Source organism: Dendrobates tinctorius, unplaced genomic scaffold, assembly GCF_039654945.1.
Source record: "Dendrobates tinctorius isolate UK_male_01 unplaced genomic scaffold, ASM3965494v1 ptg000016l, whole genome shotgun sequence".
NCBI lineage: Eukaryota > Metazoa > Chordata > Amphibia > Anura > Dendrobatidae > Dendrobates > Dendrobates tinctorius.
Window position 1 is genome coordinate 92,296,765 of NW_027361684.1, and position 138,236 is coordinate 92,435,000.

The 138,236-nt window shown below is 42.8% G+C and overlaps 1 protein-coding gene across 1 annotated transcript; it reads left to right on the forward strand.

The window, feature by feature from the left end:
- Window positions 1-8,719: 8,719 nt before the first annotated feature.
- On the forward strand, window positions 8,720-121,644 carry KDM6A (lysine demethylase 6A). Its single transcript, XM_073566066.1, has 6 exons — window positions 8,720-9,382; window positions 9,485-9,548; window positions 84,519-84,627; window positions 91,740-91,789; window positions 112,252-112,310; window positions 113,638-121,644. Exons 1-6 carry the CDS (start codon window positions 9,219-9,221, stop codon window positions 113,795-113,797), a joined length of 606 nt encoding a protein of 201 aa, XP_073422167.1. The 5' UTR covers window positions 8,720-9,218; the 3' UTR covers window positions 113,798-121,644.
- The last annotated feature ends 16,592 nt before the right edge of the window (window positions 121,645-138,236 follow it).

A 138,236-nucleotide genomic window follows, 5' to 3' on the forward strand; every position in this document is an offset into this window, starting at 1 on the left:
GTCTCATCAGGGTCAGAATCTGGCTCTGTACACTGCGAGGACAATGTAGTGCTCTGAGTGAATGTACCAGCAGAATCATCCATCAGCGGCTGTGCATCAGTGCGCTCCATGTCAGATTCATCTTGGCCTGGGTAATTCACCATTTCACTTGATAATCCAGGCATGGTATGTGAAAACAGCTCCATGGAGTAATCAGTACTATGGCCTGCGTCATCCTTCAATCTTGGTTGGGGTGAAGGACACAAGGAAAGGTGTGGTTCATGAACATGAGCCTCCAATGACGACTCAGTGCTTTTACTTTTTACAACTGAAGAAGAGGAGGCGATAGAGCTGGAGGCTGAGTCAGCAATGTAAGACAAAACTTTTTCCTGATGCTCTGGCTTTAAAAGCGGTTTGCCAACTCCTAGAAAACTAAGCGTTCGAGGCCTTATGTAGCCAGACGATGACGCAGGCTCAACACCTCCTGCATTCGGTCCTATTTTGCTCTTGCCACTACCATCAGATCCACCACCAACACCATCATTACTAGCTGCCAACCCCCGCCCAATTCCACGGCCTCTTCTACCAGCCTTCCTCATTTTTGGTAGAAATGTAGACAAAATCCAACAAACTATATAGTAATGTAAAACAAGGTACAAGGTGTCTATAGGACAGGGGAGATTTTTAATTTCTGCACACACTTGTGGACACTGGACACTTTTGGATTGTGTGAGGCCCACTGATATCTGAGCGCTATGTGACAGGCTCGATGGCACAGCTGTGACCAAAGTGACTAGAGGATAAGGGAGATTTTGAATTTCTGCAGACACTTGTGGACACTGGACACTTTTGGATTGTGTGAGGCCCACTGATATCTGAGCGCTATGTGACAGGCTCGATGGCACAGCTGTGACCAAAGTGACGAGAGGATAAGGGAGATTTTGAATTTCTGCAGACACTTGTGGACACTGGACACTTTTGGATTGTGTGAGGCCCACTGATATCTGAGCGCTATGTGACAGGCTCGATGGCACAGCTGTGACCAAAGTGACTAGAGGATAAGGGAGATTTTGAATTTCTGCAGACACTTGTGGACACTGGACACTTTTGGATTGTGTGAGGCCCAATGAATATCTGAGCGCTATGTGACAGGCTCGATGGCACAGCTGTGACCAAAGTGACGAGAGGATAAGGGAGATTTTGAATTTCTGCAGACACTTGTGGACACTGGACACTTTTGGATTGTGTGAGGCCCAATGAATATCTGAGCGCTATGTGACAGGCTCGATGGCACAGCTGTGACCAAAGTGACTAGAGGATAAGGGAGATTTTGAATTTCTGCAGACACTTGTGGACACTGGACACTTTTGGATTGTGTGAGGCCCACTGATATCTGAGCGCTATGTGACAGGCTCGATGGCACAGCTGTGACCAAGGTGACTAGAGGATAAGGGAGATTTTGAATTTCTGCAGACACTTGTGGACACTGGACACTTTTGGATTGTGTGAGGCCCAATGATATCTGAGCGCTATGTCACAGGCTCGATGGCACAGCTGTGACAAAAGTGACTAGAGGATAAGGGAGATTGGATTGCTTTTAAAAAAGCAGTTTGCAGAGCAGTGGGTAAACAGCAATGCCAGCCTGTCAGGAAGCCTTAAAAGGCAGCCCAACAACCAACACCACTGATACACCACAATATAGCCTCCCCTTGCACTGCACAGTGACTGGTGTGTTGTGCAGGCCAAATCGCTAGCAGCAGAAGCAGTTTTTTTTTCTTCTCAGCAGGACAAAAAAAAAAATTGGGATTGCTTTTAAAAAAGCAGTTTGCGGAGCAGTGGGTAAACAGCAATGCAGGAATGTCAGGAAGCCTTAGAAGGCAGCCCAACAACCAACACCACTGATACACCACTATATAGCCTCCCCTTGCACTGCACAGTGACTGGTGTGTTGTACAGGCAAAATCGCTAGCAGCAGAAGCAGTTTTTGGTGTCTTCTTCCCTGCCTAACGCTCTCCCTACAAAATCAGCAGCAGCTCTCCCTATTCTGAGATCAGCATGAGTAACATGGCGGTCGGCGTGCACGCCCTTTTATACCCCCTGTGACGCCCCCCAAAGCAAGCCAATCACTTGCATGCCCTTCTGAAAGATGGTGGTGACCCGTGCCTATGTCATCACGTTGCCCACAGTGTCCGTGGATCCTGATTGGCTGAAAAAGAGCGCAAAACAAACTTTTGAAACGCGACTTTAGCGCGTAAGTCGCTGACCTCGTGGCCGACCTCATCCTAGGGTCGGGTTTCGTTTCATGAAACCCGACTTTGCCAAAAGTCGGCGACTTTTGAATTTTTTCGACCCGTTTCGCTCAACTCTACTCGTAATATCAGAGCGAGGGGAATCTTAATGAGTCATTTGCAAGTCCATGCATCCATCATCATTCACACAGGCAGCAACTCGAGCGGCCATGCGAACCTTTTATAGCCGGGACCTTCCGGAAGCTTCCAGATCCCTGAGATGGACCAATCAGATCTGGAGAAGGACCTATGCATGTGACTCCCGATCTCCAATGGGAGATCGTCTCGTGAGCATGCTCAGTGGAGCGACGGAAGGACTTAGCCACTGGAGTGGCTTGCTGCTGAGCAGCCTGCATTGCTATTACTGGCCCAGAGGTGGCAGCAACAGCCAGACCCACAGAGCTGGTCTGAGCAGAGCGTTGGGAACGACGGGACTGCTGAGCAGGCTCCTCTGCAGTCGATGGGGAATGATAGACCGCTGAATGCAAGGCTCTGGATTCCTGCTGTGCAGTTGCAGGAACCCGACGACTGACACTGCAGTATTTCACAGAACAATTAATTCCCAGACACACTGATTCTGCAGCTCCTGCATCTCCGAACTAAATCTTTCCCTATCACTTCCATCTATGCATTATTATTCACAGACTGAGAACACTACTCCCACTTTTTTATGTTGCTCACTCCTGTAGTTGTACAGTACACTCTGTTTTAGGCCTTTCTAAGCCTGTGCCTAATTATAAGCTATGCCTTCTCACTCCCTAGCTCTTAGCTGTAAAACCTTAAAATGGCAGCTGCTTTCCCTGCTTCATCTTTTATAATGGCTGTGATAGTCGCACCTGATTAGGTGCATAAGATAATGTGATGTAATAGTTGCAAAACATTGAGAGCGGGCTCAGGAGCTGAGCTTGCATCATACCTTGGAAATGCTGTCTGTGTTACACACCCAGCATCTTCCTGTGACTGCAGCGACCAGAGTTTGCTCCGATCACTGCTGTTTAACGATTTAAAACAATTCAATCCATGACAGTAGCATTGAATTAGCAAGATTTACATAAAAAAGATCTATACATGTTGGGTATCATCGTTAATGTAATGACTTGAGAAATAACTTTTACTGCACAATGGCCACTGTAGAAACAAAATCCCCCCAAAAAAACAATAGCAGAATAGCATTTATTATTTTCATTTCCCCATAGCTGGAATTTTTATCCTGTTTTCCAGCATCCTTTATGGTAAAAAGAATGATACCATTCAAAATTACAACGCTGAAAAAATTAAAAAGGTTATAACTTTTGGAAAAACGGGTAGAAAAAATTAAAGCGCTAATTGTCATACTGAGATTTAATTTTTTTTTAATTAAAATTAAAAATTTTATTTGAGTCTAAAAGTCTTGAGATATCCTAATTTAATTTGCTAATGAAAAGGGACCTGTCACCAAGTCAAAATTGTGAATTTTTTGCCCTTATTTTATACGTGTTGTTCCAATAATTTTCAATTTTTTTTATTATCAATTTTTAAATCTACCGTATGGTTCCAGTGGAATGCAACTTTCATTTTTTAGTGTGCCCAATGTACTAGTTTTCTATAAGACTGTCTTTAGGCTGCTCTGCATAATTATATTGTGAGCTTAGGCTGACCTCTGGAACCGGAGGCTTTCCAGCAATATTGGTGCCGGACTTCCCAGCATCCATGTACATTGTTATTGCTGTTGAAGAAATTGTAGAGGCTGCAGCTGTTCAGTGGCTGCTGATTGCTTGCTGGCATGACTGGAGTGGCGCCGGTGTGGGAGGCGAGTATACATTTTTCTTATTTTATTTGGAGGACTTGGAGATATAGGATGGGGTTGTCCATGTAGTGGTAACTACTTTGTCACCTTCTCGTTAGCTTCTTGGTAAACTGTAATTTTATTGCTTTACTCCTATTAAGAAAATGACAGCTTCATTCGGTTTAGCTCTATTTGCATTGGAAATCTCTTTCCAATGAACTTATAAATGAACGTTGGTTTAAAAAAATCATTCCTGATAATTCAATATTTCCATCCGAAAGATCCTTGTAATCCACATGCAGCAGTTTCTGTGTTGTAGCCACATATCATGCATCCTGTCTAGGCATTCTGTGCTATTGGTGCCCTCAAAAGTGATAGAACCTCAAAATCAATATGGCCTAATTATCAGGGAACAGCCATTTACTGGTATTGAAGGAAGGGTCAAATATCTGTTCTTTACATGCCTTTAAAGGGAAATTGTTAGCAGGATTTAACCCCATTTGTATGTAGCTATTCCAAGAATAAGTTCAGCAATACCTTTACATGGCCACCCCTTTCCTCCGTTACTGAGAATTCAACGTTTGAAGTGATATGCAAATGAGGCTGAAGATCTGACGCCTCTGTCACTCCAGCTCTTTTCCCCACCCAGAGCTGCCTCCTCCTACTGACAGCCTCTATTCTATGTGACTTTAGGCAAAGGAGCCATCAGTCAAGCAGGTGGAGGCGGCGCTGGGCTGGGAATAGAGCTGGAGTGACAGAGGCTTCAGATCTACAAGTAGCTCTTCATCCTCATTTGAATGAATTCAAACACTGATTTTTCATTAATGGAGGCGCGGACTGGCTACATAAAGATATCACTGGAGATGTCCTTCATAGAGCTACATGAACATATAAATAGCTTTGGCTTGACAGATTCCCTTTAAGTTTGCCAGCTGTAGATGCTTCGCTGAAGTTCACTGGGTAGTTTGAAAAAAAAACCCCCCAAAAAAACAAAATACAACTTGGTAGGTTGAAAATATCATAGAATTAAAGTTAGTAACAACTGCTGCACAAAGTCTCAAAAAAAATGTGAACTAAAATCTCTATAAAACTATTTGGAAAAAGCTTTGCATGTTTCAAATTGTTTCTTTTGCCTGCACGAAGGTCGGCTGTTGTTTTCCGCTATATTTATTGCTTGTTTCATTGAACTCTAGTACATCCACAGACTGCTGCTTTACTTTCCTGATTTACTTGCAGAAGTGACCTTGACAAATAAATACATGCTGGCGCACGCTCATTGTTCAGCGGAAAGATGATAGTGGATTGTTTTGCTTTGAATTCAATATGCTTTTCATATTTTATTTCAGTTTATGGTATTTTGTCATCCACATAAAATACCCTTGAATTCAGCATCTGCCTTTGGTTTCTTTTGCTATGAGTTTATCTGTTCTTTAGCCTGAACATTACAAAGACACTGCCAGAAGTATTTTTTTTTCCATCAACTGACTCTGGAAATTAAGTGGAGATAGTAAAATGTGAGAATAGCACGGAGGAGAAGGTATACACGGCACAGTAAAGAATGGAATGTATGTTAATATATCTTACACAATTATACGAATAGCATGTGGGATATATAACTGTACTACATACAGGATTGGATAGGCAGACAGACACACAAATTCAGAGAAGCTCTTTTTCGGCGATATGGGAGCATAAAATATTAAATGGAATCTGTCAGCAGGTTTTCGCTATGTAATCTGACAGCACCATGAGGTATGGACAGAGACCCTGATTCCAGCACTGTATCACTTAGTTTACTGGGTCCAACAGTTATAATAGAATCACCGTTAATTCACCTTCACATGTCAGTATTTCTGCATCAATGCTTGTATGCCACAGCCAGTAGTGGAACTTACGGAGAAAAACTCTAATAGAAAGATTTAGTTCTGTGTTTTGGAGACACTCCTGGTATTGGCATACAAATACTGATGTAAAAATACAGACGTGTGAATGATGCCTTATCTCTGTTGCAGATTTAGTAAAAGTGCAGTTTTTTTTCAAGTGTGGCTAAATGGGATTATAAAGTTATATGTAACGAAATATGGTGTCACTAGAAACGTAATTTTACCCTTACATGACTCTGTAGAAAAATAATAAAGATTTAGCCCTCGGAATATGGCGCTACAAAAGCAATTTTTTTTAATGTTCTTGTGGATAAGCAGCAAAATATAAAAGAAGAGCTACAGTCATTACTGAAAGTGTTGGCACCCTTGAAATTGTTCCAGAAAATGAAGTATTTCCTTTATGTGTTTTCTAACCACACGAAAAAAAAGGTAAATTGGATATACCGTAATTTCATACAAAACTCCAAAAATGGGCCAGACAAAATTGTTTGCACCCTTAACTTAATATTTTGTTGCACACCCTTTGGAATAAATAACTGCAATTAACCAATTTCTATAACCATCAGCAAGCTTCTTACATTTCTCAACTGGAATTTTTGACCACTCCTTTCTTGCAAACTGCTCCAGGTCTCTCATATTTGGAGGGTGCCTTCTCCCAACAGTAATTTTAAGATCTCTCCACAGGTGTTTAATGGAATTTATATACGGACTCATTGCTGGCCACTTCAGAACTCTAAAGCATTTTTTTCATCCTTTGTTAATCTTCAGATTTCATGATGACTTACACACAGTCAAGACACTCACTGCCAGAGTCAGGAAAACAACCCCAAAACATCTTTGAACCTCCACTATATTTGACTATATGTATTGTGTTCTTTTCTTTGTAGCCCTTGTTCCATTTTTGGTAAACAGTAAAATTATGTGCATTGCCAAACAGTTCTATCTTGGTATTATCTGTCCACAAGACAATTTCCCAGAAGGAGTTTGTCTTGCTCATGTATATTTTGGCAAATTGCAGTCTAGTTTTTTTCTGTCACTGAGTCAGCACTGGGGTCCTCCTGCCATAGCGTTTCATTTCATTAAAATGTCGACAGAGTACTGATGCACCCTGAGTCTGCAGGACAGCTTGAATTTCTTTGGAACTTGATTGGGGCTGCTTATCCACCATCCAGACTATCCAGCATTGCAACCTTTCAATTTTTCTCTACTGTCCACGTGAATGGAGTTTAATTACATAGGCATGGGTTGTTAACTTCTTGACTATGTTACGCACCGTGGACAAAGGGACATCAAGATCTCTGGAGATGGACTTGTAACCTTGAAAATTTTTATAGTCTGCAACAATTTTAGTTCTCGAGTCCTCAGATAGTTTTCTTCTCCTCTATCCATGCTTAGCGTGGCACACACAGGCACAAAAGGAAAAGGCTGAGTCATCGCCTCCCCTTTTTAAATGGTTTCAGGTGTGATTTTCATATTGCCCATACCTGCTACTTGCCAAAGATAAGTGTAAATGAGCAGCACGTGATTGAAACAAAGTTGTTTACCCACAATTTTGGAAAGGTGTCCACCTGTCTCCCCGCTACTCCCCAGCCTCCCCCCTATGCCAGGCCCTTCACTGGCTTCCTATTGCCCAGAGGCTCCAATTCAAAACCCTAACCATGACATACAAAGCCATCCACCACCTGTCTCCTCCATACATCTGTGACATGGTCTCTAGGTACCTACCCGCACACAACGTTCGATCATCTCAAGATCTCCTTCTCTTCTCCCCCCTTATCTCTTCTTCCCACAACCGCATACAAGACTTCTCCCGTGCTTCCCCCATACTCTGGAACTCTCTGCCGCAACACATCAGACTCTCACCATCAACGGAAACCTTCAAGCAGAACCTGAAGACCCACCTGTTCCGACAAGCCTACAGCCTGCAACGATCCATGGTCTACTGAACCACTGCATGACCTGCCCTAGCCTCTCCTACTGTATCCTCACCCATCCCTGTAGACTGTGAGCCCTCGCGGGCAGGGTCCCCTCTCCTTATGTGCTTGTGCGTCCCTTGTCTTACACGTTTATTATACTTGCCTATATTTTCCCTTTTCACATGTAAAGCACCATGGAATAAATGGCGCTATAGAAATGCACAATAATAGGTGCCAAAAATTTATTCCTGCTCATTTTTGGGGTTTTGTGTGAAATTATGTTCAATTTGCCTTTTTTCCTGTTTGTTTTGTGTTGTTCCAATCTATAACGCTTTTGTGCACTTTTAAAAAATACTGATGTAAAATACTGACCAAATACTGATAGTGTGAATGTGGTCTTAGTGTAAAAACGGATGTATAACACCAGGCAGAAGAGGTCATCTAGCCAAATTGCATCCCAATCGGAAGTGTGGCTGTTGCTTCCTCTCTGATCCTTTGTTCCCCCCCTTATGAATAATATGGAGCCTCTGCTAACTGCTTACACAGGGCAGCACCCTGGAGGTCAGGCCAGGAGCCATTTTAGGACCACAGGCAACTTCCTAGTCCTGCCCCCTGCCTCACTAGCGCGGCTTTGACGTGCCGCTTCTCCCTCACTTCAGTCCAGTCCTCTAGCCTATGAGTGGCGCAGCGTCCATTGACAGCACGGATACCCTCCCACATGCTGCACAAACTACAACCTAACCTGCTGCCTCCGGCAGCTTTTCATTGGAATTTGTAGTGATTGACAGCAGGTTAAGCCAATAGAAAAGAATGACGTCATGACCACGCCTCAAAGTAGAAAAAAAGCAGCAGGGTCCTAATGAGAGGGAAAAAAACGAAGAAGTTGCCTGAGTCCCGGGGACCTCAGCGGGAGGGAAGGAGGGGGAGATGACGTAAGTCAACAAAGGTCACGTGTCCCTAGCGCCGGCACACTAGTGGCTGCGTGAGGCGGGGCGAGGCGTGGCCTTTGGCAAGAGGAGAAAGTGGGCGGGGCGAGAGAAGAGCGGCGGTGGCGGCGGCGGGTAGCGAGTGTGCGTGCGCGCTGCTGAGCGAGAGAAGTGCGTGTGTGCTGCGGGCTGACACAAGTTTGTGCCATTAATTGCGGGGACTCCGCTCGTGTGCACGGCCAGTGTGGCCGGACGCACCATGTAAAACTACACAGAAAGCACAGTGTAAACAAGACATGACTGACGAGGTCTCTCCGGCATGAGGCGCCCCGCTAGCACTGGGGGATGTGGCGGTAGTCGGGGGGAGCGCGCCCCACAATAAGGCGGTGTGTTTACACACCCGCGGCAGTGACACGCACGGTGTGCGCTCTCCGTGGGACTGCCGGTGACGCTGCGTTTCCATGAAATCGTGCGGAGTGTCGCTCTCCGCCGCAGCTGTGCTCGCTGCTGCTGCCTCCCTAGGTGATGAGGAAAAGAAAATGGCGGCGGGAAAAGCGAGCGAGAGCGAGGAGGACTTCCCTAACCTGACAGCGGACGAGCGAGGAGCCCTGGCCGGACTCGACAGGTTGGCGGCCTTGTTGTGTACTTGTCCCCCGCTCCCCACACCCCGTGTGCCCCGCGCACAAGTTTCCTGGTGTTTATTGTGATTTCTCTTGTCCTCCCGCAGCCGACTCTATGGATTTCTCAGGCTTCATGAAGATGGCGCCAGAACGAAGGCCTTGCTGTCTAAGGTAAGATGACAGAGGGCGGGCGGGCGCTGCTCCCATGCCGGCCTTTGTCGCTCGGCAGCGCCAGACAATGTGTGTCCCCTACTGGGGGCCGCTTCTCTCCGGCGCTATTCGTATGATTGCACCCAAAGTTGTTTTCGGCTTTTCGCCCTGTTGTACATCCCCCACTCCCCTCTGTCATTTAGTTTTTAAGTAATGGCTGCTCCTCCCGGCCCAAGATGGCGGGACAGGGAAGAGAGAAGAGGGGAGGGAAGAGAAAGGAGTCACCAACAATCTAGTGACTGTACGATCGTGCCCAGCGCTGAGGCTGGAGAATGGGGGGCGACATCTGCCATCCTCTTCATCAACCTGTAGCTGCCTGGGGAACAAAGCCTGGGCTCCTGCTGGAAAGTCCTGGGCGAGTTTGACACATGTCTGCTGCACAGGGCAGATGTGAGGCCTTTCCTCCACCAGTGCAGCTGTCATGGCTGTCCCACTGGCCGCCCATGCCATGGAGCTACTACAGGGCAGTGCTAGGGGCCATATGCTCCCTGCCTTGATGAGCATCGCTTAGGGTATTAATGCTTTCTATAGGGACGTCTTTGAAATGTACATTAAGGGGGTTGAATCGTCCAGAGCACCAAGTGCCCACTGTATAGCTCAGAGATGTGTAGTTTAGGGCCGAAGAAAAGTACAGAAGATGTCACTCCAGGGGACACCTGTCAGGCAGCCGCTGTGCTATAGTCCGTGCTGCCGTGGGATCGTACTGTGGGTATAGTGTTTGATCCCAGTGGTCCTGGGAACTGTGACCGGACCCCTATATGATGTGTACTGGATAGATTTAATGCTGATCATACTCGTAGCTGTGGTCTCCTGATGACGCTGGGTCCCAACATTCTAGTTTACCACTGCATGACTACTTGGCTGTGTTCCCACGTTGCATATTTGGATTGCGGAATTACACTCTGATCTTCCAACGCATTGTAAATGTTACCAGCAAAGTGAGCCTTAATGAAACCCCATCCATGTTTTTTTTTTGTTTTTTTTTTTTTTTTGTGGAATCGATAGACATTGCCTTAAGTTTTTTTTTTTTTTTTCTTTAATTCACATTGTGTCCATTTCTGGAGTGGATCATTCGATAAAGACCCTAAAGTTACAGGTTAAATTGCCGTCTTGCAATTGGTGCTTTTTCGATACTTTTTGGCAACAAAAATGCATGAATAAATGTGGGAAATGTTCATGATTTGCATGGACTTCTTACAGTTGTCTTGTTTCCGGTTATCTTCATGCAACTGTGTTTTGGTCAGATAGTTTTTAGCAATCTGAGGTACGTTGGTTTTCCACCTAGAGCTAGTCTAGTATTGGACATGGGGAATTTGTCAGTTTCGGGTCAGGAGCCCTGTGGCCTGTCCATACATCATGGTATGAAATGGGATCATATTTCACGGACTTCTGAATAAAGCTTTACAATCTGATTCTTTGGCCTTCATATGAATACATGGTGCCTAATAATATACGCTGAGGGTGTGTGCACACGCTGCGGATTCTGCTGCGTTGTACAGTACCATTAAAATCAATGAAAAACAAAAAACGCTGTGCACATGCTGCGGATTTGTCCGCGCGAATTTGCTGTGTTTTCAAATCCGCAGCATGTCAATTTGTGCAGAATCTGCAGCGATTTTTACACCTGCTCCATTGTACAGGTGTCAAACCGCAGGCTTAATCCGTAGGTCTTTTGAACTGCGGATTTTGCCAAATCCGAGCTGAAAAATCCACAGCACAATCCGCAACGTGTGCACTTACCCTAAAAGTCTGACAATTTGTATAACTTTCACAACATTTATAAATCTCTCCCTTTCAAGAACTGTTTATTAATAAACCTACAGGGCCTGATTGGTTCTCTTTCCCTGAGTATATAAGCAGCCATAAATGACTTCTGTACTATGCTAGCAGATGTGGGAGTACAGTGTGAGTGGATTTTGCAGGACAATCTGATCGCTCTTGCATATAAGGTAATGGATTCTGTTCTGACATCCACTAGTATACAACGCTTCACCTAACACATCCCCCTCCGGCATTCCCAAATCCAGTGGGGTACGTGAAATGGTCTGCAGCTTGGATGTGCATTGGCATAGGTTTTTGCACAGAATTCCTATAAGATTGCAATTGTGATAAACTTTATCCACCATAGGAAAAAATGTTGCCGCCGTAAAGCCTAGCCTCACTCAGCTGTCGTATGTGCCATTCGTTGTGCCTTCACATTGCACTATAAGCCTTCATTACAATCTCCTTAAGTTTACATCTGTAAAGGCTGCAATCAAAAGTTTAAAATTGATAAGTTGTAACACCGTGGATTTTATACTAGGAAGAGGCACTATGGACAAAAGTATTAAAGCTAGAACGAAGGTTTGGAGCCAGGTGCTCTCATCCAACATGAATGGCTGGTCTCACAGATGCTCTTCTGGATGGACAAAAATTCCCACACACTCCAAAATCTTGTAGAAAGTCTTTTCAAGGATGGCAGCTGTTATAATAAATAAACTTTATTTTTATATAACGCTAACATATTCCGCAGCGCTTTACCGTTTGCACTGCACACATTATAATTACTGTCCCCGATGGGGCTCACAATCTAAATTCCCTAACTGTATGTCTTTTGGAATGTGGGAGGAAACCGGAGTACCCAGAGGAACCACGCAAACACGGGGAGAACATACAAACTCCATGCAGATGTTGTCATGGGTGGGTGTCACGGTGCTATCCACAGAGCCACCGTGGTGACCAGCTCCAAATTACCTATGAGTTTAGAATGGGAGGTCATAATGTAGGTGTAATGTGTGTCCCAATACTATCGCCCATATAGTCTATGTGGCTATTCCATAGTGTATAAATGGTACTAATAAATGGAAAGTTGCAGTGAATGTACAGCCACTTTTCTGCTATTGGGGTGCAAGACCTGAGACTGGTCCAAAAATATTTCTGAAATAAATACACTGGGGAACGCAATTTTTTGGGAGTTAGGTCAGACAACTGTTCTTAATTAATTTTTGGTTGCTGAATCCAGAAATGATCTCAGTTTTTCTCTATCACGTCAAGTTTTTGAACTATACGATTTTTGTCTTCTCAAAAATATGTAAACTACTGTACCTAAAAAGTTTTTTTTTTTTAAATAGTACAAATATGAACAAAAAATGAAATATATAAGAAATAGGCATGACAAATATGTTTTTTAACACTATCATGTTTTTTTACAAAGGATATATATATATATATATATGCAAGTATTTAAGGTAAAAATGTACATCTATAGCTTTTTCTGGAGTGTTTAACTTGATGACAATCACGTTTGATGCTCCAGCAATAGTCAGCCATCATATGTACATCCCATCTACCCTGGTAACTGTCTTCCATAACCTTCAAATCTTGGTGAAATCGTTCACCTTGCTCATCGCTAACAGCACCAAGATTTTCCGGAAAGTTGGCAAGATGGCAATGCAGAAAATGTAGTTTAATACTCATGTTGCAACCAAGCGCTTTGTAGCTCTCCAATAGTTTCTGAACAATTTCTTTGTAATTACTTGCACGTGTATTTCCAAGAAAGTTCTTGACGACGTCTTTGAATGATAACCAAGCATTCTTCTCAAGATCTGACATAGTCCCGGTGAAATGTTCATCTTTGATGAGCTGTCGAATTTGTGGACCATCAAACACACCAGCCTTGATTTTTTCAATGGACAGTCCAGGAAGTGCCAACATGATGTACTTAAAACAGTCGCCGTCAGTTGGCAATGCTTTTACAAATTGCTTCATGAGACCTAGTTTTATGTGCAGAGGTGGGAATAGTATATTCTTCCTGTCAACAAGTGGCTGATGTAGAATGTTAGGATCTCCAGGTTTAAGACCAGATCTTGGAGGCCAATTCGACTCAACCCAATGCTTTTCTCGAGCTCTGCTATCCCACATACAGAGAAAGCAGGGATACTTTGTGTACCCACGTTGCTGACCAAGAAGGAAGCAAACCATTTTAAGGTCAACACAGATGATCCAATTGTGTGTCATATTTCAATAACTCAATAACTCTCTTTACATCTCCATGTTCTTCACGAAGAGAGACAGAATGCCCAATAGGGACTGCACCAAATAAATTGCCATTGTGTAGAAGGACACACTTAAGACTCCACTTTGAGCTATCAATAAACAGTCGCCATTCATTTGGATTGTACATTGAAAGCCCTAATTCTTGTAGTAAACCAGGAATATTATGGCAAAACACAAAACCGCTGTAACACCGAAAGTACTGCAAAAATGTACTTTCTCTAGTACGAAAGTATGATACCTTCGCTCCTTGTTCAAGTAACTGTTTCTCATTCAGCCTTGATGCTAGTAATTCTGAAGCTTTTTTGATAAGCCCAATTCACGTGCTAAATCATTTAACTCGTGCTGATCAAATCCCTTACGAACTGAATCCTTGTGACTTTCAAATTCTGCATCATTGCTGTCACTCAGAACTTCAAGAGATGGTAGCTGTTCGAAAACTGGCACTGGGATTTCAGCTGAATGAGGCATTGGTCTGATAGCTGACGGTAGATTTGGATATTCTATTTTACTTTTATTTTTCCTGTTAAATCCTGATATTTTCACTAAACAGAGGTAACAGTCTGTGGAATGACTTTTTTGCTCTCTCCACACCATGGGGATACCAAATGCCAACTTTTCACGTGTTCCTTTGGTCACATCCGTAAACTCTCGACACACTGCTTGCACACTATGTGAGGGGCCCATGGCTTATCTTGATCACCGAGTTTTACTTTAAAATATGCAAAATATGCTTGTTTGACAAATGCACTGATGTTTGCCCTTTGAACTGGAATGGTGAAAACACCACAAATATAGCAGAAGGAGTCAGGGTTGTTTAGGCATTTACGACGAGAGGAAGAAGGAGCAGACATGATCTGAAACAAAGGAAATATGTACATAAGTAAATAAAACACTGAGATGGAAAGTTACAAGCTTTGAAAACTCACAAAGAAAAAAATCATAAAAGATACAGTGCCTACAAGTAGTATTCAACCCCCTGCAGATTTAGCAGGTTTACACATTCGGAATTAACTTGGCATTGTGACATTTGGACTGTAGATCAGCCTGGAAGTGTGAAATGCACTGCAGCAAAAAAGAATGTTATTTCTTTGTTTAATTTTTTTTTAAATTGTGAAAAGTTTATTCAGAGGGTCATTTATTATTCAACCCCTCAAACCACCAGAATTCTGTTTGGTTCCCCTAAAGTATTAAGAAGTATTTCAGGCACAAAGAACAATGAGCTTCACATGTTCTTTTTCCAGCCTTTTCTGACTATTTAAGACCCTCCCCAAACTTGTGAACAGCACTCATACATGGTCAACATGGGAAAGACAAAGGAGCATTCCAAGGCCATCAGAGACAAGATCGTGGAGGGTCACAAGGCTGGCAAGGGGTACAAAACCCTTTCCAAGGAGTTGGGCCTACCTGTCTCCACTGTTGGGAGCATCATCCGGAAGTGGAAGGCTTATGGAACTACTGTTAGCCTTCCACGGCCTGGACCGCCTTTGAAAGTTTCCTCCCGTGCCGAGGCCAGGCTTGGCCGAAGAGTCAAGGCTAACCCAAGGACAACAAAGAAGGAGCTCCGGGAAGATCTTATGGCAGTGGGGACATTGGTTTCAGTCAATACCATAAGTAACGTACTCCACCGCAATGGTCTCCGTTCCAGACGAGCCCGTAAGGTACCTCTACTTTCAAAGCGTCATGTCAAGGCTCGTCTACAGTTTGCTCATGATCACTTGGAGGACTCTGAGACAGGCTGGTTCAAGGTTCTCTGGTCTGATGAGACCAAGATCGAGATCTTTGGTGCCAACCACACACGTGACGTTTGGAGACTGGATGGCACTGCATACGACCCCAAAAATACCATCCCTACAGTCAAGCATGGTGGTGGCAGCATCATGCTGTGGGGCTGTTTCTCAGCCAAGGGGCCTGGCCATCTGGTCCGCATCCATGGGAAGATGGATAGCACGGCCTACCTGGAGATTTTGGCCAAGAACCTCCGCTCCTCCATCAAGGATCTTAAGATGGGTCGTCATTTCATCTTTCAACAAGACAACGACCCAAAGCACACAGCCAAGAAAACCAAGGCCTGGTTCAAGAGGGAAAAAAATCAAGGTGTTGGAGTGGCCTAGTCAGTCTCCTGACCTTAACCCAATTGAAAACTTGTGGAAGGAGCTCAAGATTAAAGTCCACATGAGATACCCAAAGAACCTAGATAACTTGGAGAAGATCTGCATGGAGGAGTGGGCCAAGATAACTCCAGAGACCTGTGCCGGCCTGATCAGGTCTTATAAAAGACGATTATTAGCTGTAATTGCAAACAAGGGTTATTCCACAAAATATTAAACCTAGGGGTTGAATAATAATTGACCCACACTTGTATGTTTAAAATATATTAAAATTTAACTGAGCAACATAACTTTTTGGTTTGTAAGATTTCTGCATCTGTTAATAAATCCTGCTCTTGTGTGAAGTTTGAAGGCTCTAACTTATTTGCATCTTATCAAACCTGCTAAATCTGCAGGGGGTTGAATACTACTTGTAGGCACTGTACATAAATTACAACTAAGCGCCCAATGTAAAGAGAAAAGCTATCACAAATCCTATTTATTCCTACTATGATACATTTTTTGTGTAAAGATATTGATAATTATGACGTATTGGGAGCTGTACACACCTCTCACCACACTGTCTCAGTTGTGACTACTCTTACAAGTTGCCACGTAGCTCTATATGAGTCGAATTGTACTCAGATAACAAGTCTTATTACAGAAATCAGTGCAATTGTGCTTCTATGGCAGGTAAGCTGAGGAGGAAAAACTTGACGTGATAGAAAAAAACTGACTACATTTTTGGAATCAGCATGCCAATTTTAGTATAAATCAGCTCAAAAACCTAACTCAACAGAAAATTTTTTTCAAATTGTTCCCCAGTGATATTTATGGTGGAAAAACTACATTAGTTTGATTGTGTAAATATGGTACTTTACTTTTAGGTGAATTTCATGGTTAGAAAATACAGAATGTATTAAGTTGTCCAGGTTTCCTTTAAAAAAAACCTGGCAATTCCACTTTGTTTTTACAGCATTCACTTTGCAGTAAAATTGCAGTAAAAATAGTAACTTATACAAATCAGTGATTTTTTTTTTTTTTTTATAATTTTTTTTTTGCAAAAAAGAATAACAATGAGATTGCTTCAGTTGCCATATTCTGGGAGTCGTAACTTTATTTTTTGGGGTTGTAGCCCTTTTGTATGTTCTTTTTTTTTTTTTTTTTTTAAAGGGTAAGCTTCATTTTGTATTGGTATTGTTTTGGAGTTCATACAATTTTCTAATCTTTTGATTTCATTTTTTAGGGCGGGGGCGATGGATGGTTTGAAATGACAAAAAAAAGTTATTGTGCCCTTATGAGTCTTATAAAAAAGATAAAAAACAAAAAAAAAAGTTTTATTGATATGCTTCTGAATGGACTCTGGGCACACAAAAACAAAGGGATGTGGTTAACAAGGAGCAAAACTTAAGGGGGTTTTACACTAAGCGATATCGCTAGCAATATCGCTAAAACGTCACTGGTTTTGTGACGTTATAGCGATATTGCTAGCGATATCGCTATGTGTGATACTTACCTCCGACCGGCTCTCCCGCTGTCCATCGCTGATCGCGCGAGAATGTCCGGCTCCATTTCTCGTCGGGCGCTTCCTGCTGATACTTCCTGCTGTGACGACGAGCGACGCGTGGAGGCGGGCGGGAGGACGCAGGATCGCTGTGTGTGAATGGTAAGTATCGTGCGCTGCGTCGCTGCTGCATCGCTGTGAGGTCTTTCTGTATGAAAGCTCACTAGCGATCATTTAGCGATGCACCAGCGATCCTGACCGGGTCGGATCGCTGGTGCATCGCTAAATGTAAAAGGGCCTTAAGTCTGAGTAGCCTTGCTGCTATCGTTAGTCAGTTGTCCTCACTCTGGACCATGTGTGGTCAAACATGATTTTTATTTCCGTGTTGATGTTCTGCATATGGGATAAATATTTTTATTAGCTCGAGCATTTATGCATGTAACGATGCCAAATACGAGTATATTCATTTTTGATTACCTATGCAGGTACATCATCATTGGTGTAGTAACATGGCAAATACTCTATTGGCGATCCATGGTCACGTTGCACAGAGCAGCAATGGGTAGCTTTAGAAACTGCCCCCTTAATTTTTTAAATGCCACTGTCACTATTGACAGTGGCATCTAAGAGATTAAGCTGTTGTGGTCATCACTACTTCTGATTACAGCATTTACACTTGTGTCCTGGCAGTACATTACAGCCATCACCCTCCCTTGTAGAGCGAGTTCAGCTCATATTGTGACAGCACACCTTCGTAGCACATGTACAGAACAAGGTTTGAAGGGGTTAAAGCAGCAAGACATTTCTAAAGTGCGATATGTCCATAATCGTGACCCGTGGAATAAACCGGATGTAATTTGTATCACACATTGAGCCCTGTAAAGCAACAATTGCAGATATTTGCAGCTTTTATGGCACCTTTGTTCATATTTTTACTCTTCCACTAGGATTGGCAGGTGCGTGTTAAGCCACAAAAGCTACTGGAGAAGCAGAATTGTAGTACCTGTAGAGCTTTAGTCCCAGTCTGCTGATCCAGTTGTCTCTGCTCTTTTTTTTTTTTTTCCTTCCAAGGTAGCCACATTGTCTTCTGGTCGGTTGCTTGTTTGAATAAATTAATTTGAACCAAGGTGTAAGCATGAGCAAATGGGTTATCTATAGCCCCTATATATAGTTTATCTACTGTCTAAACTATATCTGCTTAAAAGATGTATCTTAAGTCATTTAGTTGAGTAGGATGACAAACATATTTTCTTCTTTTAGTGTATCCTTTTCTATTGCTTATATGTAAAATGGATCTCTGCAGATTTCACTACACACGTTTTTACATAGATTTATCAGAACTGATGAGGCTGTATATACCTTGAAAATGCCTTTTAAAGTGTACTGTTAGTCCTAGGTTTACGACGGTCGCGAGTTACGTCGTTTCGTGGTTAAGGACGCTTTATACGACACCTTATTCCGACTTACGCGGTTTTGCGTCGTAAGTTGAACTACGTGCAACTACGTGCAGCGGCGGAAGAATACAGTCCAGTACTGCACACTGTACCCGGTTACACGAGGAAGACGAGTCTCCTGCACGCCATAACGCCCTTCATTATGGCTCCCAAACGTAAGCCAGACTCTTCTGATGCCAGTGCATCAAAGAAAAGGAAGGCCATCACCATGGAGGTGAAAGTGGATATCATAAGGCGATCTGATAAGGGGGAAACACCAACAGAAATTGGCAGGTCATTAGGACTTAGTCGTTCGACTGTCGCTGCGATTATCAAGGATAAAGATCGAATCCTTGAACATGTGAAAGGATCTGCTCCTATGAAAGCGACAGTGATAACAAAGCAGCGTAGTGGGCTTATTATTGAGATGGAAAGATTATTGGTGCTTTGGTTGGAAGACCAAAATCAACGCCGTATCCCTGTGAGCCTTATGGTTATTCAGGAGAAGGCTAGGCGACTGATTGAGGCGTTGAAAAGAGAAAAGGGGGAAGGAAGTGAAAGTGAAGAATTTGTGGCGAGTAGGGGTTGGTTTATGAGGTTTAAGGATCGTGCCAATTTCCATAACATTAAAGTGCAAGGTGAAGCTGCTAGTGCTGATGAGAAAGCAGCAACTGAGTTTCCTAAAGCATTGGCTGAGATAATTGAGGAGAGTGGTTACTGTGCTCAACAAGTGTTCAACGTGGATGAGACAGGCTTGTTTTGGAAACGTTTGCCTAACCGTACGTACATCGCCAAGGAGGAGAAGTCAGCACCAGATCATAAAGTCGGCAAGGAGAGACTGACTTTGCTTCTTGGGGGCAATGCTGCTGGCGACTACAAACTGAAGCCCATGCTGGTGTATCAGGCTGAGAATCCAAGGGCACTCAAGGGCATTTCGAAGGGTCAACTACCAGTCATCTGGAAGTCTAATAGGAAGGCATGGGTGACACTTGCAGTGTTTGACTGGTTCACCAACCATTTTGTGCCAGGTGTGCAGCGGTATTGTACCTCCAAGGATATCCCCTTTAAGGTGTTGCTAATTCTGGACAATGCCCCTGGACACCCTGCCCATCTGGATGACTTTAACCCTAATGTCAAGGTGGTTTACCTTCCACCTAATACCACTGCCCTAATACAGCCTATGGACCAAGGAGTCATTGCTACATTCAAGGCCTACTACCTCCGAAGGGTCATTGGTAATGCTTTAGCAGCAACTGAAAAGAATAAGGACTTGACTCTAAAGGACTTTTGGAAAACATACAACATCCTTGATGCTGTGAATAACATTGCTGATTCCTGGGATGAGGTTAAGCAGACCAGTATGAATGGTGTGTGGAAAAAAACATTTTTTTCCCCGTTTGTGAATGATGTCACAGAGGTCCAAGAGTCAGTGACTAGTGTCATAAAGAACGTTGATATGAGTAAGACAATGAATCTGGAGGTGGAGGAGGATGATTTCACAGAGCTACTGGCATCTCATGGAGAGGAGTTATCTGCTGAGGACCTTATTCAACTGGAGAAGCAGATGATAGAGGAAGAGGAAGACATACCAGCCCCTGAACCTAAGAGATTTACAAGGTAGGGCTTGGCAGGAGGTTTTGCCCTGATAGAGGAAGGGTTGTCAAGGTTTGAGGCTGAGGATCCCAACATGGAAAGGTACACTAGGGTTGCCAGAGGAGTCATGGATTCCCTTAGGTGTTGCAAGGAGATCTTGGAGGAGAAGATGGTCTCCTTCCAAACTAAGGCCTGTTTCACACTTCAGTTTTTTGTGTCAGTTAAAATCCGCCAAAAAGGCGGAAAGCGGATCCGTTCCTAACTGATGTGAACGGATGCCACCGGATCCGTTTTTTTGATGGATCTGCCGAATGAAGAATTTTAAAGGAACCGCTGCCCGTGAAGGAGAGAGAGAGAATTTTTTTTCTCTGTCCGCCAGAAATGATTTCAGGGTTAAATGTCCTCCTGACTTCATTCCTCCGGGCATGCGCTGTATAAAAATGCGGATCCTTCAGTACAAAAAACGTTACATGGTCCGTCCAGGCATGTCGGCGGACGCAAAAAAAATTGATGGATCCGCAAAAAAACGGATCCAACGGATGGCCATCCGTCAAGATCTGCCGGTAATGCAAGTCAATGGGGAAAAAAACGGATCCGCCCAAAAAAAGGCGGATCTGTTTTTCCTGCAAAAACGGCGGATTTTGCCTGATGGCCAAAATCGGAAGTGTGAAACAGGCCTAACCTGCAGCAGTACTTAAAGAAGGTAGAGAGGCCTGCAACAGATCCTGTACCTCCAGCACCTTCTGCAGCTTTCTCCCAATAAGCCTGTTCTCTCTTTGGAATTATCTTTGTTTATTACAGTACTGTACACTGTTTATTACTGTTACAGCACTTACAGTACAGTATTTCAATAAACGTACTGTACTGCACAATATTTTACTGTACCTGTTTATTGATAATTATGTAAGGTACTGTGTTTGGATAGGCTGTTTGCAGTACTGTACTGTTATTATGGTACAGTACTGTATGAACGTATGGTCCGACTTATGTCGAAAGTCGGTTTACGACGCCGCGTAAAAACGGATCAACGTCGTAAGTCGAGGACTACCTGTATATCCTTGACTTTATGGACGGCGATTCTGCTGCCTCTACTGCTGCGACGGGGCGGGACTTTCGGCATCATTCTGATTGACAGCCGTCTTCCCCCAATTAGGCAGCGAGGATCCGGCTATCAATCAAAATGTTAAAGTCCTGCCCTGTCAGCGGAGCGGATAAAGAAGCCTCCGCTTTGTAGATGTGACGTCAGCAGAGGCTTCTGAATCCCCGGCAGGAGGGGAAGAATGGCGCCATGCACAACAGGTAGGTAAGCTGCAATTACCTGCCTGTTAGTGCTTAGGTACATTTTTTTTTTTTTTTCTCTCTATAAAGTCCCTGATATACCCTTTGAGTTCACATGAGTGTATAAAAATTGTCAGTTTCATTGAGAAAAGTGGGAGGATTTTTTTCTTAGTTGTCATTCGTATGCTGTTTTGTTCAGCTATAAATCATTTACAGGACCATTTGCAGTTTCCTATGTTGTAGAATTGCGATGTATCCATAAAAATCGGATGCTATGTGGTGGCTCGGTACTGCATCCATTTTTTGGGAATGTTTACGCACCCATTGACCTTAAGTAGTGTTTCTGATTTACAGAAGAAACTATAGCAAGCTGCAATTTTTTTTTCCCACACATGCAGATTCGGTCAGTGAATAAAATTGCTCATCTGCACTGCCACATTAAATATTTGTTAGAGTGCTGTACATTTTTTTTTTTTTTTTCAGACAGCATTGACACCGAAAATAGTCGTGAACAAGCCCTAAGAGTGGCTATATAATCCCTTTTGTAAGTTTCAATGTCTAATAATGCGCATTTTATGAGTTCAGCTCTAATTGGACTCATAAAATACTGATTTTAATTTAAGGCTTATATAACCATTCTGGCATGGATTAAATGAAAGTACGAACAATAGCCTCATCAGGTCTAAGAGATCTGTGTAGTTATGTATACAGTTTGTAGAGAGGATAGCTGGTGACTGATCATGCTTAACATTGACATATGTAGGATGTCAATCTTTCACGTGATTAACAGAACTGTGAGACTGAGGACTGTGCAGCCGTGGTTCTCTCTGTTGTCAGACTACTGTAATTTATAGTATAGGACATGATATTTTCTGCTCCCACAGGTTTTTCTGGGGTCATATTTGGATGCCGCTCTAGTAAAATTCACCTATGTTTATCACTCTGAAAATTTCCCTGACCATTAATAAAGTGCAACTGCTGTACTGTAATTGAGGTCTCCTTAAAGTGAACGTGACTCCATTATAGTGACACATTATTTTCTAATCTGTTGTCTTCTCACTGCAGAATTAGGCTAAGTGCACACGTATCGGAACTCTCGCGGAAATTACCGCGAGAATTCCGGAATTCCAGTCCGCGGGAAAATCGCATTTTAAATTCCCGCGATTTTCCCGCGGAAAAACTAGCATTTTGCAAGCGTAATTAGCTTGCAAAATGCTAGCGTTTTCCAAGCGATCTGTAGCATCGCTTGGAGAACTGATTGACAGGTTGGTCACACTCGTCAAACATAGTGTTTGACGAGTGTGACCAACTTTTTACTACTGAGGCCGCCTATGCAGCATCAGTAGTAAAAGATAGAATGTAAAAAAAAATAAAAAACGGTGTTATTCTCACCCTCCGACGTCCCGCGCATCCGTTCCCAGTAATCCTTTGCGAAAATGCCCGCGATGACGTCCGTTCTCGCGGGATCGCGACGTCTCGCGGTTATTCGCGATGACGTCGCGCGAATGACCGCGAGAACGGACGTCATCGCGAGCATTTTCGCAAAGGACTACTGGGACCGGAGCGGGAAGGCTGCGCGGGACGCCGTAGGGTGAGAATAACAATATTTTTTATTTTAAATTCTATTTTTTACAGGGATATGGTACCCAAAGCCCGGAGGACAGTCTCCTCTCCTCCGGACCGTGGGTACCATCCGCAAATGTTCTGCTTACTTTCCGCATGTTGTGCACAGCCACATGCGGGAAATAAGCGGAACAATGCATTCCTATGGGTGCGGGATCGCCGCGATTCCGCAAATTAATGAGCATGCTGCGTTTTTTACCGCAAAGCGATTCCGCCGCGGTAAAAGCCGCAGCATTAGCACAGCATTGCGGAATCCCATAGGAATGCATGGGATGCTTATTTTTCGCGTTTTCGCGGCAAAATCGCGCGGTTAAAACCGCTGTTGAAACACGAAAAAAATGCAACGTGTGAACTCAGCCTTAGTGTTTCTGTACATAATTGACTTTTATAAAACAGGAATATTGACCCTGTTTCAGAACGTAATGAAAATAGCAAGATTATGGTAAATACAATGTCTTTTTTTTGTAAAAAAAAATTATATATTTATATTACAACGATGTGGAAAAATAAAGAATCTTGAAGACAAACATGTTTACGATCATTTCTTGATGACACATTCCCATTAAGCTCAGTCTGCAATATCATTTTGTACAGAATATGGTGAACTGGTATTGGTGTTAATAGCATGCTCCATTCGTGTTCATGTTTTTCTCTTATGTATTATCTCTTTAGCACAAGGCCTGAAGAGGTGATATAATACTTTTATCCTAGAAATGTTTTATTTTTTTTTTTTTTTGAAGTTTTTGAGGGTTCACATAATTTTATATCATTTTTTTGGTTATGTAAATATAGAAAACAAATTTGTGTTTTTTTTTTGCATTCTGACTACATTTGAACTTGTATAACCTGGTGTATTCGTTAGGTTATTACTGTTGTGTGGATCCCTAACATGTATAGATTTTTTGAGATGTATATTCAATAAAATGTATTTTATACTACTTTTTTTTATGTTTTAATGTACTTATTTACATAATGTCATCCAGTAGGTGAAAGGAACGCAACTCTTGGAACCATACTTTTTTTTTTTTTTTTTTTAGAGCTGAATTTTTACTGTAACTGGTGCCTTTATAGGAGCCTCAATTGCAGAAAAAGCATCCCTTGATTGTGTCATAAGTCACTTGCAGAACTGATCTGTATTTGGTAAGACACAGCAACTGTGCTGAATCCAGCATACACCCACCGATCATGCGATCACCAGGAACAATTGAAGTAGTGGCATTGCCACTGCATTTATTCAATATATAGTGCTCATTGAGTGCTAATTGGTCACAAACAGCGGTAAGCTGCTTCTGTGGGCTCCCGACCATTTGACAAGCAGAGATTCAACTTGCTTTTGCTAGTTTGCAGGAGCGTTAATGCTGCTAGATTGAAGGCTACATTATCATCCAGTTAGGGTATTGTGTATTTAAATGAACACACTAACTCCTTGTAATTTATACTCATTTGACACTCCTTCAAACCTAATGCTGTAAATTTTCTATTTGTAGTGATGGGGTCCTCTCCATGGTTCCTATTAAAGGAAATCTGTCAGTAGGTTTTTGCTGCAGGGGATACTATCCCGTCATCGGGAAGGAAGGGGCTAACAGCTGATAAAGGTCATTGACGGCATAGTCCCTTTTTTTCCCCCAAAATATTTTTTATATAATGAAGTTTATATATTTTTCCAATATACTTTCTATATTTAATTTCTTTTTAAAAAATGTTTGCTTTGTCATTCAGTTGTGTCCATTCAGTGGATATAAATTTGTCCTGCTCACATAACACATGGGTCTGTTAAAGTATAATGATTAGAGCTATGCTTCAGTGTCTGACATGGCAAGGGTGAATTTATATCCACTGAATGGAAACACAAAGGGTTTCTATAGAATGACTGCAAGCGGAGATCTTAAAAATAACGAACAGATTTTTGAAGATACTTTCATTAAATCATTTATTTTAACCCCTTCCTAAAATGTGCCGTACATATACGGTGCTGCGGGGGCTGTGTTCCCGTAAACAGTATATGTACGCCGCCGCGATTGGTGCAGTGTGAGCTTTGTGTGAGAGCTGACATCCTGCAGCAATGCCCACGATCAGTGCTTTCACCGATAGCGGGCTTTTAATCCCTCTGATGCCGCCGTCAATAGTGACAGCAACCATCGAGGAGCATCGCACAGGGAGGCAGCTCCCCTGTCTGCTCCCATCGGCACAACACGATGCAATGGCGTTGGTGATCCCCGGCTGTAGGATGGCCACGGGGTTCCTTCAGAGAAGTTGGATTGTGAGCGCCTGCTCAGAGCAGGAGCTGACATGCCTCATCCCATGCCTGTCAGACACTCCTCTTATGCCCTGGAGTGCAGAATGTATACACAGCAATAGGTGGAATTAAAACGTAACTTTTAGTCTGTTGAATAAAAGACCTAATAATTATGTGTCACCCAAAGTGAAAAAAATAAATAACAATGCCAATTCAATAAAGGGTCCCTATCAAAAAGGGAAACCACCTAAAAGCATTACAAAGGATGTAAATTGTTGCCCACGATAGTCTGTAATATAGGTAACAATATATCTCCAGGATACAGCAACTAATAAATCACAGTTTAATGTCTGAATGCCATAGCCTAGTTGCACACATATGCTGACAAAAAAGAGCCAGGAAATGGCTACATGTATAAGCCAAAAAGTGATATATAAATAAGGAACAGTCTCACCACAGAAATGTAGAGCCGGGAGTCATCAGAGTCCTGAATCCAACAGCGGTCCCTGGTAGATAACGGTGGGAAGACAATACCCTGTCAAATCCCTATGGGGCTAGCAGTAATCTAGTCCCCAAAACTCCCACCCTAACAAGGGCAGTCCACAGCTCACCCTATAATACACATGCCCTACACTTTCCCTAAAAAAAGGGGGGGTCCAAACGCGTTTCATCCAAGTAAACTCTTCAGGGGACTAACTTGTTATAAAGTGCCATAACTAGAGAGACATAGGTCCTTCTACTCTAGATGCTGTCTGCAAGAAAATGAAGTAAAGGGGGCATATTTGTAACGTTTGTCACTTATGTGTAATCACACATAAGCACTAACACCTGTCACCGCACCTGTCAAATGTAGCAGGCATTATAAACATACTCACTCCCGATATCTTAATGACATATTGACGACATACGGAGCGTCCACCATTGCTCACATTGATTTCCCGTCTGTGAGACGCACGCTAGCGAGCTCTGAGCCGCTCCTTGATACGCTAGCGTCACTTCCGGTTTCGTCAAGCTGTGAGACACTGGCGTCACTTCCGGTGTCGTCAGTCTATGGGGCGCAACCATAAACTGTGTCCGATTTCCGGACTACACACTGGCGGGTGCAACCCACTTACCGGGTGTGCGCTCCGGCCTCACAGGCCAACAGAGTGCAACCACAAAAAGTGCCCGTTATATACATTGGCGGGTACAACCCACTCAACAGGCGTGACCTCCGGCCACACAGGCCAACAAAGTGCCCGGTCTCAAAACAGTGAAACACGGGCCGCCAACAATGGTCCGCTCAGTAATGTTCATAACTTCACTAACATACAAAACCTCCTGCTTACCACTGGGTCCAGGAGTGCACAGATCATGTCAATCAAATATGTGCAGCTTCCAGTATGAACACAAGCAAATAAGTGGAGGAAAAATAAAAATATAACATCAAAGACAGTCACAGTGGTGACATAATATATATAAGAAAGAAAACATTAATGATAACTGGAGGCACCCTATACATACAAGACATACAAAAAGGGGAGGAGTTACAAAGAAAAATATATATATTCAAATCCTAATAGAAGGTGACAAAGAGATTTAGGCATAGTAGTATTTAAGATGTTTTGTAGGTAAATCCATTAGCAATCAAAGAAGGAATTCAAATGAAACAACCATAGTTAATCTGGTCATTGAGGCCCTTTTGGTGTGACCGTGTCCAAGTAAAAAATCCATTTAGCCTCCTGTTGTAGAAGCAACTGATCCCAGTTGCCCCCCCTCTGGGGTTTAAATACTTTGTCAATACCAGTAAATTTAAGATGTTCAATTTGGTCATTATGTACACTGTGGATGTGTCTAGAAATTAGGGTGTCCATCCTATGTGTTACATCACCAACATGCTCCCCCATCCTCTTCCTGAATTCGCGGATAGTTTTCCCCACGTATTCAAGTCCACAGGTACAAGTGGCCTTGTAAATGACACCCTTAGAACTACAATTCACAAAATGTTTAATGGAATAATTTCTTCCCGTTAAATTACTCTCAAAATTCCTACCTACACCAATGTGTTGACAAGCAACACAGTGACCACATTTATGACAGCCAACAACGTCCCTACTAAGCCATGTTTTAGTGACAGGAGATGAAAAATGACTATGTACAAGTCTGTCATTTGGGGACCGAGCTTTTTTTTTAAGGTTATTTGGGGATGGTCACTCAAAAAGGGAGAGATATCATTATCCATCTGTAAGATGGACCAATGTTTTTTGATGATATTTCTCACTGGAATGGCACCATTGTCATATGTTGTAATAAATCTAAGGGTGTCATTCTCCGATTTGTTCTTATTGTTTGAGTTCAATAACTCAGAACGCACACAACTCTTTGCTCCTTGGTAAGCCTCTTTCAAAACACTCTTGGGATAACCCCAATCCAGGAATCTAACCCTCAAGTCCCTGGCCTGGGACTCAAACATAGAAATATCAGAACAATTTCTGCGAACCCTAAGGTATTGTCCCTTGGGGATGGCTCTCTTCAGATGTTGGGGGTGATGGCTACCCCAATGTAATAAGGAGTTAGTGGATGTGGGTTTCCTAATATGTAGAGGTCACAAATTCTCCTTTTTCATTTTTCTCATTGAGGATATCAAGGAAGGGCAATCTTGATGTCTCAATCACAGATGTAAAGAACAATCCAATATCATTTTGATTAAGTTTGGCCACAAAATCACTGAAATCCTCAACTGAGCTTTTCCATACAATGAAAATATCATCTATGTACCGTGTCCTTAGCTCAGGGACACGGCACATAGATGAACCATCCAAAGCGTCATTTCCAAAAACTGTCGTCTCCTCCCACCAGCCGAGGAGGAGATTAGCGTAAGCTGGCGCACAGCGACTCCCCATGACGGTCCCCCTCAGCTGGTGGTAGATCTTACAATTAAAAAAAAAAAAAAATTACGTGTCAGACAAAATCGAAGGAGTCTTAAGTACAAAGTGGTTGTGTTCTTGGTATTGACACCCTCTCATGTTCAAAAAATATTTAACTGCCTCCAAACCATGGACATGAAGAATTGACGAGTATAAAGACAGCTTCACCAGCGATCAGCACCAGCTACGCCGAGCGCGCGGCGTCGCTGTGTACTTTAGATACCAGCGTGCTGATGCAGGGAGCTGGTAACTAAGGTACACATCGGGTTTCTAAGGGACGTGCGTCACTTAGAAACCCGATGTGTACCTTAGTTACCAGCTCCCTGCATCAGCGCGCTGGTAACTAAGGTACACATCGGGTTTCTAAGTGACGCACGTCCCTTAAATACCCGATGTGTACGTTAGTTACCAGCTGATCGCTGGTCTCCCGCCTGTCACGCAGCGGGAGACCAGCGATCAAAGAAATGTCCAGGGCTTTCCAAGAGCGATCAGTGATACCGGCAGGGGGGCCGGTCGCTGATCGCTGTCACACACAGCGATCTCGCTGGTGAGATCGCTGTTGTCACAAAACTTGTGACTCAACAGCGATCTCGCTAGCGAGATCTGTGTGACGGGGCCCTTAGGATTAACCTCAGCAATAGAGTTCAATAATCTAACATCAGGCAACATATCCTCCAGAATACCCAGTTCTGAGCTCATGCGGGAGTCTTGGTTTTGAAAGAACTTTTTCCACCTAATTTTACGTAAGAATAAATTCAAGTCCTTCACTGTCCTAAAGAGATCAAAATCTGTATTGGGAACAAACGAAAGCCCTTTACTCGAAACAGATTTTTCAAATTGGTCAATAACCCTATCTGAGAGATTAATTATTTGGATCCCCTGACTAGGAGATGGCACATTAAATATATGGTTCGCTACTTCTTGACTTGTGGTGGTCTGTTCCTGAGGGCATAAACTTGATCTAAAAAATGTCCACTGGGTGTATTCTCAGACCTATCAGCGGGTCCCTGGGTACCACAACCTCTACCTCAACTCCTATTTCTCATTCTCCGAGAAATCTGTGTCAGTGGATGAGAGCTCAGTTTCTCTATCTGGGGGGCCAGTACATGGAGTTAATACTAAATAGGCTTTATTATCCTTGAAATTTTGAACGTCATGTAGATACTGTTTGTGTTTTCTCTCTTTAAGATGATACTGATAACGGTCAATATGTGTTTGGAGTTTCGTTTCCTTAATTCCAAAATCTGTTTCAGTGGAAAATTTTTTAGTAACTTCAATATGCTCCTTCAGCTTCTCGTTGAGAAGGTTTAAGGTGACTTTCTGTTCCTCAAGCAATAATTGCATGAAATGTAAGGAGCTCTCGGTCGCCTCCCGTTCCCACTTGTGCATGAAGGCTGGATTTTTATGTCTACTACCTGCTGTTAAATTAATTCTAAGACCCCGCGGTACAATTTTAGCCTTAAGATAACTCTCTAAACTTCAGACTTTCCACCAGGAAGCAATCTGGTCCCTTTAGAGACCATCCTGCAATGCAGAAGCATTGCAGAGTATCAGATCAGCGATCTGTCACTGTACAGTTGATGTCGCATCCTGGGACAATGTAAAGTAAAAAAAAGAAAACGTGTAAAAATATAAAAAAAAAAAAAAAAAAAAAAATAGCTGAAGAGCCCGGCGCTGCCCAGACAAATTATAATGAAAATAAATATATATATATATATATATATATATATATATATATATATATATAGTAAAGCTGAGTGTAGAGCCCCGCCCACTCCGCATAGCCACATTTACTATAATATCCCACATCATCCCGTCAGCCAGAGCTACCGGACTACTACCGCTAATGTCGCACATCGTCCCGTCAAAGCCAGTAAAAGTAGAATAGTGAAATTTCACAGAATCATGGTTCACTAAGATCCCAGGTTTTCTACTGATCAGGCTGATAGTCTCACTTATCTGCCACCATAAATATTACAGTCATGCTTTTCACCAATGGACAGACACAAACCTTATACATTAGTACAGTAGAGAAACCTTCACACACATTTTCATGCACCGTCAACTTGTAATTTGTCCGGCTGAGTTGCTCATGGATGTACAGCATCTGTATGCAGTATAGTATCATATTTAATGGGTTGTTATGGGAAAAGCATTACGTGTTCTATGGGTATATTCAGGTGAATTATGGGGAAAGTAGCACTTTAAAATAACTCACAGCTTCAGAGCACAGTAACACATCAATAATGCATAAAAGTGTGAAAATATTAAATCCACATTACATTTAATATGTGCACTTTCCTACATTCATGTGTGTCACTTAATGATACCACACGGGATGGGGGGATTCACTTCTGTCATGTACTCACTACTTTCTGGGGGACAGACAATGGCTGGAGCTTATGTTCCTGAGGATGCTAGATTTCTCCCACCATGTCCGTGTCTGCTGAGGTGTTGTCAAGTAGGAAAACTTGCGCAAAGCAACCAATCACAGCTCAGCTACTTTTAACTAGCTCTGGTGAAATGAGAGATGCTTAGTGATTGGTTGCAAGGAAAACTGTTGGTCATAGCAACCGATCACAGCTTAGCTTCTTTTGAACAGCTCTGGTGAAATGAAAGATGCTCCGTGATTGGTTGGTGATACACACACACACACACACACACACTGATTTTTATATATAGAGTTAAATCTCCAAATAAAGAAAAAAATATGAATCCAATAAATTTATGTAAAAAAAAAAACCTAAACAAAAAAGTACACTTGGTGTGGCTGCATCCGGAACGAGCTGACCTATTAACCCCTTCAGTGAACACTAAAAACAAAACGAAGGCAAAAAATGCTTTATCATACTGCCGAACAAAAAGTGCAGTAATACGTGATAAATTTTTTCTATAAAAATTTTTGTGTAAAAGCACCAAAACACAAAAAAATATATAAATGGGATATTGCTGTAATCGTACTGACGCGAAGAATAAATCTGCCTTATCAATCTTACCACACATGGAACAGTGTAAAAAAAAAAAAAAACTCCCTAAGAAACAATTCCTGAATTGCTGTTTTTTGTTCATGCTATATCTCAAAAATCGGAATAGAAAGTAATCAAAAAATATTAAGTGCCCGAGAATGGTACCAATAAAAACGTAAACTCATCGTGCAAAAAAGCTGTCACATTGCTGTCGGCTAAAATACGGAAAAAATTATAGCTTTCTAAATATGGCCATGCAAAAACTACCGTATATGCTCGAGTATAAGCCGGGGCACCTAATTTTGCCACGGAAAACTGGGTAAGCTTATTGACTCGAGTATAAGCCAGGTATGTATTGTCCCCTCATCCCTGTCCTCGTATGTGTGGCTCCCCCTGTTGTATGCATGGCTCCTCTGTCCTCCCCCTGTTGTATGCATGGCTCCTCTGTCCTCTTTTGTATACATGGCTTCCCTGTCCTCCCCCTGTTGTATGCATGGCTACCCTGTCCTTCCCCCTGCTGTATACATGGCTCCCCTGTCCTTCCCTCTTTTGTATGCATGGCTCCTCCGTACTTCCCCTGCTGTATGCATGGCTCCCCCGTCCTCCCCCTGTTGTATGCATGCCTCCCCCCATCCTCCTCACCCTCCTCTCACTGTCGCTGCACGTCGCTGCATCTCTGTTGTCCGGGGCTGGCAGCTTCTTCCTGTGTTCAGCGGTCATGTGGTACCACTCATTAAACTAATGAATATGTGCTCCACGCCTATGGGAGTGGAGACTCGTGTATATTCATTACTTTAATGAGCGGTACCACATGACCGCTGAACACAGGAAGAAGCTGCCAGCCCCAGGACAACAGAGATGCAGGGACGTGCAGCGACAGCGCGAGGAGTGGGTGAGTACGATGTGACAGCCGCCGGCTACTGCTGCTCCCCCTCCCCCGCCGACCCCCTGGGACAGTGACTCGTGTATGAACCGAGGGGGGGTGTTTTCAGCACAAAAAAAGTGCTGAAAATCTTGGCTTATACACAAGTATATATGGTAGTTTTTTTTAGCAATAAAAAGCACCTTTTAGTGTGTTACGGCTGCCAAACATAAAAACCCAATATAAATCTGGTATCACTGTAATCGCACAGACTCGCAGAATAAATTTGTGTAATGTAATCACTTATAACACACGAGAAATGGTGTAAAAAAACAAAAACAAAAAAAAATGTCTTAACCTGCTGTTGATTTGTTCATTTTGCCTGCCAAAAATCACAGTAAGGCTCGGCGCACATTTATCATGCACTGATCGCTTGCGTCGGGGTTTCCGTGTAAATCTCTGAAATACGTGATTTAGATGGAACCCATGACGGAATGAGGCATATGGAGGCACTGTGGACGCTGTCTAACCTGTGTATGTCTTTTTAGGCATACATAAACACACAGTCGACCACAGTTTTGTGCACTTCTGAAAAGGACAATGCTGAGCAGAGGCTAAACTGAGTCCAGAGTAACTCTGCTGCCTCGTTATAGTGAAAGAATCACTCGGGTTTCATCTGAATCATGTCACTCGGAGATTTAGATGGAAACCTCAAAGTAAGTGCTCAGCATAGAGTGAGGGATAAATGTGATCCAAAATGTTATGTAAAATGTTCCCAATAAAATTTTCAACTCAATCCACAAAACAAATCCCTACTCAAGTCTGTCATATGTTATTGGAAATATAGGGGGCTGCCGTGTTACTGGTAGTACATAGTCCCTGGAAAAGCTAAATGGCTCCTCGCCCCCCCAAAAGAAATTCAGAAAATTCTGCACTCCCAAATCCAAATGCCCCACCCCCTCCCTTCTAAGCCCCAGTGTGTCCAAGCCACATTCAGCGCCCACACATTTGGCATTTCTGTAGTGATGAGAATCGCCTAACTTTACAGGTGCGTGTCTCCAGAAGAATGAGTTGGTCATAATGCACTGGTCACTTCAGTGGCAGTTTGCAATTTTCACTCCGCAACATCCAATACTGCTTTGTTCCTGGAAAACACCCATGGGGTCAAAATCATCACTACACCTATAGATAAAGGTCATGGAGTATAATTTCCAAAATGGGGCCACTTGAGGGGTATTCTGCTTTTCTTGGTCTTAGGGGGGCTCTGTATATGGAGTCTGCAAACTATTCTAGGAAAATCTGCTCTCCAAGAGGCAAAGAGCATTCCATCTCCGGAGTCTCGCCGTGTGGCTAAGCAGTACTGTACAACCATATATAGGGTATTTCTACATTCAGCAGAAATTTTGGTGCCATTTTCCAGTATGGAAATGTAAAATTTGTGGCTAACATACAATCTTGGTGGTAAAAATGTTAATTATTTTTTCTTCACTGCCCAATGGTATAAAATTCAGTGACACACTTGTGGTGTCAATTTGATTATTGCACCACTAGTTAAATTCATTGAGTTGTAGTTTGTAAAATTGGGGTCACTTAAAGGTGGTGGTGGGGGTTCTGCTGTTCTGGCACCTTAGGGACTCTGCCAATGTGACCTGGCACCCTCAAACCAGTCCACCAAAATCTGCACTGTAATATGGTGCTCTTTCCCTTCTGAGTTTTTGCACTATGCCTCAAAAGTAGTTTTCGACCACATATGGTGTATAGGTGTACTCCGGAGAAATTGCACTACACATTTTGGGGTTCATTTTCTCCTGTTAACCTTGCAAAAGTAAAACAAAAAAAAAATTGTCTAAAGGAAAAGGTATCAAATAAAGTTATGTTTATTTTTTCCTTCCACATTCCATTTATTCTTGTGAAGCAGCTGAAGGGTCAATAAACTTCTTAAGGCTATGTGCCCATGTAGCGTTTAAATCCGGACACTGAAAACCGGACTCCTTCCCAGAAATTGCGCGTTTTTTTCCGCGCGATTTTCACGTGCGATATTCAAGCACTTTCCAAGCGATTTGAAGCATCGCTTGGAAAGTGATTGACAGGTTGGTCACACTCGTCAAACATAGTGTTTGACAAGTGTGACCAGGTTTTTACTATTGAGGCCGCCTATGCGGCATCAATAGTAAAAGAAAGAATGTAAAAAGGAATTAAAAAATAAAAAATCGGGGTATATTTAGCTTCCGACGTCCCGCGCAGTCTCAGCGACGCTCCCGTTCTCAGCGATGCCTTGCGAGACATGTGATGACGTTGGTCTCGCATTGCTATAGCGATCTTACGAGACCGCTAGAGTCACGCGAGACTGTCATCATAACACCGTGCCGCAAGGCATTACTGGGAATGCTGAGGCCCGGGAGGGCAGCGCGGGACGTCGGAAGGTAAATATACCCGGATTTTTTTTTTTTTCTTATTCTTCTTTTACAGGGGTATGGTACCCAGGGCCTGGAGGACAGTCTCCTCTCCTCCACACCATGGGTACCAACCGCACATGAGCCACATGCGGGAAGTAAGCGATTCTCATGCATTCCTATGGGTGCGGAATAGCGGCAATAATTTGCGATTCCACACAAAAGAATGAGCGTGCTGCGATTTTTTCCGTGATGCGATTCCGCCACGGAAAAAAGCGCAGCATTAGCACAGCATGTGCGGAATGCCATAGGAATGCATGGGGTGCGTTCTGTACAAGATTTTTAAACGTTTTCGCAGCGTTTTTGCGCCGAAAATCGCGTAAAAAAACGCTTAAAAATCGCATTGTGGGGCACACAGCCTAAATTTAGTTTTGAGCACCTTGAGGGGGTGCAGTTTTTAGAATGGTGTCACTTTTAGGTATTTTCAGTCATATAGACCCCTCAAAGTCACTTCAAATGTGATGTGGTCCCTAAAAAAATGGTTTTATAAGTTTTTTTTTATAAAAATTAGAAGTCGTTGCTCGACTTTAAACCCTTCTAACTTCCTAACAAAAAAAATTGTTTAAAAATTGTGCTTATGTAAGGTAGACATGTGGGAAATGTTGTTTATTAACTATTGTGTGTTACATGACTCTGATTTAAGGCAATAAAAATTAAAAGCTTAAAAATTGCTAAATTTTAAAAATCTCCAATTTTTTTTTTCCCCACAAATAAACGTTGAGTAATGTCAAAGTAATTTTACCCCTATCATGAAGCACAGTATGTCACGAAAAAAAACAATCTCAATCGGTGGGATATGTTGAAGTGTTCCAGAGTTATTACCACATAAAGTGACAGTGGTCAGAAGTGTAAAAATTGGCCCGGTAATAAAGGTGAAAACAGGCTTCAGGGTGAAGGGAGTTAATGTACTGCTCTTTTTATCAATTATATGCTTACTGTGCTCTTACATAGGAAAAATCTGAAATGAACACTCTATTGTAAGTTGCTGCAACATTTTCATTTTTTGAAGTGTATTTGTTACAAAAGATATTACATGTAACAAAGCACTATAAACTAACGTCTTTATAAAGTATCTGTAGAACCAGAACGTACGAACACTGCATTATTAGTGGTGCCAATGTCTGACACTTGGCTTAGAAATAGCAAAATGTTTCCTTTATTTCTAAATGAAAGTATGTGCTAATAGAATAATGTAATTCTGGGAGTAACACATCAACCCCTTTACCCCTAAGGGTGGTTTGCATGTTAATTACCACCAGGACAATTTTTAAATTTCTGACCCACTGTCCCTTTATGTGGTGATAACTCTGGAACGCTTCCATGGATCCCGGTGATTCTGGCATTGTTTTCTCGTGACATATTGTACTTCATGATAGTGGTAAAATTTATTTGATATGACTTGCGTCTATTTGTGAAAAAAACGGAAATTTGGGGAAAATTTCGCAATTTTCCATCTTAGGATTTTCATGCCCTTAAATCACAGATATGTCACACAAAATACTTAAGTAACATTTCCCACTTGTCTACTTTACTTCAGCACACATTTGGAACCAACGTTTTTTTGTTAAGAAGTTATAAGGGTTTAAAGTTGACCAGCGATTTCTCATTTTTACTACACCATTTTTTTTAGGGGCACATCACATTTGTAGTCACTTTGAGGGGTCTATATGATAGAAAATACCCAAAAGTGACACCATTCTATAAACTGCACCCCTCAAGGTGCTCAAAACCACCTTCAAGAAGTTTATTAACCCTTCAGGGTGCTTCAAAGGAATTTGTGGAATGTTTAAAAAAAAAAAAATTTCACAAAAAATTTACTTCAGATCCAATTTTCTTATTTTCCCAAGGTTAACAGGAGAAATAAGACTAGAGTTGAGCATTCCGATACCGCAAGTATCGGAATTCCGATACCGACATCCGATATTTTTTCAATATCGGGCATCGGAATCGGAAGTTCAAAGTTGATTGACAGCCGAAATGACGTCATCATGATGCGCGGTGTGTGCGCATCATGATGCGCCGTCATTTCGGGCCTTCCGGGGGTCTCTGCCGGCCTGCCGGGGGGCTTTGTGGACTGCCCTGGGGCTGTACCGGCCTGCCGGGGGGCTGTGCCGGCCTGCCGGTGGTCTGTGCACCCTGTGGGGGTCTGTGCCGGCCTGCCGGGGGGCTGTGCACCCTGTGGGGGTCTGTACCGGCCTGCCGGGGGGCTGTGCTGATGTCCGGGGGTCTGTGCAGGCATCGTCCGATGGGACTACAAGTCCCATCGGGCGATGCCTGCTACCATGACAGTGATTGACACATTAGCCAATGATGGGACAGTAGTAGTCCCATCTTCCGGCTAATGTGTTAAATGTTAAAAAAAAAAAAAAAAAAAAAAAAAAAAAATACTACATACCGTATTTTTCGCTTTATAAGACGCACCTGATTATAAGACGCACCCCCAAATGTGGTGAAGGAATAGAGAATTTTTTAATAAATGGGGTCCGTCTTATAATGCCAGTGTCCGTCTAACAAATCATATAGGGTATATGTCCCTCATAGCCCCCCCACCCTAAAATTAGCCCCCTTAATCTGGATATGGCCACCTTATATTGAATATAGCCCCCTTGTGCTGGCACACGGGCCCCTTGTGGCTGGCACACATCACCCTGTGGCTGGCACACTGGCCCCTGTGGCTGGCACACTGGCCCCTGTGGCTGGCACACATCACCCTGTGGCTGGCACACTGGCCCCCTGTGGCTGGCACACATCACCCTGTGGCTGGCACACTGGCCCCCCTGTGGCTGGCACACTGGCCCCCCTGTGGCTGGCACACTGGCCCCCCTGTGGCTGGCACACATCACCCTGTGGCTGGCACACGGCCCCCAGTGGCTGGCACACATCACCCTGTGGCTGGCACACTGGCCCCCCTGTGGCTGGCACACGTCACCCTGTGGCTGGCACACTGGCCCCCCTGTGGCTGGCACACGGCCCCCTGTGGCTGGCACACATCACCCTGTGGCTGGCACACTGGCCCCTGTGGCTGGCACACAGGCCCCCTGTGGCTGGCACACTGGCCCCCTGTGGCTGGCACACATCACCCTGTGGCTGGCACACATCACCCTGTGGCTGGCACACATCACCCTGTGGCTGGCACACTGGCCCCCCTGTGGCTGGCACACTGGCCCCCCTGTGGCTGGCACACTGGCCCCCTGTGGCTGGCACACATCACCCTGTGGCTGGCACACTGGCCCCCCTGTGGCTGGCACACTGGCCCCCCTGTGGCTGGCACACGGCCCCCAGTGGCTGGCACACATCACCCTGTGGCTGGCACACTGGCCCCCCTGTGGCTGGCACACATCACCCTGTGGCTGGCACACATCACCCTGTGGCTGGCACACATCACCCTGTGGCTGGCACACATCACCCTGTGGCTGGCACACTGGCCCCCCTGTGGCTGGCACACTGGCCCCCCTGTGGCTGGCACACTGGCCCCCCTGTGGCTGGCACACTGGCCCCCCTGTGGCTGGCACACTGGCCCCCCTGTGGCTGGCACACGGCCCCCAGTGGCTGGCACACATCACCCTGTGGCTGGCACACTGGCCCCCCTGTGGCTGGCACACATCACCCTGTGACTGGCACACATCACCCTGTGGCTGGCACACATCACCCTGTGGCTGGCACACATCACCCTGTGGCTGGCACACTGGCCCCCCTGTGGCTGGCACACTGGCCCCCCTGTGGCTGGCACACTGGCCCCCCTGTGGCTGGCACACTGGCCCCCCTGTGGCTGGCACACTGGCCCCCCTGTGGCTGGCACACTGGCCCCCCTGTGGCTGGCACACTGGCCCCCCTGTGGCTGGCACACTGGCCCCCCTGTGGCTGGCACACATCACCCTGTGGCTGGCACACGGCCCCCAGTGGCTGGCACACATCACCCTGTGGCTGGCACACTGGCCCCCCTGTGGCTGGCACACATCACCCTGTGGCTGGCACACATCACCCTGTGGCTGGCACACATCACCCTGTGGCTGGCACACATCACCCTGTGGCTGGCACACATCACCCTGTGGCTGGCACACATCACCCTGTGGCTGGCACACATCACCCTGTGGCTGGCACACTGGCCCCTGTGGCTGGCACACTGGCCCCTGTGGCTGGCACACATCACCCTGTGGCTGGCACACTGGCCCCTGTGGCTGGCACACTGGCCCCTGTGGCTGGCACACATCACCCTGTGGCTGGCACACTGGCCCCTGTGGCTGGCACACATCACCCTGTGGCTGGCACACTGGCCCCTGTGGCTGGCACACATCACCCTGTGGCTGGCACACTGGCCCCTGTGGCTGGCACACATCACCCTGTGGCTGGCACACATCACCCTGTGGCTGGCACACTGGCCCCTGTGGCTGGCACACATCACCCTGTGGCTGGCACACTGGCCCCCTGTGGCTGGCACACATCACCCTGTGGCTGGCACACTGGCCCCCCTGTGGCTGGCACACTGGCCCCCCTGTGGCTGGCACACTGGCCCCCCTGTGGCTGGCACACATCACCCTGTGTTAGATATCGCCTCCATGCTGCTGCTTTTAGTAAAATAAACTCTTTCCTTACCTTCTCAGCGCTGTCCCTCCTCGTGTCTCCCTCAGTGTGGTTGAGCTCCTCCTCCACTTCCTGGTTCTCAGAGCCGGTCATGTGATCAGCACAGCAGAGTGCTGATGACAGCAGCAGCAGAGACACCGGGAGATCAGCGCTGGAGGAGGTAAGGAAAGAGTTTTTTATTTTACTATGGGCAGCAGCATGGGGGCGATATCTAACACAGGGGATCATGTGCGATCAAAGGAGGGCGCAGGCAGCTATAATATGCGCCGCTCCCCCAGCCAGTCACCGTGGTGCGGTTTCAGCACCATGGTGATGGACAGTGGCAGTGCATATTATATGAGCGGGAGCAGGAGATCAAAGGCTCCCTTCGGCAGCTTTTACCAGCTCACAGCACCGCTCCAAAGCTGCCCCCACCTCCCCTGGACCCTGCAGTACATATATATATATATACACCCCCTCCCCCGTATATTCGGATTATAAGACGCACCCCCTACTTTCCCCCAAAATTTGGGGGAACAAAAGTGCGTCTTATAAAGCGAAAAATACGGTACATACAACATGCATACTACATATATACTACATGCTACATACATACCACATATATACTACATGCATGCTACATACATACTACATGCTACATGCATGCTACATACATACTACATACATACTACATGCATGCTACATACATACTACATATATACTACATGCATGCTACATACATACTACATATATACTACATGCATGCTACATACATACTACATGCTACATACATACTACATGCATGCTACATACATACTACATGCTACATGCATGCTACATACATGCTACATACATACTACATACATACTACATGCATGCTACATACATACTACATGCTACATACATACTACATTTATACTACATGCATGCTACATACATACTACATGCTACATACATACTACATACATACTACATGCATGCTACATACATACTACTTGCTACATACATACTACATATATACTACATGCATGCTACATACATACTACATGCTACATGCATGCTACATGCTACATGCATGCTACATACATGCTACATACATACTACATATATACTACATGCATGCTACATACATACTACATATATACTACATGCATGCTACATACATACTACATATATACTACATGCATGCTACATACATACTACATGCTACATACTACATATATACTACATGCATGCTACATACATACTACATGCATGCTACATGCTACATACATACTACATACATACTACATGCATGCTACATACTACATGCTACATGCATGCCACATACATACTACATGCTACATACATACTACATACATACTACATATATACTACATGCATGCTACATACATACTACATATATACTACATGCATGCTACATACATACTACATATATACTACATGCATGCTACATACATACTACATATATACTACATGCATGCTACATACATACTACATGCTACATACATACTACATGCATACTACATGCATGCTACATGCATGCTACATACATACTACATGCTACATACATACCACATATATGCTACATATATACTACATGCATGCTACATACATACTACATGCTACATACATACTACATACATACTACATGCATGCTACATACATACTACATGCTACATACATACTACATACATACTACATACATACTACATGCATGCTACATACAATACATTCATACAATACATACATAGACATACAGTACATATAACATAGAGTAACATACTTACCAATACTTGTCACATTGTTCCCCGAAGCCATTGTCTTTTACGGAATAAATATTAACATAACAAACCACAAAAATACTCACCCATGATCCGAAGCAGTCCACGAGTGTGTCCCATGACGATCTTGGGTAGAGAACGGCAGAATCAGCTGATGCTGCCGCTCTCTACGGGCTGCAGGAATCCAATGACGGAAGGTAGGTATCCTTCCGCACTGTATTCCTCCGCCACTTAAAAAAAAAAAAAAAAAGTCCCTAGTCTCACTTTATGGTAAAAGCTGTGTGGGAATTTTTACCATAAAGTGAGACTAGGGACTTTTTTTTTTTAAGTGGCGGAGGAATACAGTGCGGAAGGATACCTACCTTCTGTCATTGGGACACACTCGTGGACTGCTTCGGATCATGGGTGAGTATTTTTGTGGTTTATGTTAATATTTATTCCGTAAAAGACAATGGCTTCGGGGAACAATGTGACAAGTATTGGTAAGTATGTTACTCTGTTATATGTACTGTATGTCTATGTATGTCTTGTATGAATGTATTGTATGTAGCATGCATGTAGTATGTATGTAGTATGTATGTAGCATGTAGTATGTATGTAGCATGTAGTATGTATGTAGCATGCATGTAGTATGTAGTATGTATGTATGTAGTATGTATGTAGTATATATGTAGCATGTAGCATGCATGTAGCATGTATGTAGTATATATGTAGTATGTAGTATGTATGTAGCATGTAGTATGTATGTAGCATGTAGTATATATGTAGCATGTAGTATATATGTAGTATGTATGTAGCATGCATGTAGTATGTATGTAGTATGTATGTAGCATGCATGTAGTATATATGTAGTATGTATGATGCATATATGTAGTATGTATGTAGCATGTAGTATGTATGATGCATATATGTAGTATGTATGTAGCATGTAGTATGTATGTAGCATGCATGTAGTATGTATGTAGCATGTAGCATGTAGTATGTATGTAGCATGTAGCATGTAGTATGTATGTAGCATGTAGCATGTAGTATGTATGTAGCATGCAGCATGTAGTATGTATGTAGCATGCATGTAGTATGTATGTAGCATGCATGTAGTATGTATGTAGCATGCATGTAGTATGTATGTAGCATGCATGTAGTATGTATGTAGCATGCATGTAGTATGTATGTAGCATGCATGTAGCATGTATGTAGCATGCATGTAGTATGTATGTAGCATGCATGTAGTATGTATGTAGCATGCATGTAGTATGTATGTAGCATGCATGTAGTATGTATGTAGCATGCATGTAGTATGTATGTAGCATGCATGTAGTATGTATGTAGCATGCATGTAGTATGTATGTAGCATGTAGTATGTATGTAGCATTTAGTATGTATGTAGCATGCATGCAGTATGTATGTAGCATGCATGCAGTATGTATGTAGCATGCATGCAGTATGTATGTAGCATGCATGTAGTATGTATGTAGCATGCATGTAGTATGTATGTACGTAGTATTTTTTTTTTTTTTTTTTTTTTACATTTAACACATTAGCCGGATGATGGGACTACTACTGTCCCATCATTGGCTAATGTGTCAATCACTGTCATGGTAGCAGGCATCGCCCGATGGGACTTGTAGTCCCATCGGACGATGCCTGCACAGACTACCGGAGCCTGCACAAACCCCCCGGCAGGCCGGCACAGCCCCCCGGAGCCTGCACAGACCACCGGCAGGCTGGTACAGACCCCGGGCAGTCCGCACAGCCCACTGGCAGGCCGGCACAGCCCCCAGGCAGGCCGGCACAGCCCCCCGGCAGGCCGGAACAGACCCCGGGCAGTCCGCACAGCCCACCGGCAGGCCGGCAGAGACCCCCGGAAGGCCCGTACAGACCCCCGAGAGGCTGTACAAGGGCAGGAAAGGGTTTTTCCAATTCCGATACCGGAAGTCTCATAGACTTGAATGGGACTTCCGGTATCGGCATCGGCGATACCGATACTTTTTTTAAAGATCGGCCGATCCATTCCGATCCGATATTTTGAAGTATCGGACGGTATCGCTCAACTCTAAATAAGACCCCAAAAGTTGTGCAATTTGTCCTGAGTACGCTGATACCCCATATATGCAGGTAAACAACTGTTTGGCCGCATGGCAGAGCTCGGAAGCGAAGGAGCACCGTTTGACTTTTCAGTGCAGAATTGGCTGAAATTTGAGATCAGACGCCATGTCGCGTTTGGAGAGCCCCTGATGTGTCTAAACAGTGGAAACACCCCAAAAGTGACTATATTAGTGAAAGTAAACACCCTAAAGAACTTATCTAGATGTGTGGTGAGCACTTCACAGAAGTTTATAACATGGAACCGTAAAAAAATAAAATCTTATATTGTCCCCAAAAATGATATTTTTGCCCCCAAATTTTTATTTTCCCAAGGACGGAAATTTCCCCCAAATTTTTATTTTCCCAAGGACGGAATAGTACGTCTAATGCGATCAGCTGCGCTCACGGGGGGAGCGCAGATGATCGCGGCCGGGTGTCAGCTGATTATCACAGCTGACACCCGGCACAATGTGTCAGGGGTGGTCACGGACCGCCCCCAACACGTTAACCCCTGGCACACCGCGATCAAACATGATCGCGGTGTACCGGGGGTTAAAGGAAGCATCAGCAGGGAGAGGTCTCCCTCCGTGCTTCCCTGCGACCCCCACAGCAGTGCGATGTGCAGCGCCGCTGCGGGGGTCTCCTTCCCTGCAGGTCCTCGGATTCAATATGGCGGCGGGGACCTTCGGGGGGCCTGCAAGGAGCCGGCTTCCTCACTGCCCGCAGAGTGCCGGCATGAGGAAGCCTGCAGCAGTGCCTGTGACATCGCTGATCTGTCACAGCGACCTGGGACATTATAATGAAGTAAAAGAAAAAAAAAAGTTTAAAAATAATTAAAAAAAAAAATCGCTAAATTAAAAAAAAATATTCCCTAATAAATTCAGTTTTTGAAAATAAAAAAACCCGATAAAAGTACACATTTGGTATTGCCGTGTCCGTAATGACCCACCTTATAAAACTGTCCCATTAGTTAACCCCTTTAGCGAACCCCTTAAAAAATTAAAAAACGAAGCAAAAAATGATTTATCATACCGCCGTACAAAAAGTGCAATAACACGCGATCAAAAAGACGCATATAAATATCCATGGTACTGCTGAAAACGTCATCTTGTCCTGCAAAAACCGAGCTGCCACACAGTCATCAGCGGAAAAATAAAAAAGTTATAGAGCAGAATAAAGCGATGCAAAAATAATTATTTTTATATAAAATTGTTTTCATTGCATAAAAGCGCCAAAACATAAACGACATAAATGAGGTATCGCTGTAACCATACTGACCCGAAGAATAAAACCGTCTTATCAATTTTACCGCAAGCGGAACGGTGTAAGCGCACCCCCCAAAATAAATTTATGAAACGCTGGTTTTTGTTCATTCTGTGTCCCAAAAATCGGAATAAAAAGCGATCAAAAAATGTCACGTGCCCGAAAATGGTACCAATAAAAAACGTCAACTCGTCCCGCAAAAAATAAGACCTCACATGACTCTGGTCAAAATATGGAAAAATTATAGCTCTCAAAATGTGGTGATGCATAAACTATTTTTACAATAAAAAGCATCTCTTAGCGTGCGACAGCTGCCAAAATAAAAATCCGCCATATATAGTAAATCAAACCCCCCCCCGTTAACATCACCTTAGGGAAAAATAAAAAAAAAATTATTTCCATTTTCCCATTAGGGTTAGGGTTGGAGTTAGAATTGGGGGGTTTCCACTGTTTTGGCACATCAGGGGCTTTCCAAATGTGACATGGCGTCCGATCTCCATTCCAGCCAAAAAAGTTAAATGGCACTGCTTCCCTTCCGAGCTCTGCCATGTGCCCAGATAGTGGTTTACCCCCATGTATGGGGTTTCAGCTTATTCAGGACAAATTGCACAGTAACTTTTGGGGTCCTGTTACTCTCGGGAAAATAAAAATTGGGGGTGAAAAGATTTCTGTGGAAAAAATATGATTTTTTTAACTGTACGGCTGTACGTTATAAACTTCTGTGAAGCCCTTGAGGGTTCAAAGTGCTCACCAGCCAATTTTGCAGTGAAAAAGTCAAACAGCGCTCCTTCCCTTCCAAGCTCTGCCATGCGCCCAAACAGTGGTTCCCCCCACATATCAGGTATCGGCGTACTCGGGACAAATTGCACAATAACTTTTCCAGTCCAATTTCTTCTGATACCCTTGGCAAAATAAAAAATTTGAACCTGAAGTAATTTTTTTTTGTGAAAAAAAGTTAAATGTTCATTTTATTTTAAACATTCAAAAAATTCCTGTGACGCACCTGAAGGGTTAATAAACTTCTTGAATATGGTTTTGAGCACATTGAGGGGTGCAGTTTTTAGAAACTACTCAAAAGTGGTACCATTCTATCATAGACCCCTCAAAGTGACTTCAAATGTGATGTGATCCTTAAAAATAACAAAACAAAATGTTGGTTCCCAAATTGTGCTGATGTAAAGTAAACATGTGGGAAATGTTACTTATTAAGGTTTTTGTGCGCCATATCTCTGTGATTTAAGAGCATAAAAATTCAAAGTTGGAAAATTGCGAAATTTTTGCCAAATTTCCATTTTTTTCCACAAATAAACGCAAGTTGTATGAATGAAATTTTACCACTAACATGAAGTACAATATGTCACGAGAAAACAGTGTCAGAATCACCGGGATCCATGGAAGCGTTTCAGAGTTATTACCTCACAAAGGGACAGTGGTCAGAATTGTAAAAATTCGCCTGGGAATTAACATGCAAACCACCCTTGGGAGTTCAGGGGTTAAGAGCTATAATTTCATATTTTGGCCCACAGACGCCGACTCAGCCAGGCTCGGGAGCGCCGCTGTACTCATCCACCCCTCCAGATCCCCACCAGCTATTGATGGTGATCAGGCACCTTTACAAGGACATTACCATTTAACTAGTCTTTGTGACTTTACAGGGATCTTCATCCCTTATCTTTGCACCCTTCCTTTATTTGGCACAGGAACAAGCGATTGTGATAAAGGCTCCGGTAGAGCCGAAACGTTTATTTTACGTCGCTTGCACTGTATCATTCTGTTACGCTCCCAGATTGTGTGTCAATAAAAATTCAATCAGCTTTGCATAATAATCCACATGAGTGTGCGGTGAAATACGAATTACTTTATATTGGGACCACCAGGTCCATCACACCAGCACCTCGTTATTACAGTGCCTACAAGTAGTATTCAACCCCCTGCAGATTTAGCAGGTTTGATAAGATGCAAATAAGTTAGAGCCTTCAAACTTCACACAAGAGCAGGATTTATTAACAGATGCATAAATCCTACAAACCAAAAAGTTATGTTGCTCAGTTAAATTTTAATAAATTTTAAACATACAAGTGTGGGTCAATTATTATTCAACCCCTAGGTTTAATATTTTGTGGAATAACCCTTGTTTGCAATTACAGCTAATAATCGTCTTTTATAAGACCTGATCAGGCCGGCACAGGTCTCTGGAGTTATCTTGGCCCACTCCTCCATGCAGATCTTCTCCAAGTTATCTAGGTTCTTTGGGTGTCTCATGTGGACTTTAATCTTGAGCTCCTTCCACAAGTTTTCAATTGGGTTAAGGTCAGGAGACTGACTAGGCCACTCCAACACCTTGATTTTTTGCCTCTTGAACCAGGCCTTGGTTTTCTTGGCTGTGTGCTTTGGGTCGTTGTCTTGTTGGAAGATGAAATGACGACCCATCTTAAGATCCTTGATGGAGGAGCGGAGGTTCTTGGCCAAAATCTCCAGGTAGGCCGTGCTATCCATCTTCCCATGGATGCGGACCAGATGGCCAGGCCACTTGGCTGAGAAACAGCCTCACAGCATGATGCTGCCACCACCATGCTTGACTGTAGGGATGGTATTCTTGGGGTCGTATGCAGTGCCATCCAGTCTCCAAACGTCATGTGTGTGGTTGGCACCAAAGATCTCGGTCTCATCAGACCAGAGAACCTTGAACCAGTCTGTCTCAGAGTCCTCCAAGTGATCATGAGCAAACTGTAGACGAGCCTTGACATGACGCTTTGAAAGTAAAGGTACCTTACGGGCTCGTCTGGAACGGAGACCATTGCGGTGGAGTACGTTACTTATGGTATTGACTGAAACCAATGTCCCCACTGCCATGAGATCTTCCCGGAGCTCCTTCCTTGTTGTCCTTGGGTTAGCCTTGACTCTTCGGACAAGCCTGGCCTCGGCACGGGAGGAAAGTTTCAAAGGCTGTCCAGGCCGTGGAAGGCTAACAGTAGTTCCATAAGCCTTCCACTTCCGGATGATGCTCCCAACAGTGGAGACAGGTAGGCCCAACTCCATGGAAAGGGATTTGTACCCCTTGCCAGCCTTGTGACCCTCCACGATCTTGTCTCTGATGGCCTTGGAATGCTCCTTTGTCTTTCCCATGTTGACCATGTATGAGTGCTGTTCACAAGTTTGGGGAGGGTCTTAAATAGTCAGAAAAGGCTGGAAAAAGAGTTAATTAATCAAAACATGTGAAGCTCATTGTTCTTTGTGCCTGAAATACTTCTTAATACTTTAGGGGAACCAAACAGAATTCTGGTGGTTTGAGGGGTTGAATAATAAATGACCCTCTGAATAAACTTTTCACAATTTAAAAAAAAATTAAACAAAGAAATAACATTCTTTTTTGCTGCAGTGCATTTCACACTTCCAGGCTGATCTACAGTCCAAATGTCACAATACCAAGTTAATTCCGAATGTGTAAACCTGTTAAATCTGCAGGGGGTTGAATACTACTTGTAGGCACTGTATATAAGACCGAGTGCACGCTGTAACTAACTCCCATATCATACTACAGATGGACATGAAGCCAAAGCAACCCAGGAGTTTATTAAAGCAAAGAAGTGGAATATTCTTGAATGGCCAAGTCAGTCACCTGATCTCAACCCAGTTGAGCATGCATTTCACTTGTTAAAGACTAAACTTCAGACAGAAAGGCCCACAAACAAACAGCAACTGAAAACCACTGCAGTGAAGGCCTTGCAGAGCGTCTGGTGATGTCCATGAGTTCAAGACTTCAGGCAGTCATTGCCAACAAAGGGTTTTCAACCAAGCACTAGAAATGAACATTTTATTTACAATTACTTAATCTGTCCAATTACTTTTGGTCCCTTTAAAACAGGGTGGCACATGATATGGAGCTGAAACTCCTAAGCCCTTCATCCAATTTTAATGTGGATACCCTCAAATAAAAGCTGGAAGTCTGAACTTCAACTGCATCTGAATTGTTTTGTTTAAAATTCATTGTGGTAATGTGTAGAACCAAAATTAGAAAAATGTTGTCTCTGTCCAAATATACATGGACCTAACTGTATTTCTATGTAGCTGAATGCTCCAAGTGCCGGCGGCAGTGCTCTGGGTACCGAGGTGCGAGTTTCTCGTAAAGTGTGACCCCGGCCTAACACAGATTTTTTTTCTATTGATGGATAGATATATCTATAGATAAATAGATATATCTCCTTCCTTCTATCGATAGATATGGGATAGATTGTAAGCTTGCGAGCAGGGCCCTCATGCCTCTAGGTATCTGTTATGATCTATGTGATGATTGTTATGCTGTAATGTCTATCATCTGTACAAGTCCCCTCTGAAATGTAAAGTGCTGCGAAATATGTCGGAGCTATAGAAATAACATTTATTATTATATGGGATAGGTAGATATGGGATGGATGGATATGGGATAACTAGATCGAATGAATGAGAGATATGTCTATGTATCTATAAATATATCTCATTCCTTCTGTCCATCTATCCATCACATATCTATCCCATATATATCTATCTGTAGCGATATCTGTAGATGGACATATCTATAGATGGATAGAAAAATATTCAGAATTGAGAGTCCTCAGTGGTTGATAGCCATTAAAAGCTAACTGAAAATATGGTAACACATTGCAAGCTTTCGAGACTACTCAGGTCTCTTCCTCAGGCTGGACTAATACAAAATCTGAAGAGTCACATATTTATGCACAATACAACACAGAAAAAATGCAATGGATAAGACAAGTGACGTGAAGCAGAACTATCAATATGGGAGAGGGAGAAACATAAATATTGGATCAGTACATAGATAAGGAGTCCGGATGTTTTATAGTCCTCTGATTGGGGTCTCCTAATGTGTTGTGATGCCCCCACCAGGTCTTGAAAGCAAATTCCTTAATTGATGTAAAAAGACATAAATCCATGCGACACATTCATTCCAGCACTGAGAGTGTCAAAGGTCGTAATAAATTTATACTCCCAAACACGTGTCTCTATCTGAGATGTGAAGTTACCTTTCAATACCAGTAATTTCATATCCATGTTGCTGTGATGAGGTGTAGAAAAATGTTTTGCCACAGGTAGATCCATTCTTTTTTCTCATTGTGTGACGATGAGCATTCATCCTTGTTATAAGCTTTTGCCCTGTCTCCCCCACATACAGACCCCCAGTTGGACATTTAGTACAAATAATTAAGTACACCACATTAGATGTAATGCAGCTGAAAGTACCTGGGATCTTGTAGTCCTGATGTGAGTTGGGGATCTTTATCTTGTCCGTGGTCATTATAAATGGACAAGTTTTACATTTTTTTTCTGGTTGCAAGGAAAGGTTCCTGCAGCTGTTGAAGAGGACCGGGAGCTTCTGACAATGATGCTTCTTAAATCTGGGGGCTGCCTAAAACACAGCAGTGGGGGGGGGGGGGGGATTGTAATCGGGCATCTTTTTGTATTAAAGGTTGTAATTTCTGTGCAGCTCCCCTTAGCACTTCCAGATTTGGGTTGTAGGTGACTACTGGAGGCACCCGGTTATTTTCTTCTTTAGCTTTGTAATGTAGCAGGTGATTTCTTGACTTTCTGGTGGCTCTTGTAATTTGGTATTCAATTGTTCTTGGATGGTAACCCTGATTCAAAAAGGTCTTTTTGAGGCGACCAAGGTGTTTGTCTCTATCCATGGGGTTGGAACATATACGATTGTATCTGATGGCTTGGCTATAGATAATAAAGTTCTATAGATAGATATATATATATCTATGGATATGTGATGAATAGAAGGAATGAGATACCGATATATCTATCTATAGATATATCTATCTGTGTGTGTAATGGAGTGTGGGTTGGACAAATGTAAAAGAGGAGATTGGACAAGAAATGACATCACAAATATATTTTTTTTGTTAAATAACATTTTTATCTAGCTTACAAAAACGCATACAATCCGCATAAAAAAACGCATGAAAATCTGCATGACGAACGTGTGGATTTTTACCTGCGTTTTCTGCCAAGAGGTGCAGATTCTGTGCAGAAAATTCTGCAGGCAAATCTGCAATGTGTGCACATATCCTAAAAGCAGCCTTATCAATTTTACTACACGCGGAGCGGCATAAACCCCTCCCCCTTCAGAAAACGGCTCCTGAATTGCTTCCGTTTGTTCATTCTGCCTCCTAAAAATAGAAGCAGAAAGCGATAAAAAAAATAAAAAGTCCGAAAATGGTACCAATAAAAATGTCAACTCGTCTCTCAAAAAACAAGCGGTCGTATGACTGTTGGCCGAAATATGTAAAAATTATAACTCTCAAAATATGGCGATGCAAAAACTACTTTAGTTTTTGCAAAAAAATAAAAACCTGTTGTTTATTGTGTGACAGCAGCCAAACATAAAAACCCGATCTACAGCCTTTCATCTGAATCATGTCACTCATAGATGGAAACTCCGATATAAGTACTGTACTGCCATGTATGGGGTACTTGTACATTCGACAGAAATTGCGGGACAAATTTTGGTGCCATTTTTACCCATTTCCCAATGTGGAAATGTAAAATCTGGGGCTAAAACTAAATTTTCTTTTTAAAAATGTAGTTATTTTTTCTTCACTGCTCAATGGTATAAAATTTTGTGACCCACCTTTCGTGTCAATATGATTACTGCACACCTAGATTAATTCATTGAGAGGTGTAGTTTGTAAAACCAAGACTCTTATTGGGGGCTCTGCCAATGTGACATGGCACCCTCGAACCAATCCAGCAAAATCTGAACTCCAATATGGTGCTTCTTCCCTTCTGAGCTTTTCACTGTGCCTCAAAAGTAGTTTTCAAGATTATATTGGGAATTGGCATACATAGGAGAAGTTGAAAAACACATTTTGGGATCCATGTTTTCCTACTATCCTTGTGAAAATGAAAAAAATTATAGCTGAAAAACTTTTGTGGGAAATGTGATATATATATTCTTTTTTTTTTTTTTATTTTCACTGCTTAACGTTTTAAAATTCTGTGAGGCACCTTGGGGGTTCATTGTGCTCATTACACATCTAGATAAGTTCCTTGAGGGGTCTAGTTTCCAAAATGGTGTCACTTGTAAGGGGGTTTCACTGTTTAGGCACATCCAAATTTCGACATCACGTCTGCTTATTATTCCAGCAAATTTTGCATTCAAAAAGTCGTGGTGTTCCTTTCCTCCCAAGCACTGCTGTGCACTAAAGCAGTGGTTTTCTCCCACATTTGGAGTATCTACGTGCCCAGGAGAAATGGCACAACAAATTTTGCAGTCTATTTTCTCCGGTTATCATTGTGAAAATTGAAAAATTTGGGTCTAACGTAAATTTTTTGTGGAAAAAAGAAAAGTTAATGTTCGTTTTTTCCTTCCGCATTGCAAAAATGTCTGTGACGCACCTGAAGGGTTAATATACTTCTTTCATGTGCTTTTGAGCACCTTGAGGGGTGCAGTTTTTTGGATTTGTGTCACTTATGGGTATTTTCTGTCATAGGCTCCTCAAAGTTGCTATAAATGTGACGTGGTCAGTTAAAAAAAAATTTTGTTGAAAAAATTAGAAATCGCTAGGCAGCTTTTAACCCTTGTAACTTCTTAGCAAAATTGTTAAAAAAAAAAAATTAACATATGGGAAATGTTAATAACTATTTTGTGTGACATAACTCTTTGATTTAAGGGCATAAAAATTAAGTTTGAAAATTTCAAAATTTTCACCAAATAGTTTTTTTTTTTTTTTTAAACAAATAGATGCATTTCATATCGAATATATTTTACCCTTATCATGAATTTCTATATGTCATGAAAAAACTGTTTCAGAATCAGCGTTCCAAAGTTGCCACATAAATTGACACTGGTAGGAATTGTAAAATTTGGCTTGGTCAGGAAGGTGAAAACAGGCTTTGGGGTGGGGGGTGTAAAGGGGTGAAATACTGCTGTCAGTGATGAACCATTGTTCCCCCTGTATTGCACGATTGTACGCTATTGCTTTTTCGATGTTGAAGCCAGGGGCCCGCATTGCTGCCATCTTGGTTCTTTTACAAAACCCAGCTTGTGGTGAGTTCATTCTATAAAAATGTAAAATTAACCTAAACTGTAAACTGTCAAAATAAAAAAACAAAACAAAACTTGAAATTGCCATATTTGCCTTTCTTAGTCACCACATTTCTTAAAAAAAAAAAAAAAATTGAAGTGATCAAACCGTTGTATTTTCCCGAAAATTGTATTATTAAAATCCGAAGCTCACCATTCAAACAAGCCTTCTGTTGACGGAAACCTTACGGTAGTTCTGGGTATTGAAGATCTATTCAAATTTTAAGAATCTTTCTGCCAGGGGAACTTTACTTCTCAATGAATGCCATAAAAAAATAAATGGTGGAATTGTGTCCATACCCCATCAGCACCATTTGATCCCATTTGGAATGGTAAAGTGGTTTCTGTCAAATCTGCAACTCTTCCCACAAAAATCACGTCCTCATACAGCTAAAATTAAAATTGTCTGCAGTCAAAAGGAATTAAAGGAATTGTCCCACAAATATTGTTTCTAGTTTTTGTATTAACCATTAATTAAATGTTTTAGTGCCAATTATTCAAGAGATAGTTTGGCTAACCCTGCTGTTACTATTAGTCTGTGTCCACACTGATAAATCTGCTCAGACTACGCACATGCTCAGTCTTTTTCTTCTTCTGCCTCATTGGTTGTACTGAGGGATCCCTGGTGTGATGAGCCAACTTGTCAGGAAATGCAGTGTAAAGGTACTGTCACACTTAGGGTGGTTTCATATTAGCATTTCAGGGCGCAGCGATGGCCTGCGCACGGCCGCCGCTAAGCTCTGCCCCCTGCCGCGCATCCTCCGGTAGCTCCGCCTACGGGCGCATGACGCTGCATTCGTCCTGCGTCCCCTATCTTCATCACTGGGAACGCAGGCCGTGCGCAGTATGCGTTTGGCGGCGGATGCGTCCTTTTGACGGTGCGCCGACCAGTGCCAAACGCAACCTGTTGCAATTTCTTTGCGCCCGGCGCCCTGAAACGCTAATGTGAAACCACCCTGAGCGATGCATCAGCGATCCCGACCAGCGATATGACGCGGTCAGGATCGCTGGTGCATCGCTAAGTGGTCGCTAGTGAGCTGCCACACAGGCAGAATTCACCAACGACATAGCAGCGGTCGGGGGTCGTTACCTGTCAGACGAGGCAATCCTGACGTCCTCCCGCCCGCGTCCACACGTCGCTCGTCGGCGCCACTGGAAGCCCAGCAGGAAGCTGACGACGAGAAAGGGTCCAGGCCGGTCTCGCGCGATCAGCGATAATCAGCGGGGGAACCGGTCGGAGGTAAGTATCACACACAGCGATATCGTTAGCATTATCGCTACTACGTCACAAAAACCAGTGACGTTATAGCGATATTGCTAGCGATATCGCTTAGTGTGACAGGCCCTTTAGAGCAGTTTCACTAATCTCTCTCATCACTTGCTCAGCATCTCTGACAAACAGATGCTGCAGTCTGAACATGTGTCCACCTCTTGACATTTTCCAAGGTGGGCACAGTAAAGGAAACTTGCTTGAGTTCAGTTCTATGGTTATTCCTGGGATTTGTGGTTCTAGTGACCATTCATTAGCAGATCAAAAATTGCATTCATTTCTAGTGTCTGGAAAAAAAGTCCTTTCTTGCTGTAAATGCTACTGAATCCTCTGTGGACAGGAATAGAATGAGGTGGCAGAAATGGCTCAAATGAAACCAAATGTTTGTTAAACTGGGAGATGTAATTTAAACTTACAGTGGTCTCCCCCTAATGTACCATATAACTGACTTGTGTAAAGAAAATAGGTGTACAATTATTTTTTGGCCCAACTTTTAGCCGGTCTCATTTTATACCATTTGCTGAAACTTTGGTAGGGATTCCAGGATAATCTAAAAATGGCACAGCTCTATTTTATGCCTGCTGCACCACTTTTGGTGCTTTTTTTTTTTTTTTTAAAGTGTGACTGAATATGTAAAGTATGAAATATACGGTACTTCCAGCTCTAATTTTATTGTGTAAATAGGTAGAAACAATAGCTCTCTATAAAAGGGCGACGATCTGTTCTGACCTAGTTTGAGTAACAAAACAAATTGAACAAAAATTACGGCACTATAAGTTTACTTTTTCACCTGCATATGTAACATCTCGGCTTCTAGCTTAGAGCCTTTCTTATGTCACACACATACACCCCTAGAAATATTTTTTGCTGTTTTTCCATAAAGATGGTTTGCGTTTTCAAGAGTTTGAAGCGGATATTTTATTGCAGCTATAGAATTGTAGTATTGCTGCACTGTGACCTGAACTTAGAACAAATCCCAATCCACCGAAGGACCCATTGACCAGGAAAGACCAAACCGAATATAGTTAATCAATAATTTTTATTCTTTTGGTAGTAAAAAATATATTAAAAACCAATTTAAAAACAATGTGCATGTATGAGGACAACTTTACCACAATTGTAAAACAGTAATATGGACCCAATTATATATACTATGTTCACATATGTATAATATTAAAAAGTGATGAAAAAAAACTTTGTGCAAGCAATAATTAAATAGTAGAAAAATATTATTTTTTGGTATTTGTAAACAAAAAAAGTGGGATGAAAAAAATCAGAATTTATAGCTCAATATTAAATCAATTATTTACTGCAATATAAAGTGCAATGTGCATGTGCAGAAAAACATTAATGTTGAAACAAGTAACTACTGCAATAGAAGGTGCAGTGTGCATGTGCAAAAAAACAACCATAGATCATTAGGCTCTCATTGCCATACAAAAAGAGTCATAGTGACTTTTACATAAAGTGCAGTGCTCGAGAGGAATACAGGGAAATAGTTCATATACATTTAAGGGTATCCATGTCCCTTTAGCGTGCTTAATGATCTATGGTTGTTTTTTTGCACATGCACACACTGCACCTTATATTGCAGTAGTTACTTGTTTCAACATTGATATATGTTTTTCTGCACACGAACATTGCACTTTATACTGCAGTAAATAATTGATTTAATATTGAGATATAAATCAGATTTTTTCATCCCACTTTTTTTTTGGTTACAAAACACCAAAAAATATTTTTTTATTTAACCCCTTCACCCCCAAGGGTGGTTTGCACGTTCATGACCGGGCCAATTTTTACAATTCTGACCACTGTACCTTTATGAGGTCATAACTCTAGTGGTAAAATTTCATTCAAATAACTTGCGTTTATTTGTGAGAAAAACGGAAATTTGGCAAAAATCTTGAAAATTTCGCAATTTTCCAACTTTGAATTTTTATGCCCTTAAATCACAGAGATACGGCACACAAAAAACTTGATAACTAACATTTCCCACATGTTTACTTTACATCAGCACAATTTTGGAACCAAAATTTTTTTTTGTTAGGAAGTTATAAGGGTTAAAAGTTGACCAGCGATTTCTCATTTTTACAACACCATTTTATTTTTAGGACCACATCACATTTGAAGCCACTTTGAGGGGTCTATATGATAGAAAATACCCAAAAGTGATACCATTCTAAAAACTGCACCCCTTAAGGTGCTCAAAACCACATTCAAGAAGTTTATTAACCCTTTAGGTTCGTCACAGGTCCCTAAAAGTTATTGTGCAATTTGTCCTGAGTACGCTGATACCCCACATGTGGGGGTAAACCACTATTTGGGCGCATGGCAGAGCTCGGAAGGGAAGCAGCGCCATTTGACGTTTTTGGCTGGAATTGAGATCGGACACCATGTCGCGATTGGAAAACCCCTGATGTACCAAAACAGTGGAAACCCCCCACAAATGACACCATTTTGGAAACTAGACCCCCTAAGGAACTTATCTAGATGTGTGGTGAGAACTTTGAACCCCCAAGGGCTTCACAGAAGTTTATAACATAAAGCCGTACAATTAAAAAATCATATTTTTTTCCACAAAAATAAGGAACTTATCTAGATGTGAGGTGAGCACTTTGAACCCCCCAGTGCTTCACAGAAGTTTATAACGCCCGGGCGTGAAAATAAAAAATTTGTATTTTTTCCACAAACATGATCTTTTAGTCACCATTTTTTTATTTTCCCAAGGGTACCAGGAGAAATTGGACCCCAAAAGTTGTCCAATTTGTCCTGAGTATGCTGATACCCCATATGTGGGAGAAAACTACTGTATAGGCACACGTCGGGGCTCGGAAGGGAAGTAGTGACGTTTTGGAATCCAGACATTGATGGAATGGTCTGCGGGTGTCATGTTGCCTTTGAGAGCCCCTAATGTACCTAAACAGTGGAAACCCCCCACAAATGACCCCATTTTGAATACTAGACACCCTAAGGAACTTATCTAGATGTGAGGTGAGCACTTTGAACCCCCAAGGGTTTCACAGAAGTTTATAACGCCCGGACGTGAAAATAAGTCATTTTTTTCCACAAAAATGATATTTTTGCCCCCAATTTTTTATTTTCCTAAGGGTAACAGGAGAAATTGGACCCCAAAAATTGTTTTGCAATTTGTCCTGAGTAGGCTGATACCCTACATGTGGGGGTAAAACACTGTTTGGGCGCATGGCAGAGCTTGGAAGGGAAGGAGCACCATTTGACTTTTTCAACTCAGAATTGGCTGGAATTGAGATCAGACGTCATGTTGCATTTGGAGAGCCCCTGATGTGCCCAAACAGTGAAAACCCCCAATTCTAACTCCAACCCGAACCCCAACACACCCCTAACCCCAGCCCTAACCCTAGCCCTAACCCTAGCTCTAACCCTAGCCCTAACCCTAATGGAAAAATGGAAATACATTTTTTTATTTTATTTTTCCCTAACTAAGGGGGTGATAACGGGGGGTTTGATTTACTATTTATGGCGGTTTATATGTTTGGCAGCTGTCGCACGCTAAAAGACGCTTTTTATTGTAAAAATAGTTTTTGCATCACCACATATTGAGAGCTATAATTTTTCCGTATTTTGACCCACCGAGTCATGTGAGGTCTTATTTTTTGCGGGACGAGTTGACGTTTTTATTGGTACCATTTTCGGGCACGTGACATTTTTTGATCGCTTTTTATTCCGATTTTTGGGACGCAGAATGAACAAAAACCAGCGTTTCATGAATTTCTTTTGGGGGAGTGCGTTCCGCGTGCGGTAAAATTGATAAAGCGGTTTTATTCTTCGGGTCAGTACGGTTACAGCGATACCTCATTTAGGTCGTTTTTTTGTTTTGTCGGTTTTATGCAATGAAAACTATTTTATATAAAAAATAATTATTTTTGCATCGCTTTATTCTGCGAGCTATAACTTTTTTTATTTTTTCGCTGATGATGCTGTGTGGCGGCTCGTTTTTTGCGGGACAAGATGACGTTTTCAGCGGTACCATGGAAATTTATATGCGTCTTTTTGATCGCGCGTTATTACACTTTTTGTTTGGCGGTATGATAATAAATCATTATTTTTTGCTTCTTTTTTTTTATTTTTTAAGGGGTTCGCTAAAGGGGTTAAGTAATGGGACAGTTTTATAGGGCGGGTCGTTACGGACGCGGCGATACCTAATGTGTACTTTTATTGTTTTTTTTTTTTAATTTCCAAAAAATGGATTTATTTGAGGGAATGTTTTTTTTTTTTCTAATTTGGCGATTTTTTTTTTTTATTTTTTTTATTTTTTTAAATTATTTTAAGACTTTTTTTTAGTTTTTTTTTTACTTTATTAAATAGTCCCAGGTGGGACATCACTGTCCTGTGACAGATCGCTGATCTGTCACATCACAGGCAGTGCAGAAATCTTCCTTAAGCCTGCGCTTTGCAGGCACTGAGGAAGCCAGCTTCCTGCAGGCCCCCGTCGCCATCTTGGATTCGGGGGCCTGCAGGAAAGGAGCCCCCGCAGCAGCGCTGCACATTGCGCTGCCGTTGGGGGCTCAGGGAAGCACGGAGGGAGCCCCCTCCCTGCCGATGCTTCCCTTTAACCCCCGGTACACCGCAATCATGTTTGATCGCGGTGTGTAAGGGGTTAACGTGTCGGGGGCGGTCCGTGACCGCCCCTGACACATGTGCCGGGTGTCAGCTGTGATAATCAGCTGACACCCGGCCGCGATCAGCGTCACTCACCATGTGGGCGCCGCTGATCGTGGTAGACGTACTATCCCGTCCATGGGCATAGGGGCCCGGGTCCCATGGACGGGATAGTACGTCTGATGTCAGGAAGGGGTTAATTATTGCTTGCACAAATTTTTTTTTTAATCACCTTTTAATATTTGAGGAATACATATGTGAACATAGTATCGGGTCCACAATTGTGGTAAAGTTGTGCCCATTGTTTTTAAATTGGTTTTTAATATATATTTTACTACCAATAGAATAAAAATGATTGATTTAACTATATCCTGTTTGGTCTTTCCTGGTCAATGGGTCCTTCGGTGGATTTGGATTTGGTCTCTTAAATCAGTGGACAAAACCACTAATTTCACTGAACACTGGTAGTAGTATATATAATTATTCTAATAATTTATTACTATTATATATTTTTATATACATACAAATATATCACATATCTATAATTATATATCTGATGTTTGTGTATTTTTTTTTTTACAGAATTTAGAACATTTGTCATCCCTGTCTGAAAAGGGCTCAAGGATAACTAGTGTTTAAAAATATGATATTAAGTTAAACGACAATAACCTTATGTTATGACTGCAGCTTATGGCTCATCCATCTGGATTACCCAGGAGAGTTGGGCTATGTTTACACATTGCGTTTTCGCGGCGTCTTTCCTGCAGTCAAAACCTGCTTACAAAAAGCAGATTTTGCTGAATTACTGCTGCTTTTGTTGCGGATTATGTGCCTACAGTGCATGTTTAATAAATGTAGCTTCATTTATCAAAAATGCAGCATAAGGCAGGTTTCACATTCGCGTTAAAACATCGCTGCGCCCTGCGTCGTTAAGCCCCGCCCTGAGCCGGCTCCCTGCCCCCCCATCCGGGATCACCGCCTACTTTCGCATTTGCACGCATGCGATCGGCGCACCATGCAACATGCTGCATTTCGGCGCGCACGGCGCACCGTCAAAAGTGCGCAGCACACTACTTTCACACTGGCAGCGCATGATCTGCGCACCCTATGCTAAAGATAGGGTGCGCCGATCGCATGCGTACAAATGCGAAATTAGGCGGTGATCCCGGATGGGGCGGGCAGGGAGCCGGCTCAGGGCGGGGCTTAACGACGCAGGGCGCAGCGTTGTTTTAACGCGAATGTGAAACCAGCCTAAGTGTGGTTGCATTTTTTTTGTAGTCTTTTTTTGCACTTCTTCATTGTGCTCTATGGTGAAAAGAAGGCTACAAAAACTGACTTGCTGCGTATATAATTTATTTTAAAAGCCGTTCGCCTGTTCTTTCAGGGAAAAAAAAAGCATTAGTATGTCAGGGCTGTGGAGTCGGAGTCAGTGCTCATTTTGGTGGAGTCGGTATAAAATGGACCGACTCCTGACTCTTAAAATATATAATAAATTGGGTACAGTAATTCAATGCAGAATGTGCTGAATATTTTTTCATAGGAATTTGGGAAAGTTATGAAATGTCCTATAAATGACTGTTCTATTTCTGATCTAAGGCTACATTCACACACAGCGTTTTTCCAGCGTTTTTTGAGGATATGTTTTTCAGCTGCAAAAACAGATCAGCTTTTTAAAAAACCCGCATCACCTGAAAGGTTTTTGAGCTCATAGATAATGTTTTCAATAGCAAAAGCAGATTCGAAATCTGCTCTATCTATCCATTTATCCATATTTGTCTATCCATATCTTATCTGTACCAAAAAGCATGAAAGCCGGGTCGCACATAGCCTAACACTCCTGGGTTTTTTTTTTTTTTATAAGCACCAGTCAGATACACCTCATAGCTGCCCAAAAGGACGCCCAGGACAGGCATTGCTTGTCTTCAGTAACACATCAACATCAGTTAATAGTTGGAATAAATAGACTGCATTCATCACCACATCTTCTTAAGGTGCAGGCTTTATTTTCAAATGTAGGGGTGTGCAGTATGAGGTTCTGCAGCAGCTGAGGTGTGCAGTATGAGGTTCTGTGGAACAGTATGAGGTTCTGCGCCCCCCCTCCAGGTTTGATCCTGGCTTCGCCCATGGTGTGAATGTAGCCTGAGGATCTAGGCTTTGTCTTAGCTGAGAAGTCATAGTGATATATATATATATATATATATATATATATATATATATATATATATATATATACACCGTATTTTCCGCTTTGTAAGACGCACTTTTTTCCCCCCAAAATTGAGGGGAAAAAGGGGGTGCGTCTTACAAAGAGGATATACATTTGCGCTGCCACTGAGGGTACTTGCCGCGGCACTCTGTGCCCTGATGCTGCCGCTGCGCTGTCCGCCACCGCCGCGCTCCTGTCCCCCGGTGGTTTCTTCCGCCCCACCGCCGCCGCCGCGCTCTGTCCCGTTCAGCGTGGGGGGTCTCTGTCGCTCCATGCCTGCTTTCTTCCTGGAAAATGGCCGCCGCGCATGCGCAGACGGACATCTCGGCACTGAAATCTCGGGAGATGAGATTTCAGCTGAAATCTCATCTCCCGAGATTTCAGTGCCGAGATGTCCGTCTGCGCATGCGCGGCGGCCATTTTCCAGGAAGAAAGCAGGCATGGAGCGACAGAGACCCCCCACGCTGAACGGGACAGAGCGCGGCGGCGGCGGTGGGGCGGAAGAAACCACCGGGGGACTGGAGCGCGGCGGTGGCGGACAGCGCAGCGGCAGCATCAGGGCACAGAGTGCCGCGGCAAGTACCCTCAGAACGGGACAGAGCGCGGCGATGGCGGCAAACACCGGGGGATAGGAGCGTGGCGGTAAGAACCGGGGGACAGAGCATGGTGGTGGCGGTAAGAACCGGGGGAGAGCGCGGCGGTGGTGGCAAGCAGGCACCGGGGGACAGCGTGGCGGTGGTGGCAAGCACTGGGGGACAGAGTGCGGCGGTGGTGGCAAGCAGGCACCGGGGGACAGAGCGTGGCGGTGGTGGCAAGCATCAGGGGACAGAGGGCGGCGGCAGTAACAGACACCGGCAGCGGCACGCTGCACATCAAAACACCCCCTCATCCCAGCAGCAATGTTCCACTCCGGCCTCCTCCATCACCACCCCTGGAAAGCAATAAGACGCATGGATTATAAGATGCACCACCATTTTATTAAAAATAAAGTTTTTTTCCTATTTTTCTCCTCAAAATTTGGGGTGCGTCTTATAAAGCGAAAAATACGGTGTATGTATATATATATATATATATATATATATATATATATATATATATATATATATAGTGTGTGTGTATATATATATATATATATATATGTTCTGTATATACGCAGTACAGACCAAAAGTTTGGACACACCTTCTCATTCAGAGAGTTTTCTTTATTTTCATGACTATGAAAATTGTAGATTCACTCTGTAGGCATCAAAACTATGAATTAACACATGTGGAATTATAGAATTAGCAAAAAAGTGTGAAACAACTGAAAATATGTCTTATATTCTAGGTTCTTCAAAGTAGCCACCTTTTGCTTTGATTACTGCTTTGCACTCTCTTGGCATTCTCTTGATGAGCTTCAAGAGGTAGTCACCGGAAATGGTTTTCACTTCACAGGTGTGCCCTGTCAGGTTTAATAAGTGGGATTTATTGCCTTATAAATGGGGTTGGGACCATCAGTTGTGTTGTGCACCAGTCTGGTGGATACACCGCTGATAGTCCTACTAAATAAACTGTTAGAATTTGTATTATGGTAAGAAAAAAGCAGCTAAGTAAAGAAAAACGAGTGGCCATCATTACTTTAAGAAATGATGGTCAGTCAATCCGAAAATTTGGGAAAGCTTTGAAAGTGTCCCCAAGTGCAGTGGCAAAAACCATCAAGCGCTACAAAGAAGCTGACTCGCGTGAGGACCTCCCCAGGAAAGGAAGACCAAGAGTCACCTCTGCTGTGGAGGATAAGTTCATCCGAGTCACCAGCCTCAGAAATCGCAGGTTAACAGCAGCTCAGATTAGAGACCAGGTCAATGCCACACAGAGTTCTAGCAGCAAACACATCTCTACAACAACTGTTAAGAGGAGACTTTGTGCAGCAGGCCTTCATGGTAAAACAGCTGCTAGGAGACCACTGCTAAGGACAGGCGACAAGCAGAAGAGACTTGTTTGGGCTAAAGAACACAAGGAATGGACATTAGACCATTGGAAATCTGTGCTTTGGTCTGATGAGTCCAAATTTGAGATCTTTGGTTCCAACCACCGTGTCTTTGTGCGATGCAGAAAAGGTGAACGGATGGACTCTACGTGTCTGGTTCCCACCGTGAAGCATGGAGGAGGAGGTGTGATGGTGTGGGGGAGCTTTGCTGGTGACACTGTTGGGGATTTATTCAAAATTGAAGGCATACTGAACCAGCATGGCTACCACAGCATCTTGCAGCGGCATGCTATTCCATCCGGTTTGCGTTTAGTTGGACCATCATTTATTTTTCAACAGGACAATGACCCCAAACACACCTCCAGGCTGTGTAAGGGCTATTTTACCAAGAAGGAGAGTGGGGTGCTATGCCAGAAGACCTGGCCTCCACAGTCACCAGACCTGAACCCAATCGAGATGGTTTGGGGTGAGCTGGACCGCAGAGTGAAGGCAAAAGGGCCAACACTTGCTAAGCTTCTCTGGGAACTCCTTCAAGACTGTTGAAGACCATTTCCGGTGACTACCTCTTGAAGCTTATCAAGAGAATGCCAAGAGTGTGCAAAGCAGTAATCAAAGCAAAAGGTGGCTACTTTGAAGAACCTAGAATATAAGACATGTTTTCAGTTGTTTCACACTTTTTTGTTAATTATATATTTCCACATGTGTTAATTCATAGTTTTGATGCCTTCAGAGTGAATCTACAATTTTCATAGTCATGAAAATAAAGAAAACTCTTTGAATGAGAAGGTGTGTCCAAACTTTTGGTCTGTACTATATATATGTAATCGATATTACATAGTGTATTACATATTTACCTTTTTATTAGTTTTTTTGTGTTCTAAAGTTGTATTCCAATAAATATATCTTATGTTCTATCTAAATATCTTGATTATTGGATCATAGAAATGATTAAATGTCTGATGTTCACATTGTACTACAATACATTTTTCACTTAAATATAAGCAATATATGTGGGAGTCTGAGTCCGGTGTAAGGGAAATTGAGGAGTCGGAGTCGCAAGTTTGGCTTACCGACTCCACAGCCCTGGTATGCATGCGATTTCAGAAATCTCATAGCTTTTGCTGATGCTGTAAAACGCAGCTCTTAATTTGCATAAAGAAGCAGCAAAAATACAACATGAGAACATAGCCCTATGGTCAGAGCTTAACTTTGTTTTGTATAATAGCTTATGAAAAAAATGATTACCTCATCCTTAAGTTAGCTGCATCAGGTCTGATGCAAGTAGAAGATTGTGTTTATGGCTGGCTCACATTAGCCACTTAATGCAAATTAATGTAACTGTATGTCATCTCATTTGAGCCCGCTCAACACTCGATAAATGCCAGCTGTATTACATAGCTGCCATTTGCCTTTAATAAAGCTAGTGTAGGTTGCTGAGATCATTGCTGTTTTAACCATTTAGTTCAATCTTTGACAGCAGCAATTAAATTGAGTGGACATGGCTACAATCAGCCAACCACGGAATACAGAAGAGTTAACCATGGTAGCCAGGTGGCTTGCTGAAGGTTCAGATGGCTGCCATCATGGTACTCTTGTAAAGCCCAGCGACATGCTGGACTTGATGTAAGACCATGATTAACATCACATGCTGCAATGCTGTAGTATATCCAAATTTAAATATAAAAAAATGAAATATAAATAGAAACTCCCCTTTTCATCCTGTTTAAAAATAAAGAACTAAAAGTAAACATATTTGGTATCTCTGCTTTTATAAAGGTCAAGTGTTTCTAATTCTAAAATAAATCCGCAAGGAAATCGCTGGAAAAAGAAAAAAAAAAAGTGATTGCATTTTGGGGTCCCCACACCTTCCTAAAAGAATACAGTAGTGATTAAAACATTGCATTAACCAAATTTGTATCAAACCATCAGTTCGACACGCAAACCCTAGAGCTCCATCAGCGGAAACTTAAAAAAAAAAAAAAAAAAAAAATGTTATGGGTCTTCGAAAATGGTGACACAAATATTGATTCATTGCTGGTTTTGTAAGCTTTCCCACCTACAAAGAATGGAGAGGTATGCAATTTTAATTGTAAGTACACGTCATCTGTGAGAGACAGAATCTTTAAAAAAAAAAAAAAAAAATTAAAAATCCAGAAAATCATTGTATTCACATTCAGCCACGATCCATCTTCAATGCTCTTACTGAAGAAAGGAGGTTGTTGGCCAAAATCTTATGATATATGACCCCATCCATCCTCCCTTCAATTTGATGCAGTCGTCCTGTCCCCTTTGCAGAAAAGCACCGCCAATGTATGATGTTTCTCCCACATGCTTCACGGTAGGGAAGGTGTTCTTGGGGTTGTACTCAGCTGTCTTCCTCCAAACATGGTGAATGAAGTTGATACCTAAAAGTTCTGTTTTGGACTCATCTGACCACATGACCTTCTCCTATGCCTCCTCTAGATCATCCAGATGGTCATTGGTGAACTTAAAATGGACCTGGGCATGTGTTGGCGTGAGCAGGGCACCTTGCATGCCCTGCAGGATTTTACTTCATGACGGCGTAGTGTGATGCTAACAGTAATGTTTGAGAGTGTAGTCCCAACTTTCTTTAGGTCATTGACCAGATCTTCCCTTGTAGTTCTGGGCTGATTCCTGACCTTTCTCAGAATCATCTTTACTCCACGAGGCGAGAACTTTCATGGAGCCCCAGATCGAGTAAAATTTACAGTTCTCTTGTGCTTCTTCCATTTTATAATAATTGTGCCAACAGTTGTTGCCTTCTCGCCAATGCAACTTAAATATTTAAAAATACAATGTGATAGTCTGTGTTTTTAATTTTTAGTTTCTTTCACAGTGTACCTACAATAAAATTCCTTATAGGTCGGAAAGTTTGCAAAATCGGCAGTGTATCAAATACCGTAATTTGCAGATAAGACGCACCAGATTGTAAGACACACCCCAAATTTTGAGGAGAAAAATAGGAAAAATACTTTTAATAAAATGGTGGTGCTGCTTATAATCCATGCGTCTTATTGCATTGCTGCAGGCATTGCTGCAGCATTGAGATCTCATCTCCCGAGTTTTTGGTGCCGAGATCTCCCATCGGTGCGTGCCCCGACAGCCATTTTCAAGGAGTTCACCGCACAGTAAACCACGTAAGAGCGGGGGCTCTGGGCTTTCACAAAATGTCGGCAGAGCCACCGAACATCTGTAGGGCATTTAAGTAGAAGCATGAAATGGTGATTTCCTCATCTCAAACAATTTATTGAAACTGAAGCCAATAAACAGTGGTGGGTGCCCCCCTTTCCCTCCAAGGAAAAAAAAAAAAGTCAACACCTCAGTAACTTGTCATGTGTCCTTGAGCATCAATTACAACTTGACGACAACGTTTCATGCTGTTCACAATTGGTTATTATCTGGTGAGGCATGACATCCCACTCTTCTTGAATGGTGGCCCTCAGGTCATTGAGGTTCTGGGGTAGAGTTGCAAGCCTCTACACCAGTGGTGGGGAATATTTTTTTCTGCCAAGGGCCATTTGGATATTTATACGAACCTTCGGGGGCCATGCAAACTGAGTGCCTGCTCTGCCCACAAAGTACATCCTGACACTGTCATTGGAGTCAGGACGTAATCTTTCATTGCATACACCTCAGCGTTCAGTAGTGAACACTACATGCGCATGCTCATAGAGTGAGAACAAATTAATGAACTGACAGTCGTCAAAATACAGCTGCTGCCTCAACAATAATGCCGTCCTTGGGAATCTGCCCGGGGGCCTTATAAAAGATTGGATAAAAGGTCATTGAGGGCCATAAATGGCCTGTGGGCCTGAGGTTCCCCACCCCTGCTCTACAACGGGGACTCCATAGGTTCCATAGGTTTTATATGGGATTCAGGTCTGGGGAAAGTGCAGGCCACTCCATTTGAGGTACCCCAGTCTCCAGCAGCCGTTCGCTAATGATGCGTCCTCAATGAACTGGAGCAATGCCGTCCATAAAGATGAAATTAAGCCTTTGTTGTTCATGCAGCGGCACGTTCACTGGATTCATGATGTTATTCAAGTAGTAGGGGTTTGTCAGTGGTACTATTCACAAAGTGTAGAGCAGTTCTGTATTGACTAGATGCACTTGCGCAAATTGTAACACGACCACCAAAGGCTCCTCTGGTGACAATAGTGGCTGATGCCTAGACGTCCCTAAGATTATTGGCGGCCATAATTTCTGCTCAGCGTGAATTGACTTTCATCGGTGAATAGCACTGAGGCCCACTGGTCCCTCATCCAGCAAGACTATGACGCCTGTGATGATGGTGTGGTAAGGTACCCTTGCAAGTCATCTAGCACGTGCACCACGGTAATGTAAACTGTTTTGAATGTTCTGATGTGACACTTGGGTGCCTCTGACCTCCCGTTAATGTGACTGGAACTGTGTGGCATTCATTATCCATTCATTGAAGTTTATTGTTCACAATTAAGCTGTCATCAGTGTGGGATGTGGCCAAAAGACATCCACATTTCTGTCTTTCTGTGACTTTTCCAGTCTCTCTGTATCTCTGTTGCAACCTGTTGATGACACTCTAAGCTCAGTGGCCACATTCTTCTGAGAACATCATGCTTCAAGCCTCACAATGGCATGGTACTGATGATCAGTTGTTAGGTGCCTTATGTCAAAATGTGAACAGCATGATGAGGAAGACTGTTTAAATACCAATTCTTATTGAACCCCGAAATTTATTGGCCGATTCATGGATCCAACACCTGTTGTGAAATTTACCATTAAGCTCCTTGTTAGGCTACGTGCCCATGATGCCTTTTGGACGCGTACAGAGTGCTGCGTTTTATGTTATAAGTACAGTGGATGTAATTTATAGAAATCTCATGTCCACTGTTCTTTTTAACGTTGTGTAAAGTCACTCGTGGTGTGGGTTTGCAAGCTGCATATTGTCAATTTCTGTAGTGAGAGTCCGGATTGATAGTGTGGGAACAAAATACTGTTATGCAGTTAAGTAGTAAATTAACTCATTTGGAGTATTTTTGTTGCTACATTGATCTTTGTTAACATTAGTGCCAACAAAATAAGATCGGATCCACGAGCTGTCTTAGGCTAGTTTCACATTAGTGTTTACGGCCGCAGCGTCGGGCTGCGCACGGCCGCAGCTAAGCCCCGCCCTCTGCCGCGCCTCCGCCAGTAGCTCTGCCTACGGACGCATGACGCTGCATGCGTCCTACGTCCCCTATCTTTAGCACTGGGGACGCAGGCTGTGCGCAGTATGCGTTTGGCGGCGCATGCGTCCTCTTGACGCTGCGCCGAGCGCACCAAATTGCAACCTGTTGCGTTTGGCGTCAAAAGGACGCATGCGCTGCCAAACGCATACTGCGCACGGCCTGCGTCCCCAGTGCTAAAGATAGGGGACGCATGCAGCGTCATGCGTCCGTAGGCGGAGCTACTGGCGGAGGCGAGGCAGGGGGCGGGGCTTAGCGGCGGCCGTGCGCAGCCCGACGCTGCGGCCGTAAACGGTAATGTGAAACTAGCCTTAGGCTAATTTCACATTAGCATTTTTTAGCGCTGCGCTTCGTGCGCAATAGAAATGCATGCAAAAAATGCATAATGCGTTTGCATGCGTTTACGTTTTTAGGTGCATGCGTTTTAACCAGTTTCTAGCCATGTTAACTCTTCAAAAGCATGCGATTTCAATAGCAGGCGTGCGCATTTCCATGCACACGCCTGCGTTCCCATAGACTGTAATGCGTTACTTTGTCGCATTCCATGCGCAAGCTTTTTTGACGCCGTTGGATGGACCCAAAAATGCAACAGGTGGCGTCGGGCGCGCCTAGGCGCACACTACAAAAAACCGCATGCGCACGAAAACGCATACGAACGCGTGCAAGTGCTAGACCATGCGCCCGCCATGTTAAACATAAGGGCGCATGGACGCGCACGATGCGCTGCGCTAAAAAACGCCAATGTTAAACCAGCCTTAGTGAAGCACAGACTTTCCCAAATTTTCATGGTGCACAATGTGTACAGGATACCAGTGTGTGTTTTAAAATTGGGGCTAGAGTTGATACATGTTTGCCTAGATGTGGCTCTGATTTCGCATCTCTACATTGGAGGAAAGTAATAAGGCTGATTAGACTAGTATGCTAGATGGTTCTGGAAACAACGCCACTGGTCTGTGTACTGGGGTATGTGGGAGACATTCGGGCAGCTGAGTCTCGTAACGTAGCTATAGCGTGCATGCTGTACTTATCGAGAAAACTAATAGCACAACACTGCTATGTTGGAAAAAAAAGAATGTTACCCAAATTGGTTTCTAAATATGGAAAAATGGGTATGCAAGAAAAGAGGGTCCATCAATAAATTTGAACAAATTTGGTCTCCATGGATTGAGGAGTCAGGGCTATCATCTAGGGAACTGGTGAGACACAGACTGAGCTTCATTTAATAGGTAATAATATGTAAGAAGTTGACACACTGGCGCTTGTCCACTCAAAGAAAGAAAGTATTCCCAGATGCAACAGGTGATGAACAGGCTCTGTGCCGGTGCCTGTTAAAAAAATGTTAAACTGATAAATAAAGGAATACACCGCTCTATACTGGGAAAAAAATAAAATGGAAGAATCCAGTTGCCGGATACTCACTTAGTGGTGTGGGAAGAATCTCGCAGTCAAAGATGGTTTCTCAGAATCAGAGATGTTTCACACTGTCATAATGACCATGAATCCGAATATAAAAAACTGCTGGATAAAGAGTTAAATTAATCTGTTTTGCATAATTGTGAGCAATTCAACTGGGCCTGTAGCACTCACTTGAGTTTGTCTGTCCAGTCCAGAAATCTGTTTTCAGATAGGGAGCAACTTAAGCCCCAGTTACACACTGCGATATCGCTAGCAATATCGCTGTAAAGTCACCGATTTTGTGACGTTACAGTGATATCGTTGCATGTGATACTTACCTCCGACCGGCTCCCCCGCTGGTAATCGCTGATCGCGCGAGAAGCTGCTGGACCATTCCTCGTCGTCCACTTCCTGCGGCGCTTCCTGCTGTGACGACGAGCGAGGCGTGGAGCCGGGCGGGAGGACGCAGGATCGCCGCGTCTGACAGGTAAGTAGCGATCCCCGTCCCCAGCGATGTCGCTGGTGAGATCTGCCTTAGTGGCAGCTCACTAGCGACCACCCAGCGATTCACCAGCGATCCTGACCGCGTCATATCGCTGGTCGGGATCGCTGGTGAGTCGCTAGGTGTAACGGTACCCTTAAGCTCAGGCACTGTGGACTACTCACATTTATTTAATCCCACAGTGCCTGAGCTTAAGTTGCTCCCTATCTGAAAACAACAACCTTGATCCAGTGTTTTTTCTATTCATTCCACAGTAAGTGTAGCTTATATCTGCCATCAAAGCAGCCTTTATTTATCGTCTCTTGTCATTGTTTTAACATTTACTATTAGGCTAAGTGCACACGTACCGGAACTCTCGCAGAAATTACCGCGAGAATTCCGGAATTCCAGTCCGCGGGAAAATCGCATTTTAAATTCCCGCGGAAAAACTAGCGTTTTGCAAGCGTATTTAGCTTGCAAAATGCTAGCGTTCTCCAAGCGATCTGTAGCATCGCTTGGAGAACTGATTGACAGGTTGGTCATACTCGTCAAACATAGTGTTTGACAAGTGTGACCAACTTTTTACTACTGAGGCTGCCTATGCGGCATCAATAGTAAAAGACAGAATGTAAAAAAAAAAAAAAAAAAAAAAAGTGTTATTCCTACCCTCCGACGTCCCGCGCATCCGTTCCCAGTAATTCTTTGCGAAAATGCCCGTGATGACGTCAGTTCTCGCGGGATCGCGACGTCTCGCGGTAATTCGCGATGACGTCGTGCGAATGACCGCGAGACTTCGCGATCCCGCGAGAACGGACGCCATCGCGGGCATTTTCGCAAAGGACTACTGGGAACGAGAGCGTGAAGAGAAGCAGGAAGACTGCGCGGGACGTCGGAGGGTGAGAATAACAATATTTTTTATTTTTAAATTCTATTTTTTGCAGGGATATGGTACCCAAAGCCCGGAGGACAGTCTCCTCTCCTCCGGACCGTGGGTACCATCCGCAAATGTTCTGCTTACTTTCCTCATGGTGTGCACAGCCACATGTGGAAAGTAAGCGGAACAATGCATTCCTATGGGTGCGGGATCGTCGCGATTCCGCAAATTAATGAGCATGCTGCGGTTTTTACCGCAAAGCGATTCCGCCGCGGTAAAAACCGCAGCATTAGTACAGCATTGCGGAATCCCATAGGAATGCATGGGATGCTTATTTTTCGCGTTTTCGCGGCAAAATCGCGCGGTTAAAACCGCCGCGGAAACGCAAAAAAAGCCACGTGTGAACTCAGCCTTACCATTTCCCTCCATCAGAAATCTTTATTGTAAACACCCCTAATCCTGTTGCTTCAACATTGGTTGTATCTACCACAGCACCTTTTTTTTGTCTGGACTGGACAGACAAACTCAAGTGAGTGCTACAGGCCCAGTTGAATTGCTCACAATTATGCAAAACAGGTTAATTTAATTTGACTCTTTACTGTTTATCCAGCAGTTTTTTATATACGAATTCATGGTTATTATGACAGTGTGAAACATCTCTGATTCTGAGAAAACATCTTTGACTGCGAGATTCTTTCCACACCACCAAGTAAGTATCCGGCAACCGGATTCTTCCTTTTTTTTCCCAGTATAGCGAGGTGTATTCCTTCATTTATCAATAATAATAATCTTTATTTTTATATAGCGCTAACATATCCCGCAGCGCTTTACAGTTTGCACACATTATTATTACCAAAGTATATTCCAGGTATATTAAGTATATGTATTAGATTAACACCCAAAGATAAATGTTATTTCTTTAGGCTTTATTAGTAAGGTGACTGCCGTTTGTGCTGTTTTTTTTTTTTTTTTAAATCTTTCCTTCACCTTCTTCTTAGGGTATGTGCACACTTTGCGGTTTCTGCTGCGTTTCTGGCTCTGCAGAAACGCAGCAGATTCTGCTGCGTTGTACAGTACCTTTATTTCCTATGGAAATTAAAAAAAGCTGTGCACATGCTGCGTTTTTTTTCTGCGCGGTTTTGCTGCGGTTTTCAAAACGCAGCATGTCAATTGTTTGGTGCAGAAACGCTGCAGTTTTGCACCTCATCCATTATGAGGTGTAAAACTGCAGGGCAAAACCGCAGATAAACCGCAGGACTTGGTCCTGTGGATTTACCTGCGGTTTTCTCTACAAAATCCGCAGAGCCAAAAAACTACGTGTGCACATACCCTTATACCTTACCTTTTCCCTCTTTCCACCTCTCTCCGTCCATGTAGTTTTTCTTATTCTACACGGTTTTGATTATGTACTATGTTTGTTTTGGAAACGCTGATGGAAAATGTCAATAAAAATAAAACTTCTGCTGAGACATTATAAATTTGCCTGTCGTATCTACTGTGTAATGGCTGTGTCTGACCTTACAAGGGATATGGTCTGATCATACCACATCTCCTGGGCAGGAGAGGAAGGAAGCATACAGACAGGATAACAGAGATCACAACTGATTTTGTTTTTGTGAGGAAAAATATTTCCCTGCCTCTTTTTAACCCCTTCACCCCCAAGGGTGGTTTGCACGTTCATGACCGGGCCAATTTTTACAATTCTGACCACTGTCCCTTTATGAGGTCATAACTCTGGAACGCTTCCATGGATCCCGGTGATTCTGACATTGTTTTCTCGTGACATATTGTACTTCATGTTAGTGGTAAAATTGCATTCAAATAACTTGCGTTTATTTGTGAGAAAAGCGGAAATTTGGCGAAAATTTTGAAAATTTCGCAATTTTCCAACTTTGAATTTTTATGCCCTTAAATCACAAAGATACGGCACACAAAAAACTTGATAACTAACATTTTCCACATGTTTACTTTACATCAGCACAATTTTGGAACCAAAATTTTTTTTTGTTAGGAAGTTATAAGGGTTAAAAGTTGACCAGCGATTTCTCATTTTTACAACACCATTTTATTTTTAGGACCACATCACATTTGAAGCCACTTTGAGGGGTCTATATGATAGAAAATACCCAAAAGTGACACCATTCTAAAAACTGCACCCCTTAAGGTGCTCAAGACCACATTCAAGAAGTTTATTAACCCTTTAGGTGCGTCACAGGAATTTTTTTGAATATTTAAAAAAAAATGAACTATTTTTCACAAAAAAAAATTTCAGGTTCAATTTTTTTTTTATTTTACCAAGGGTAACAGGAGAAATTGGACTGCAAAAGTTATTGTGCAATTTGTCCTGAGTATGCTGATACCTGATATGTGGGGGGGGGAACGACTGTTTCGGCGCATGGCAGACCTCAGAATGGAAGGAGCGCCGTTTGACTTTTTCAATGCAAAATTGGCTGGAATTCAGATCGGACGCCATGTCACGTTTGGAGAGTCCCTGATGTACCTAAACAGTGGAAACCCCATACAAGTGACCCTATTTTGGAAACTAGACCCCCCCAAGGAACTTATCTAGATATGTGGTGAGAACTTTGAACCCCCAAGGGCTTCACAGAAGTTTATAACATACAGCCGTACAATTAAAAAATCATATTTTTTCCACAAAAATGATCTTTTCACCCTCAATTCTTATTTTTCCAAGGGTAACAGGACCCTAAAAGTTATTGTGCAATTTGTCCTGAGTACGCTGATACCCCACATGTGGGGGTAAACCACTATTTGGGCGCATGGCAGAGCTCGGAAGGGAAGCAGCGCCATTTGACGTTTTTGGCTGGAATTGAGATCGGACACCATGTCGAGATTGGAAAACCCCTGATGTACCAAAACAGTGGAAACCCCCCACAAATGACACCATTTTGTAAACTAGACCCCCCCCAAGGAACTTATCTAGATGTGTGGTGAGCACTTTGAACCCCCCAGTGCTTCACAGAAGTTTATAACGCCCGGGCGTGAAAATAAAAAATTTGTATTTTTTCCACAAACGTGATCTTTTAGTCACCATTTTTTTATTTTCCCAAGGGTAACAGGAGAAATTGAACCCCAAAAGTTGTTGTCCAATTTGTCCTGAGTACGCTAACACCCCATATGTGGGAAAAAACTACTGTATGGACACACGTCAGGGCTCGGAAGGGAAGTAGTGACGTTTTGGAATGCAGACTTTGATGGAATGGTCTGCGGGTGTCATGTTGCTTTTGGAGAGCCCCTAATGTACCTAAACAGTGGAAACCCCCAACAAATGACACCATTTTGAAAACTAGACCCCCTAAGGAACTTATCTAGATGTGAGGTGAGCACTTTGAACCCCCAAAGGCTTCACAGAAGTTTATAATGCCAGGGCATGAAAATAAAAAAAATCGTATTTTTTCCACAAACATGATCAATTTGGTCCCCAATTTTTTCATTTTCCCAAGGGTAACAGGAGAAATTGAACCCCAAAAGTTGTTGTCCAATTTGTCCTGAGTACGCTGACATCCCATATGTGGGAAAAAACTACTGTATGGACACACATCAGGGCTCGGAAGGGAAGTAGTGACGTTTTGGAATGCAGACTTTGATGGAATGGTCTGCGGGTGTCATGTTGCCTTTGGAGAGGCCCTGATGTACATAAACTATTGAAATTCCCCACAAGTGACCCCATTTTGGACACTAGACCCCCTACGGAACTTATCTAGATGTGTGGTGAGCACTTAACCCCCAAGTGCTTCACAGAAGTTTATAACGCTCGGACGTAAAAATAAAAAAAATAATTTTTTTCCACAAAAATGATATTTTTGCCCCCAATTTTTTATTTTCCTAAGGGTAACAGGAGAAATTGGACCCCAAAAATTGTTTTGCAATTTGACCTGAGTAGGCTGATACCCTACATGTGGGGGTAAACACTGTTTGGGTGCATGGCAGAGCTTGGAAGGGAAGGAGCACCATTTGACTTTTTCAACTCAGAATTGGCTGGAATTGAGATCAGACGCCATGTTACATTAGGAGAGCCCCTGATATGCCCAAACAGTGGAAATCCCCAATTCTAACTCCAACCCTAACCCCAACACACCCCTAACCCTAATCTCAGCCTAACCCTAGCCCTAACCCTAACCCTAACCCTAGCCCTAGCCCTAACCCTAGCCCTTGCCCTAGCCCTTGCCCTAGCCCTTGCCCTAGCCCTAACCCTAGCCCTAACCCTAGCCCTAACCCAAAAATGGAAATAAATACATTTTTTTAATTTTATTATTTTTCCCTAACTAAGGGGGTGATAACGGGGGGTTTGATTTACTATTTATGGCGGTTTTTATGTTTGGCAGCTGTCGCACGTTAAAAGACGCTTTGTATTGTAAAAATAGTTTTTGCATCACCACATATTGAGAGCTATAATTTTTCCGTATTTTGACCCACCGAGTCATGTGAGGTCTTATTTTTTGTGGCACGAGTTGACGTTTTTATTGGTACCATTTTCGGGCACGTGACATTTTTGATCGCTTTTTATTTCGATTTTTGGGATGCAGAATGAACAAAAACCAGCGTTTCATGAATTTCTTTTGGGGGGGTGCGTTTACACCGTTCCGCGTGCGATAAAATTGATAAAGCGGTTTTATTCTTCGGGTCAGTACGGTTACAGCGATACCTAATTTAGGTCGTTTTTTTTATGTTTTGTCGGTTTTATGCAATGAAAACTATTTTATATAAAAAATAATTATTTTTGCATCGCTTTATTGTGCGAGCTATAACTTTTTTATTTTTTCGCTGATGATGCTGTGTGGAGGCTCGTTTTTTGCGGGACAAGATGACGTTTTCAGCGGTACCATGGATATTTATATGCGTCTTTTTGATCGCGCGTTATTACACTTTGGCGGTATGATAATAAATCATTATTTTTTGCTTCGTTTTTTCTTTTTTAAGGGGTTCGCTAAAGGGGTTAACTAATGGGACAGTTTTATAGGGCGGGTCGTTACGGACGCCGCGATACCTAATATGTGTACTTTTATTGTTTTTTTTTTTATTTCCAAAAAATGGATTTATTGGGGGAATATTTTTTTTTTCTAATTTATTTTTTTTAAAATTTATTTTGACACTTTTTTTTATTTTTTTTTAAACTTTATTAAATAGTCCCAGGTGGGACATCACTGTCCTGTGACAGATCGCTGATCTGTCACATCACAGATCACTGTGACAGATCAGCAATCTGTCACAGGTAGTGCAGAAGGCTTCCTCATGCCTGCGCTTTGCAGGCACTGAGGAAGTCAGCTTCCTGCAGGCCCCCGAAGGACCCCGTCGCCATCTTGGATTCGGGGGCCTGCAGGAAAGGAGCCCCCCGCAGCAGCGCTGCACATTGCGCTGCCGTGGGGGGCTCAGGGAAGCACGGAGGGAGCCCCCTCCCTGCCGATGCTTCCCTTTAACCCCTGGTACACTGCGATCATGTTTGATCGCGGTGTGCAAGGGGTTAACGTGTCGGGAGCGGTCCGTGACCGCCCCTGACACATTGTGCCGGGTGTCAGCTGTGATAATCAGCTGACACCCGGCCGCGATTAGCGGCGCTCACCACGTGGGCGCCACTGATCGCGCTAGACATACTATCCCGTCCATGGGCATAGGGGCCCGGGTCCCATGGACGGAATAGTACGTCTGATGTCAGGAAGGGGTTAAACAATGTTTTTCTTCAAATAATCAGCTGTGACCCCATGCTGTAATGTTTGTATACTCTTTTGTATCTTCTGCTGATGTGTTAGGATAACACCATGTTCCTGGTAAGGCCTCTTTCACGTTTTTTACAATCAGTCACAATCCGCCAGGTTTTGAAAAAAAAAGGATCCTCAATTTTTTTTTGAGGATCCGTTTTTTTCCCATTGACTTGCATTAATGGCGGATTGTGACGGATTGCTGGCCGTTGCATCCGTTTTTTGTGAGGATCCGCCAAAAGTTGCTGTCCGTCACCATCCTCAAAGATTTCAGAACGGAGCTTGTAACGTTTTTTTCTCTGGCGGATCCTCCAGACACTCATTTAACCCGAAATTCTTTCTGGGTACCGGACAAAAATAAAAAAATTCTCTCTCTCTCTCTCTCCCATGGAGGATATTGAAGCATGCCAAATGTTAAAAAAAAAAAAAATTCAAATCGCCCCCCTTTTGCCACAATCAAAATAAAACAATAAAAAAAAAAAAAAACAAACCTACACGTATTTGGTATCGCCAGATTCAGAATCACCCAATCTATCAATAAAAAAAAAGGATTAACCTGATCGCTAAACGGCGCAGCAAGAAAAAAAATTCAAAACGCCAGAATTACTGGTTTTTTTGGCACCGCAACATTGCATTAAAATGCAATAATGGGCGATCAAAAGAACGTATCTACACAAAAGTGGTATCATTAAAAATGTCAGCTCTGCACGCAAAAAAAAAAAAAAGCCTGCACCCAACTCGAGATCATGAAAAATGGAGATGCTAAAGGCCTCGGAAAATGGCACTTATTATTATTTTTTTGTTTTGTTTTGTTTTTACAAAACTTTGGAATTTTTTTTTCACCACTGAAATAAAAAAGAACCTAGTTCGTGTCTATGAACTCAAAATGACCTGGAGAATCATAATGGAAGGTCAGTTTTAGCATTTAGAGAACCTAGCAAAAAAGCCAAACAAAAAAACAAGTCTGTGATTGCACTTTTTTTGCAATTTCACCGCACTTCTATTTTTTTTCCCGTTTTCGGTTACCCGACATGGTAAAACCAATGGTATCCTTGAAAAATACAACTCGTCCCGCAAAAATCAGTGTCATTCTTGAAGTGTTGTGCACAAGCTGTGGATATTTCCATCCTTATTTGCAGCATTTTATTTTCTGCAGCATGTCTATTCTTTTTGCGGATCTGCAGCATTTCTGCACCCATTGAGTCAGTTAAATCAGCAGCAAAACCGCAGGTGTAAAAAGGTTTGCGGATTTGTTGCAGATTTGCTTGAAAAAGCGCAGAAAAGGAAATGTCAGAAGGAGGAAGAGTCTGTGGGCGGAGAATATGTGCATGTCTGTCAGTGGGCGTCGCTGTCGGTTGTCTGTGTGTGTTGTGTACCCATGCGACAAACAGCTCATAGTGAATGTACTTAAGTGTCATCTGGGACTACTACTGTCATCCTAGCTATGTCTGCTGTCACATATAACAGACAGCATGAGCCAATCACAGTGATCAAAATAAAAAAAATAGTAAATAAACCCCCCTTTATCACACGGCTGTGGAGTCTGTAAGCCAAACCTGCGACTCCGACTCCTCAATTTCCCTTACACCAACTCCACGACTCAGACTCCGACTCCCACATATATTGCTTATATTTAAGTGAAAAATTTATTTTAGTACAATGTGAACACCAGACATTTAATCATTTCTATGATCCAATAATCAAGATGTTTAGGTAGAACATAATATCTATTTATTGGAATACAACTTTAGAACACAAACTGTAATAAATTGTAAATATGTAATACACTGTATATTATCGATTACATATATATACAGTACAGACCAAAAGTTTGGACACCTTCTCATTCAAAAAGTTTTCTTTATTTTCATGACTATGAAAATTGTAGATTCACTCTGAAGGCATCAAAACTATGAATTACATGTGGAATTATATAATTAACAAAGTGTGAAACAGCTGAAAACATGTCTTATAGTCTAGTTTCTTCAAAGTAGTCACCGTTTGCTTTGATTACTGCTTTGCACACTCTTAGCGTTCTCTTGATGAGCTTCAAGAGGTGGTCACCGGAAATGGTCTTCCAACAGTCTTGAAGGAGTTCCCAGAGATGCTTAGCACTTGTTGGCCCTTTTGCCTTGACTCTGCGGTCCAGCTCACCCCAAAACATCTCGATTGGGTTCAGGTATGGTACTGTGGAGGCCAGGTCATCTGGTGTAGCACCCCATCACTCTCCTTCTTGGTCAAATAGCCCTTACACAGCCTGGAGGTGTGTTTGGGGTCATTGTTCTGTTGAAAAATAACTAAACACAAACCGGATGGAATAGCATGCCGCTGCAAGATGCTGTGGTAGCCATGCTGGTTCAGTATGCCTTCAATTTTGAATAAATCCCCAACAGTGTCACCAGCAAAGCACCCCCACACTATCACACCTCCTCCTCCATGCTTCACGGTGGGAACCAGACACGTAGAGTCCATCCGTTCACCTTTTCTGCGTCGCACAAAGACACGGTTGGAACCTAAGATCTCAAATTTGGACTCATCAGACCAAAGCACAGATTTCCACTGGTCTAATGTCCATTCCTTGTGTTCTTTAGCCCAAACAAGTCTCTTCTGCTTGTTGCCTGTCCTTAGCAGTGGTTTCCTAGCAGCTATTTTACCATGAAGGCCTGCTGCACAAAGTCTCCTCTTAACAGTTGTTGTAGAGATGTGTCTGCTGCTAGAACTCTGTGTGGCATTGACCTGGTCTCTAATCTGAGCTGCTGGTGACTAGGATGAACTTATCCTCTGCCGCAGAGGTGACTCTTGGTCTTCCTTTCCTGGGGCGGTCCTCATGAGAGCCAGTTTCTTTGTAGGTCTTGATGGTTTTTGCCACTGCACTTGGGGACACTTTCAAAGTTTTCCCAATTTTTCGAACTGACTGACCTTCATTTCTTAAAGTAATGATGGCCACTCGTTTTTCTTTACTTAGCTGCTTTTTTCTTGCCATAATACAAATTCTAACAGTCTATTCAGTAGGACTATCACTTGTGTATCCACCAGACTTGTGCACAACACAACTGATGGTCCCAACCCCATTTATAAGGCAATAAATCCCACTTATTAAACCTGACAGGGCACACCTGTGAAGTGAAAACCATTTCCAGTGACTACCTCTTGAAGCTCATCAAGAGAATGCCGAGTGTGCAAAGCAGTAATCAAAGCAAAAGGTGGCTACTTTGAAGAACCTAGAATATAAGACATATTTTCAGTTGTTTTACACTTTTTTGCTAATTATATAATTCCACATGTGTTAATTCACAGTCTTGATGCCTTCAGAGTGAATCTACAATTTTCATAGTCATGAAAATAAAGAAAACTCTTTGAATGAGAAGGTGTGTCTAAACTTTTGGTCTGTGGTGTGTGTGTGTGTGTGTGTGTGTGTGTGTGTGTGTGTATACACACACACACACACACACTATGACTTATCTCAGCTAAGACAAAGCCTAGATCCTCAGGCTACATTCACACTATGGACGTAGCCAGGGTCAAACCTAGGAGGGGGGGGGGCAGAACCTCATGCTATTCCACAGAATTTCATACTGCACACCTCAGCTGCTGCAGAACCTCATACTTCACACCCCTACACTTGAAAATAAAGCCTGCACCTTAAGAAGATGTGGTGATGAATGCAGTCTATTTATTCCAACTATCTGTTGATGTTACTGAAGACGAGCAATGCCTGTCCTGGGCGTCCTTTTGGGCAGCTTTGAGGTGTCCCTGACTGGTGCTAAAAAAAAGGAGTGTTAGTCTGTGTGCTATCCGGCTTTCATTCTTTTTGGTACAGATATGATATGGATACAGATATGGATAAATGGATATATAGAGCAGATTTCTAATCTGCTTTTGCTATTGAAAACATTATCTATGAGCTCAAAAACCTTTCAGGTGATGCGGTTTTTTCAAAAGCTGATCTGCTTTTGCAACTGAAAAACATATCCTCAAAAAACGCAGGAAAAACGCTGTGTGTGAATGAAGCCTTAGATCAGGAATAGAACAGTCATTTATAGGACATTTCATAACTTTCCCAAATTCCTATGAAAAAATATTCAGCACATTCTGCATTGAACTACTGTACCCAATTTATTATATATTTTAGGAGTCGAGTCGGTCCATTTTATACCGTCTCCGACTCCACAGCCCTGCTTTATCATCCACTTAGGGAAAAATAATTAAAAAAAAAAGTATTTACTTTCATTTTTCCTTTAGGGTTGGAATTAGGGTTAGGATGTGTTGGAGTTAGGGTTGGGATTAGGGTTAGGCTTGTGGTTAGGGTTGGGATTAGGGTTACGTGTGTGTTGGGGTTAGGGTTGTGGTTAGGGTTATGGTTAGGGTTGGAGTTAGAATTGAGGTGTTTCCACTGTTTAGGCACATCAGGGGGTCTCCAAACGCGACATGGCACCACCATTGATTCCAGCCATTTTTGTATTCAAAAAAGTCAAACAGTGCCCCCTCCCTTCCGAGCCCCGACATGTGCCCAAGCAGTGGTTTACCCCAACATATGGGGCATCATCGTACTCAGGAAAAATTGCACAACAACTTTGGGGATCCAATTTTTGCTGTTACCCTTGTGAAAATAAAAAATTGCGGGCTAAAAAAATCATTTTTGTGGAAAAAAAGATTTTTATTTTCACGGCTCTGCGCTATAAACTTTAGTGAAACACATCTAGATAAGTTCCTTGGAGGGTCTAGTTTCCAAAATGGGGTCACTTGTGGGGGAGCTCCAATGTTTAGGCACACAGGGGCTCTCCAAACATGACATGGTGTCCGCTAACGATTGGAGCGAATTTTTTCATTCAAAAAGTCTAATGGCGCTCCTTCCCTTCCGAGCCCTGCCGTGCATCCAAACAGTGGTTTATGACCACATATGAGGTATCGGTGTACTCAGGAGAAACGGCCCAACAAATTTTAGGATCCATTTTATCCTGTTGCCCATGTGAAAATGAAAAAATTTATGCCAAAAGAACATTTTTGTTGGGAAAATTATAATGTCCATTTTTTTCCTTCCACATTGCTTTAGTCCCTATGAAGCACCTGAAGGGTTAAGGCCCAGTCACACATAGCGATCTCGCTAGCGAGATTTCTGCCGAGTCACAAGTTTTGTGACACAACAGCAATCTCACCAGCGAGATCGCTGTGTGTGACAGCGATCAGCGACCGGCCCCCCTGCCGGTATCGCTGATCGCTGCAAGAAACCTCTGGACATTTTTTTTCGTCGCTGATCTCCCGCTGGCCAGCACGCCTTGCTGCGTCTGACAGGCGGGAGACCAGCGATCACCTGTAAAATAATAAAAAAATAAAAAATATTGTTGTTCTCACCTTCCGACGTCCCGCGCAGCATTCCCGCCTCTCTCCACGCTCCGGTCCCAGTAATCCTTTGCAAGACTGACCGCGAAACTTCGCGATCCCGCGAGAACGGACGTCATCGCGGTAATTCTCGCAAAGGATTACTGGGACCGGAGCGTGGAGAGAGGCAGGAATGCTGCGTGGGACGTCGGAAGGTGAGAATAACAATATTTTTTATTTTAATTCTATTTTTTACATGGATCCATGGCATCAGCGCTAACGAACACAGCGATGCCGCGCGCGGCGTCACTGTGCTAATCGCTGGTGAAGCTGTCTGTGTGACAGCTCACCAGCGATCACATAGCGACTTACCAGCGATCCTGACAGGTTGATATCGTTGTCGGGATCGCTGGTAAGGCCTGTTTCACACTTCAGTTTTTTGTGTCAGTGGCGGAAAGCGGATCCGTTGCTAAACTGATGTGAACGGATGTCACCGGACCGTTTTTTTTGACGGATCCGATGAATGAAGAATTTTAAAGGAACCGTAGGCCAGAGAGAGAGAGAAATTTTTTCCGTCCGCCAGAAATGATTTCAGGGTTAAATTTCCAGCTGACTTCCTTTCTCCGGGCATGCACACTCTAAAATGCGGATCCTGCAGCAAAAAAAACGTTGCATGGTCCGTCCGGGCATATCGGCGGACGGAAAAAATTTGGCGGATCCGCAAAAAACACAGATCCAACGGATGGCCATCCGTCAAGATCTGCCGGTAATGCATCTCAATGGGGAAAAAAACGGATCCGCAAAAAAAAAAAAAATGGCAGATCCGTTTTTTTTTTTTAAAAACTGCGGATTTTTACTGATGGTCAAAAACGGAAGTGTGAAACAGGCCTAAGTCGCTATGTGTGACTCCAGCTTTAAATCTTCTTGAATGTAGTTTTGAGTAACTTAAGGGGTGCAGTTCTTAGAATGGTGTCACTTTTGGGTATTTTCTCCAATATAGACCCCTCAAAAGTGACTCTGAATGTGAGGTGGTCCCTTAAAAAATGGTTTTGTAAATTTTGTTGTAAAAATGAGAAATTGCCGGTCAAACTTTTAAACCCTTATAACTTCCTAACAAAAATTGTGCTGATGTAAAGTAGACATGTGGTAAATGTTAGAAAACCAAAAAATTGAAAACCATAAAGGTAAAAAGGGGGATCAAGGGTAAATTTAATGAGGAAAAAGGATATAAATGGTTATCAAGGAATTATCAGTAGTACCATACGGATAACTATCCTTCGCCTATTAATAACTATAAGTATAGATGTATAATACCATTACTCCTTGATATAATAGAGGCTCCATAAACAATGAATAATTAGCAAAAAAATATATTTTATTTTATTAAACAACAAAATTTAAATAGTGACAACATGGAAACAAAACACGGGACAGTGAAAATATTAAATAAAACAATCATAGAATAAATCACCAAAATAAAAAGAAAAACATATGTCCTATGTGTACAATCATATGCCAACACGCAGTAAATGACTGCACAATGTATTCACAACGAAATACAGGCTTAAATGGCTAATTGTGCGTATTAAGGTTAGCAGCATATAAAAAGGACAAATGTCTCTCTGTGCAAAAATAGAGAAGGAAGGGAAACTGTCACACACTGCCTAACACAAAGCTGCAGCCACTCTCAGTAAGGTTGAGTACTCCCCTTTTACCATATCTGGCACAGCCATAGTAAAACACCTAGATAAAGTAAATGGCTGTGTCGTGGACTGCATTGCATAAATGGCACAGGTGGGAGCAAATAGGTAAATACAATATTAGATTAGTTACCTTCAGTCATGATATAATAGGGAGTGGGTGCAGAAGGCACGTGTGGGACACCAGGAGCCTCGACGCGCGTTTCGCCTATGGCTTCCTTGATAGCCATTTATATCCTTTTTCCTCATTAAATTTACCCTTGATCCCCCTTTTTACCTTTATGGTTTTCAATTTTTTGGTTTTCTATGTTGTGGTCTAGAGGTTTTTCTCCACCTGACCATGTGGAATTTTATTTCGGTTATATATGTGGTAAATGTTATTTATTAACTATTTTGTGTCACATAACTCTCTGGTTTAACAGAATAAAAATTGAAAATTGCGAAATTTTCAAAATTTTCGCCAAATTTCCGATTTTTTTCACAAACGCAAAAATTATCGACCTAAATTTACTATTAAAATGAAGCCCAATATGTCACAAAAAAACAATCTCAGAATCGCTAGGATCCGTTTAAAGCGTTCCTGAGTTATTACCTCATAAAGGGACACTGGTCAGAATTGGAAAAAATGGACAGGTCATTAAGGTCAAAATAGGCTGGGTCGTGAAGGGGTTAAGCCAGGGGTGAGAAACCTTATTTCTGCCAAGAGCCATTTGGATATTTATACCATCCTTCGGGGCCACGCAAATTGTGTCCTAGTTCCTACTTCAAAGTAGGCCCTGATGTTAAAGGATTTACTCTTTCATTGCACGCCCCATAGCATTCAGTAGTTAACACTACGTTGGTGTGCTCCCAGAGCAAGAATACATTAAGCCCTTAACGACCAATGGCAGATCTCTCCGTTAATGGGCTGAAAATCTCGGCTTATACACGAGTATATGCAGTAATTATATTTCCTTGATTCATGGATGTCCGTATTGTGTACTTTCTGGTTTTAATTGGTATCAATTACGGTATATTTCTTTTGAATAAAGTTTCTATTATATTTTTTTTACATGTACTCGTTGTTACTGTCTGAGGGGAAAAAAGCCACACAACACGTGTAGCATGGATGTGTGAATGCAGACTTGTGCTGAAAGCTGCTTTCTAAGACTCTGTATAGAAATAAATGAGCATGGCTGAAGAATCTGAGCCGCCACATGTTTATGGAGAAGTTTAGGAGAGGACTGTTTTGCAGATGACCAGTATTACTGAGTACTTTCATTTGTTTGCCCCTTACTTACACTATTATGTATAACCTCAGTAGCACCACTAACCTGAAGCTGCAGAGATGCAGTATTTTGTATAAAAGGTTATTTAAAAACACCCTTTTTTCTTCTATTTTAGGCTGTCCGATGCTATGAAGCTCTAATCTTAAAATCTGAGGGTAAAGTAGAGTCCGATTTCTTCTGTCAGTTAGGCCATTTCAACCTATTGTTGGAAGACTATCCAAAAGGTAAGAATATAAAGAGGTATTTTTGTGATTGATTTTTCCATGTTCCTTTTATATGTGATGGGTTTGTAACTATATTACAGGCTAAACTGAGCACATTCCTCCTTTTCTTTGAAGACTTGTACCAAATTGAACACTGTGGTTAGCCTCTTATAGATATGAATCCCCTGAACGCCTCCAATGCTTGTACTGGAAACTCACTTGTTTGTCACCTTAAGTGCTCGCTCCCACTTGTGATGTAATTGGAAGAGTACAATCTGATAAAAAAAAATCCGTCTGGACTCGGCTGAATGTTAACTTATAGGGCAGCTAACATCTGCGATTATTTTCTCATGCCAATAAAGTCCGTGGAGCCTCATTTAAGAGTCTCAAACACGGGACTATCCAGATCTTCCTCCATGGAAGGACCCAGCCAAGGGGTGGCTCCTTTCGGAAACCATTACCACCATATTAAGTGGCCCTTTAAGTCAATATCCAGCTCTTTACGAGTTTACAGATATGACAAGGGAAATACCAAGGCCAGGTATCCATCCACAGACAGCTGTTTTGGGATGTTGCCCCTCATCAGTGTGGAGTAGGATTCTGGCTAGGTGGGAGCAATGCCTAGTAGACCAACATTATTGTTTCGTGATATTTTCTCATGCCGACTCAGCAAGCGAAAACAATTGCAGCATGATGCGATTGCATCCGTGAATCAGATCGCACACACCCATAGAAGTGTGATTCCCATGGGCGCCGGCAATGGAGGAGATGCGAGAAGGTCTGTGCACAGAGCACTGACCCTCAGATCATGACCGCAGCAGAGCAGGTGCCGAGGGTCGTTGGCATATCGCCTCCAATGCTCTAGCATCAGATGTGATACATTAGTGGGACCCTGGCCTAATAGGAAGACTCAAAATTTTTGGTATAATCCTCAAATGTATACCCAAGATGTTTTTTTTTTTTTTTCATTGCCTTCCTGTTTCTTTTTTCTTTACAGCCTAAGTAGACTGACTTTAAGGCCGTATTCATACCTCTGAGTTGTTTTCAGATTATGGATCCAAACTCAACAGTCACATAATTATACACGAGGCTGTTAAAGGAAACCTGTTAGCAGGTTTTTAGACCCCAAAGTAACAATCACAGTAAAGTACCTGTAATGATAAATACTACCATACCTTTAATTTACAAATCTGTGTCTGTGTTGTCTTGTAATCCATCAGTGAATTTTTATGCAAAATTAACTTGAAAGTGCTGGCGTTTGGTGTTCACTTACAGCTCGTCGGATACTTAAACCTCTTTCTCCTCCTGGCTCAGCCTCCTGCAAGTGATTGATAGGTCACTTTTCTCTGTCACTTGCATTCCACATCTTGCGTAGGTGTCATCATTTTGGAGTGTAACATATGCGCACTAACATCCTGATGAAGTTGCAAGAGCTAGAATATCCATCAGCGTGTGCACTGTCCTCCAGGAATGACTTCATGTTCACTGGATGTCTGAGTGTGCAACCCTCATGGCTGCCATCTTAGTCCTTCTGTGAATCTCAGCATGTGTCTGAACTTCATAGCAGTGCATAATTTTATGCATGTACTGCAATCCACTAATACCTTGGTTTGATCACTGTCTCATGTAAAAGTAAAGTGAAAAAAGTATTAAAATTCAAGTTATCTTTATTTCATGTTTAATAATAAAAAATAAGCTTATTTGGTATTAATATATGAGCAATCAACATATAAATTAACCCTTGACATAAACGTCGTAAAGAAGGAAAAAAATAAATAAAATGCCAATAAAATCAATACAAAAGTGACCAGGATGTCATATGTGCTCAAGAATGGAATCAATAAAAAGAAAATGTCCACTTGCATGCAAAAAATTCCCAAGCACGAACATCAACCCATCAATAAAAAAATTAGGTAAGGATCTCAGAAAATGGCAGCACAAATTATTTTTTTTGTTATACAGGTTGACAAATTTCTTGCCACTGAGGTTTTAATAACAATTAAAAATTCATGTATGCCTTAATCATACTGACCTTGGAAATCATGTTGTCATGAACACCATAAACACAAAATCATAAATATACAGTCAAATATTTCCTATAAATTTCACAGTACTTTCAGTACACTTATAAAATGGATGTGATTCAAAACTACAACTCATCCCGCAAAAAGAGCACTGTTGGCTATGTGAACTGAAAAAATAACTGTGGGTCTGATTCATAACATGTTTTACTCCAGAATTCTTGCATATAAAGCTTTGAAGAGTCGCAATTTTGGTGCAATTCAAGGCTGCGTCAAACTTTTGCGACTGCTAGCGTTCTCACACTGTTTCTGCACAGTATTGACAAACTGGGTGCAGTTGGGACAGGATGAGGATATTATATTTCTCAAAATAAAGAGTGGAAAAATGACAGCACAAGCATGAAATTTTATTGCGTTTTTAAATTTTTTTCATTCAGATGTTTCTTTGTTTACTGCAGTAAAATTATGAGCATTTCATAAGTTTTTAAAACTTTTATTGTCACAAATATGTAAGATTATGAAAAGACTGCAGTGTTGACCCTTTTCTGAGATTTTTTGCAATTTGCCCTGGCATGCTAGATATCATCTCCTGTGCAAAATTGTAAGGTTACCGTTATACCTAGCGACTCACCAGCGATCCCGACCAGCGATATGACGCGGTCAGGATCACTGGTGCATCGCTAGGTGGTCGCTAGTGAGCTGCCACACAGGCAGATCTCACTAGCGACTTCGCTGGGGATGGGGATCGCTACTTACCTGTCAAGACGCGGCGATCCTGCGTCCTCCCGCCCGAGTCCACGCGTCTTGTCGTCACAGCAGGAAGCGCCGCAGGAAGTGACCGATGAGAAATGATCCAGCAGCTTCTCGCGCGATCAGCGATAACCAGCAGGGGAGCCGGTCAGAGGTAAGTATCACATGCAGCGATATCGCTAGCAATATCGCTGTAACGTCACAAAATCGGTGACTTTACAGCGATATTGCTAGCGATATCGCAGTGTGTAACGGGGGCTTAACTGATGACATCGCATTCTTGTGTAATAAATGCCTGGAGATGAACACAATTTCAGTGTATTTGTTTGTCCACTTTTTGAGAATAAACCACAGGTTTTCAATGGAATTGCAGTCTGGGAGTTTCCTGTCCATGGACCCAAATTGTCAATGTTTTGTTCACTGAGCTCCTTAGTTATCGCTTGTGACATGGTGCTCCATCATGCTGGCAAAATATTGCTTATCCCAAATTGCTTCTGGAGGGTTGGGAGAATGTTGGATGTTTTAGATCCCATCCTTTTTTTTTCATGACAGTGAAGTCAAAATTGTGAGTGTGGGTAGTTGTGTTTGTTGTGAGCATTATTGCTTTTGTAATTTTATATCCTCGGAATTCCTCCGTTTGATGTGGGCTTTGGCGCTGAGCCCACATCTTTTCCGGCACATGTCAGCTGTTTTGAACAGCTTTACATGTGCCTTTAACAGTCGCGGGAGGAATCGTGCTCCACCTATGGCTGTCAACTTGTTAAATGCCACTATCAATCTCTGAGAGTGGCATTTAAATCGCGCTACCGGTAAACGCGCTGGAAATCCCTCCCATCGGTGACCCGTCACGTCATTGTGGTTCACTGATGGGTTGGCATGGCAACCAGAGGTCTCCAGCACACCTCTATGGTTGTCAAAGCTGGATTGCTACGAGCGCTGCCCGGTGGTTAGCGCTCATAGCAAGAGAGCATTTCTGCTACATACAGGTGATCTGATCATCACCTGCCTGTAGCAGAACTGGTAAGACAACTGCAGCTTCTAGTCTCCCATGGAGACTATTGAATCATGCAAAAAGTTAAAAAAAAAAAGTTTTTTAAAAATATTAAAAGAATAAAAAAAAAATGTATAAAAGTTCAAATCACCCCCCTTTTGCCCCATTTAAAATAAAACAAAAAAAATCATGCATACACATATTTGGTATCGCCGTTTTCAGAATCGCTTGATCTATCAGAATAAGAGTTAACCTGATCGATAAACAGCATAACCATAAAAAAATTAAAAATGCCAGAATTATGTTTTGTTTGGTCGCTGCTACATTGCAATAAAATACAATAACGGATGATCAAAAGATCATATCTACACCAAAATGGTATCCATAAAAACGTCCGCTCAGCGCGCAAAAAATGAGACCTCACCCAGCCCCAAATCATGAAAAATTGAGACTCTACAGGTCTCGGAAAATGGTGCCATTATTTATTTTTTTTTATTTTGCCAAAGTTTGGAATTTTTTTTCACCAATTTACCCTTTCCGACATCCATGTGCCTTAATGTCCATGGAAGGGATAGTACGTCATGTGCGATCTGCTTCGCTCAAGGGGGAGCGTGGCTGATCACGGCCAGGTGTCAGCTGATTCTCACAGCTGACATCCGGCACTAGGTGCCAGGAGCGGTCACAGACTGCTCCTGGCACTTTAACCCCCGGAACACTGCGATCAAACATGACATTGACCTTGTTGACCAGTACAGTCACCAAGCTTGCTTCAGCTTATTTACCTGTTTGCAATGGACAGATAAAACACCTTAACCTAGTAATGGTATCCATTCTTTTAGTCATGTGCTATACACTGATTAAAGAATTAAATGTTATGGCTCTTGAAATTTTACAGAATTTGTTGCATGTGTAACTCCTCCAACTTGCTGCTGCTTCTGAGAGAGATCAGACAGCATATTGCTCCTTTTATGATGCATGATTGTGAACAGGTGTACCTGTCATTAAAAGGGTATTCCATCTCCAAGATCCTATCCCAATACATAGTAGGTGTAATAATATTAGAAAATACCTCCAATTAGAAGTGTAGTATAGTTCTTCAGATTCGCTATGTCCCTTACAACTAGGGATGAGCGATATTGCCCAATATCGTATTGGAATTCCGATTTCCGATATTGGAAAATATCGGATATCGGAATTTCCGATATCAATGCAAGTCAATGGGAGAAAAAAATCCGAATTACAAAATGACCACTACACTGCTATATAGTGGATAAAACGGATGGGAAACACCTCAGGATCATGCGGAAGGAGTTTGCAGAGGCAGAGGAGCAAAAAAATCGATAGAAAAATTCACAGAGCGAAAGCTGTAGCAGGAAAACTGGTCGCCATCTTCTTAACAGCGGTGGTGTTTCTTTGGCTTAGGATTAGTTGGGGTAGGGTTAGGGTATATGGTTAGTAGGGTAGGGGATAGGGTTAGGGTTAGCAGGGTTAGGGTTAGTAGGGTAAGGGTTAGTGTTAGAGTTAGTATGGTTAGGGTTAGTAGGGTAAGGGATAGGGGTTAGGGTTATGCTTATGGTTAGTAGGGTTAGGGTTATTAGGATTAGGGTTATGGTTAGTAGGGTTATGGTTAGAGATTAGGATTTAGGGTTAGTGGTAAGGGTTAGGGATAGTTAGGGTTAGTGATTTTACAATTAAATTAAAACTACCGGTGATGGTGTCAATATGCCCTTTGACTGACATGGCTCCACGGAGCGCTTAAAGGCTGAAGGATTATGGGATTTCCGATATGAAAAAAAATACCAGAATCGGGAATCGGAATTCCGATATCGCGAATATCGGGCCGATTTCCGATATTTCAATATCGGAAAGCTCATCCCTACTTACAACCACTCGTATAGTGAGCTAGCTAGTTAATGGTCGTCATAATGGATATCTAAGTTACTGCAATGCCCTGCACATGGGGAAAGCGACATGACCTAAATCAGAAGAATACTACATTTCTAATTGGAGGTATTTTCTAATATTACACCTACTACATATTGTAATATGATCTTGGGGATGCAAATGCCCCTTAATGCCATAGCTCATTTTAGTTTTTGCAATTCTGTTTTTTGCTCCCCTTCCCCTCCCTTTTGAAATCATCTGTCGTGCTGCAAAAAGATATGGGCTTAGTGCCGGAGCCCACATCAAAGGGGAAGTCCTGATTTGCGCCGAACATGTATGGCGAATGTTGTGAAGGGGTTAAAGTTCTGCCAATAAACTAAAGCACTTAGCTGTAAGTAATGGGAGTATCACATAAGAGATTGAAAGACACTGTTCACACATTAAAGGGAATCTGTCAGGATGTTATTGCTACCTCATTTGAGAGCAGCAGGATGTAGGGAAAGAGACCCTAAATCCAACAATGTAACACTTAGTCTACTGAGTTCAGCTATTCTGACAGATTTTAGATTTAGCAATGCAGCAGAGCTGAGAAAGCTGCCCCTGCCCACACCAGGCTCCATGTACATAGCTATAGACAATGAGCTGCTTATCAGAGAAGGGGGACGGAGTCGGACAAGGTCAGCTAGTCACAGCAATGTTAATCACAAGGTGATTAAAGCTGCAATCTAAGGAAGCAGCACACAGCCAGATATGTGACCCATCCTTGAGTTCAGTATCTTGCTGTCCTCCATTTACATAGCAAAAACCTGTTGACATATTCTGTTTAAGGACTTAATGTAGGCATAGGCACAGATTCTGCTTCTATACTCTCAGGAAATCAATATAATCCTGCAGGTAACGCAAGTGAATGAGGTAGTCTATACAATATTAACGTGTTCTATTCTGGTATCTATTGTCTTATAAATGCACAGCAGGTTCACAAACTAAATCCTAAATGTGTCGTAAAGAGAATCGTAGAACCAATGGCAGAATCTACAGGGAAAAGAGCCTCTGCGTCCGTCAGTACAAGGGAGAATAGTATCCTCATGGGCTGTAAAAGCAGTGGTATTACAGGAATAATCCTGTGACACATTCACATAAGTCGGAAAATAGACTGATAATATGTAAAGCATTGAAGATTACAGCCTAGAGTTTACAGACCACATGCACACATCCATCCACGGTTCACTGATCGGCCGCAGATCTCTTGTCACAAACTCAACAGCCTCATATACAGTAGGACACTTCCAGTCTATACTCTGACTACGACACACGGATATGTGAATTCAGCTTAACATAGAGACTAATGTGTGTGTATATAATTTTTTTTTTCCATGTCAAAAAAGTGTTGCAGAGTGCAGACCTTTTATGTCAGTAGGGTGCATTTGTTTGGCACATGGTGTATTTTCTTGTAAATCACGCTCGTCACTCTTGTTTTATCTTTCCAGCATTATCTGCATACCAGAGGTACTACAGTTTACAATCAGACTACTGGAAGGTGAGTAGGACTTTACTAAGCATTGCTTCCAAATGTTAGCAGGCATCGGAAATTGCATTGAATTATGTCAGTTCCAGAAGAGCAGTGTTATAAATAGGGTTGATGTTGCCGGATTACTCCATCTGGATGCATTGCTCTGCAGCTGTTGTCCTGGGTTTGAAGTAAAAACATGGTGCAATATATAGCGGCCTCTTAAATTTGTCAGGTAGTTTTGAAGGGTAATTTGTAGTCTTTGTTTTAAAAGTGTAACTGCACTTTTAATGTTATAAATGGTTTCAGTATTGATCTCGTGGGATTTGGATCCTCCTCAATTAAAAGCAATCTGTCCATAAGATCAAACCACACCCACCTATCTGCAAATATGGGCATGCAGATGTTGCAAGCAAAATCCATCAACACCTATATATCTTCTATTTGTTATTGAGGTCCAGAGAAATTGATGCTTTAATTTACATGCAAATGATACATATAAGTGCTGTGGGCATGACTGAGCACTTTCAGAGCATCTGTCTCCTGAAGTTGTTCCCCCACACAGGACCCTCCTCTAGCTTGATTGATAGTGGACTGTGTGTGATGTCTGGCACCAGGCAAGTAATTCAAATAGTGAACTATCAAGCTAGAGAGGCTGTGTGAGAAAACTACTTTGGGAGGTAGAGGCATGGGAAGCGCTTAGTGTCAGGCCAAGCAAACTGCAAACGTTGCTCTCCTCTGAGGCTGGAAGTACACTTTCTATGGAGATCTTCGTTTCATAGGTAAGCAACACTTCCTCTTCATTTTAGCTAGATCCCAATTTGTCAAAACTTCTGACATGTCAGAAGCTTTGTGAAGTATGGATCGTAGAATTTAGCCTTTTCTAGGCTTTCTTGGTTCTTGGACATTACATCAGAATTTTAGGTGCATATAACGATGACTGAAGTGATGAGTGAAGACTTTTATGAAATTTGCAGGTCCCAGCCAATTCAAGCCATTTGCGATTCGATTTGGCCAGCTCCAGTTTACACAGTATGGGTGCAGCCATGCAGGCTTCCCCCACAATGCCTTGCAACTATCTCATCAAATCTCCACTCAGGAGGGACCAATAGTTTATATAAAAGGTTCGGCCATTTTGCACTTCACAGCCTAGAGAGAGGAGCTCACAGTTACACAATACACGTAAGGAGAGGAAGGCCTGATGGGCAATAAACTACTACAGCACTGTGAAGATAAAAAATGGGAGTCATATAGTAGGTAAATCAATCGATACGGGAGGTCATGATAGTTTCTGCACCCATAGACTGACTGACAGTGATATATTCATTAGACACCACCTCCAGGTTCTTGTGAAGAAAATTGCACTGATTTGGTTTTTATTTGCATTCTTAAAGATCTATAAACCAGAAGAAGAAGCTGCAGAGGAAACCCGGATACTTGGAGCGCGCTGACTGATCAGCTATCTGACGCCTCTGCTGCATGTGTAGCGGCTGTGTCACTGTCACAACGCATGCATGGAGATCCCAACACACAGGCTCTCCATGCATGTGCTGTGACAGTGACACAGCCTCGACACATGCAGCTGCGGCACTGATCATCCGGCGCGCTCCAGGTGTCCGGGTTCCCTCTGCAGCTTATTCGTTAAGCCCTATAGCTTGCTGAAAAATTCGCTCATCTCTATTTACTAGTCCTATTTGAAAAGCATATACAACACACCAAACTGTGGGCTATTGCCTTGCTGCATTTATCTTCCTGGGCATGTACCCATTTAGCATCCTTTGAAACTTCCTTTTTGGCCACTTAAATTTAATTGGGTTATCAAAGAATAGAAAAAAAGAGGGGCTATTTACTATCTGGACAATCCTTTCTTTAATGAAGTAGTCCCCATTGAAAAAATTTAAATTACATATACTCTCACCTCCGAAAAGCCACTGTGGTTAGTGCCTTGGTCTCCCAAGGCCCCTGCAGCCATACAGCAGCAGCCCAATGATGTCAGCTGATTGACTGCAAGGCATTTGTGGCATAACAATGTCACGCGAAAACAGACGCTTCAATTATTAGCCCACCACCGATGCAGGGGGAGTTTGTTTTTATTAAAAAAAAAAATACACGCCTGTGAAGGTTGTGGGAGCAGCTATCAGACGGGACTACAAACACCACTGGCACCAGTCATCTGGGTAGTACTACTACTACCAAACATAGGTCACAGTTGCCCTTCTTTGCCTCCATCAAGCATATCAGTGTGGAGGAAATAGAGCGCATATGGAATTTATGGCACATCACTCGTCTGTGTCTGTCACAGCAGGATGATGTTTGCTCTGACAGCAGCACTGTCCGTTTGAGTCAAAGTTCTGCATATTCCAACTCCGTATTCTGCAACGTAACACTTAATATTGTACATTGCAGAATTTCAGTTCCATCAATGACCCCTTTTCTACATCTCAGTCCTAACGCATACCACCTTGAGTGCTTGGCAAGATATTTTACAAGAACAACTTCCTAATTGGGTGACATGAACAGTCAGCCTTTGTATACTAATGATTATGGATGGAGTAATACATGACTTTTATTGCCCACTTCTTGAATATTTTGAGCAGCAGTGATGTACAACTGCAATTGGGCAGCATGGTGGCTCAGTGGTTAGCACTGTTGCTTGCAACGCTGGGGTCCTAGGTTCAAATGCCACCAAGGACAACATCTTTAATGAGTTTGTATGTTTTCCCCATTTGCGTGGGTTTAGTCCCACACCAAAGACATACTGATAGGAAATTTAGATTGTGAGCCCCAATGGGGACAGCGATGATAATGTCTTTAAAGCACTGTAGCATATGACGGTGCTATATTAACAAAGCATGATAATTAGTACAGGCTGCAAAGCCTCCACAGTTAGGAATCTTGTCTGCTTCTGCCGACGAATATAATTCTTCCTACACCATCTCCCCATTTTCCTCAACAGACTTGCCCTCCTATCCCAAATAGCAACATTGTTGCATCCACCCACCTTCCTCATTCTATTCATTCTTGATAGGTAAAGTTGTGCAAGGCAGTTTTATAGCTTGAGACCTAGGGTGACAAAATCAATACATTCTGCTGTGCATCAAGCAGCAAATCACACTCACTCTGAATGGCTCCCTGTAAACTGCATCCATTCCATTTCAACTGAACCAATGCAATTTTCCTCTGTTTTGTTTCCTGATTTGAGATTTTGTTCTCTGGTAATAATGTGTTAGAGATTGCAAAATGTGACGAAAAAAAGATTCTATATGCTTCAGTTTATTTTAGTTAGTTTTCAAAGTTTTGACAAAATGTGAATTCGTGTTGCATGCCATTACGCCAGAACCAAGATAAAGTAACAGGAAAAGCAACCTTACACTCAGAACTGTACAGGCTTCCACCTGATACGTCACAAGAGTATATTTTTTTATAAGACGCAACATTCTGAAAAGCATTTTCAAAAAATTCACATGTGCCTCCTAAATTCCTAGCCACATATGTACCAAAATTCAAGTTGTGATCTCAGAGGGATCATACTTCAAAAAATAAGTGAATAGTGTCAATTTGAAAATCTTGAATTCAGATCTTTTCAACCTGTGGTCTGTGTGTAGGATCTGTTTTCCAAAAAACGTTTAATGACTTGTTGTGATTCTAAAGGCCCCGTCACACATAGCGAGATCGCTGCTCAGTCACAATTTTTGTGACACAGGATCGCTGTAGGAAAGCCCAGGACTTTTTTTTTTGGTCGATGGTCTCCCGCTGGCCACCATGCATCGCTGCGTGTGACAGGCGGGAGACCAGCGATCAGCTGGTAACTAACGTACACATCGGGTATCCAAGGGACGTGCGTCCCTTAGATACCCGATGTGTTTGTTAGTTACCAGCTTCCTGCATCAGCACGCTGGTTACTAACGTGCACAGCGACGCCGCGCGCTCGGCGTCGCTGTGCTGATCGCTGGTGAAGCTGTCTGTTTGACAGCTCACCAGCGATCACATAGCGATTCACCAGCGATCCTGACACATTGATATCGTTGTCAGGATCGCTGGTGAGTCGCTTTGTGTGACTCCAGCCTAAACCAGGCAAATCATTAGATAAATCTATAATGAATACACAGATGTTTTTTTTTTTTTTTTAAATAGTAACAAAGTGAGCCAAATTATACCTGGCAAGAAAGATTGTGTGTATGAAAGTGAACGGTAAGAAAACCCTTGTCTAAAAGAGGCTGAATCTTGGCAATTTGAAAGAGACCTATGAATTAAAGAAAAAACAACTTCTGCCAAAACAGGATTTTCAAAATGTGCTGACCTACGACTTAAGAATGGTGTCCTGGCTGGTGGTAGTGGCACACACAGTGCACACCAGAACACTAAGCTTAGGATTGAAGGAGTCAGCGGAAACATATTCAGATTGGAGAGTTCAACCTTGGCGATTATGCAGTATGTGTATCAAATAATGGAAGCCCCCCCCCCCCCATAGCCAGTATAGAATGGGGGTCTCATGGTAACAGAGACCCTGCGTATAATGTACATTTGGGTGTTCTCCTAGTCACTGTGAATATACAAGTCACAGGCTCAATCTGGTTCCGGCTGGTTGTATTTGGCGGTCTCTTTCCAGGTCTTTGATTAGGTACTTGTGAAAAAAGCAGGAAGATTAAAGATATAAAAGACTGGAGTGCTTTGATCAGGTTCATTAAAACCTGTGCAAAAGAGTGAAAATCCTGCCCTCCCTCCCCTTGCTGGGTGGATTGGCTAATTTTTCCTGTTTTTTTTTTTTTGGTAATATGGTAGAATATACAATATATGGTTGGTTTTTATAAGTTATTAAAAGTTTCTTAAACATCACAGCCTATTTTAATCCATGTACATAGTGTTGTGTGTTTTATTATAGTCTGTATTATTTTAATAGCATTTCACATGGATTTTGTGTTACCATGTGTTCAGAAGAAAGTTCAAACTGTTAACCAAAATCTGCAAATAATGTCCTCCATAATGGCTCTCCAAGAAAAAAATATTCAATCATTTTGAACAGGCTATGGTGGATAGTATAACTTATGGATAGCTGGTGACAGATGTATTTTTGATACTGATTGTAAAAGTGCAGAAGACTTTGTAGAATGTTTTTGTGATCAGCTGATAGTCCTTTAAAGGGTTAGTCCAAACCCCAAAAGTAAATGTCATGGAAAAATTCCCTACCATTCATGCTGTACTGCAACTCTGGGTTCTGATTATATTCCCATGACGATTTGTTTAAAAATCCCAAAGCATGATGGGATACTCAAATGAATAGTCATCTGCTGGCTTTTACAGCTGTCGGGCTTTTTTAAAAGTTTAGAAATCTAAAAAAAAAAATTAACCAGTGAAGATAAAAATTCTAAATGTATTATTTTTAATTCATTGAAGTAGCATTTAAAAAAAAAAAAAAAGCAAAAAAAAATCCTAAGATGTCGGGTAAAAAAATTCTGATTTTGATCACTTAAAATGAAATGACCCAACTGGGCGTTCTCGTGAGTGACTATGTCCAGGACATTTTGGCCTCCTTCTGTTTTGGCAAAGTAACTTGTGTTCCCTGCATGGCGTATGTCTGTATTTAATGGAACTAAATGTCTTAAAGAAATACTTCTTGTTGAGGAAGGTTGTGCTCATGGCTAGGAAATTGTCTAGTCATTTTAACAGTTCTATTTTTGCAAACCCTGTAGGATGCATTAGACTGTACGATCGATCAGTCTGCCTGAGATCAGCCTGATTTGCAGTGTTGTAAACTATTTGAATTTTCATCTATATGAGCAGCATAAAGTGGTGATGAATTGTATTTTGAAGCCGGCAAACTGGATCTTAAAGGGCTGTCCACTACTAGGACAACCCCTTCTTGATCAAAATGTTTGGCCCACATAAAATAATAAAGCTTATACTCGCCTCCCGCGGTGTCGGCACTTGCGGTGTCGGGGCTCCAGTGCTGTTTTTGTGACGCTGGTGTTGCTGTCCCCCCGCCTTTGGACAAATAAAAATGGAAGAGGGCGTCCGGCTGCAGCTGATCTTGGACTTCCTCTTCCTGCTCAATTCCACAGGCGGCGGAGACAGTGATGCCAGAATTTCAGGACAACTAACAAATGGTAATATTTATGGAATGGAAATTACAAAAATTCTCTCCTGAAAGACCAAGATTTATTTCTAGAATGAGGAATAAACGCCTTGTCTAAGAGACTTAACAGTTGTCATGAAGATAACGTCTCTAATAAAAATTCAGTTCAGTACTTCGCAGCCACGTCTTTACGAGGAACACATTGGTCTGCATTGCTGGTCTCTAATGGGTTAAAGCAATCATTTTAATTATATGCTTTGAGTTGAGCAGTGCAGTGTTTGTAAATGTACCTAATATCCCAGGAATTTACTGATTAGAGATGAATTCACTCTGATTTACCATTGTTAACTGGAGTGCTTGCACTTGAAAACATAATACTAGAAAATCAGATTTCTCTGTCTGTAAAATGGCAGAACAGTGACTGTCACACGAGCGTTTCTACTGAAAAGGCAATCATCTCTTATTTACAGTATGAATCTCGTGCCAATTACTCGCGCGCACCCGTCTACTGTCACCTTGCTAGCAGATGGCACTCTATGGATAAACTGGAGGGTTCACTTTTTACTTTTTATAGAAATTGCCAGTATTGTTCCTAAATACTTTTTTTTTTTTTTTTTTTTCTCCAGTCTACCTTTTAGGCCAGGACAATATGGCAACATCACATCTAATTATTTTACAATTGAATTGGGATTGCGATACAATTATTGCAAAAAAATAAGTCGGTTGAACATTTGCCCGCGAAAACTCACGCAGCTTTGCCAACAAAGTTGTGATGTGTCCGTTTTCAGCAGAATAGCAGTTTAACAATAGTCACACAGTAGCAAGTCTGATCGCAGGCACACATCATACAGCAGGGAGGACTGGCAGGCTGAAGGCAGCAGAATACTGGCCTACTGTAATTTGGGCCAAAAAAATGGTTTTCATGACCTGCACCATATTTGTGTTTGATACTTTGTGTTCTGTCCGACAAGGGGGCGTGGCTTAGCTAAAGGGGAATGGCGTATTGGAAACTTAAGACGATCTACAATTCAACCACTGTGGCGCACATTTCTGGAGCAAAGTAAACCGCCTAAACAGATTTATCAAACCTCATGAACAATTTTGATAAATCTACATTTTAATACTATCTAGTCTAAGATTCCGAATTTCGAAAAATCAGAAATGGAAAATTGTAATCTAAGAATTAGGCAGAATAGATAAATTGGTTACAGTGTCTGTTTTTGAAGAGGTGTATATAGCCAGACCTTCCCCCTTTTTTCCATCCAACCATCTGTTAACAGGTCTGATTTGCAATCCCTTTTTTTGGACAAACCTTTTTAACTGTTAGGATCCTGGTTTCTGCTGGTGTACGCATAATTTAATAGCTTCCGGAATGAAAACTGGGACAGGTGATTTGAATGGCAGGAATCTGGTCACTGCTTTCATTTTTTTTTTTTTTTTTTTTAACCTTTGCCATCTCTATGGTTTCCATTGTAAGATCTCTGCTTTTAGTCAGCATTGTTTCACCTTTTCACGAAAACAATGTCACTTGGCAACGATTTTTCATGCATCTTTAACTCCCATACAAGCAATGTGTGTGCACCATCTTTTCAACTGGAGTATGAGCTCAGTGCGAAATAGGTGTCCTGCAAGTTATTGAGGACATGACCACGTTTATGTAAGGAAGTGGGATTATCAGCAAAAAATTAACGGTCAACATTTTACTTTCTTTTATTAAACTTTATTTTGTCAATACTGTTTGAAATAATCCTGGATTATTTTTTACAAGTTAATTTCTATGACCTGATGAACTACTTTTGTGCATGAATCACCCCTGCTTCCTGAGCCATGCACATGTGACAAGTGTTTAGAGCGATAAGTGGGGGAGTGTGGGTCATGCGACCACCTTCGACTATATCTTATAATTGATCATATGTTAATAAAACAAAAAATGTGTAGCTGCCCGATTGGTTTACTGGATTGTGAGCCCAAAATATAGCAGTGTTTAGCATGCAGGATTACAGTAAAAAAACACAGTATAAAGATAAAGATGGACAGCTCTTGATACACCATTAACCCCTTCATGACCCAGCCTATTTTGACCTTAATGACCTGGCCATTTTTTGCAATTCTGACCAGTGTCCCTTTATGAGGTAATAAGTCAGGAACGCTTTAACGCATCCTAGCGATTCTGAGATTGTTTTTTCGTGACATATTGGGCTTCATGTTAGTGGTAAATTTAGGTCGATAATTTTTGCGTTTATTTGTGAAAAAAACAGAATTTTGAAAATTTCGCAATTTTCAAATTTTGAATTTTTATTCTGTTAAACCAGAGTTATCGAACACAAAATAGTTAATAAATAACATTTACCACATGTCTACTTTACATCAGCACAATTTTGGAAACAAATTTTTTTTTGTTAGGAAGTTATAAGGGTTAAAAGTTGACCAGCGATTTCTCATTTTTACAACAAAATTTACAAAACTATTTTTTTTAGGGACCACCTCACATTTGAAGTCACTTTGAGGGGTCTATATGGCAGAAAATACCCAAAAGTGACACCATTCTAAAAACTGCACCTCACAAGCTACTCAAAAATACATTCAAGAAGATTATTAACCTTTCTGTTAGTTAACAGGAACTAAAGCAACGTGGAGGAAAAAAATGGACATTTTAATTTTTCCATCATAAATTTTCTTTTAGCATCAATTTTATCTTTCACATGAGTAACAGGATAAAATAGATCCTAAATTTTGTTGGGCAATTTCTCCTGAGTACACCGATACCTCATATGTGGTTATAAAACCACTATTTGGGCGCACGGCAGGGCTCAGAAGGCAAGGAGCGCCATTTGACTTTTTGAATCGAAAATATGCTTGAATATTCAGCGGTTGCCATGTCGCGTTTGGAGAGCCACTGTGTACCTAAACATTGGAGCTCCCCGACAAGTGACCCCATTTTGGAAACTAGACCCCCCCAAGAAACTTATCTAGGTGCATAGTGAGCACTTTGTACCCCCAGGTGCTTCACAAATTGATCCGTAAAAAAAAGTACATTTTTTTTCACATTTTATTTAGCCTCAGTTTTTTCATTTTCACATGGGCAACAGGATAAAATGGATCCTAAAATTTGTTGGGCAATTTCTCCTGAGCACACCAATAACTCATATGTGGTCATAAACCACTGTTTGGGCGCACGGCAGGGCCCGAAAGGGAGGGAGCGCCATTTGACTTTTTGATTGGAAAATTAGCTCCAATCGTAAGCGGACACCATGTCGTGTTTGGAGAGCCCCTGTGTGCCTAAACTTTGGAGCTCCCCCACAAGTGACCCCATTTTAGAAACTAGACCCCCAAGGAGCTTATCTAGATGTGTGGTGAGCACTTGAACCCCCAAGTGCTTCACAGAAGTTTATAAAGCAGAGCCGTGAAAATAAAAAAAAAAATTTTTTCCTCAAAAAATGATTTTTAGCTCACTATTTTTTATTTTCACAAGGGTAACAGGATAAATTTGGACCCGAAAAGTTGTTGTCCAGTTTGTCCTGAGTACGCTGGTATCCCATATATGGGGGGGACCACTGTTTGGGCATACGTTGGGGCTCGGAAGGAAAGTAGTGATGTTTTGAAATGCCGACTTGATGGAATGGTCTGCGGGTGTCATGTTGTTTGCAGAGCCCCTGATGTACCTAAACAGTGGAAACCCCCCACAAGTGACCCCATTTTGGAAACTAGACCACCCAAGGAACGTTTTTTTTCCACAAAAATAATTATTTAGCCCCCAATTTTTTTATTTTCCAAGGGTACCAGGAGAAATTAGACCTCTAAAGTTGTTGTGCAATTTTTCCTGAGTACGCTGATACCCCATATGTGGGGGTAATCCACTGTTTGGGCGCACATCGGGGCTCGAATTGGAGGGAGCACTGTTTAACTTTTTGAACGCAAAATTGGCTGGGATCAATGGTGGCGCCATGTCGCGTTTGGAGACCCCCTAATGTGCCTAAACAGTGGAAACCCCTCAATTCTATCTCCAACCCTAACCTCAACACACCCCTAACCCTAATCCCAACCCTAATCATAACCCTAACCACAAGCCTAACCGTAATCACAACCCCAACCGTAATCACAACCCCAACCCACCCCTAATCCCAATCCTAATTACAACCCTAATCCCAACCCTAATTTCAGCCCTAATCCCAACCCTAATTTCAGCCCTAATCCCAACCCTAATTTCAGCCCTAATCCCAACCCTAATTTCAGCCCTAATCCCAACCCTAATTTCAGCCCTAATCCCAACCCTAATTTCAGCCCTAATCCCAACCCTAATTTCAGCCCTAACCCTAATTTCAGCCCTAACCCTAATTTCAGCCCTAACCCTAATTTCAGCCCTAACCCTAATTTCAGCCCTAACCCTAATTTCAGCCCTAACCCTAATTTCAGCCCTAACCCTAATTTCAGCCCTAACCCTAATTTCAGCCCTAACCCTGATTTCAGCCCTAACCCTGATTTCAGCCCTAACCCTGATTTCAGCCCTAACCCTGATTTCAGCCCTAACCCTGATTTCAGCCCTAACCCTAATTTCAGCCCTAACCCTAATTTCAGCCCTAACCCTAATTTCAGCCCTAACCCTAATTTCAGCCCTAACCCTAATTTCAGCCCTAACCCTAATTTCAGCCCTAACCCTAATTTCAGCCCTAACCCTAATTTCAGCCCTAACCCTAATTTCAGCCCTAACCCTAATTTCAGCCCTAACCCTAATTTCAGCCCTAACCCTAATTTCAGCCCTAACCCTAATTTCAGCCCTAACCCTAATTTCAGCCCTAACCCTAATTTCAGCCCTAACCCTAATTTCAGCCCTAACCCTAATTTCAGCCCTAACCCTAATTTCAGCCCTAACCCTAATTTCAGCCCTAACCCTAATTTCAGCCCTAACCCTAATTTCAGCCCTAACCCTAATTTCAGCCCTAACCCTAATTTCAGCCCTAACCCTAATTTCAGCCCTAACCCTAATTTCAGCCCTAACCCTAATTTCAGCCCTAACCCTAATTTCAGCCCTAACCCTAATTTCAGCCCTAACCCTAATTTCAGCCCTAACCCTAATTTCAGCCCTAACCCTAATTTCAGCCCTAACCCTAATTTCAGCCCTAACCCTAATTTCAGCCCTAACCCTAATTTCAGCCCTAACCCTAATTTCAGCCCTAACCCTAATTTCAGCCCTAACCCTAATTTCAGCCCTAACCCTAATTTCAGCCCTAACCCTAATTTCAGCCCTAACCCTAATTTCAGCCCTAACCCTAATTTCAGCCCTAACCCTAATTTCAGCCCTAACCCTAATTTCAGCCCTAACCCTAATTTCAGCCCTAACCCTAATTTCAGCCCTAACCCTAATTTCAGCCCTAACCCTAATTTCAGCCCTAACCCTAATTTCAGCCCTAACCCTAATTTCAGCCCTAACCCTAATTTCAGCCCTAACCCTAATTTCAGCCCTAACCCTAATTTCAGCCCTAACCCTAATTTCAGCCCTAACCCTAATTTCAGCCCTAACCCTAATTTCAGCCCTAACCCTAATTTCAGCCCTAACCCTAATTTCAGCCCTAACCCTAATTTCAGCCCTAACCCTAATTTCAGCCCTAACCCTAATTTCAGCCCTAACCCTAATTTCAGCCCTAACCCTAATTTCAGCCCTAACCCTAATTTCAGCCCTAACCCTAATTTCAGCCCTAACCCTAATTTCAGCCCTAACCCTAATTTCAGCCCTAACCCTAATTTCAGCCCTAACCCTAATTTCAGCCCTAACCCTAATTTCAGCCCTAACCCTAATTTCAGCCCTAACCCTAATTTCAGCCCTAACCCTAATTTCAGCCCTAACCCTAATTTCAGCCCTAACCCTAATTTCAGCCCTAACCCTAATTTCAGCCCTAACCCTAATTTCAGCCCTAACCCTAATTTCAGCCCTAACCCTAATTTCAGCCCTAACCCTAATTTCAGCCCTAACCCTAATTTCAGCCCTAACCCTAATTTCAGCCCTAACCCTAATTTCAGCCCTAACCCTAATTTCAGCCCTAACCCTAATTTCAGCCCTAACCCTAATTTCAGCCCTAACCCTAATTTCAGCCCTAACCCTAATTTCAGCCCTAACCCTAATTTCAGCCCTAACCCTAATTTCAGCCCTAACCCTAATTTCAGCCCTAACCCTAATTTCAGCCCTAACCCTAATTTCAGCCCTAACCCTAATTTCAGCCCTAACCCTAATTTCAGCCCTAACCCTAATTTCAGCCCTAACCCTAATTTCAGCCCTAACCCTAATTTCAGCCCTAACCCTAATTTCAGCCCTAACCCTAATTTCAGCCCTAACCCTAATTTCAGCCCTAACCCTAATTTCAGCCCTAACCCTAATTTCAGCCCTAACCCTAATTTCAGCCCTAACCCTAATTTCAGCCCTAACCCTAATTTCAGCCCTAACCCTAATTTCAGCCCTAACCCTAATTTCAGCCCTAACCCTAATTTCAGCCCTAACCCTAATTTCAGCCCTAACCCTAATTTCAGCCCTAACCCTAATTTCAGCCCTAACCCTAATTTCAGCCCTAACCCTAATTTCAGCCCTAACCCTAATTTCAGCCCTAACCCTAATTTCAGCCCTAACCCTAATTTCAGCCCTAACCCTAATTTCAGCCCTAACCCTAATTTCAGCCCTAACCCTAATTTCAGCCCTAACCCTAATTTCAGCCCTAACCCTAATTTCAGCCCTAACCCTAATTTCAGCCCTAACCCTAATTTCAGCCCTAACCCTAATTTCAGCCCTAACCCTAATTTCAGCCCTAACCCTAATTTCAGCCCTAACCCTAATTTCAGCCCTAACCCTAATTTCAGCCCTAACCCTAATTTCAGCCCTAACCCTAATTTCAGCCCTAACCCTAATTTCAGCCCTAACCCTAATTTCAGCCCTAACCCTAATTTCAGCCCTAACCCTAATTTCAGCCCTAACCCTAATTTCAGCCCTAACCCTAATTTCAGCCCTAACCCTAATTTCAGCCCTAACCCTAATTTCAGCCCTAACCCTAATTTCAGCCCTAACCCTAATTTCAGCCCTAACCCTAATTTCAGCCCTAACCCTAATTTCAGCCCTAACCCTAATTTCAGCCCTAACCCTAATTTCAGCCCTAACCCTAATTTCAGCCCTAACCCTAATTTCAGCCCTAACCCTAATTTCAGCCCTAACCCTAATTTCAGCCCTAACCCTAATTTCAGCCCTAACCCTAATTTCAGCCCTAACCCTAATTTCAGCCCTAACCCTAATTTCAGCCCTAACCCTAATTTCAGCCCTAACCCTAATTTCAGCCCTAACCCTAATTTCAGCCCTAACCCTAATTTCAGCCCTAACCCTAATTTCAGCCCTAACCCTAATTTCAGCCCTAACCCTAATTTCAGCCCTAACCCTAATTTCAGCCCTAACCCTAATTTCAGCCCTAACCCTAATTTCAGCCCTAACCCTAATTTCAGCCCTAACCCTAATTTCAGCCCTAACCCTAATTTCAGCCCTAACCCTAATTTCAGCCCTAACCCTAATTTCAGCCCTAACCCTAATTTCAGCCCTAACCCTAATTTCAGCCCTAACCCTAATTTCAGCCCTAACCCTAATTTCAGCCCTAACCCTAATTTCAGCCCTAACCCTAATTTCAGCCCTAACCCTAATTTCAGCCCTAACCCTAATTTCAGCCCTAACCCTAATTTCAGCCCTAACCCTAATTTCAGCCCTAACCCTAATTTCAGCCCTAACCCTAATTTCAGCCCTAACCCTAATTTCAGCCCTAACCCTAATTTCAGCCCTAACCCTAATTTCTGCCCTAACCCTAATTTCTGCCCTAACCCTAATTTCTGCCCTAACCCTAATTTCTGCCCTAACCCTAATTTCTGCCCTAACCCTAATTTCTGCCCTAACCCTAATTTCTGCCCTAACCCTAATTTCTGCCCTAACCCTAATTTCTGCCCTAACCCTAATTTCTGCCCTAACCCTAATTTCTGCCCTAACCCTAATTTCTGCCCTAACCCTAATTTCTGCCCTAACCCTAATTTCTGCCCTAACCCTAATTTCTGCCCTAACCCTAATTTCTGCCCTAACCCTAATTTCTGCCCTAACCCTAATTACAGCCCTAATTCTAACCCTAGCCCTAACCCTGATGGAAAAGTAAAAATATTTTCTTTATTTTATTATACGTCCCTACCTATGGGGGTGATAAGGGGGGCGGTGATTTACTTTTTTATTTATTTTGATCACTGTGACAGTGATCAAAATAAATGAATGAATCTGCAGCATGCGCCCGCCATTTTCCAAGATGGCGACCATGATCCGGGACGGTGGGACACCGGGACGGCCATAGGGAGTTAGGAGGCCTCGTGGCACATGCGCCCGCCATTTTCCAAGATGGCGGCGACCATGATTCGGGACGGTGGGACACCGGGACGGCCATAGGGATTTAGGAGGCCTCGTGGATGGTGAGAGGGGATGATCGGAGGGAAGGTGGGGGGGGGGGGGGGGCAGATTTTGACAGCGGCTACCGATCGGCGCCGTCAGATGGTGGCGGGTCAGTTGGGGGGGGGGGGGGGGGTCGGTTCAGTGTCTCCAGCCATGCCCGATGCTATTTCAGCATCAGCCGTGACTTGATTTGTAATATTTCATCAAATTTCATTGATGAAATATTACAATCGCTCTGATTGGCAGTTTCACTTTTAACAGCCAATCAGAGCGATTGTAGGCACATGGGGGCTAAGCCACGCCCCCTAGGAATAACTCTAAGGTGTCCTCTGTGTGCGAGCGGGTCGGGTGACCTTTTAGTGACCCCGGTCACCCGACCCGCAGGGGTGCTTTAAATTCATGAAGCCACATAGGCGTCATGGGTCGCTTTGACATGACTTTTCATGACGCCTATGTGGCGTCAAAGGTCGTGAAGGGGTTAACAAGAGTGGGGGTGGATACAGCTCGCCTCCTCTGTTCCCAGGGACCTTTGTATAGATGACAGAACTCCATAGTCTATAGTGTGAACATGTGCATAGACTTCTTTGAGTGCTCTGTTTGTGACTGCTGTAAACCATATCTGTTTATCAGTTGAACTAAGCAGAAGCTCAGACTTGATGGGTTCTGCCATAATCATGTCTAGAAGATTAAGGGTGTGTGCACACGCTGCGGATTGATCCGCGTGGATTTTGCAAAATCCGCAGGTCAAAAGACCTGCGGTCTATCTGCGGATTAGCCTGCGGTTTTGCCCTGCGGTTTATCACCTCTACAATGGAGGAGATGGTTAACCGCAGCGGAATCCGCAGAAAGAATTGACATGTCAATTCTTTCTGCGGATTAGAAACCGCAGCAAATCCGCGCTGGAAAAGTCCGCACCGTGGTTTCCATTTCCCATAGGATATTATGGTACTGTACACCACAGCAGAAACTGCTGCGGATCCGCAGGACCAAAACCGCTGCGGATCCACAGCAGAATCAGCAGCGTGTGCACACACCCTAAGGCTGTGGTCACACAATCAGTAATTGGTCAGTGTTTCACATCAGTATGTGTAAGCCAAAATCAGGAGTGGGTGAAAAATGCAGAAGTGGTGACGTGTTTCTATTATGCTTTCCCCACTGATTGTTCTTCTCCTGGTTTTGGCTTACAGATACTGATGTAAAATACTGAAGGAGTGAACATGGCCTAAATAAAGAACTGTATGATAAAAAAAAAATTGAAAGAAGCAAACATATTAGTATCATATCATATTTGTAAAAAAAAAAAAAAAAAAAAAGTGATTACAATCACTGTCACTTTTTTCTGCTCTTTTAGCCTTCTCATTCCCCTTTAAGAGCCATTCCAATTTTTATTTCTTTGACATGGCTGTATAAGGGCTTGCTTATTGAGACAAATTAGTTTTTCACTGACACCATTCTTTTACTCTATGATGTACTGAAAACCGGTGAAAAAAATTCCAATTAGGTTGAAATGGTGAAAAATATGCTATTTTGCCATTGAATGACCCAGCAATATAATTCTCCAGGTCAGTACGGTTACACACACTAAAATATAAAAAATTAACTTGAGGCTTGTAACTTTATATTTTTCTGTTGATGGATGTGTTTGAGGGCATGGTTTTTGCCTGCTGAGCTGCTTTTTGTTACATTTTGAGGTACATACACTATTTTGATTTTTTTTATTGTATTTATTTGGAGAATATGGCAACTGAAAAATAAATAACAATTCGGACATTTTTTTTTCTCCCAGTATTTAGGATGATTTCACTTCACATATCCGGTAATCATCTGTTTGATATGAGTCCTGTAATCAGTGAAACTGCCTCAGTTTCAACCTGATGAAAACCTGGATCTGTTTCAAATTGACAAATATGTTAACTCAGCCTTAACACACAGTTTAAATAATTTTATATTTTGATAGACCAGACTTTTTAGATTTTTTTTATTTACAAACGGAGAAGGTGAGGGTAATTTCAACATGTAAACAGCATATATAATTGTATTTGTCCCCTTTACTCCCAAGGGTGGTTTGCACGTTAACTCCCGGGCCAATTTTTACAATTCTGACCACTGTCCCTTTATGAGGTAATAACTCTTGAATGCTTCCATGGATCCCGGTGATTTTGACATTGTTTTCTCGTGACATATTGTACTTCATGTTAGTGGTAAAATTGAATTCATATAACTTGGGTTTATTTCTGGAAAAAAAAACAAAAAAACGGAAGTTTGGTGAAAATTTTGAAAATTTCGCAATTTTCCAACTTGATTTTTTTATGCTCTTAAATCACAGAGATATGGCACTCAAACTTAATAAGTAACATTTGCCACATGTTTACTTTACATCAGCACAATTTGGGAACCAAAATTTTTTTTGTTAGGAAGTTATAAGGGTTAAAAGTTGACCAGCGATTTCTCATTTTTACACCATTTTATTTTTAGGGACCACATCACATTTAAAGTCACTTTGAGGGGTCTGTATGATAGAAAATACCCAAAAGTGACAGCATTCTAAAAACTGCACACCTCAAGGTGCTCAAAACCACATTCAAGAAGTTTATTAACCCGTCAGGTGCTTAACAGGAATTTTTTGAATGTTTAAAAAAGCGAACTTTTTTGCACAAAAAATTTACTCCAGGTTCAATTTTTTTATTTACCAAGGGTAACAGGAGAAATTAGACTGCAAAAGATATTGTACAATTTGTCCTGAGTACGCTGATACCTAATATGTGGGAGGGGAACCACTGTTTGTTTCGGCGCACGGCAGAGCTTAGAAGGGAAGGAGCGCCGTTTGACTTTTTCACTGCAAAATTGGCTGGAATTCAGATCGGATGCTATGTCACATTTGGAGAGCTCCTAATGTGCCTAAACAGTGGAAACCCCCCACAAATGACCCCATTTTGGAAACTAGACCCCCCCAAGGAACTTAACTAGATATGTGGTGAGCACTTTGAACCCCCAAGGGCTTCATAGAAGTTTATAACGTACAGCCGTACAATTAAAAAAATCATATTTTTTTCCACAAAAATGATTTTGTTTCACCCCCAATTTTTATTTTCCCAAGGGTAACATGACCCCAAAATTTACTGTGCAATTTGTCCTGAGTACGCTGATACCCCACATGTGGGGGTAAACCACTATTTGGGCGCATGGCAGAGCTCGGAAGGGAAGCAGCGCCATTTGACTTTTTTGGCTGGAATTGAGATCGGACGCCATGTCGCGTTTGGAAAGCCCCTGATGTACCTAAACAGTGGAAACCCCCCAATTCTAACTCCAACCCTAACCCCCCAACACACCTCTAACCCTAATCTCAGCCCTAGCCCTAACCCTAATGGGAAAATGGAAATAAATACATTTTTGTTTTATTATTTTTCCATAGCTATGGGGGTGATAACGGGGGGGGGGTTTGATTTACTGTTTATAGCGGGTTTTTATTTTTGGCAGCTGTCACACACTAAAAGACGCTTTCTATTGTAAAAATAGTTTTTGCATCACCACATATTGAGAGCTATAATTTTTCCGTATTTTGACCCACAGAGTCATATGAGGTCTTATTTTTTGCGGGACGAGTTGACGTTTTAATTGGTACCATTTTCGGGCACGTGACATTTTTTGTCGCTTTTTATTCCGATTTTTGGGAAGCAAAATGAACAAAAACCAGCATTTCATGAATTTCTTTTGGCGGGTGCGTTTACACCGTTCCGCGTCCGGTAAAATTGATAAGTGGCTTTATTTTTCGGGTCAGTACGATTACAGCGATACCTCATTTATGTCTTTTTTTTATGTTTTGGCGCTTTTATGCAATGAAAACAATTTTATATAAAAAATAATTATTTTTGCATTGCTTTATTCTGCGAGCTATAACTTTTTTATTTTTTCGCTGATGATGCTGTATGGCGGCTCGTTTTTTGCGGGACAAGATGACGTTTTCAGCGGTACCATGGTTATTTATATGCGTCTTTTTGATCGCGCGTTATTGCACTCTTTGTTTGGCGGTATGATGATAAAGCATTATTTTTTGCTTTGTTTTTTTTTTTTTTATTTTTTAAGGGGTTCAATAAAGGGGTTAACTAGTGGGACAGTGTTATAGGGCGGGTTGTTACGCACGCGGCGATACCAAATATGTGTACTTTTATTGTTTTTTTTATTTTCTAAAATTTATTAGGTAATTTTTTTTTTTTTTTTAATTTAGCGATTTTTTTTTTTTTTATAAATTATTTTTACACTATTACATTGTCTCGGGGGGGGGACATTATTGTAATATGTCAGATCACTGATCTGACACCTTGCACAGCAGTGTGTCAGATCGGCGATCTGCAGGCACTGCTGGAGGCTTTCCTATGCCTGCGCTCTGCAGGCACTGAGAAAGACGACTCCCTGCAGGCCCCCCGAAGTTCCCCGCCCCCATATTGGATCTAGGGACCTGCAGAGAAGGAGGCCCCCGCTGCAGCGCTGCACATCGCGCTGCTGCGGGGGTCTCGGAAGCACGGAGGGAGCCCCCTCCCTGCCGATGCTTCCCTGATCCTCCGGTACACTGCGATTAGGTTTGATCGCAGTGTGCCAGGGGTTAATGTGTCGGGGGCCCGTGACCGCCCCTGACACACAGTGCCGGGTGTCAGCTGTGATAATCAGCTGACACCTGGCCGCGATCAGCGGCGCTCCCCACGGGGGGGTGCCGCTGATTTCTATGACGTACTATTCCGTCCTTGGGACTTAGGTCCCAGGTCACATGGACGGAATAGTATGTCTAAAGTAGGAAAGGGGTTATAATTTTTTTTAAACTTAATTTAGAACTATTTTAAATGTTACATTTTTTAGTCCCACTTAAAAACATGTGATTGCTTATAGTGTACACTACAATTGTACCAAGTTGGCCGCAATGGAGGCATTCAGCTCACCGCCATTATCAGCTTCCCATGAACATTGATTGCTCCATTCAAATGCTGCTGTCTGTGATTGGCACCTGCATATGAATAAACAGCAGATCTGGTCTTTGCTTTTACACAAAGATGCCAGCTATTTAACGCGGCATCTGCTGGGTGTGGAATTGGCTCTTCTCCTGAACTCTTCATACCAACGTCGTTGTACCGCTGACGAAAGTATATCATACGTTGTTAATGGATTAAAGAAGCCCTCTAGCTATCTTATTTTTTCATAATGAAAGAAGAAGCGATCCAGCTGAGTGCTCTGGTGATTTATTGAATGCTGTTCAAACAACAGAACGTTGTTTACGCGTTTCTGGCTAGACGCCCTTAATCATAACCAGAAACGCGTAAACAACGTTCTGTTGTTTGAACAGCATTCAATAAATCACCAGAGCACTCAGCTGGATCGCTTCTTCTTTCATTATTGCTGTGCGGCCAGGGCAGGGCCGGATCCGAGTCTGAGGTGCGGTGAGGTCAGACGTGGGTGAGCTGGACTTCTATACTTATTTTTTCATCACTGCACCTCTCTCAGGATTCTCACACTCTGAACTTTTTATGTATTGTATAGTTAGATTCCAGTAGAATTTAAGGTTTCCTCTGTGCCCTATTAATCCCTTGATGCATCAGTGCAGCATGAGCAGCTAGAGCCAGTAGGCTAGCTTATTGAAACTGTCCAGGAGCTGTCATATTATCAACAGCAACTATGACATGAGTTTGTTTCCCTACGTAGAGAACTTTTGTGGCAGAGTCCATGCAATTTCATCACAATGTAGCTTATGGTGACCTTTTAAGAGATTATAATATAAGGCATGTAATACCCAGGTGATCACCATGAGCAGCACGCATGGCCAAATTGAAGAGGAAAAAAGCATGAATTTTCAGCTACAAAAGAACTGGATGTATTTCATATATTTGGACTTCAATTACAGAAAAAAAATTCTGGATTACTTTACTCAGTGTTGCTTAGACTGTTAATATTTATTTTCATTTAAAATAAATATTTTTGTTTTTTCAGAATGCTGCCTTTCTTTATGGCCTTGGATTGGTCTACTTCCATTACAATGCATTTCACTGGTAGGTATTCTAACTTTAATGTTTTATAATTTACTGATGTTGTGAGCCCTAAAATACTTCGGTGTATCTAGTGGTAATTTATCATAGTCTCTCTGAACTTGACTCTGAATGGCAGATACCTAGGTAAACTGCACCTTTGAAGGTACTCTCCAGTCCAAATCAACATTTTTGACTCTAGGATCGGTGCAGAGGTCTGGTCCCCTGTCTGCCACAGTCTAATAGTCTGACACAAGCCTACACTGCCCTCTATAAGGAACAGCTCAGACTATGCCAAATGGGGGGCATTTCTCAAGCTTTTCAGGACATTCCACAAGACTTCTGTGATCTTTTTGGGAAGAAACAAATGAAGGACAAGAGCCTTGCAACTTTAGCAAGCACTTTCTAGCAAAATAAATAATAAATGTAGCTGTTTGCGTTGTAGTGACTGCATTGCTGTAGAAAACAGAACCACACTCTGTGCGGGTTACACTATGCGAAACTACTAATAAACTGAACATTATATGAATTTTGCTCTGCATTACTGCTATATAGATTATAGTATTTGAGGAGCTTAGCGCATATTTTGAGTAAATTGTGTGCGTCAATTTCTAAATGGAAACCTACAATATGAGACCTATTTATAAATTTAATTGGCAAGTAGGATCCAGCTCTAATTTATAGCAGTCTGGGACTCCTTAGTAGAGATAAGCGAATTTGTTCGGATTCGGTTCTGAATACAATCTGTATTGAATATTACTTTTGCAATATTCGTCGAACACAGCCGAACGTCATTAGTCAATGGGAATAGAAATTACCGAATATGTTCAAACCGATCATTAAACATAAATTGGGTATGAATAGTGTTCAGATATGGCTCCAATATGTCAAAACCAGATTCGGGGACAAAAACGGAACAAATTAGCTCATCTCTACTCATTAGAGGAGCCAACATTTTTTCTCTTCAATTGGAACTGGATCTTACAAGAATTTAGAGGGCTATTCTAATTCCCCACTCTTTCCTGTGCTGGTGATGCTTCACTTGTCTTGATATTCTGGAATTCCTTATTGGCTAGAAAAATTATTTTGGGATGAAATCTACCTACTTTATCGAATAAAAAATGATATTTCTAAAAGCTATCAACAGAGACTTGTACCCTTATAATGACCTTTTTAGTTTTCCACTGGCTACTCAGGATTCAATTTTTTTTGTCTACTAGCTAACACTATTAAATATATATATATATATATATATATATATAAATATTCCTTCACTTCTGTGTAATTTTCTTATACGTTTCAATGATCATGGTCTATAAAATATTCTCAATGTTTCATTGTGTTATTTTAGGGCAATTAGAGCATTTCAGGAAGTGCTTTATGTCGATCCCGGCTTTTGTCGCGCCAAGGAAATCCATTTACGACTTGGACTTATGTTCAAAGTGAATACGGACTATGAGTCAAGTTTAAAGGTAATTATTTTATTTTGGGGAGCTGTTCACGCTTCTTGAATCCCCCAGCAGTTGAGACTTTGTATGGTTAGATGTTGCTTGTATTAGACAGTGTTTGTGCTCTACATGCACAGATTGCAGATTTGGTCAGTATTTTAAAGGAACCAGTCATGTTCCCAAATGTTATTACCCTGCACGTACGGCATAAGGCTGATCTACAGATTACAAGACTGTCTGGCCACTTTACTTAAATTGCAGATGCTGTTAGAAAACGAACTTTATTCCATCCAGGACTGACCGCCTTTCAGTCACTGAGGTGTGCAAAGAGCAGCTACACCCGTTGCTCTCTGCATAGTCAGCGGCGGCTGTAAGCATGCTAACATACTTTAACTGGCTGCTTTGCACATATGCATTACAGAGCGAGCTGTCAAAGTGCCGTGCTTACAACCGCCACTTAATATGTACACCAAGCGTTGACTTGCATCTGGTTCGGACACGCCTATGGCACAATGCCGCCATCTCTTGGGGTGGAATGAAGTTTATTTTCTCCCCTTAGCCACAATTTCAGTATGGCGCCAACAAAGTTGGAATACTATTTATTTGCAACCTAACCCCATGTCTGCAGATTAATAGCGTTTGGAGACATGACAGGTTCCCTTTAACCCCTTACTAACATCAGATGTAGTATTACGCCGATGGCAGTATCCCCCGCTTTGATGAGGGCTCCGGCGGTGAGCCCACCTCAACCCTGGGACATGTCAGCTGTTTTAAACAGCCGACATGTGCCCACAATAGCCATGGGAGGTATTGCGATCCATCCATGGCTATTAACCCCTTCATAACCAAGCCTATTTTGACCTTAATCACCTGGCCATTTTTTGCATTTCTAACCAGTGTCCCTTTATGAGGTAATAACTCGGGAACGCTTCAACGGATCCTAGCTATTCTGAGAATGTTTTTTCGTGACATATTGGGCTTCATGTTAGTGGTACATTTAGGTCTACATTTTTTGCGTTTATTTGTGAAAAAAATGGAAATTTGGCGAAAATTTTGACAATCACGCAATTTTCAAATTTTGAATTTTTATTCTGTTAAACCAGAGAGTTATGTGACACAAAATAGTTAATAAATAACTTTTTACCCTTCTGGAAGTGCATTGAGCAGCAGGGTGGCGTGCTGGTAAAAGGGAAAAAAAATATTTTAAATCTTCTGCCTGAGCGAGTGTGAATGACCTGAGCGTGACCTGAGCGTAAGTGCGAACTGTGGTAAGTGTGTGACTTGTGATTCAGGGACTTTGGATTCAGGGAGTTTCCAAGGGAGGTATTACTGAATTGCTGTTATAATTTATTAATACTTTTTATTTATTTTTGCTTATCTTTTCTGTCTGGTGCAATCCCCATTAGGATGTGCTCCACTATTGCCAATGCCATCCAGTGCACGTCTTGCCGTATGTATGAAATCCTTGAACAGCCGGTTGAGGGTGCATACTGCTGTGCGAGATGTGAGCACGTTGTGCATTTGGAAGCCCAGATACTGGATCTAAATGTGCAGCTGGCAACACTGAGATCCATAGACAATATGGAAAGGAGTCTTCCACTCACCGAGCAGACGCTCAATGAGATAGATGAGGGAGGGGGGGGTGCTAGGTTGGAGCTGCAGGACAATAAAGCAGCTAAGCTGGGTGACAGTTAGAAGGCGGGGTAGAGGGAAGAGCACCAGGGAGGCTAGTCCTGATTTGGCACACCCCAAAAAGTTTGCTAAGTTGGCAGATGAGGGGAGTGTTTGTGCAGCAAGGCATGTCCTCTGAAAGCCAGAGGAGTGTTTGCTCCAGTAAGGGGGGAAATAGGAGAGCAGGGCAGGCCAGACAGGTTCTGGTAGTGGGAGACTCAATTATTAGGGGAACAGATAGTGCAATCTGTCACACGGACAGGGATCGTCGAACGGTGTGCTGCCTACCTGGCGCTCGAGTCCGACACATCGCTGATCGGGTTGACAGATTACTGGGAGGGGCTGGTGAGGACCCAGCGGTCATGGTGCACATCGGCACAAATGACAAAGTTAGAGGTAGGTGGAAGGTCCTTAAAGATGATTTCAGGGAATTAGGCTGCAAACTTAAAGCAAGGACCTCCAAGGTGGTATTTTCGGAAATACTTCCTGAACCAAGTGCCACCCCAGAGAGGCAACGGGAGGTTAATAAGTGGCTCAGGAATTTGTGTAGAAAGTAGGGGTTTGGGTTCCTGTAGAACAGGGCCGACTTCTCAGTTGGCTACAGGTTCTATGCTAGGGACGGGCTGCACCTCATTGGGGAGGGTGCAGCTGTGCTGGGGGAGAAAATGGCTAGAAGGTTGGAGGAGTGTTTAAACTAGGGATGGGGGGGAGGGTATTCCTTTTATAGGAGGGGAAGACAGTGCAGATAGAGACCTGGGCACAAATAATGAGATTGGGGGTGGCATGGGGGGTGGGGTTATAACAGTTAATTATTTAATAAAGAATAGAGGTACAGAGATGTATACATGTATACTAATGCCAGAAGCCTTGCCAACAAAATGGAGGAATTGGAGTTAATGTTGTTGGAGCATAATTATGACATGGTGGGGATATCTGAGACATGGCTGGACGAGAGCCATGACTGGGCGGTTAATTTACAGGGCTATAGTCTGTTCAGAAATGACCGTACAAATAAGCGAGGGGGAGGCATGTGTTTATATGTAAAACCATCCTTAAAACCCATCCTGCGTGGTAATATATATGAATCTAATGAAAATGTAGAGTCCCTGTGGGTGGAGATAAGGGGAGGGGGGAAAAATAATAAATTACTGATAGTGGTTTGTTATAAGTGTCCAAAAATAATGGAAGCAACAGAGAATATCCTCATCAAGCAAATAGATGAAGCTGTGACTCAAAGAGAAGTCATTATTATGGGGGGACTTCAACTACCCTGAAATACATTGGGGAACCGAAACCTGCAGTTTCAGCAAAGGTAATAGGTTTTTGACAACTATGAGAGACAATTACCTTTCACAACTGGTTCAGGACCCAACAAGAGGGGGGCACTGCTAGACCTAATATTAACCAACAGGCCAGACCGCATATCAAATATAAGGGTTGAGGGTCACTTGGGTAATAGTGATCACAAAATAATAAGTTATCAGGTGTCCTTTAATAAGATGTGTAGTAGAGGTATTACAAGGACACTAAACTTCAGGAAGGCAAATTTCCAATGGATGAGAGATGATTTTGGTGCAATTAACTGGGGCGATATTCTGAGACATAAAAATACACAAAGAAAATGGGAGATGTTTATTAGCATCCTGAATAGGACCCGTGCACAATATATACCGTATGGGAATAAACATGTTAGAAATAGGAGGAAACCACTATGGTTAAATAGAGCTGAAAGGGGAGCAATAAGTGGCAAAAATAAAGCATTTAGAGAATTAAAGCAAGTAGGTAGTGATGAGGCATTAAATACATACAGAAGATTAAATAAATTCTGTAAAAAGCAAATCAAGACAGCAAAGACTGAGACAGAGAGAGTCATTGCCAGAGAAAGTAAAAATCCCAAAATGTTCAACTACATAAATGATAGTGTTGGCCCCCTTAAAAATAGTCTGGGTGAAATGGTGGATGAGGATGAGGAAAAAGCCAATATGCTAAATGACTTTTTTTCAACATTATTTACACAAGAAAATCCCATGACGGATAACACGACCAGTGATAAAAATTCTCCATTAAATGTCACCTGCTTAACCCAGCAGGAAGTACGGCGGCGTCTAAAAATCACTAAAATTGACAAATCCGCGGGCCCGGATGGGATACACCCCCGAGTACTGCAGGAATTAAGCACAGTCATAGACCATTATTTTTAATCTTTAAAGATTCCATAATAACAGGGTCTGTACCACAGGACTGGCGTATGGCAAATGTGGTGCCAATATTCAAAAAGGGGACAAAAACTGAACTTGGAAATTATAGGCCAGTTTAACCTCAACTGTGGGTAAAATCCTGGAGGATTTTCAAAGAGATACTATACTGGAGTATCTGAAGAAGAATAACCTCATGACCCAATATCAACATGGGTTTACAAGGGACTGTTCCTGTCAGACGAATCTGATAAGCTTTTATGAAGAGGTAAGTTCATGACTGGACCAAGGGAATGCAGTGGACGTGGACTTTTCAAAAGCTTTTGATATGGTGCCACACAAAAGGTTGATATATAAAATGAGAACAATGGGGATAGGGGAAAATATGTGTAGGTGGGTTAAGAGCTGGCTCAGGGATAGGAAACAAAGGGTGGTTATTAATGGAGCACACTCGGACTGGGTCACTGGTTAGCAATGGGGTACCACAGGGGTCAGTTTTGGGCCCGCTTCTTTTTGATATATTTATTAATGACCTTGTAGGGGGCATAGAGAGTAGAATTTTAATATTTGCAGATGACATTAAACTCTGCAGGGTAATCAATACAGAGGAGTACAATTTTATATTACAGGACGATTTATGTAAACTAGAAGCTTGGGCTGATAAATGGCGAATGAGCTTTAATGGGGATAAATGTAAGGTTATGCACTTGGGTAGAACGAACAAGATGTAAAATTATGTGCTTAATTGTAAAACACTTGGCAAAACTGACACTGAAAAAGTCCTGGGTGTATGGGTGGACGACAAACTCACATTTAGTGGCCAGTGTCAGGCAGCTGCTGCAAAGGCAAATAAAATATGGGATGCATTAAAAGAGGCATAGATGCTCATGAGGAGAACATAATTTTACCTCTATATAAGTCACTAGTGCGACCACACTTAGAATACTGTGTACAGTTCTGGTCTCCGGTGTATAAGAAAGACATAGCTGAACTGGAGCGGGTGCAGAGAAGAGCGACCAAGGTTATTGGGGAACTAGGGGGTCTGCAATACCAAGACATGGTTATTACACTTGGGGTTATTTAGTTTGGAGAATCGAAGGCTAAAGGGGGTTTTACACTAAGCAATATCGCTAGCAATATCGCTAAATCGTCACTGGTTTTGTGACGTTATAGCGATATTGCTAGCGATATCGCTATGTGTGATACTTACCAGCGACCGGCTCCCCCGCTGCTCATCGCTGATCGCGCGAGAATGTCCGGCTCCATTTCTCGTCGTCTGCTTCCTGCTGGGCTTCCTGCTGTGACGTCCAGCGACGCGTGGAGGCGGGCGGGAGAACGCAGGATCGCTGTGTGTGAATGGTAAGTATCATGCGCTGCGTCGCTGCTGCATCGCTGTGAGGTCTTTTTGTATGAAAGCTCACTAGCGATCATTTAGCGATGCACCAGCGATCCTGACCGGGTCGGATCGCTGGTTGGATCGCTGGTGCATCGCTAAATGTAAAAGGGCCTTTAGGGGTGATCTTATTACAATGTATAAATATATGCGGGGACAGTACAAAGACCTTTCTAATGATCTTTTTACTCTTAGACCTGTGACAAAGACAAGGGGTCATCCTCTACGTCTGGAGGAAAGAAGGTTTAAGCATACTCACAGACGCGGATTCTTTACTGTAAGAGCAGTGAGACTATGGAACTCTCTGCCATATGATGTTGTAATGAGTGATTCCCTACTAAAATTTAAGAAGGGACTGGATGCCTTTCTTGAAAAGTATAATATTACAGGGTATATACACTAGTTTTATTAATATTGCGTTGATCCAGGGAGCTAGTCTGATTGCCGTATGTGGAGTCGGGAAGGAATTTTTTTCCCCAATGTGAAGCTTACTGTTTGCCACATGGGGTTTTTTTTGCCTTCCTCTGGATCAACATGTTAGGGCAAGTTAGGATAGAGTATGGGTTGAACTAGATGGAATTAAAGTCTTCCTTCAACCTTAATAACTATGTTACTATGTTACTATTTCCCACATGTCTACTTTACATCAGCACAATTTTGGAAACAACATTTTTTTGTTGTTAGGAAGTTATAAGGGTTAAAAGATGAACAGCGATTTCTCATTTTTACAACAAATTTTACAAAACCAAATTTTTTAGGGACCACTTCACATTTGAAGTCACTTTGAGGGGTCTATATGGCAGAAAATACCCAAAGTTGACACCATTCTAAAAAACTGCACCCCTCAAGCTACTCAAAAATACATTCAAGAAGATTATTAACCCTCTTGGGGTCTTCACAGGAACTAAAGCAACGTGGAAGGAAAAAATGGACATTTTAATTTTTCCAACAAAATTTTTCTTTTAGCATCAATTTTTTCATTTTCACATGGGCAGCAGGATAAAATGGATCCTAAAATTTGTTGGGCGATTTCTCCTGAGTACACCGATACCTCATATGTGGTCATAAACCACTGTTTGGGCGCACAGCAGGTCTCAGAAGTGAAAGAGCACCATTTGACTTTTTGAATGGAAAATATGCTGGAATATTTAGCGGTTGACATGTCGCATTTGGAGAGTCCCTGTGCGCCTAAACATTTGAGCTCCCCCACAAGTGACCCCATTTTGGAAACTAGACCCTCCAAGGAACTTATTTAGATGCATAGTGAGCACTTTGAACCCCTAGGGTCTTCACAAATTGATCCGTAAAAAAAAAAATACTGTTTTTCACAAAAATTTTCTTTTAGCCTCAGTTTTTTTCATTTTTACATGGGCAACAGGATGCAGTGTGAGCACTTTGAACCCCCAGGTGCTTCACAAAAGTTTATAACACAGAGCCGTGAAAAAATATTTTTTTCCTCAAAAAATGATATTTTAGCCTGCTATTTTTTATTTTCACAATGGTAACAGGAGAAATTGGACCCCTGAAGTTGTTGTGCAGTTTGTCCTGAGTACACTGGTAACCCATATGTGGGGGGAACCACTGTTTGGGCACACGTCGGGGCTCAGAAGGGAAGTAGTGACATTTTGAAATGCCGACTTGATGGAATGGTCTGCGGGCATCATGTTACGTTTGCAGACCCCCCGATGTGCCTAAACAGTAGAAACCCCCAACAAGTGACCCATCTGAATGTGTGGTGAACACTTTGAACCCCCAAATGCTTCATAGAAGTTTATAACGCAGAGCCATGAAAATAAAAAAATCATTTTTTTTCGCAAAAATATTTTTTTTAGCCCCCAATTTTTTATTTTCCCAAGGGTAACGGGAGAAATTAGACTCCCAAAGTTGTTGTGAAATTTTTCCTGAGTACGCTGATATCCCATATGTGGGGGTAAACCACTGTTTGGGCACACATTGGGGCTCAGAATGGAGGGAGCACTGTTTGACTTTTTGAACGCAAAATTGGCTGGAATAAATGGTGGCACCATGTCGCGTTTGGAAACCCTGTGATGTGCCTAAACAGTGGAAACCCTTCAATTCTAACTCCAACCCTAACCCCAACACACCCCTAATCCCAACCCTAACCCCAACGCACTCCTAACCCTAATACCGACTCTAATCCTAATCCCAACCCACCTCTAATCTTAAGCCTAGTTTCAACCCTAATCCCAACCCTAATTCCGACCCTAACCCTAATTCCGGTTTCACATTAGCGTTTTTTAGCGCAGCGCATCGTGCGCGTCCATGCGCCCCTATGTTTAACATGGCGGGCGCATGGTCTAGCGTTTTGCACACGTTCGTATGCGTTTTCGTACGCATGCAGTTTTTTTGTAGTGTGCGCCTAGGCACGCCAGGCGCAACCTGTTGCTTTTTTGGGTCCGTCCAACTGTGTAAAAAAGCCTCATGCGCCCGCTTGCCCACGGTATGCCCAAAAATAACACATTACAGTCTATGGGAACGCATGCGTTTTAAGAGTTAACATGGCTAGAAACTGGTTAAAACTCATGCGCCTAAAAAAAGCAAACGCATGATGCATTTTTTGCATGCGTTTCTATTGCACACAAAGCGCAGTGCTAAAAAACGCTAATGTGAAAGTAGCCTAATTCCGACCCTAACCCTAGGGTACCGGGGGGGGGGGGGGGGGGGAGTTGATCGGACTGCAGAGAGGGGAGGGGGAGCAGATCGTGACGATCGCTGCCGTCAGTCCGTGGCAGGGTCCGATCGCCCCCGCCAGCCGGTGGGGGGGGGGGTTTGATCGCGGTCTCCAGCCATGTCCGATGCTACTGCGGCATCGTCCATGGCTGGATTGTAATATTTCATCAAATTTCATTGCTGAAATATTACTATTGCTGATTGGCTTTCACTTTTAACAGCCAATCAGAGCGATCGTATCCACGGGGGGCGAAGCCACCCCCTCTGAGGTGAAGCACAAAGAGTCCTGTGTGTGCGGGTCGGGTGACCTTTCATTGACCCCGGTCACCCGACCCGCAGGAGGGTGATTTATACCATGACGCCAACGTAGGCATCATGGGTCGTATTGGCACAGCTTTTCATGACGCCTACGTAGGCGTCATGGGTCGGGAAGGGGTTAACTAGTTAAATGCCACTGTCAAACTCTGACAGAGGCATTTAACAAGCGCTTTTGGACATCCGGCCGGAAATACGCTCACCAGTGACCCGCGTCATGTGATCGTGGGTCACCGCTGTGTCGGTATGACAACCAGAGGTCTCACTGAAACCTCTATGGTTGTTGATGCTGGATTGCTATGAGCGTCGACCACCGGGTCTGTAATTCTACTACATAGAGGCGATCTGAGCATCGCCTCTATGTAGCAGAGCCGATCGGGCTATGGCAGCTTCTAGCCTCCCATGGAGGCTATTGAAGCATGACAAAAGTTAAAGAGAAATAGTTTTAAAAATATAAAAAAAAATATAAAAATTCAAATCACCCCCCTTTCGCCCCATTCAAAAAAAAAAAAAAAAATCTAGATGTGTTTGGTATCTACAAACTTATAATGACCTGGAGAATCATAATGGCAGGTCAGTTTTAGTGAACCTAGCAAAAAAGCCAAACGAAAAAACAAGTGTGGGATTGCACTGTTTTTTGCAATTTCACTGCACTTTGGAATTGTTTTCAAGTTTTCTAGTACATGACATGGTAAAACCAATGATGTCGTTCAAAAGTACAACTTTCCTGCAAAAAACAAGCCCTCACATGGCCATATTGACGAAAAAGTAAAAAAGTTGTGGCTCTGGGAAACGGGGGAGCAAAAAAGGGAAACGCAAAACCAAAAAAAGCTCCGGTCATGGAAGGGGTTAAAGCCAAAGTCAAGCTTGGATGCCAAAAAAAGTTAAAATCTTTTCAGTGGTTTTCCCCTTTGTTTACAATCCACTCCTTGTTTTGGCTTACTAAGGCTAGTTTCACACTTGCTTTTTTTTGCAGCGCGTTTTTCCCGCAAAAAAACGCATTGAAAAAACGCATACAACTGCTGCGTTTTTTTCAAGCATTTTTATGAGCATGCATGAAAAAAACGCAGCGTTTTTATGCGTTTGTATGCGTTTTTAGTGCGTTTTTACCGCGTTTGCGTTTTTTCCAACATTAGGTGGCCCCTCACACTAACCCAAACCATGACTTTACTAACCCTAACCCTGACCCTAACCCTGACCCTAACCCTTAACCAAATCATACTTAACCCTAACCCAAACCCTAAACCCTAACTAACCCTTAACCAAACCATACTTAACCCTAACCCTGACCCCAACCCTGACCCTAACCCTAACCCTAAACCCCCTTAACTAACCCAAACTCTAACCCAAACCCCTAAATTCCATGGTTAACAAAAAAAAACGCATGTGCAAAAAAAGCATACATGAGCATGCCAGTGCGCACATATGCGCATCCATAGGCTATAATGGCCATTTTTAGCGCAAAACGTGCGCATATGTGCGCATGCGCTTTTTTGCAGGGCCAAAAAATGCAACATGCTGCGTCTGGAAAATACAAACGCACACCCCAAAAAAACGCAGCGCATGAAAATCGCATACATGCGCTTACCAGCGCGCAGGTATGCGCACCCATGTTAAATATAGGGGAAAAAACGCATGCGCACATATGCGTTTTTTTCCAGCGCTAAAAAACGCAAATGTGAAACCAGCCTTAGACTGATAAAAATGCTGACCAAATCTGCACTGTGTGAAATGAGCCCTGAGAGCATTTGATAGATGCTCCTAGATTAAGACTTGTTTCCTGGTGATTTGTTCTCTCATCGAAGGCTAAAATTGGTTGCTTGTTTAAAATGGACCAATAAGTAAAGTTTCTTTACAAGTCCTCAGAATGCTGATTACTGTAAGAACACATTCTGCATGGGAAAGCCCAAGGGAATTACAGGGGCTCGTTCTCATGTGGATCGACTGGCACATCCTTTGAAAATGTGCATCTATTTTGCTATCGCAAATCCTGAAGGTGTTGCTGTCAACTTATAAGGAAATATTTATTTATTCTATTGTTGTTCAAAATGTTCTACTGGATTAGGTGATGAGAATTGATCAAGGACGCTAATCAGCTTACTGATATTCCTTGTGTTCTTATTAGTGAAAAATGGAGAAAATAGGAGGGAGTTTTTTAGTTGACTTTTTGTTTGTTACAACAAATGCTTTATAGTAAACTACCATAGGATCCTATTACTTGTAAATATATAGTACCAAAAAAAGAGTTCCTCAATATATTTCTAAGCTGGCAATATTACTGGAGGAATATACGCTGCTCTGACTTTTTTTTATACCCACTTAAGTGTTCAGCTAGGCTTATGTGACATGATTGATAGCTTCTCTCTAGTGAGTTTCACAGCCTTACACAAGTAAAACAGATAAATGGCACTGAAAACTGGAGAAGACAGCTATCGGCGTGTATATTAAAGGGGTTGTCTGGTCTAAAGCAACATAGTGACTGCAGACTTTTGAAGCCTCTCAGCTGCCTCATTACAAGGTTTCTTCAATGTTGTGAGCGACGATCATGTGATTGCGAGCATGTGATTTGCATACATGTTCAGACTAGATGGCCGCAACATGCGCATGGAGCGAGCCTGCACTTATGTAGTCGGATTGTGGTTGGGAATATGCATATCACATACTCTCGGTCACGTGATTGCCCCTCCCGGTGCCATCACAGAAGTCAGATAGTGATTGCAGACTTTTAGCTTTAACAACCTCTCTAATAGCACACCAGCATGGAAACATGTCATTCTTTGCATTCATCTGTGCCCCCACAGCATGATTGCGGGGTACCAATGAGTTGCCATTATAGCTGGGAGTCTGTGGAAGATCTCCTTGGCTGCCATTCTGGACCCCCATTGGAACCTTGCCTGTGACCGGTCTTCAAAGGAGACTGATTTTTACTGTATACAGCAATACTGAAGTCCTACAGCATATAGTACAAGCAATTGGACAATCACAGGCTTGAATCCTCTAAGGATTAATAAATACACTGAAAAGTAAAAAAAAACCACAAAATAAAATTAGTTACAGTATTAAAGATAAAGGTACAGTATTGTTACCCCTTCACCCCTGTGCTATTTTCCATTTGTTCATTTCTCCTCCCCTTCTTCCTAGAGCGATAACTTTTTTTTTTTTTTATTTATTTGTCCGGCCATTTAAGTGTAAGAGGGCTTGCTTTTTGTGGGAGACAAGTTGTATTTTTGAATGACACCATACATTTTGCCATGTAGTGTACTGGAAAATGCAAAAAAAAAATTAAGTTGCACAAAAAGTGCAACTACACAGTAGTTTTTTGGGTTTTTGATTTACCTTGTTCACTATGGTAAAACTGACCTGGCAATGTTTCCCCGTGTCAGTACACTGACCATAAACTGTATTTACAGATTATAAGACCCGCTCCCCCCCCCCCCCCCCAAGTTTGGGCGGAAAATGGGGGTGCGTCTTATAATGCGGATATACCTTACTGGACGTAGTAGAACAGGGTCACTGCTGGAGAAGGAAAGAGTGGTGTGTTGCTGCAGGCCGCAGACAGGTATGAGAGGGTGTTCCGATGTAGGCCTCTGCGGTACGGGGGGTTTCCGCCGGCATTTTGTGAAAGCCTGAAGCTCCCACATATCTATTACTGCGATGTGGTGGCCTCCGGGAAAATGGACAACGGGGCGGCGCATGCTCAGTTAGAGATTCCTGGTGCCGAGATCTCAATCTGAGCCTGCGCCCCCCTCGGCAGCCATTTTCCTGGAGCCCCCCCGCACATTCATTACTGCGATTATTTTGTTATTTTTTTCTTCAAGTAAGGAAAAGGGGTGTTGATTTTTATTTTATTTTTAATTTTTTCCCTTACTCACCTGAACTTGCGATCTTTTGTACAATACCCTAGAGGAGTTTAATACTGCAGTATATTGTATTTTTTCTAATAGCCTAAGGACTTAGAAATATCAATGTGGCACGTCCTCTGCCATGTTAATGCATCATGGTGACCGGATGGGAGGGAGATCGCACTTCCTCCTATCCCCACACGTGCCTTCTCCTGTCAGCAGGTGCCAGTTATATCCAGGTCCAGTACATGTATATAGAACATGCTCAGCTCCAGTTAATTTACGTGATATAGTGAAGGGGTTAATAAAAGTGTAATAGCACGGTCTCCATCTGCTCTTCATAACAGACTTCTATCTAGCGCTGAATAGCCCCCGTCATAGAAGAGTCGCTTTATGATTTGGAAGTCTAGAAAGAGTGGAGCTGGATTACCCATGTAAACCTGCCCAGTAATCAGACACCATGAAAACGCTGGTTTTATAATAAAAATAATTGTTGCTTAGCAGCACATTCTCTTCTGTAAAATGACAATGTGCTATTGACAAATGTAATGGATCCAGTATGGTGAACACGTAGGTGGGCTGCGCTGCTGGAGTAGATCAATTCATCAGAAATGATGATAATAAGGTTTTTTTTTATTCATAACGTGTTTCAATACCTTACCAACTTTCAGGTGAAGAATTTTTTTTTCATTTGATTAAGACATTGAATTGCATTGTGAATAAAAACCTTATTCCCATCATAATTTCTGAAGAATCGGTTTACCCCAGCATCCCAACCCTCCTACATGTTTAGCCTACTGGATCCAATATCTCCGGGAAGATCTTTACCAGCCATGGGCAGCTGCTGTTTCTCTTCATGCCTACATAGGAGTTGTCTGTCAACACTTTACCAGGAGAGAACCAGCACTTTCCCACTCTTCCTCCATACGGTATCACCCTATTGTGCGCACTGTTCCCCAAATCTACATTTCTTCATCGATAGAGAGTAAAGTGTAGTGTTGAGCATTCCAATACTGCAATATCGGGTATCGGCCGATATTCGCTGTATCGGAGTTCCGATACTTTTAGAATATCGAATACCAGAATCGGAAGTTCCCATAATGCAATGAGCCGGTTTGATTTTATTCAGCCAATGAGGAATCCTAAGAAGTGTGGGCACATCCTGTTATGCATGTTAGGCATGTTAACTAATGGCATGGCTGTGATTGGCTGCTGAAATGATGTCATGATGCACTATAAAAGCCGTCGCCATTTTGGGTTCACTCTGCTGTGAATTTACTTAGGGACAGGATGCTGCTGTTCTGACTCTGAGGGACAGTTTGAGCTAGCGATTTGCTTTATTGTGCTTTACCCAGGCTACTTTAGCAACCGCTGTGCGAGAAGCTTTCTTTTGCCTTGCAGCGCTGTTCACTGCTGTCTGTGAGGTCTGTGTGTGAGTGCAGCTCACGCTGTAGTGTGTTCTGCAGCCACCTCCGGTTGTAGTCTGCTCAGCGTGCGTCACTGCCTCATACATTGTCCTTTTTTGCATTAGTGCTGCTCTTTTTTCCAGATTTCTCCTATTAGTGTGGTTCTATCTGTATCCAGCTAGAATATTTGCAAACACTATATAGGAGTAGATAGAGGAGTCTTTTTGCTGGCTTGTGCCCTGCAGCCCCAGCCAGATTAGTATTAGCCTATTTTTTGGAGCCTCATCTATTGCATTGTAGGTTACCTTCCTGCATTGTAATAGCTACAAAAAGTTTGTGATACTATCGGTTTTACATCTTTGGGCACATCCAGTGTCTTTGTGAGAAAAAAAGATAATAAAGTTCACCAAACACTCCACTTTACAGTTGTGTAGGCCACGTTAGCTCATATTAAAGCCTAGTTCTCACTTTATAAAATTAGTGTTTCTTATACCTGTTAGCAGCTGTTCAGGAATAAGCACACTAAGCCCTTAGTACTTTTCTGCCTATCTTTATCAGTCTACCAAGATGAAGAAGGCAGGGAGTAAGGCACGTGGGCGTGGAGTTTCTGAAGGGAGAGAACGTGGGGATTCTGTGCCTGCTGCGGGCACCAGTGACTCAGCATCCCCCAGTTTTACCAGGGAACAGTCCTTTATGCGCGCTTTGTAGGAGCTCGCCGTACCCCACTGCTGCGGGACGAGCAAATTGAAGCCGTTGTCGGATGGATGGCAGCTAACGCATCGACTTCAATTAGTTCCAGAGCACTGAAGAGCACCCATTTGTCTCTTCACCACCTGCCAAATGGCCCAGGCAGTCAGAGCCCTGGACAGGAGCCATCTCTACTTCTGTTCTCTGAATCTGTTGGCTTGGAAAGAGGGGGCCAGCCAAGCAGCATTCGAAAATTTGAAGAAGAGGTAGTATGCAGTGATGCGCAACAGCTTTGTGTCTCTGAATCTGAAGAGGCGGGTGGGCCAGTGCCTATGGTCAGCACACCTCAGTACGCATCTGATGATGAGACTCAGGTGCCACTTTCTGGTGCGTACTGTGCTGTTGAGAGTGAGACAACCCAGGAGAAGCAGTCGTTTGAAGAGGGTAGTGTAGATGATGAGGTCCTTGACCCATCATGGCGTGAGGTACTGGAAGGTGGTGGGAGCAGCTCTGAGGAAGAGATTCCCCGAACGGCCAAAAAAGGAGGGAGAGGGAGGGGGCAGACTCGGTTGCCTGTAGCCTCCACTTCGGCACCCATTAGGAGCATGCCTCTTCCAAAACCCAAAACGGGCGCTCTCAAGACTTGCTGTGCCTGGTCCTTTTATGACACAGTTGCAGATGACATTTGCTTTGTCAAATGCAAGCTGTGTAATCAGAAAGTGAAAAGAGGGAAAAGTGTCAGCAACCTCAATACCACAAATATGTGGAAACATGTGCGGACCAAGCACGTGGTGGAGTTACAAAGACACACTGAAGACCTAGGCCAACCTACAGCGCCACCTCTTCAGCTCGTGTTGTAGCCTCTTCCTCCAGCTCACACACAGCTGGTCCGGCTTCCTCACAGGATCGCCATGGAAGAACCTCTGGCACTGTTGTACAGAGACAGTGTCATTCCACCCACAGCACCACGTTCCCTGTCAGACTCACACTCCCAGGCCAGTCTACAGCCATCGGTAGCACAGGCATGGGAGAAAAGGCGCCCATACTCGGCAAACCACCCCCGACCACAGGCTCTGAATGCAGGCATTGCTAAACTACTGTCCCTTGAAATGCTCTCATTCAGGCTGGTGGAGACTGACACCTTCCGTAACTTCATGGCATTGGCAGTCCCACAATAAAATGTGCCCAGCCGCTTTTATTTCAGCAGGCAAGCCATCCCTGCCCTGCAAAAGCATGTGGAGGGAAAAATTAAACATGCGCTACTAAACGCCGTCAGTAGCAAGGTCCACCTGACCACCGATGCGTGGACCAGTAACCATGAACAGGGATGATATCTTTCCCTCACTTCCCATTGGGTAAATGTTGTGGAGCCGGGTACAGATCTTGAGTGGCGCTGTACGTGTTCTGCCAACTCCAAGGATTGCAGGAATCCAGTCTGTACACATTGACTCCTCCTCATACTCCAATTCCTCTGAATCAGTGCTGCAGGAGCCATCGCAGTCTACCTCCACATGGACCCGTGAACGCTTACCTGTTACGACTGATATGAGCACAGCCATGGCCAAACGTCAACAGGCCGTATTGAAATTAATTTCTTTGGGGAATCGAAGCCACACAGCGCAGGAGCTCTGGAATGCCATCAAGCAGGAGAGCAACGTGTGGTTTGTGCCAGCGAATCTCCAGCCAGGCATGGTAGTGTGTGACAATGGCCGAAATCTGGTGGCAGCTCTGGGCCTAGGCAACCTCACTCACATCCCATGTCTGGCACATGTGCTCAACTTGGTCGTGCAGAGTTTTTTGAGGGACTATCCGGATCATGATGCACTGCTGCACAAGGTTCGCATAGAGTGCGCTCACTTGCGGCGTTCCAGCATGGCAAGATCGCGCATTGCAGCTCTGCAGCGCCGATTCTGCCTTCCGGAACATCGCATCATATGTGACCTACGCACCAGGTGGAATTCAACGTTACATATGTTGGAGAGGTTGTGTGAGCAGCAGGCAGCAGTAATGGAGTACCAGCTGCATCAGGCGCAAACAAGTCGCACTGCGCGCCGTTCACACTTCACCACCACTGAGTGGGCCTCTATGAAGGACATTTGCCACGTTTTCCGTGCCTTTGATGATTCCACGCGGATGAGAGTGCAGATGATGCACTAGTCAGCATGACTATCCCTCTTATCTGCCTGCTTGAAAAAACACTGCAAGCACTAAGGGAGGAGGTTGTGGAAGAGGTGGAGGATGAGGAGTCACAAATGCCATCTGCTTCTGGACAGTCTGCGCAACATGGTTCCTCACAAAGGCATAGGCAGGGGACACTTTGTGAGGAGGATGAGGAGGAAGACGACATCGGTCCAGAGGAGGGTGGTACACAATGCTCTAGTAGTCAGTATGTAGAGCGAGGGTGGGGTGATGCAGAGCAGGCAGAGATGATGCCTCAAGCAGGGGACAGCGTTCCTTGGCCAGTTGGCAGTCCGCAGCACATGGTTGATTTCATGCTGCAGTGCCTGAGAAATGACCGCCGCATCGCCCACATTCTCAACACGGCTGACTATTGGGTGTACACCCTCCTAGATCCTCGCTACCGGGACAACTTACAAAGCCTCATAACACCGTTGAACCGGGAGCGTAAAATGCGGGAGTACGAAGACACACTGGTGCATTCCATCATGTTCTCCATTCCACCCAAGAGCAGTGCTGCTGGTGCTTTACAGTGCAGCTTAGTGCGTCGAGGCAGTGGAGGAAGCTCTGCACAAAGAGGGAGCAGAAGCAGCGCCTCAGCACAAGGCAAGACCAGTATGGCCCAAATGTGGCAAAGTTTTGTGTCCCTGCCACAAATGTCTACACCATCACAGACTGCTCCAGTCAGCAGAAGGCAACGTTTCCGTCAGATGGTGACAGACTACATGTCTTGCCCTCTGTGTTCTCCCACACGGCTCTTCCCCCTTCAAATTTTGGGTCTCTAAGCTGGATACATGGCCAGAGCTTAGCCAGTATGCATTGGAGGTGCTGGCTTGCCCTGCTGCTAGTGTATTATCGGAACGCGTCTTTAGTGCCGCAGGTGGTGTACTAACAGACCGTCGCATGCGACTATCCTCAGATAATGTTGACCAGCTTACTTTTCTGAAAATGAACAAGGCCTGGATCTCTCAGAAATTTGCCAGTCCGTTTCCAGATTAAATAATTGGTTGGCAACAGTATCCAGGTCTCCTGTTGTGTTCATGTTTCTACCACCTGAACTGTAATCCCTGGGCTCCAACACCACCAGTTGCTGTTCAGAAGTGCCGTCTGCACAGTCAACATTTGCTCCATTGTTATTGGGGTTCAGTAACGTCAGCTGATCCCCTGCTGTGTGTCCCGCAATTTCGCCTGCTCTGTCCACATTCACACTACTACAAATATTAAATTTGCTCCAATTAGGCCTCTGGCTATACTCTGTTTCTACTGGAATCACTGGGCTCCAACACCGCCAGTTGCTGCTCAGAAGTGTCTTTGGCACGGGTACTCCCTCCTGCCCAGCCTGGTTCCAGCACACCAGCTGTTTCCGGGTAGTGTCAACGTCACTTTGCCTCCAATACGTTGTCCTGTCGTGTTGCGGTCGGGTTAGCCGAGTCTATGGTGCCTGCAGTTTAGGTGCTTCCTATGTGGGCTGCGGGATCTCGCGATGAAGGCTGGTTCGTAGTGCCAATAGGACAAGCTCCCCCTGTAGGACTGTGGGTTTCGGTAACTCTGGCTGGCTCGCGGCCTTGCAACTTTTTTTTTCATGTTTACCTTCTGCTGCCTATCTGAGTTCCAGTACCATTAGCTGGTTCTTTGGAAGTCAATCTTGAATATGTCTCCCTGGGTTCCAGTAACGTCAGCTGGTTCCAGGCAGAGCCTTTGGCTTAGGTGCCTCCCTCTCGGTATCCGAGTTCCACCAACGTCTGCTGGTCCTTGGTAGTGCTTTCTGGCACAGGTACCTCCTGCTTAGTAACCGGGTTCCAGTACCATCAGCTGGTCCTCGGTAGTTCCATTGGCTTTTGTACCTTCGGCTACCCATCCAGGTTCCAGTACCGTCAGCTGGTTCTCAGCAGTTCCTCAGCCTTCTTGTACCTTCTGCTACATTTCCAAGTTCAAGCTTTTTGAAATGGTTTTTGGTAATCACTCTGGATCTCCCTGATGACGACCCTGAAGACGACCCTGAAGACCACGACGACCCCGAAAGCGACGACCCTGAAGACCACCCCGAAGAATTAAAAAATTTTTTAAAAAAAAATTAATTCCTGCTATTCCATTTGATTGGGCTAAACCTCTATGCCTTTAATGTCTCCTCTACCTCCCCAAATACATTCTACATTATTCTTAGTTGTTTTCCTTCATGTAGAATTAACCTACAAGGAAAGAAAGGGTTTTTTTTTCATTCCGATATTTGTGTCCCATTGACTTGCATTGGTTTCCGGTATCGGAATCGACGATATCTGATATTTTTGGGGTATCGGTCCGATCCAATCCGATCTTTCCTGATATCGGAAGGTATCGCTCAACACTAGTAAAGTGTATGAAAAAAGGGACAACAATCAATCACATGAATGATTGTTCCTATGAAGCTCCCCTCCTGCCAATCATTATGTGGAAATGAAACAAACGAGCATCAATAATCTTCCAGTATCTTAGATAAGCGCTAGCTGAGTGTAATTTATTTTGCTTTCTAAAGTGACCCTTTTAGATGGTTACTTTGGCGTGAGCTGGCCTTCTACACCCTCAGATATTTAGTTAGAAGAGAACGGATTGTCATTTTATCTGTTCACCATTCCTTATTCCCGTCAGGCCTGGTCTTTTCCTTTACACAAAAACATGTAAATCCTCATATTAAATGCTGTGTCCTGATAGCTGAAGCATTCTGCCGCTGGATTCTGGAGGTTGTCATGGAAACTTCTGTACCCAGTAATGATGCCATGGTATACCCTTCAGCAGAGATGGCTAGAAGGCATGCAGGAGGGGGCTGGCTTCTGTGCTTCTCCTTGTGTACAGATCTTTATATTATGTTACTGGACACACATGTTGAAACTTGAGACCTATTTATGAAAACTGTCTGTATTGCCAATAGGAGCCCATTATAGACTGTGAAATGAGCTGCCCTGTTAGTTTCATATGGCTACCACACTGTGATCAAATAATGAAGAATTATTACAAAATATGTGGAGAAAACACAGTGACCTATAATTTCAATTTTACCTTACGATCTGTCAGTCACTAAGTAGTGTTTTGGCTGGTCACTGATTTTTGGTTGTTGAAAAAAATGACTTGTCAAGACATAAATCTAAATTTTTGTGGTTTTGAGAAGGATTTAGCAGCCTTTCCCACTTTTAAATATTGTACAAGTCTAGTGGTGAAAGTATCTCCTCCACTTCACAGTCTGGAGTCACTCTATGTAACTGCAGACTTGTGAATCCTTATCTCGCATGTACTGCGGCACTGTGATGATTCTCTGGTGTCGGCATCAGGCGTACATGTGACCAACAAGTATACTCCCGGCCACATTCCGACTAGACTGTTTTTCTCCTCACTCAATACACTTGCATTGTTCTAGACTGCACCCATCTAATTGTGAATGTGTCCGAGAGTGTGCATGTCAAACACTTGCAGCTACGTGACCGCTGCTCCCAATATGGCCATGAGAGGGCTGTTTTGTTGCGGGATAAGTTCTACTTTTGAATGACACCATTGGTTTTAACATATTGTGTAATGGAAAATGGGAAAACAATTCCAAGTGCGGTGCAATTCCCAAAAAATTGCAATTCCACAGTTTTTTTTTTTTAACCATGTTCCTTAGATGCTAAAACTGACCTACGGTTATGATTCCTTCAGGTCATTATGAATTCACAGACACCAAATATGTCTACGTTCGTTATTATTTAAGTGGTGAAAAAAAAGCCAAACTTTGTTTTAAATTTAAAAAAAAAAAAAAAAAGCGCCATTTTCCGAGACCTGTAATATCTCCCATTTTCCTGATCTGGGGGCTAGTTGAGGGTTAATTTTTTTTTTTTTTTTACCTGCTGAGCTGCCATTTTTTTTTTATACAATTTTGGTGTAGATAAAATGTTTTTATCGCCCGTTATTGTATTTTATTGCAATGTAGCGACGACCCAAAAAAGTAATTCTGGTGGTTTAAATTTTTTTCTCATTACGCCGTTTAGAGATTGGATTAATCATTTATATTGCTAGATTGGAGGAACTCGACCATGCCAAATGTGTATATTTGATTTTTTTAATTTTATTTGGAATGGGCGGAAAGGGGAGCGATTTAAACGTTCAGTTTTATTTTTTAAATTTTTTGAAAAATTTTAAACTTTTTGCACGCTTCAATAGTTTCCATGGCAGACTAGAAGCTGCAGTTGTCCGATTGCCTCTGCTACACACAGGCGATGATCAGATTGCTTACATGTAGCAGAAATGCTCACTTGCTATGAATGCTGACCACGGGGCAGCGATCATCGCAATCTTGCATTAACAGTCACAGAGGTCTGCTGCAGACCTTTTGTTGTCATGCCTACCCATCGGTGACCCACGATCGTGTGATGGGGTCATCGATGGGCGGGATTAGTGATGCACTTCCTGTAAGCGCGAGTTAAATGCCGCTGTCAGAGATTGACAAGCGGCATTTAACTAGATCCACCCACAGCTGTTGCTGGCACGTTAGCTGTATAGATCAGCTGTCATGTGCCCGGAATGGTGCGGGCTCCACACCGGAGCCCAGACCAAACGGGAGTCGTCTGACATGGGTGTACTATTACGCCACATGTTGGAAAGGGGTTTAAAAAAAATCAAGGTCTGATCTTTACCAGATTTGAAAAAATTACCAAGGAACCAACAGTAACCTCTAAACAACTGAAGTCCTCTTTCACTTTAGATAATATTCATGAGTCCATCTTCAGGAGTACTTTGAACAAAAATGGTGGTTTAAATGAGAAGGGTTCTGTTTGGAGAAAGGAAAAACCCCACTACCTGTGAAACACGGTGGTGGTAGTATCATGTCTTGGGTCTGTTTTGCTGCACCTCTGCCAGGATAACTTGTCATCATTAAAGGGAACCTGTTACCTCGTTAGACTGACCTCAGTGTGGTGTTAGCAATGTGCATCACTAACATGTTTTTGTCAAAGAAAAGCTCCAAGTATCGCTCAAAAAAACACTTTATAACGTTAGGGGATTCCATCACATACCTTTTCTTTCAGTCATTGGAGTGGCGATTTTATTTTTTCAGTCTAAGCTACAGCAATGCACTGCAACATGCAGTAAGCGACATGAGAAGAACTACACTACATTTCTAGTTGGAGGTATTTACTAATATTCTTATTACACCTACTACATATTGCAGTAGCATCTTTGAGATAGGAATACCCCTTTAATGGAACAATAAATTCTGAATTTTATCAGCAAATTATAAGGAAAATGTCAGAACATGTGTCCTTGAGCTGAATCTCAAGAGAATGTGGGTCATGCAGCAAAACAATGACTCAAAACACCTAAGTCGTTCAACAAAAGAGGTTCAAGAAGGATACGTTTAAAGTTTTAAAATGGCTAGGTTTAAAGCGACCCTGTTAGGCCTCTTTCAAACTTCAGTTTTTTGCAATCAGTCACAATCCGCCAGGTTTTGAAAAAAAACGGATCCTCAATTTTCTTTTGAGGATTCGTTTTTTTCCCCATTGACTTCCATTAATGGCGGATTGTGACGGATTGCCGTCCGTTGCATCTGGTTTTTTTTGAGGATCCGCCAAAAGTTGCTGTCCGTCACCATCCTCAAAGATTTGAAAACGGAGCTTGCAACGTTTTTTCCTCCGGCGGATCCTGCAGACACTCATTTAATTCTTTCTGGGTGCCGGACAAAAAAAATTCTCTCTCTCTCTCTTCCAACCCTCTATGTATTGCATCTTGCAGCTCTCTGAGATCTCTTTTATTTGGGCTTTAGTTAGGGTGTGTTGCTGACTTTGGTTGAGCTGGCTGCCGAGGTTCCTGGCTTGCTCTTGGCTCTGGCTCAGCAGGGCTTTATGATGGTAGGAGCTGGGGTTGCTGTTCTGTATATGCACCTGGTGTGATAGCTCCCTCTTGTGTATAGTGAGCCATAAGGGGAATCGGCCCAGCTCTGCCCGGCAGGCTATGTTTGAGGTGCTGCGATGTACCTGGAGGAGATATTTGCAGAACTCCAGATGGAAGACTTTGGTTGGGCTGGAATCCCACTTTTTCTGGTCTGGATAGGTTGCTGGACGCCATACCTCGCTGCCATATAGCAGTATAGGTGTGATGACGATGTCGAATATCTTGAGCCAGACTCTCACCGGTGGTTTGAGGTGGTACATTTGTCTTCTGATGGCATAGAAGGTTCTGCATGCTTTCCCTTTCAGGGTCTCTGCTGCTTGCTTGAGGCTCCCGGTTTGGCTTAGGCCTGTTTCACACTTCCGTTTTTGTGTCCGCCAAACGGATCCGTTTCCGTTTTTTTGACGGAAACTGATGCAAACGGATCCGTTTTTAAAAAAACGGATCCGTTTTTTTGACGGATCCGCGGTAACCACTAATGGAAGTCTATGGGACAAAAAAAACGGATCCTGCAAAAAAATGGCGGATCCGTTTTTTTACGGAAACCAACGGATTTTGACGGATTTGAAAAAACGGAAGTGTGAAACAGGCCTAAGCTCCAGACCGAGGTAGGTATAGCTGCTGGTCTTGTCTAGCGTGGCACCATTTAGTGTGAGGGAGGAGATGGAGGTTTCTTTAGAACTCCTCTTTTGAAACACCATGACTTTGGTCTTCTTTTGGTTGATGGGCAGCGCCCATGTGGTGCTGAATGTTTCCAGCACGGCCAAGCTATCTTGGAGGCCTCTCTCGGTTGGGGAAAGCAGCAGGAGGTCGTCTGCATACAGCAGGATCTTCACCTCTCGGTCGTGCAGGCTGAGACCTGGGGCAGAGGAGGATTCCAGGGCCGCTGCCAGTCCATTTATGTAGATGTTAAATAGAGTTGGGCTCAGGCTGCTTTGAGCTTATATAAATATGACATATTATTTGTTCTGTATGTACAGCTGCTATTATTGATCTATGAGATCTATACACATTTGCCAGTATCCAACATGGTGGCGCCTCTGTTAGTGCAATCTCTTTTCATATGTGCGGCTCCCACTGCACTTCCTGTGCTGACGTCAGGTTTTATGGGCGTCCAGTCCTGCGGGGCCCCGCTGTTTCTGGGCGTCACATTCTCCTGTCGTCATGCCGGGGATGGCGTGGGCGTCCCCCTGTTATTAGTTTACATCGCCGTTTGGCTTTACAAGCCATACAGCGTTGTTATGCGCGTCACCATGGTAACGGGTGATGACTTCCGGTTTTGACGTCAGCATTACTTCCGGTTTCTGCCCGTTATTTAAACAGCGCTTGTCATGCTACCTGATGCGCCCCCTGACGAAGGTGCTCTGAAACGCGCGTTGGGGCAGTCACAGGGATCCCCAGTGTGCCATCTGCTCTTCATTACTTTGTCCAGGTAACTTATGATTCATGTAAATATATATCATAGATTGTTGCCAGGACTTATTATGTCATTCCATTGTGTGCACTAGCTTGATGTTATTATGTCCAGGTAACTTATAATTCATGTGAATGTATACATCTGATTGTTGCCTGTACTTAATATGTCCTTATTATGTACAGCAGTGGCAACTGTAGTTTCTGTGTCCCCATGTGCTGTTTATGTTTTTATATTTTTATGGCACTGCAGCATGTTGTTTTGTACCTTGCCTGATCCCACTAATAAAGCAATTTTATTATGACCATTGGTTGTATTTTGGATTCGTCCTCCACCCCCCCCCCCCCCCCCTCTTTATGTTATATAGTACAACTGGTCAATTATAGTCCGTAGGTAATACATGTTGGTGGCATATTTTTTGGTATTTATACATACATGTGTTTCATTAAAATTATTTGCCCCACATGTTATATATACCAGATTTCACTACCCTTGCTATTCATTACCTCTCGGTCGTGCAGGCTGAGACCTGGGGCAGAGGAGGATTCCAGGGCCGCTGCCAGTCCATTTATGTAGATGTTAAATAGAGTTGGGCTCAGGCTGCAGCCCTGTCTTACCCCACGGCACTGCAGGAAGAAGGCCGTCCTCTTTCCATTCACCTTCACGCTGCACCGATTCTCAGCTTATGAGCTCTTGATGACGTCGTAGGTTCTGCCACCTATTCCGCTCTCCAGGAGTTTCAAGAACAGACCTGGGTGCCACACTGAGCCAAACAAAGGCCTTCTTGAAGTCCACAAAACATGCAAATATTTTCCCCTGTT

Excerpts from the sequence above, each read along its gene's own strand:
- KDM6A (XM_073566066.1), top strand. The coding sequence starts at position 9,219 with ATGAAATCGTGCGGAGTGTCGCTCTCCGCCGCAGCTGTGCTCGCTGCT. Across the intron at positions 84,628-91,739 it reads GTTGGAAGACTATCCAAAAG|CATTATCTGCATACCAGAGG; the intron begins GTAAGAATATAA and ends TTATCTTTCCAG. Across the intron at positions 112,311-113,637 it reads CATTACAATGCATTTCACTG|GGCAATTAGAGCATTTCAGG; the intron begins GTAGGTATTCTA and ends GTGTTATTTTAG.